General features: G+C 29.5%; 1 protein-coding gene across 1 annotated transcript; it reads left to right on the top strand.

Annotated features, from left to right (window-relative positions):
• The first annotated feature begins 37,136 nt into the window (after positions 1-37,136).
• Positions 37,137-125,802, top strand: LOC122498089 (peroxidasin homolog). Its single transcript, XM_043605650.1, has 5 exons — positions 37,137-38,553; positions 87,340-87,548; positions 95,488-95,716; positions 114,656-114,955; positions 119,648-125,802. The coding sequence occupies exons 1-5, from the start codon at positions 38,493-38,495 to the stop codon at positions 119,746-119,748; spliced, it is 900 nt and encodes a 299-aa protein (XP_043461585.1). The 5' UTR covers positions 37,137-38,492; the 3' UTR covers positions 119,749-125,802.
• Positions 125,803-144,179: the final 18,377 nt, after the last annotated feature.

The raw sequence follows: 144,179 nt of genomic DNA, 5'->3' as shown, positions 1-144,179 counted from the left end.
TGGCTGGTCAACGATATTGTCCACATTCACAAGGTTTTACAATCGCTTGCTTTTAAATAACAGGACATTTGCATCAGCTATTCAATGATTGATCATTCATGTTTTTTCTTATATTCTATTTGATATATTTTAGATTTTATTTTGATTTTTTTTCGGTTACTTAAAGCTATTATTAATATCCTTGTATAAACAATAAATATAATGAATCACTTTAAGTAAAGAGGATAAAATCGCATTGATCGTTAAACATCTTCGTGTGTATGATCTAGGAGGACGAGACAGTGAAATACAATTGAATGGCTTGAACAAACTTACCTTAAGTGAACATTAATGCAAATTGTATGAACTGTCTCGCCCGCGCCCGAAAAGATTACTCCAATTTTAACCTAAATAATAAAAATAACTCCGAATGCGATTTATGCGGAACTTTAAAATGTAATGAGAAAATTAAGGAAGATAACCGGAAGGCACCTATTGGCGATGCTAAAAACTTTTGTTATTTTGATTGCTCTGGCGAAACAAGTAGTACTGCGATACAACGTGTATCCTCATCTATTCATACTACACACCCTTCAAAAGAAGGGGGATTTAATGAAATATATTGTCATTGAAAAAAGACAATTGAATGCCTCTAAATACCAATGAATTCCGTTTCTTTTCTGAATCCAATTTAATGATGCCTTATACAAGTTATAACTTGACTAATTTATATCCCTTTGAATCTACAATAATTTCATGTAAAATTTCAAATTCCAGTCAATGCCTCAAAAAATTAATTAGTTAATTATATTAATCAGTATTATATTATTAAATTAAATCAAAACCTAAAAGCGTGTAAATTGTTACACATAACCTTATGGTCAATTCCGGAGGTTCTTTTTATGCCCGTTAGGTTAACCTGCTAGTTTCATTGTGATTGGATTAATAAAACAGAAAAATGACAATCTAATGGATACAACCAATCATACTTGACGAAGAATCGAAAGCATGCGCGCAGTTCAGTAAAAGCTTAGGTGATATCATTTTCAAATGGACTATAGCAACCAGCATGTCGCATAAAAAGAATCGCTGTGTATAGCAGCATATGTAAATGGATTTATTCTACAAAGTTTATTATTAATTAACGGGTATTATCCTTATTGGACTTTAGTGTTGATGAAAATTTCCTCTTTAAACAAATTAATTAAAAATAATGAAAGGCATTTTCGACACTGTGCAACAAAATAATTAATAACATTTTGTTTGACGTTTGGTTGGCAAAAGTTTGCCAAACTCATCAGGCTAAATTTATTTACACAAAGAAACACTTCAATATTTACAAAGGTATGAAAACAATATTTTGCACTAAACTAATAAATATGATTTAAAATATCCTACCAAATTCGTTAAAATATAAAAATCGCGTTCTAACTCGTCAATATAATTAAAAAGGTTTTTTAAATACATCACATTCCACATAAGTCAAAATTAAAAATAAAAGATATTGGAAAGAAAGTAATTTTAATACACTAGTTCAATGTCAACTTAAATAAATTAAAATTTTGCTAGTCCAAGGAAGTCAAAAGTATAGAAATATAAAAAAAGTCAATGAATTGGAATGTAAACATAGTTTTGTCATAGAGAGGGCAAGTTGTGTTATTGTTTTGACATTATAGGCAAGAGTCTAAACGTCTGAGAAGAGAAAATAAAGTTCTGTTTAGAGTGTAAATATCTTCCTTTCTATTAATAGTGGAATGATTTTATTTTTGACTTACCGTCAACCGGGGCTATTTTGTGCACCAAATAGCTTTTTTTTATTCAAAGATTTATTTAAATTCAGAATTAAGAGAATAAAGAAAATCAACTTTTGATATATGTTGTGGACATCCTTCTGAAGCTTTCCTATAAATTTGGCAAAAAAAAAATTTTTTTGTCTTAGTTATAGTCATTGAAAGTCGTGCACACAATTACTCCCGGGATGGGTCTATTTTGTGCATCGAACTTTGTTTTCCTATAATGTTGCGTAAACATTTTTTTAATCGTTTCTGCTTCATGAAATCTTTTGTGTATATATTTAAGAGTATGTTAAAAAAAGAATGACCTAGTAAAAATTTTTTTGTAGATATAAGTATTATACAAAAAATGTAAAATAAAGCACTAAAATTTTGCTAAAATCTGAATTTACTAAAAATTATTAACAATCTTTCTTTAAATTGTTTATTACGCAGATAGTAAATAACATTTTTTTCTTTTTTAATATATATTTTATAATAATATACTAATATAATTATAAAATGATCGTTTAAACACTTATAAATAACTTTAAAACATCATTTCAATAGGAGCTTTTTTAATAGTTTTGAATGATATTTTTAAAAAACTTAAAATAAATATTTTTAAGGTTAAATAGATAACAATTTAATATCTAATATGCTTTTCAAGTTATTTTAAGAGAAACGAGAAAATAGTTTTAAAACTAATTTGGAAAACTTATAAATATTAATTAATGTTCATTTTTTGAAGTTACGTTGTGCACCGGTTGAGCTTTTAATCGTTTTAATGATTTTAATTAACGTATTTACAGTTTTTTGACAGAAAAGTAAGACAAAAATGTATTAAAATGATAAACAGAATCTTCTTTACTTACTAAATAAAATATTTATGAAAAATATTTGATTTTTTTAAGTGCACAAAATAGCCCCATGGAATCCTGGTTTTTCAGTTTTTTCCACTTTTCTCTTAAAATAATGAATAAAAAATTAGCGCATTACGTATGTATCATCACAACACAATTGACAACAAATATCTAACTCAGTTTATGAAACACATTAAAACTCTATAAGATTTGGTATAATTTTTCCGAACTTTCAAAATTTTTTAAACAAATTTTCCGTTTTTAGGAATTTTTTTCTCTTAATTGACAAAGAATTAAATAATAACATTTAGTGCTCTCTATTGTCATGTAATCAAACTTTCATTTTACAAAATAGCAGATTAAAATAATTCATTTTAATAATTTTTTTCATCAAAAAACTCGCGTGCACAAAATAGCCCCCGATGCACAAAATAGCCCCAGTTGACGGTATGTGGAATGGGTTGTATTTTTTTTAAAAAAAACCTGTTTAATTTTATTGACGACAGACGAGTTAGAACGCGATTTTTATGTTTTAAAGAATTTGGTTGGATATCTTTATTCATATTTATTAGTTAAGTGCAAAATATTGTTTTCAGAGCTTTATAAATATTAAAGTGTTTTTTTTGTTCAAACAAATTTAGCCTGATGTTGGCAAACCTTAGCCAACGAAACGTCGCATTCCTGATGACATATTAAATTGTTATTCAATTTTCACCTTCCTATGATCTTTTATTTTATTAATATAAATTAAACTATGGAAGAATTTAACTCTTATCACTCAAAAATGTTATTAATTATTTTGTTTCACAGTGTCGAAAATGCCTTTTCATTATTTTTAATCACATTGTTTAAAAAGGAAATTTTCACTAACGCTAAAGTCCAGTAAGGATAATGTCCATTAATTAATAATAAAAAGTGAAATTTAACGATCACTCCGAGTCAAGGAAAATAAAAATAATATTGCCGCTAGGTGGCTACTTTGTGCATACGCTTATACGTTACTTGTCTATAATATTCAGTATTTCTAATGTATTAAGTTATTTTTTTTAATAAAAGAACGAGGATTGTATATAATCGGAGTGCCTTTTTGGTTTTCGGTTTGTGTTTTAGACTTTTTTGCTGTTTTTTTGCACATAAATTGTCGGCGTCTAGCCACTGTGTCATTCTAACCTCAATTTATTTGCTGAACTTTGTGAGCATTTATTATACCTAGTGAGGTTTGTTTTTTCGAGAAAGTCTTATATTAATTAACATTTAGTTTATTTGTGAAATCTTGGTTAAAATGGATCCTGTTAAGTGTGCAAAGTGCAGAAAGGATATCATACGGGTTGTTCCAACTCATTGTGTTAAATGCGACCTGCCTTACCACCCCAGCTGTACAGTACAGTTGCCTACCTTATCTGATGGTTCTTTTGCGAGGTGCTGTAAGCCCAGATCAACATCTCCATCTGCGAGTTCATTGAACTCTCAATCTACGTCTGACTTAGATGTTGTGATGACAGCCTTAAATGCTATGAGGGATAGCATGAATGCTATGAGAGTCGGCATGGAGGAGAATTTTTATGATGTGAACAACAAATTAGATGATGCTCTGGGAAGACTTGGAAATATTGAAGGTAGGGTGACTAGTTTGTCGAATCGTTTAGAGGTTGTGGAAGGGAGACTTGACAAGTGTGAGACTAATCTTCCCGGAAACATTGGTCGCAAACTTAATACTGATGTTTGTAAGGAAATTAGTGATAGATTTGAAAGAAAGAAGAATCTCGTTCTGTTTGGTTTTCCAGAAAATACCACTGACAACACTGATAACACTAACAATACATCCTCTGACAATTTAAAAACAGTAGTAGCTAACAAACTAAAAGAATGCACTTAAATTTCAAATATAGACAGTTGTGGAATATTTGGACTTGGTTCAAATGCGCAGGTCTCTCACAAGCCTCGACCTGTGAAAATAGTCTGTGTGACGGAGGAGAGAGCGCAGGAGATACTAAGGGCTTTTGTAACAGCAAAACGAGATCCAACTCAGTCCTTGAAGTTGAAAAATTTGTCTATGACGCGAGACATGACAGTCAGGCAGAGAGAGGAAATTCGGGACGTACAGGAGCTGCTGGCAGTGCGACGACAGGAGGGAGAAACCAACATAACGATGGTATATCGTTGTGGAGTTCCCACCATCATCAAAATTCCTCCAAGAAAACGCACGGCAACCTTAACTTTGCAGGTGGGGGCTGGCCCATCTGTGATTCAGAAGTGACTCCTCCCCATTATGTGTTGAGTGGCATCCCTTCCTCTCAATCGTTTTCTTTCATTCAAGTGTACTATCAGAATGTTAGAGGTTTACGCACAAGAACTCACGAGCTTCGCCAAAGTATTTCAATTTTTAAATATAATATATACATTTTAACTGAGACTTGGCTAAATGATAGTGTACGTTCTCAGGAATTAGGCTTTATTAATTATGATATTTTTCGGTTTCATAGAAATAGTGTTACTAGTGATAAACTGAGAGGGGGGGGGGTGTTTTGATAGCTGTCTGTAGAAATTTACGAAGCTCTCAAATTGAAACTTCATTAAATACAGTTGAGCATGTTTTTGTTAAATTTAGAGCTAACAACAATCTTTATATTATTGGGTGTTTTTACATTCCTCCTAATTCGTCTCTTAAAGTTTTTTCTGATGTTTGCAACATTATTGAAGAAGTCCATGATAATTATACTAATGCTATTTTTTTAATCCTTGGGGATTTTAATTTAACATTTTCAACACAATTTTTTAGTGACTTAGTTTCACAAATTGATTTAAATAAATGTTTAACAAATAATCAGATACAAATTGCTTCCTTATTGCTTGATACAATAGACTTCGTTGGTTTATCGCAAATAAATAAAAATATTAATACACATAGCTCTATCTTGGACTTAGTTTTTTATAATAGTGATTTTTTCACATCTAAATTGTTAAATGACAGTATACTGCCATTGGATAATTATCATCCTTCATTACTGGTATTGTTACCCTATTAAATTCTATTGATTGGAATTTATTGTTATCTAATGAGAATGTTAATAATGATGTTGCTGCTTTTTATGATCTTTTGTATAGTATTTTTGAGAAATGCGTGCCATTGAAATATGTCAATTCATCGAAATTCCCACCCTGGTTCACTAATGAATTAAAGCATCTTGTTTATTCTAAAAAACCGCTCATGTAAATTACATTAAAAATAAAACTGAATTCAATTATACACTATTTTCTAAATTAAGAAGTGAGTGTAAAAAACTCTCAAAGGTTTGTTATAATGATTACATTTCTGATACTGAAATGTCAATATTGACTTATCCGAAGCATTTCTGGAATTATGTAAATTCTACTCGACGAGAACACAATATTCCGACGCATATGTTTTATAAGGATGAATCTAGTGACACTCCTCTTGAAATCTCTAATCTTTTTGATAAACATTTTAAAGCTGTTTATACTCTACCGTCGTTAGAAGTCCCAGATTTGTCCTTTAATCGCAATGCAGATGTGAGTCTAAATTTTATAACAATTTCTAGGAACGATATCTTTGAAAAAATTAAGAATTTGGATATAAATAAGGGTTCAGGGGCGGATACAGTACCTCCCTCTATTATAAAGTTATGTGGTTACTCATTTATTGAACCACTATTTATTATTTTTAATAAATCATTAAAATCATGCATTTTTCCTTTTGAGTGGAGAAAGGGTGTGATAGTTCCTGTTCATAAGTCTGACGATAAAAATATTACCCAAAATTATAGACCTACACTCGAATCTTGATATAACGAGTCTCGATATAACGAGCTCTTGATACAACGAACTGTCAACTCTCGTTACAACGAGAAATATTTCTCCTCTTTTATCCCCACTATTTGAAAACATTTGAGCATCGTTTTTTTGCACATGATATTAATTACAGTTACTTAACTTCACACAAATAAATTGTTTAAGAGTGGGGCCCCCTCACGCAGTCGTTATATCGAGATTTTCGGATCCCTCACTTCTCGTTATATCAAGATTCGAGTGTATAACAATATTAAGTTCATTTGCTAAAATCTTTGAAAGTATTATTTTTGATAACTTTTATGCATCGGTCTCAGGAATTATAATTGATGAACAGCATGGATTTGTAAGGGGAAGATCCACATTAACTAATCTTGGTATTTTTACTACTTTTTTAACTAATAATATTGCAAAAGGTTCTTTAAGTAGACACTATTTATGCTGATGTGTCGAAGGCATTTGATAGGGTAGACCATAATATACTATTAAGCAAATTAAATTCACTAGGCATTTCTGACAACATGGTTTCATTTTTTAAAAGTTATCTGTCTGACAGATATCAAGTTGTAAAAGTTGATGGCGAATATAGTGAACCTTTTTTAGCGACCTCTGGGGTATCTCAGGGATCGCGTCTTGGTCCTTTAATGTTTATTTTGTATATGAATGATGTAAAACCTGTTTTCAGGCATTCCTACTTTTCGCTCTATGCAGATGACCTTAAGTGTTACAAAATAATTAATTCACTTTTAGCAGAAAAAGACACTTCAGATCTGCAAAAGGATCTGAAGAGGTTACAAAAATGGTGTGGTGAAAATCATCTAAGTATTAATATTAAAAAAAGTTATGTTGTTTCATTTTCTAAAGGTAAAGTTAGCTCATATAACTATACTTTATGCAACACAGCACTGTAATACGCACTTTACGCCACCTGTTTTGCAGGTTGTAAGTTACTTATTATAGCCCGGTGCGAATAATGCTGGAGGGGAGTACACTTTATTTCGTGTTAGTTACATTATAGACCCTAGTTACATTATAAACCCAATAACCGGGTTATAATGTTACTATTTCTGTACAAAAGTTGGATATAATGTAACTAGATGCTGTCAGACGCACAGTTCCCAGAGACTCTCACCAAATGTATGCGCATGCGCATTCGCGCTTGGTGAGGGTCCCTGGCAACCAACTCTACTGTCAAAACCTAACCTAAGATTCGCGATCGCTCGTGTGAAAAATTCTGTTTTTGTTCTTTAATGATATTATTTTTATTAATATGTCGAAGTACATGACTAGGTTTCGGGGGGCTTCGTCCCCCGATGCGTCCGGTGGCTTGGGGTATTATTAAATGCGGTTCTTTGAAATGTCAAAAAACATTATTAATATTATTCTTTTAAGTTGGTTTTTTTGTGGTCGGGGGGCTTCGCCCCCCGAACCCCCTGACCGGGGCTCCGCCCCTGGACCCCGTCGGGGGGGGCCGAACCCCCCCGCGCGACAAAACGTTTTAGTACGTTTGAATGTATATCGGTACACTAGTAGTATGTCACATATTATCTCGTTTTTGTCTTCAGGTGTTTGTAAATAAAAAAAGTGTTTTCGATCTAAGCTTTTTTTATTACAGTCTGTGTTGCATAAACAGTCGTATGCACCTCGGATCGTATTCATCTTCATGACACTCGCGTGATCACAGAACTCGCGGGCTCGCGCTTCGCGCGAGCCCGACTCGTTCTGCGAACTTCACGCTCGTTCATAAAGATGAACTTACGATCCTTGGTGCATAATGTACTATTAGAGGGTCAGAACTTGGATGAACTTTAATGAATATTCCTCTTTTGACATCTAGATTTCATTTTTCTTATATGTCTTTTTTGTACAGACTGATGAACGGAGCTATCTATTGTCCCTCACTCTTATCCATGGTAAATTTATCCGTTCCTAGAATGTTTACTAGACGTTATACGTTATTCTCAGTGGCATTTCATAGAACGAACTATGGTAATAATTCATTAATTGATCGACTCACTAGAGAAGCTAATTTAATTTCTAATGAAATAAACTTCTTTGATAATAATGTTACAAGGTTCACAACGGCATTGCGTAACATAATGTTTAATAGAAACTGAGATTAATTAATTTGCACATAAAAAGTTTCAACCTAGATTTAAGTTAAAAATTCATTGTTATATTAGATTTAGGAGTACTTTTGTACGAAAGGGCATGTCCCGTTATGTTTCTTAAATAAATAAATAAATAAATAAAAGAAATTCAATTCTTTTTACATTTGGGCAGCACAGCTATCCTCTTCAGAACTATAATTGATTATAAAACAAAATATTAAAAAAAGATTTTTTAAATTTTTTTGATTAACAATAAAAAATTAAAAAATAAAATATTTACCGAAAAAAAGAAAATTAAAAAATTAAAATTATAAATTAAGATAGGCACATCTTTGTCGCTACGGTTACAATATGACACTAAACAAATATACAGACAAGTACGAGTGAACGATGTACAATTTTTTGGGGTCAATGCCCCATCGATAAACAAAACTAAGAAAGAGAAATGTCAAGGCAAACTGAAAAGACAGCTGATTATAAATCCTTCTTTTCATTGAGAAAATGAGTATAATAACTACTAAGTTTTAATGTGTCATCTATTTTATTAATTGAATTTTTTTGTTAGTTAATGTGGATCATTTCAGAAATTAAGCGTTTTTTAAATGAACCTTCTTTATCTAGTACTAAAAATCCATCCCAATCGAAATCATGACCAAGTGAATTGATATGTTCAGCAACAACATTTGTTTTTGAAATTTTGTGCTCATTAATACGAACACCCACCATTCTTTTCGTTTGTCCAACATAAGATGCAGAACGTTGTTTCTCTAGGTAATGACATTAAATTTAATAATAATAATAATTATAAATGTTTGAACACTACTATTGATTATATTAAATCAGTTGGAAATTTTATCGACTCTTATAAATTAAATGATGAAATTTCTAACGATATAAGAAACAAACTAATTAAATATCTACGTTACTTTGAAAATAATACTCCACGACATATTAATATAAATGAACGTATTTATACTAAAAAGTTATCCGATGCAAAAATGTTTGTTAAAAAATCATAGGAATGTTATATTCACCACTGCGGATAAGAGAAATGTCACGGTAGCATTAGACAAGGTAGACTATATTAGTAAAGTTGAAAACTTATTATCCGATTCTAAAACTTATAAAATTAAAAAAAAAAATCCGTTACCAAAACTAAAAACTGATACTTATAAAATTTTAAAACGTTGGAACAATAATGGTTTTTTGAATAGGAAATATAATGATATTGAACTTACACAAACTAATGCAAATCTTTCAAAATTTTATGGTTTACCAAAAACACACAAAAAAGACAACCCTCTCAGACCTGTTGTCTCCACTATCGGTTCCCCGACATTTTTCTTTTCCAAGCATGTATGTAACATTAAATGATTCTTTTCCAAAAGCCAAATCTCATATACGAAATAGTTTTGATTTCATAGAAAGAATAAAAAATCTTGATATTTCTGACAGTCACATTCTAATTAACCTGGATGTCGCATCTTTATTTACGAATGTTGGCTCCAACCATGTACGTGATTCTATCATTAGACGTTATTCAGTAATTGCACAAAATGTAAATATACCTCTTGATGACTTATTAGACGCTTGTCAATTTCTTTTCAACAACACATTTTTTAAATTTAACAACAAATATTATCATCAAATATATGGTACACCCATGGGCTCATCCATTTTTGGTTTGTTTGCAGATATTGTCATGGATGACCTTGAAACAGTTTGTAATGATAAATTATCGTTTAAACCGATTTTCTTTTTTAGGTACGTTGACGACATTATTGCTTGCATACTGGAAAATAGAGTTCATGAGATAATTGACACGTATAATAATTATGACGAGAGACTACAATTTACATACGAAACTGAAACGAATAATACATTTAACTTCTTAGATGTTCTTATAATTAAAGAAAATAATAAACTTATAACTGACTGGTATAAAAAACCAACTTTCTCCGGACGAACAATTAACTATGAATCAAAAAATCCTTTTTCTCAAAAAATTGCCATAGTATCCAATCTTGTCGATAGGGCAATAAAGCTTTCAAATAAAAAATTTCATAAGAAAAATATTGAATTTGTCGAAAAAATACTAATTAATAATAATTATCCCATCAAATATATTAATAAGCACATTAAGAAACGCATGTGCCTATCTTAATTTATAATTTTAATTTTTTAATTTTCTTTTTTTTTCGGTAAATATTTTATTTTTTAATTTTTTATTGTTAATCAAAAAATTGTAAAAAATCTTTTTTTAATATTTTGTTTTATAATAAATTATAGTTCTGAAGAGGACGACAGCTGTGCTGCCGAAACGTAAAGAGAATTGAATTTCTTTTATTTTTATTTTCCTTGACTCGGAGTGATCGTGAAATTTCACTATTTATTAAAATACAACTGAGTGATAGAATCATCTCTACTCTAATTAATAATAAACTTTGTAGAATAAATCCATTTACATATTCTGCTATACACATTGATTCATCCTAATATTTAATGTATTTGCTTCAAATATACTCGAAAACTTTTCCATTCACCCCTTACAATATCGGGATATTAAAGATATCTCTGGGACGTCCTACGGATTTTCCAGAAATATCCGAGAATATCCCTATGGCGTGAGGGATTCTTCACTAGTTCACATTATTCTGCTCGTCTTTTTAGATTCCTTTTTTGCAGAATTTGTCGTGAATTAAATAGAAAGGTTTTCATCATTCAGTTTACAAAATCGACATTTCCAAATGTCTTACTTTTCTATGGTGTGAAAGAAAATACATTCTAGAAAAACATAAAATTGTAGTCGTAGGAAAATGAAAAAAAGTATCTAGTATTTTGATATAATCTGACTGTTTATATTTCGTTAAAAAAATTTTATTACTTTTGTATTAGGTTCATTTTTTTATTTGCATGATTTTAATCGATTTTATTTCTTTTTTATATATTATTCATTTTTATTATTTTTTATTTTGTTTTATTTCAAACATGAAATTTTACTTTGATTTTTAATAGAATGAAAGGAAAAACTCATTTAAAAAAAAAAGCTTTTATATATTTAATAATAAAACTGTAATTTAAAAATGTTTTGTTCATCAAATTTAAAGTGAATTAATTTTTAAACGGAAACAAAATAAACCGAATATCAATTCACAACAATTTTCATCCGAAAAAGATTCCAAAATGACATACAAAAATTCAGAACGTAATTCTAAATGAAATCTAAGCAAAATCGCATTTGATTGGAGTGAAATTTTTTATAAAATTTTATGGAAATATTTTCTTCCTGATTATCTTCATTCTTTTATAGTAATAGGACGAGCTTGTCATGCACAGGCGGAGAAGTGCTCTTAAAATTCAGTCTAGAAGCTGTTTAGCGGATCGTATAAAGCAACTCATTAATGCGCGTGAATAATGGCAGGGAAAATAAGAGTACACTTCTTCCAAAATATTGTTAAAACTTCCTGTTTATTATTATGTGCGATAGGGTTATCCTTATTTTACAAAAAGAAGAATTTCTTCTGTCGCTATCTAAATCTGAATAAATCAAATTCTACTAAACAGTAAAATTCTACTAATTATTAGTAATTTTCATAGAAGACTTTTCTCTTCCTTGATTAGTATAATGTGACTAATAATTCTTAGTAAAATTTTACAAATTTTTTAATAGAATTTCTAAACCAATACAATACTTATACTTTTAAAATTTTTTTAAATTTATCTTTTGTTTAAATATTGTTTAATTCTTTAATAAATTTTGAATTTATATTGTTTAATTTATTCATAAATAAATAATAACTAATAAGTAAATTCTCACTAGTTTTAATATTTCGTACTTTTTTCCCTATTAAAATATTTTTGTTACTAAGGGAAAACTTGCTCTCTCATAAGTTTTAGAAGAAATTTATGAAAAAGAGAAAGAAGAAAGATTTTAAAATTCTTAATATAATGAAATAGTTATACCTGATGAAATATTAAAATTTTAATATCTATTAAATGTATTAAAATGTTAATAAATTTAAATGTTAAATAATTATATAAAAATAAATTATAAAATTCAATTCATTAATTGATTATTATTTATTTTTTAATTTATTTAGAATATATTTATTGTAAGCATATGTTTTCTATTTCAATTTTATGATTTATTTTAATAAAAGAGAAAATTTAAAAAGTAATAAAAGTTTTTTTTAAATATTTAATTTCTTCGTAATCGAAGAAAAATACATCAACCGGAGTATGTAAAATACAAAATTCTAACTAAATAGTATTTATGCTTTCAATTATTAATTATTTTAAAATGTATGTCGAGTAGGAATAAAAATTACAACAAGAGATATAGTATTCAAAAAATTTGAAAGAAAAAATAGATGTTATACATATTTAATTAATTAATTAAATTTTTAAAATATAAGCAATAAATAAATCATTCACATATGAAACAATTTTGAAAATATAATTATCATTTATCAAATCTTGTTGAAATATCATGCAATGTTGATTAAAGTATACTTTTTCCAACGAGATTCATATTAATTGATAATGGGCATTGTTTCCTAAGGTTTGTTCTGGACAAGTTATATGTGTACGGTATGAAGCGTGGAAAGTTATACAGGCACTGATAAATGGATATATGTGCAAAAGCACGAACGTCACGCGAGACATTATTTATTATTATTTATATCATGAAATAAAATCCCAATGCCAGTAACCCCATAAGGTCAACAATTTTTTATTTACATTTTGTCTTTTATAGAAATATAAGGATAGATACTTAATATTTTATAAAATAGAAATGGTGGTTTGAAATTTGATAAAAATAAAGGTTTGTTTCTGGAGAACTTATTTTGAAAAAGCCATAAATATTTAAATTAATAAATGCCCTAATACATAACACAACGGAATCCGGACTCCAATGTATCAATCAAAAAAACTTTTTATAGAAAATGGAAACACTTTTTAGACACCTTGTTTTTTATCTGAGTTTTTATTCTTAAATTTACGAGTTGATACCATCATTTGAAGGGTGGATTTATAGACGAGGGTCAAATTTTCTAAAAAAAAATCAAATTTAGTTGTTGGGGTCTTGTAATTTTTGTGAAACTGTAAATTCTATACAGGGAACAGGATATAATTAAATTATATAACTGCACCCTAAATTTTGTGTAATGTAATTATTGCTTTGCTAATGTTAGCAGAGAGGTAACTGCTACTCATTTCTTCCTCAATATCACTATCTTGACTATTATCATACTCCTTCTTTTTTTTCTACTCTTAGCTTCCTATTTCTCTTTGTGTTCCTTATTTCTTTATTTCTCTCTATTTGCATACTAATTTTCCCTCTTCATTTTCTTTTTCTATTTTCGCGTCTACTCAATTATTTTTTCGTGCCCCAAGTTGAAAATCATTTCTGAAAAATTTTTTTTATATGAAAATTAATAATCTTTAATTTTTACGTCATCAAAATTGAAAGAATGATTATAGTCTGCTTGATGTTTCTTCAGAACTGAATCAGGATTTTTGTTATTTTTATGTTCGTTAATCCTTCTATTTGAAGTCCGTTTAAATTCACCAATATAAGTAACAGGTCAATTATCGCAATTGAACCATATAACCCAGCTGGTCAATAAAGTATTCATTATTGCCCTAGGGTAAAGAATTGTAGATTCAAAGCATGTTGAAAGTAGGCTGAAAATTTTGTCTCAGGGAGTGAAAGTGGAGTGAAATTACATAATTGACCCTCTGATTACTGGCAAGCAGATTACAGCAATTACAGCAAGGTCAAGACATGATCAATACAAGCTTGGCAAGATCTAGTCTTAAAGTCCGAAACTTGTACTCTTCTGCAATGTCCGGCTATAGGAAATCTTTAAATTTTAGAACACGAGAAACAGCAATACATCCAGTTACCCTCACTAGCGTTTTATTAATTGTTTCGATGTTCTTTAAGGGTAGGTGGGAAATTCCCACGGGACTTAGTACAGGAAGACTTGTTTTCCAGCTCACGAACATTCTTTGAAAAGATATTATGTTTTGGATTTCTATTTATAGGAATGATAGATTATGTAAATAAAAGAGGGGGCGCGATGATCTCACTGCAAAGTTTAATTTAGCGTAAAATTAAAAAAAAATTAAAGTTAAAAAATACCTATTTTTTAACAAAAATGACAGTCAATATTGCGGTGATAGCAGATAGCACACAATATTATTTACACTATAAAAAAGGTTCTAAATTAGAGCTGATTTCGGTATTAAAATAGAACTAAATTACGATTTACTACCAAAATTGGAACTAAATTAGTACCTTTCTTTTTACAGTGTAATAACATTTTTAATTTTTTATGCAGTTTAATGCACAATTTCCTCAAGTTTGCTAGAAACCTATCTGCAAGTTTATTCCGAAAATTTATCATAAGGAGGATATTTTTCTATTTGACACAAGTTTTCTGCAAACTTGCAGTGCAAACTTCCGAACATTGAATTACAAAACTTGATGAAAAATGTTGTGCTATTTGGATGGTCCTAACGGCCATTTAATTCCGTAAAGTTACCGTAAATCACAAGAAGAGTGATATATTCATCTCTATTTCTCCAAATTTTACACCAAAATCTCTTTTCATTTTAAAGAAAGTTTGTGAGTTGAAAAAATGTCTTTCTCTTGTGAATCGAGTTACATATTACAATTCTCTTTCGAAAAGTCAATACACATTTTTCTTTATGTTATATATGGATGATAATAAGATTCTATCGATCGCGTCTTTCCATGTGCTCATTGCTTGTTTTCCTTTCTTGTTCCATCTCTTTTATTCTACTGACAACTCTCTTCGTTCCCTTCTTTTTGCATCCCTATATTTGATGTTTGTTTCACTACAATCTATCCAGTTAACACACTTTCACTGCGATTAATGGATCACACGTCAAACACTCCCCCTAATAACTTACCCTACTTACTAGTAATTATAGTTCGGGTAAAATACCAATGAATGACATGTTCTAAAAATTATTTAAAAAAACACAGCAAATCGTGAGAAGTTAAAATAACACCAGAATGGATTAAAATAACCTGCTACAGTTTAATCCCTTTAGGAATAAATTAACACCAGGAAGGATTAGAATAATCAATTTTGGTGTTTTTTTACTATGAATGAAATTTTACTTCAAATCAAAACCAAGTCAACGATTTGTCAAAGTTAGTCAAAGTCTTAGTCAAAGACTAAGACTAAGACTAAGACTAAGACTAAGACTAAGACTAAGACTAAGACTAAGACTAAGACTAAGACTAAGACTAAGACTAAGACTAAGACTAAGACTAAGACTAAGACTAAGACTAAGACTAAGACTAAGACTAAGACTAAGACTAAGACTAAGACTAAGACTAAGACTAAGACTGTAACTTTGATTTTAACTGTGACTTTGACAATGACTAAGACTGTGACACGATTTGACTTTCATTGACAAGTCGTTGGCCTTTGTTTGAATTTGAAGTCAAATTTCATACATAGTAAAAAATAACACCAAAATGGATTATTTTAAACTTTTTTGGTTTTAATTTAATCTGCAACGCTTTTTAATACCTCACAATTTACTGTGATCATTTCATTTATCGATCAAATTGAAATTGTTATCACCTTCGAATGTAAATACCCAGTTTAAACATTTGTTGGGGGGCATTTCCATGAAAACACGGACAGAGCTGAAAGTTTAAATACGGTTATAAGAGTTAAATAAATGAATCCCACTGAACATAATACATCTCATTTTATTTTTCAAAAACGTAGCCGTTTTGAAACAATTTTTTGTTGTTGTATTTTTTTCAAAAGAAATTTTATTAACGTCTTCGATCAATAATAACTACAATGGATTGATAAAAAAATCTAAAAGAAGAATCGAAATTTCATCAGGTTCATTCTAGACGACTCTCAAATTAATAAGAACCGAATAAATCTCGACATTTTGGTTAATTGAATTATCACCCTATATCGAACGTTTCAATGAATTATTTCAAAATAGCTTGGAAATTTGGATTATTTAGAGATGTTTATGGAGCATTTGAACGTTTGAAGAATAATAATTCATATGGTGAAATAATTACAAAAGGGGAGACTTTTACCTTTATTATTTTGGGTATTTGCAATTGGATATTCTCTTTCTATTGATTCATTCTTTGTTGAAATATCGTTAGGTGTAGGATTTATGATAAATGAATACATAATAGCACTGTGATAATTCTTTTAATTGAAAAATCATTCCTACCAAGTATAAATGATAAACCCTCATTAGATTTTTTTATATATTTTTTGATACCCTAGAGTTTCCTTATTGTTTCTTGTATTTTTTGGAGAGAAATTCTTGGAACATCATCAATAAGTCATAATTATGATGAATTGATAAGGTATTTTAAGGAGGATTCTAAAGTGCAAAGGATATTATTTTTTCTCGAGGAAATTTACAACAGCAATGTAACAATTGATGATCAAGTTATGAATGCACTCATGAAAGCAGTAATTATAAATTATAATTAAACAATATGGTTTATTTATATTACACTTAAAGTGATCAAGTAACTAGAATGAAATATGTATACAATATTTTTCTATTTAATGGGGTTCAGTGATGCGTCAGAGGAAATTGAAGAAGTTTTTTCCAAGTTTTCTGCGAAAAAAATAAAAATTTTAGATACATTTTTTGAATGGATGGATATTTTTATGGATATAGATACACTGCTTCTCAAGAAAAATTTGCGAAATGTAAGGCATTTGGACTTTTACAAAAAGAAGTCGTGATAAAAATGAAGGATTGTAACACTACCGGTACTACTCGACATTTGAAAAATTTCCATAATGAAGAATATATTAAAATTCCGTCTTTCTCTAACTTTTCACTGCATTATGAAGTAATTATTTAATATCAACTAAATGAAATTCTAACCTTTTTTCTACTTTGCCTCTGTAAATACTCCTTTTTTATATAAAAAAAAACTTACAAATACATTTTTTTGTTGAAAAAACAAGATAAAGGCCAGACGCAGTTATATTTTGAATAAAGTCATTGTGGCCTAATTAAAAAAAGTTTATTCTTTCATAAATGATTCTGTTTGATATGTATAGGAAAAGAATTTAAAAAAGATGTTTTTTTGTTTATTTAAAAATAAAAATATACCGGTAATATTAAGTTAAAAGTAATTAATTTATAAAAACCACAATATTAGGTTATTTGACAATAACCAACTTAAAACCAACGTATATCTTTTCCAACCTATTTTTTGCCATCGCATACTTTTTCGAAGCTATTTTCTTCCCAATAAACCGCGCCTGTATATAGTTTGAAAGATATTCCATCCAATCCGACATCATCGATAGATATGGAACAGTTGCCTCCATAATATAAAACAACCTTATGCGGTCAGATATTTCTATTTTTTGATTCTCCCAAAGAATTCGATAATGATTTCAATGGCAGAATTTTAATTTTTGCAACAAGAAAAAGCCTCAGAAGGCTTATGATTATGAGTAGCCTTAATTTACGCGTTAAAATAAAAAAAACAAAACTTTTACCCAATAGTACTAAAGTATCCTAAAAATGTTGAAAATTTCGAAATGCTAAGAAATGTAAACAAAAAGTTGGTTACATTATTAACTTCTATATTATTTCTAAAGTTTATAGTATAGCAATTATTTATTTTTTGATCCAGGGATTCATTTATGAAAATCGCAACAGACTGCGTCTTCAACTTTGTTTTCAACAAATAATTTCTGATTGAATCAGTTTTTGAAATTAGGCTGCAATGTATTTTAAAATATACGCAGATCTTGCTGTTGAAAAAACCAATATACTTCTATAATGGAAAACTACAATACAAATATTTTTTCGAATTTAGCACATATTACCACGTGATTATATGAATATCCAAGCAGTTTCCGTACCTGTAGAATGCTCTTTTTCTCGTTTAACGTGGATTTTAAGAAAAATACCGGAACCGCCTAAAGGCAGATGTTGCTCGTAAACTTCTATGTATTCAAGAAAGGACACAAAAGAATTCGATTTTCAAATAAACTATTCATAAATAAACAGCAAATATAACATTTATTGTTAAATTTGTATCTTTATCCTCAAAATATACCTTCATTTCTAACGTTTCTTACACTTTATTATTTGAATGGCAAACTAATTATTTATTTATATTTTGTATGAATTTGTACTTGGTAATTTCGTTGAGTTATCGTTTGTCAAAAGACATTAATTTGTCCATCGTTCTAAATTTAAATAAAAACTAGAACCAAAACAGAGCGCGTATCGCGACTTTTCTTTTCAAAAAACATTATCAACTAACATTAAAAAGGATTAAAGATTAAAATTAGGATAATATTGAACTAGAGAATTTAAATTCTGTAACTGTAATTTAAAAAAAAAGAAAAATATTTTAAAGGCTATATAAAATATGAACCTTTGTAGTTTCTCGTAGTAGTTTTCGTTCGTGTTCCTGCAAGAAGACATACTATACATATGGGCAATTCCACGTGAGATTTCAGTCGACCTCTTAAAATCAGCCAAAAATATTTTTTTTCTATTCTGTATTGAAAAAAAACAGATACGTATTTTTTTATTATTTTTTTGGAGGCCAAATTTTTGAGTTATGAATTTTCAAAATTTTCGCTTTTTAAATGTAGGTATATTTTTAATGTCAGATAACTCAAAAAATATTGCTTCTTTTCATTTTTTGACAAGAGAAAAAAAGTTTTGTTTTTCTCTCTACTTTTGAATAATCATAACAACAAATTTTTTTTCATTTTTTATTAGAAAAATAAAAAAATTTTATAAACAAATTAATTTTTTTTAACTTTGGGTATGATAAATTTTTAATTTTCTTTTTTTAAAACATACCTGGAAATGATAAGAAGGTTTTGCAAAAAGTTTCAGAGTGGGCCTGACAAGTTTGATGGGTCCAAAAAAATAATTAAGCTCTCCGTGCAGGTCGCACGCACGTGGCACAATTTGATTTTTTTACAATTTATTATTAAAAATTGTTTAGAGCCTAAAAATTCAATAATAATCAAAATCCGATAAAATTTGTAGGCTCTAGACAATTTTTAATAATAAATTGTAAAAAAATCCCATTGTGCCACGTGCGTGCGACCTGCATGGACAGCATAATTATTTTTTTGGACCCATCAAACTTGTCAGGCCCACTCTGAAACTTTTTGCAAAACCTTCTTATCATTTCCAGGTATGTTTTAAAAAAAGAAAATTAAAAATTTATCATACCCAAAGTTAAAAAAAATTAATTTGTTTATAAAATTTTTTTATTTTTTTAATAAAAAATGAAAAAAAAAATTTGTTGTTATGATTATTCAAAAGTAGAGAGAAAAACAAAACTTTTTTTCTCTTGTCAAAAAATAAAAAGAAGCAATATTTTTTGAGTTATCTGACATTAAAAATATACCTACATTTAAAAAGCGAAAATTTTGAAAATTCATAACTCAAAAATTTGGCCTCCAAAAAAATTATAAAAAAATACGTATCTGTTTTTTTTCAATACAGAATAGAAAAAAAATATTTTTGGCCGATTTTAAGAGGTCGACTGAAATCTCACGTGGAATTGCCCATATACTTTATATACTTCGATATGTAAGGCTCCTTTAACACTGTCGGAAAGAAAAATATACTGCGCTTTCGATTTTTGCACAAATACTTTTACTTATTTGAATAATCTCAAAATAGAGAAGTCTTTTTAAAAAACTGAAATATTTCGAACAAATCTGTGAAAAATGGAAATCTTCCTGCGATGTAATGGAAGTGAAAATATCATCACCTATTTTAGATGTTTCAACGAGGTGGATGGAATTCTTCTTACGACACGCTTGATAGAGAGCTTAAAATGAAACCAGCTTTGGAGTTTCTTTGCAATAGTGATCCAAGCTTGAAATCCTTGGTTCTTACAAAAACTAATTGGACACTTTTATCAAATAATGGAACACCTTCACAGTATTTTAAAACATTATCAACCACTCTGTGCGGTGAAGATCACTTCACTCTGCCTTTAGTAGTATTACAATTTAATTTATTATTAGACAAAGTTAAAAATGAATTGAGCAGAATCTTCAAAAAATTATAAGTGAAATAAAATTTATAATTAAAGATACTCTTTAGAGTGCTTTAGATAAACCTTTAAAACATTCTGGAAAATATAATTGGATTTATATTGCAATCTTAAAGCTGAATTCTACATTCAAATATGATATGTACGGAGTGAAGAAATTAATGCATATTTGAAATATCGCGCTGATAGGAATACTGATATTGATCGCGGGTGGAAGTAAAACGAAAATATCTATCCACATTTAAGTTGCATGACCAGAGATTTATTCAGCATTCAAGCAACTTTAGTTTTTATCAAAAACACTTTTTTCCATATCTGTATTAAGGCAGTAGTCTCCTTTAGAAGGCGAAAAAAAGCGTTTTTTTAGGAATTTTTTTTTAAAGGGAAGGAAATGATTCCGGTAAACGAAATTTTTGGGTGATATTCTACTGTATTTGAGCTTCAAAAACCAACTTTTATTTTAAAAAATATTTAAATTCTTCTTAGTAACAACGATTTTTGTGAAGCGCTGCAGTCTGTATTTTTAAAACGGTGCTGGTGATGGAGGTCGCACAATGCATCTGAAACAGTCAAACCAAATTTTTTTTTACTTTTTATAAGTGTCTTTTCTATTTGAACTAAAAAATACCGAAGAAATTAAAAAATTCCAAATTTTTTCGAAGTTTGAAAAAAAGTTCACTTTAAAAAAAAAATCCACTTTAAGGTGCAAAAAAATAGTTTAAATAATACTTTTGTACAACTATTTTAGTTCAAATAGAAGATAATTTAATACTAAAGCGAGAACACTTTGATTTTTTTCAATCGGACAAAAATTCTTTTTGCTATCACCGGCACCGTTTTCTATGACGTGGGAAAATGAAAATTCGAGAAAAAGCGATTTAAAGTTTTAGGTCCAAAAAATACAATTTTTAGGATACTTACACTAATTAAATTTTAATCAGCTATTCCTGGCCCATATAGTAGTCCTTCCTCTTCCTCGAAGAACTTATTTTGTCAAAGATTTTCTTCTCGTCGAGCTGTCCGAGCCTCCTTGCTCGAAAATGACGAGCACCGGTTTTCCCTCTTTATGCGCTCCACATTGATATTATCGGCAAAATTTTTGCATTGCTGCCTGATAACAATATCGAGCAGCTGCATAGTGGTCAGCACAGATGCATAGGCCTTGTTAAAAATGCCTAGTTTTGGAATGGATTTAAGACAAAATAAAAAAGTCGATTTTTTAAGCTTATAAAGGAGACTACTGCTTTAATTGTAAGAAAATATAAAAATCGAATAAAGAATTAAACTTGACCCTTTAACGGAAAACTGGGATAGTTTGGCACCACACATTTAAAAAATTATTATAAAATAATAATTTAGCATAATATAAATTAGTATTTATTTATTGCTCTCGATCAGATCCTATGTAGGCTCATATATAAATCTGCTATATTTGCGTTTTATAAGGTAACCATTTCTGCACTAAAGATTTTGACATATTTGCCCTATCTTTCACCGTGGTTTTATTTATAGTTTATGGTATTCAACACAAAATTTGTTTACGATTTGCACTTCAAAGATGAAAGCAATTAGTTAAGAAACGTAAAAACCCTGTGGGCATTGGGACATGGGATGTGTCTTTAGGAAGTCCTTAGAACATCTTTAGAACCTCTTACCTTGATCCTAGATTTCAAAGAGTTTATAATGGAAATGGTGATTATTCAGAATGGGATAAACTTAATTGTGGTGTTCCCGAGGGCGCATCACTCTCAATGTTGATTTTTAACTTATTTATATCAGATCTTTGGGATCAGCTTCAATACTGTAAATACCATAAATATGCAGATGATTTTAAGTTTTATCTTTTAGGTCCACTGTCATCGTTTACTGATTTAATTCTAATGATTCAAATAGATATTGATTATGCTGTTCAGTGGGTGGGTGACAATGGACTTGTGCTCAATTCGAATAAGACTCAGGCCATGGTAATTTCCTCAAGCAATAAACTTTCCTCTGATAGATTACTAATTTTTCCACAGCTTTTGGTTGGGAGAATTCCAGTGGTATATAAGTGTTATGTCTCAGAGTGAAGCTAAACATAACCAAAATTTATGTATTTAAATTGTCCGGCATCGGTGATTCAAACCTGATTTATTCACAGAGATGAGAATGTACTTGGTACTTAAAGAGATTTTTTGAACTGGAGTCGAAGAATAAACTCGATGACAATACACAACTTGTTAACTTGGTCGCGGTTTCTGGACTGATATGAAGAAAACACATGGGGGTAGTAGACGACTACTTAACTTGGTGGCGTTTCCTGGACTGCCTAATTTATTGATTAATTTTGATCTAAAGTAATATTGTATCATTTGAATGTGTATATCATGTACTGTTCCTTAAAGGGCTAATAGCACTAGCAACTTCGAAAATTTTAATAAATAAATTTAAGGTATATTTTAGCTATATGACCATTACTACAGAATGATCACTTTTTGTGGAATCGCTCATTATATAACAAATTCTTCTCTTTATGGTAAAATAAAAAATATTTTCAAAAGTAAAATTGCGAATCATGTGTTTCTTATTTTGCAGCAAGAAATAAAAGCAGTTTTCATACTAGTCGAAGTAGTAAATGGACTAATTAGGAAGTTGTATCATTATCGGATTTCAAATAGCAGTTGTAAGACGAAATGGATTTTTCTGGTCGCAACCCTTTAAAGATGATGTTGTCGAAAAAAGGAATACAGAATCGGAAAGCAATTTCATTAAGAATAACATCCGACAACAGGAAGTATAACTATTAAAAAATGCGATGAAGAAAAAAAAATAAAATGATAAATGAAAAGGTAAGAAAAGTAAATAGATAGAATGTAATATTTCAAAGTAATATTCATTTATTGTTAAAAAGACGTGTAACTTGAATGACGTCTTCTTCCTTCTTATTTTTTTATGACCATTTCCGTCAAATTAGATGCTCCATTGTTTTTCTTTCTCACTCTCCATTGCCTCAGAGTCACTTTCTTCAATTATAAACTCAGAAAGATTCTTGTTATTTTTCGGTCTTACATTATTTACTTTTAATATACTTTTCTTATTTTGCTCAATGGCTTTTCAAGCCAGATAAACGTTTCTTGGAATTCTTATTTCAATGTCATTTACGCCAACTTGTCAGCACTTTTAAACTGTTGCTAAATGTTTAATAATTCCAATTTAATATCAAATGACTGCTGAATATGTTTCTGTGAATTTCATAATTTTAAAAATGATTTATTTTAATTAAAAAATTGTAAATTTAATTTATTTAATCAGACCTGTAACTAATTGTTATTAATAATAGTAATTGAATATTAAAACATTGTTTAATATCAATGGTTATCACTTCTGTTTTGTTCAGGTATATCGAATTTTGTTAATTCATAGTTCTCAAATTGCACATATAAACGCTCTAGTCGACATAAACCTTGTTCGTAATTATCTATATAAAAATGCAAAATGTAGAACAAATTGCATTAAAATGTACATTACATTTCAAAATATAAGTTTTTACCTGCGTAACAGAATATTTAAATTGGAATATTTCAACCATTCAAATGAAGGAAATTTTTTTCTTTCGCCCAAACTGCAACATTGGACCAAGCTTTTTCTGAATAGAAACAGATTGACCCTTCTTCAGTATCATAAATTAATGAGAAAGGCAGCAACTCGTCGGTTCTTTTGCCATTTGTTATTTCACTTCGAAATAAAATGATAAATACTTATTTAATCATCGTAATTAATTTCTCAAGGTGGGAAACCACACTAGTTGGTTATAATTTTATGCCATTAAAAAAATCTATTTTTTGAAACTCCTAATGTATTTTCCCCCTTAATCAAATTCATATCAATATTGGAACGATTAGAAAATACTAAAGTAAACATACAAATTGAATTGTTATTTTACAAAACACACATGCAACATAATTAATACATTACCAACTTCAGGGGTATCACAGGGATCACGTCTTGGTCCTCTTATGTTCATTATATATATGAATGACATAAAACCAACATTCAGGCACTCTTCGTTTTTACTATATGCTGATGACCTTAAATGTTACAAAGTGATTAATCGATCTACCTCTCAAAATGACACCTTTGATTTGCAGAAACATTTAAATAAACTACAAAAATGGTGTGTTAATAATCATTTAAGTATATAAATATAAAAAAGACTTACACTGTTTCATTTTCCAAAGGTAGAGTTATGTTGAATAATTATACCATTGATGGTCATACATTGGAAAAAGTAGCGAGGGTGCGTGATTTGGGTGTTGTTTTTACCAATAATCTTGTTTTTAATGATCATATATCTGAGACTGTCTCAAGGGCCTCCAAATCCTTGGGAATCATAATGAGATGTGCCTCTGTTTTTCATAATTTGTCAACCATTAAGACTCTGTACCTGACGCTTGTCAGAACAATTATCGAATATGCATGCATTATATGGTCATCGTTCCACGTCTTCCATATAATTAGAATCGAACGATTTCAAAATAAATTTCTTAGATTCGCAGCGAGAATGTTCAGTATTCCCTTTGACATGCGAACACATGATTATAGGGAGTTAAGGGCAGTTTTGAATATACCTTTGATAACTTCGCGTTTTTATTTTATTGATATGACCTTCATGTGCAGACTTATGAATGGAGCTATCTTCTGTCCCTCTCTCCTTTCTATGGTAAATTTATCTGTCCCTAGAATGTTTTCTAGACGATATTCACTATTTTCGGTGGCATTCCATAGAACTAATTATGGTAATAATTCCTTAATTCCTCAGCTTAGTAGAAAAGCTAATGCGATCTCTAATGAGATAAACTTTTTTGAAAACAATGCCACAAGGTTCACATCATTATTGCGTAATATTGTTTTGAATGCATGTCCCGTTATGTTTCTAAATAAAAAAATAAATAATATGACATGCAAAATATTGGCACTAAACATAGATAATGTTCTGTATAATTTATATCCTATTAAATATACTTTTATATTAAATAACAGTTCTGTTATTTTTATTTTGGGGAATATGCATTCATTCCAAAATTTCAAACAGTTTTCAGATAAGCCTGTCTAAAAGTTTTAAGTATTTATGCAGTAATCCGTTTTAAACGTGGGACAAGTCGACTATATCTCGTCGTACAGAAACTGTTATTTTACTTTTAAAAATTTCATGCCAGTCCCGCATTGTTGACTCCGAAAACCACAGAGTAACAACTTTCAATATTGTTGTATTGATCTGTCAATTTACATCAATTAATATTGTTCATTTCAAATATTATTTTTGACGACATACTGGATCTGATTTGAGATTTTTGAAAACCGATGTTAAAGTTAAAAGACTAGTAAAATTTCAAATTTTCAATTTATTATTTGTAAATATTGTTGCTCTGATAATACATTTACAATGTTTTCTTAATTATTCTAATTTCTCATATTTTATTTTAATATTCCAAAATACATTTTTTGTTCATTATTTTGTTTAGGAGAGACCCCCCCTACCCCAAAAAACGTGACATCATTTGTGAACGCTACCTAAACTATGAAATTGTTTAGCAGATTTTTCTTCTTTTAATATTACTTTTATATAATTTAACATGTAGATGCATCGTCGGAGCTACTGCAATAACGCGCATTTGCAAATTCCATTAAAGGCTATATTGCATAGCAAATTGCACAAAAAATAGCCTTTAAGGAATGTGCAGCTGCGCGGTATTGCAGTAGCTCCAACGATATGAGGCATTCTCTTTCAAACCGTTTCAACAACAAAGGGTGATCACATTTTTAGTTTTATTAATTTTCAACGACTCACTTTTGAAAAGAATTTTATTATTTAAAAATTAAGTTATTGCTAATTAATTAAAGTCTAGAAGCTATACTGGCCCGATTTTTCCAATCTAGCGTCTAAACCGAAATGTAACGCATGTATCCTTTATGCGCGAGATAGTAATTAGAAATATCTGTCTAAAAATTAGTTAGAAAAGTTAATTTTGTGAAAGAAATGAGAAATCTATTTACATTCAATGTTAATATAATAAAAAAAATAATTATTTGCAATTATAGGCATGTAATAATCCTGGACTTTCAAACTCTAAATCAAATTAATGTTTACGACACAGAAAATACGCAAACTTATAATTAAATAAAATTTGCTACTGCGGGGAATCAAACCTACTGCTTAAAAGTTGAAATAAATTATTCTATCCTTCAGGAATACGTAAGGCTGAGTCCCTACTACAAGTCTGGTGATTTCCAAATAACATAAATATTAAAAATTAGTAGAAATAAATTGTTAATGAGATTTTACCGAAATGTTGATTGTCTGCTAGAAAGCAGATTGGAGGTACTACTACTTAAAAGTTGAAATAAAATATTCTATCCTTCAGGATTGGATAAGGCTTAGTCTCTACTGCAACTCAGGTGATTTCCAGATGACAGAAATATTTAAAATTAGAAGAAATAAATTTTTAATGAGTTTTTCCAAATTTTGATTGTCTGCTAGAAAGCGGATGAAGGTGCTGCTACTTAAAAGATGGAATAAATTATTCAAACCTTCAGGATTACCTAAGGCTCAGTCTTTTTTATTGTATGAAAAAATAGGAACAATAGAACACTTTCAATAAGTTTTTTTAGTTATTTCACAAAAAATTTTAAACTTATTAATTTTGCATAAAGATATAGGTGTACATAAAGTCGATACGTTTAATGGGGCTGTAAAAGAGGACAAGGTAGAACCCATTGGGTTCGGGAGGATCTAAATAGGACAAGACATAAAGTCTATAGGATTTGCAGGGATCTAAATAAGACATGAAATGAAATCGATAGGTAGAATGGGGCTCTAAATAAATCTGTTTATGTGATAAGTAGGTTCAAAGGGCATTAAGTAGAATTTTTGGAGTAATTTTAACTGCGTCAGTAGACCAAACTGGGACCTAATAGTTCTTAAGTAGGTTCTTTTCGACAGATGTATTTTTTAATAAAAAAATTCTAATCATTTTTTTCAGTTTCGATAAAGATTCTTTAAATGGATATCAAAAAAGATTTTTATGCAGTCTTTCGTTATAAAAAGGTAATTTTTCATTTTTTTATCTCAAGCTATATAGAAGAGTCACTGCTGACTTTTTAACTTTCCAATTCAACATCGATATGGAGGATTTCTACCCTGTCGACGGCGACATCACCCTGACTTCTCGTTGCGCTCCGGATATTGCTTGAATTGTGGCATCGGATAGTGAATTTGAATTTCCTGTTTGTTATTGGGCGCAAATTCCTTTATATACTTGTCTAAATTCGACGCATGTTTTTTTTGGAACTAATGTTTCAATGTGAGCCTGTATTCGTTTTGAAGCAAAATAAGAATTCAAGTTGATCGTTGTGACAATTAGGTTAAGGCAATCTCATATCAGCCTGTTTCCTTTCAGGTCTTTTTGGTGTAGTCTCCAGTTATTTTAATGAAGTGGTAGGCTTTTTTTCACTGTGAGTTTAAATGTTCGCTAGAATGATATTTAATTTCACTTGAATATTGTGATAAAGTTGATATTTACGGCATCCTGAGTGTAAAAGTTGACGAATTCTTGAGAACATAATTAGTTCTTCTTTATATCGCTTGAATTGATGACCAACAATTTAGTTTCCTTTGAGTTGTATAATTTACCGAATTAAATATATACACATTTATACACAACAATCCAATCTTCAAATCATTTGTAAGTTCCCTTGATAAATACATTGTTAATTATTGAGAACACATCTCTGATTGACTATATCAACGACACGGACCGTGAGAAAGTCCTAGTCAGTTATTTTACCGTCAAAAATACCATTTCCCTCTTCTGATTGTCCAATAATTGCTCTCTGGGTCTTTCTCCAAGTTCGTGCCTCTGATATCCTCAAAGAGTTTAATTTTTGTGATGCGACAAAAATGATATTTCAGTGTTCATTTTATTTTATTATTTAAATACTTGTATTCTATTACTTTTAGTCAAATAAGGTATGGTTGCCAACTTTAAATTTTAAATTTACGATTTTCGTAAAAAAAATGTAAAAGTTTTAATATTTATGGAAATGAGACCCTGCAAAAATTATGATTTTAGTGATTGGCTTGTTTACATTTCACAACTTGAGCATACCCCTAAAAATGTGAATTTAACCAAGAATAACTAAATTTTCGTAATTATTTTTAAAAATATTAAAAATTAAAAATCGTACGATATAATAAAAATTCTTGTGTTATAAAATACCTGTTATGTAAAATATTTATGGTTTAATATTTAAGGCAAAATATTACAGTTTCATGATGAAGGTGATAAAGTATTGTAGGAAAATAAGAAATTTAACTAACGTCTTTCAATTCTTCTGAAATCGCTTCACGGACAATGCATAAATCTTTGTCATGTCGAATACCGTCCTTGGGGAAATAGTAAATTTCTCTTTATTTTTAAGTGCAAGTAAAATGGAATCGATTATATCCCCAATGCTGATTTCACAAGTGACTATGGCGTGTGTACGCGTTGTACGCATACAAACACGAATTGTATTTATTTCTAGAATACATATACAAGTATTTTCCACAATATATTTACATTTTCTCTAGAAAAAAATATAATACGTATATACATATACGAACAATGCATACGCACTGCTAGTCAATTGTGGAATCAGCATAAATACACTATCAATCATAATGGCAAAGGGGCGACTATTCACGGTTACTAATTTTATAGACCCGTTACATTATCAGCCGATAATGAAACAATTAGCTTTTAGCCTTCAATTTGCAGTTTCCATTTTTAAATTTTTAATTAGATTTATAGAGAAACAGATCCTATTGAATATAATTGTTACTAAAAGATAATTTACATTTGAATTAGAATTTTTATAAATACTATATTCTAATTTTAAATATAGTTTTCAAAGAAAAAATTTACAATATTAATAATAAAAAATTTAAATTAATATGAAACGAATAAATTTATAATAATTAGAAAAAAATTTTATCTGTGCTGAAAAATACATATATAGAATGATAAACGTTTTTTTATAGAATCTAATAAAATTGCTTTATGATGCAATAAAATTTCAAAAAGGAGTATTAATAAAATATTGTAAAAATTAAATCACCTCAGCAGTTACGTGATGTTCCTTTAATTTAAAAAGAATATGTCTCTAAACATATTTTTATAATTACATCCGTAATAAATTAAAACTTTCACTTTCAATAAATTATTCTAACAAATCTTTCCAAAAGCTGTAATGAGGAATTTTCTGAAAAAAATTTAATCTTTGAAAGGTTCTATCTATGGTTTTACGTTTTAGCGATCGTCATAATTTTTCACAATTTTTAAATGATATAACTGATCTCTCATTGTGTTAAATAGCAATGTCGAATAAATTTAAAATTCGAAATTATTACCATAGTAACGGGGAAATTTAATAATCGTATGCATTTTTACATTTTCGTGTGCAAATTCACATTATTTTAATTTCAAGTGAAAAAGGTTACATCTATGGATAAAAAGAACAGGAAAATATACATTCTGCGTTTAATACAGTTTAATATATAATAATTTTTAATTTAGTTTTAATTTAAATTTTTAATTTCGTTAATTAATAAAACACAATCTCTTGTCTAATTATAACAAAATTGTTATTTTTAACTACTATAGCTTCTCCGTTATTTGTACATTAATTACTGTAAACCAACAGAAGAATTATTATTTATTACACTTTTCTTTAAATTTATTATTATTGCTAAGTAAATGAGAATATAATAGTAAAAAATATGTAAAAGTTAATAAACAAAATAATATGAATTGTTACACATATTTTTGAGGTTAATAATTTATTGACAAAACTCATATTATTTATTACACATTTTAATTTTTATAGATACATAAATATGAAGAATGATTTTAGAGTTATAAGTATTGGATGAGATATTTTATAACTCGGAAAATTTTATTTATATTCAAATGTGAAGATATGAAGAATGTATTCTAGATTATACACATTTAATCTATTTCTTTAATTAATGATATTTTAAAAGTAAGTTGATTTATATGTTAAGTAAACTGTTTTACGGTATGTATGTATTACCGTGTTCTCGACACAACACATTTCATTTTTATCAATAATATGTCGAGTCGGTAATTTAACACGACACGACACATATATGCTTCGTGACAGTCCCTGGTTATGAGGTTTATATAAATTATGTTAATTAATCAATTGTTTTGACATAACATATAGGGATGTATTAGCCCAGAGAAAAATTTTTCCAGCTTTTTTATCACTTTCGCCCACACTAAAGGGGTAGGTATAAAAATATGACAATTAAGGAGTTAGATCCAGTTAGACAGCCGAAAAAATTCGATATTTTAGGAATTTTTTCTGAGAAAACCATTGAGTATTTTAATTTAAAAATTAATGCACATATATAAAGAGTACTTTGAACTTTATTTTGACATATTTTATTTCTGAAAATAATTTTTTTTTAAACTTCTATAAAGAATTTGATGGAGCTCCTCCGAACTGCTGGGCTGGATCATCTAAAATGAAAAAACCAAAAATTATTCGTTAACATAATAGATTATCCTGTGATTAATCGAAGGAATAAGAGGGTAAACTCTGTGAAGAGATACCAGGATGCATACCGCTTGCGGAAACTTCCTGCTTTCTTGGATACATCGACCAATGCTTTGGCAATGCTATAACGTCTAGGTAACTAACAGAGGCAGAATGCATTAATAAAATTTATAATTGGTTGCCCGGTTTTCCAATTAAAAGTTGGGAAAGGGAAGGAAAAGAGAAACAAAGAAATACTATAAAATGATATTTATTTGACTTACTTCTATGTTCGTAGAGTTTAATCACAATTCACTACTAGACCGACAATCAAGGCGAGTAGAAGGGAAACGACACAGCTGTCAAGAAACGAGTCTCAGTAACAAGTGTCGCGTCTGTCCACGAATCTGGCGATTGACACCCTCGAGGCCCTTCGGCCGTTTCCGGGTTCAATCGCCCGATTCGCAGCAGACGCGGGAGAATTTGTAACGCCACGTTATACATTGCAGATGAGATGTGCAAGATGCTAAAGACCCACGAGGTGCAGAAGAACGTCAATATGACTATTAATGAGGGACTGAAAAGTCTAAAATCTCTCATTCAGGAGGTCAGGGAAAAGCATAATGAAGCGAAAAAGGCAGATGAACGTCTTTACCAGGGTTTAGTCTGGGCAGAAGAGGCACGACAGGACCGAAGACGCAGAAGAGACAGGTTCAATGCAATTGCGTTGAAGAACGTTGCTATTGCGTCTCAGAAAAGAAGATTGAGCAGTCCTGAAACGGCGACTGGGCAAAAGAAAACAAAGGAGGAGGTGAAACCTCCCAAACTGTCTGCTGGTAAGGTCGACAAAACGTCGAATACAAACCAAGGCAGAAAAGCACCAAGGCTACCACGAGAATCAACAATTATTGTCAAGGTAGCTAAAGGAATTAGTTTTGCTGATGTCTTGGGGAAGATTAAAAGAGAGTCTGAACCTGATGCCAGCCAAAAAAGAGTACTAGGAGAGAAACCTACAAAGAAAGGGGACCTTCTTATCAAAATAGACGGATGACAAGGTAAGGAGAAGTTCACCAAGGAGATGACAAGCATAGTAGTCGAAATCCAGGAAGCCTTGGTGAAAATTTTAGGAATAACCATCAGCTAGCAGAACAGTGACGGTCCTAGGGCCCAACAAGCGTGGCCTGAAACTTGCTGTTGTAGTCACGAACATGGAAGAAGCTGAAAAGCTTGAAGTGTTGGGACGCATAGAGGTATGCATGTCGTGCACAATCAGAAAAAAATGTATGGCCTTTAGATCTGCCCTTGAGGCCAAGAAGACTCTCGCTGGGATCAAGAATAAATAGTCCAGAAGAAAAACGGCACGAAAGGGTCGCGTGAGTCGCGCCAATATGTAGTTTCGTGGGCTGAAGAATAGTCCAGATTAAGACGGGAGTGGTTTTTAGTGGGTCGACCAAAACAAGAGTGGTTATCCCCTCATAACCTGGGATTCTTTATCCAGGTATCTGAATTCACAGATTTTCCACTTCCGACAAAAAAAATATCAAAGGAATAAACAAAATAATAATTTTTGACAAAATGGCTCCTTCTGAAAGCGGAGGTAACGATTTTTGACCAAAATCCACGACTTAAATTGTTTATAAAATAAAAAATATTTATTGTAAAAAGAACCTTCGATTAATCACTAAAAAATATAATTAAAAATCTTGTGTTAATTAAATCTGAGACTGTTCGGTTCAGCCATTTTCCAGGTACGTAGCTGACGCGTATTCCAAATTTAAAACACGAAAAAAATGTACGGTTGATTAAACCGAAAGTTCGTTTGTCGCAAATGAATTGTATTGTTACTACCTTTTAGTTTTTGGTAAACCAATAAGTTCGATTGAATTTAGTTTGGTGAAGTCAACCGAATTAATGCTCCGCGCACATGGCCCAAAAACATACCAATCTTTAAATCACGATTTTCCTGTAAAATCAAATGTCAGAAAATTAACAAATATACCATTGGAAAGCTTATAATATTCTACGTCAATTGAAATACAATAGAAAATTTTAATAAATTACAGAAAGATTTTGGCAATTGACAAATTTGAAGAAAGAAAAAAAGAAAATTTAAAACTTATGTAGGTGATATCCTTGAAGTCTCATCTTTAATTTAAGGCCAAAAAAGTCTAAAAAAAAATCTTATTCGGATCGCGAGATAACAGGCGTGTTTCGTCGAATTCCCTTATCTTTCTAGTTCTTTATAGATTAATTTTCTTTAAACTCAAAATTATTTGAATTGTTTACTTAAGTGGAAAATTGTATTCTTCTGTGGATTATTCGTCACTTTGAAAGTATTGTGAGTTTAAAACTTTGTAATTAAAATGTTATGTCAAATTTGTTAAAACTGTAAACTTTAATTCAGCCGGCCTCGTGGCTGAACAAGAGACCTTTTTTTATGCTTTGGAATTTGAAATTTGTGAATTAATTTGGTTGAAATGGTTTTATTGGAAATTTGAATAATAATTAATTGATTGTTAAATTATTTTATTTAAAATTTTATTAAATAATTGATTATTTCAATGTCTCTTGTTCAACCACGTGTTGCCTTTTGTTACCTTTTTCCCCTTTGTATTCTTAAAATTTTTACAATTAAATTCTCCCCTGTTACCAATGTTACCAACCCCGCAATTGTTTTATTATTGTTAATTAATTAACATGACCCTTTAGTTTTTCCCCAGTTACCAAATTCGTTACCCTTTTAGGTGCCTTTTTATTGTTGATTTGGCTGAACATTTCGTTTAATTTATAACTTGAGTGTAATCATGTAAAATTTGTGTGTAATTTGTGTATCTATTTGTTATATTTCATGTGTGTAAAATTGGAGTTTTAACGTAAAAATGTGACTTGAATTATATTAAACTTACTAGTTACCCATAATTTGTATAAATTTAATATTTGGATTAAAATATATTTTATAATTTTCTTGCAAATTGATGAGTATAATTTCTTAGAACCACGACGCTTCCTTTGACCTTTTGGTCCTAGCTAACCAGCAAAATTCTTTATATTTTATCTGTTTCTAAACCTAGACCCCTTTTGCTCTTGTTTCTAAATTTTGTGAATTCAGTTTTGTATTTGAATTTGGATTCTAGTCAATTTTAAGGTTGTTTTAATTAAAAGTTGGTTTTCTTTAGAAGTGACGATCATCAGAGAATTAATGGTCTTATTTTTCTGTAATCTAGGTACTTGATTTAGTTTATAATTTGACTAAAATTGTTTTAAAATTTGTTTGTTTTAAGTGACGATTGTTTGAGAATCAATGGTCTTGTTTCTCGGGAATCTAGGAACTTGTTTTCGCTATTAATTTTTGAATTGAAAATTTTGGGGAATCAATGGACTTGTTTTCTTAAAATTATACTTGATTTTGTTAGTTCTCTAATTTTCTTTTTATAAGAAAATGTCCCTAGAAAGGACTGGCGCACAACAAATTATTTGGGTTAAGAAATGTATAAAGTACTCCTCTCTCCTTCCTTCCAATTGTATTGGGTAATACGACTTTGGCTAAAATTTAATATTTTCTTTTGGTTGTTAATATTTTTCTTTATGTGTAATATTTATGAAATTGGATTTTGTTTATTTTGTTTATTTATTAAAGATGATAATTCTCTTTGTTATTGTTATTATTATGGTTAATAATAATTTATTGATTTGACAAATTTATAAACATGATGGCTTTGATTGTTTATAAAATATCTATAAATATTTTCTTTAGTGTAAAAACCCATTACAAATCCATTACAAATTTGGACAAATGCATTAAATTAGTCAATTTTGTACGGTTTTTGACTGTCAATGCTCTGACATTCATAATGATATCTTGCGAACCGTATAAGATTTTTTAACTTTTTTGGTTTTAAATTAAAGTTGGGACTTTAAAGATGACATCTATGTAAGTTTTAAATTTTTTATGTAATTATTAAAAAATATGACAGAGTTTAAAAAGTTGTCAAAAAAGTTTCATTTTATAATTTTTTCTTCAAATTTCTCGATTGCTAAAATCTTTGTGTAATCTATTAAAATTTTCTAGTGTATTATATCATTTGACGTAGAATATCATAAGCTTTCTAATGGAATATAATTTGTTAATTTTCTGACATTTGTTTTTACAGAAAAATTGTGTCACTATCGACATTTTTTGGTTACTAATATCAGATTATAACGTTAGTTAACTTTAGTTAACTTTAGTCTAACGTTATCAGCATTAGCTAACGTTAACTAACATTAACTTTTCCACCTGGGAAGTAGTTGTTGTGAAAATATTTCATACATATTTTTGTTCTTTCCCAAAACCCATTTTACAAAATTTTAAATGAATTTTCCCAAAAGGGGTATCTAGGAGGTTTTGGGTCGCTGATTACGAATCTAAATTCGTAATGGATGGATTTTAATGATTTTTTTCAGGGATTCGCAAACTAAGTCTTTGCTTCATTTAAACGAATTAAATAGATTTTCAATATTTAAGAATATAATCTCCTTGTTTATTGTTTATCCTAATGTTAATAAAAACTGTCGAAAAATAAAAATTCAAAGACAACTAATTTGGTTGAAAATTTGTTTAAAATAATTGATTATAACAATTATTTTCAACAGCTAGTAAAATTATTTCTCTCTTAAATAAGAATTAAAATAATTTAAATTATCAATAATTTTATAATTATAATAATTAATTTATAATAATTAATAATTAATTTAATAATTTTAATAATTTTCCGTGCAATGTTTTATAAATAAATTATTTTATTTCCAATGTAGATAAATTTTTTGTTTATTTATCAATAATTTATTACTTATATATATTTTATTTATTAATAAAATGTTACTAATTGATTTAAAATAGAAAAAATTTAATTCGATTGAAATTTACGAGTTCTAGGTGATTTTGAACGTTAGCTTGCACACTGCGTCTTTGCTTCCGTACCCATTTTAGACCCTGCGCGCAAAGACAAAAAATACTATATCTCCGAAAGTTTATGAGTCTCCATCAATTTTTTTTTTGGAAACTACTCTTGAAATTCTAAGGAATCAAAATATCGTTATTAGAAAAAATTAAAGATACGCTTATCATCAAAAAATTTGTTGAAACAATATTAAAAAATTTTTTTTTTGCAAATGTTTTTTAGTTGTTAGTAAATAATAAGTAATCTCTGAAAAAATTATTAAAATCCATCCATTTGTCTCGGAGATATTTCGTTTGCAAAATAAAAAAAAAATTTGAAAACCCTGTAAATCCGTAAATTTTCAAAAATTTTAAAAATCGCTTTTGGAATTCTTATTTGCATTTATTCCCTCAAAATTTCATAAAAATCGAAGAACTAAGGGGCAACTTTGATCTCTGTTAGACATAATTTGACCCAGTAGCATATGGCACCGTATAACATCTACTTTTTCCCATCAAAATCTTACCATTCATGTAGTGTACACGCAGAGGATATTAAAATAATAAAAATGAATTTCGTTACATATTAATAAGATATCAAATATAGTTTCTAAAAAAATTTTATTGAACCCCTAGTAATTGGAGTTAGAGTTTTCATTTCAGTGCCATCACAAGGCTTCAATATAAAAGTGCTTTGCCAGTGAATAATTATTGCATTCCCGACAGTCGAGTACGTTTTTCTCGTTTGCAATTTTATTTTTTGATTCGCCGCTTGACTAGTGACCTAACCCAACCGCATTTTCAGTGACTCACTACTACATGGTATAGTCAAGTTTTCGTGATGTTCCTCCACACACGCCAAAATGCGTGAGCGCACTTCTGCTTATGCTCTTTCCTCCAATATACATTCTCACTTCCAGTGTGTGTCTGTGTTCATCTTTTCAGGGGGTGGTTTTCATATCGCGCATGCTCTTACGAATGAGAATTTCCCCAGTCAGGGTGAATCTGCCACCGAATCAAGACGTGCACCTGTATAGTGATATATATCACGTCACGCTTCAAGTTTTTTGTGATAAAGAATCTCCTTCCACTGATTTTCACAGATTTAATTAATTCCTTATCAATTATGACTAATACTTGTCATGTATCCCGAATATCATGAAGAAAAAAATAATTAAAAAGTGTTTAGAAATTTAAATTTTTACCTAATTTCCCGCTAAGGTTAATGTATTTACAATTTGTGTACTGGAGAAATTTGATTTTTTCATTAAATGGGTTAGGAGTTTAATTACGTCTTCAAAAGTGAAACAGAAATACGAATGGATGAGTTTCGAAGACGAATAATGAGAATGATAATTAAGGATTTCGTCAAATGGACGAATTCGAGGATGGAAATTGACATTTTTTAGAACAAACGAAAATTGTGATGAAAGTTCATTTGTGGAGTTTAATGAGAATAAATAATTTTGATACATCCAAAAATGTAATTTTGAAGATTTTTCACTAACTTTTCAAGAGGTATAGAAAAATTGTGATTTATGAATTTTGAAGAAGAATCGCAGGGAAGTTTTACAGAAATTTGCATACTGTACAAGAATCAACGAGATTTATTAAAAAAATTGAATAAACCTTAATGAGAATAATGAAATATTATTCAAAAACTGACAATTTTTATTGAAGAAAATAGTTAGAAATTGTAACTAAACTATTTTTTAAATAGAAAGTGCAACAAATTTTCTTCGGAAAGAAGAAACGTTTATAAAGAACTAAGAACCTTAACATCAAGGAGTGAAAGATTGAAAAAGTATTTTCGCTTTGAAGAAAACAAGTGGAGGGATTTTTCTCTAGATTGGAAAGAAAAATAACACTTTATCTATATAGAAAGGGCATGAGTAACAACTCGGATAAAGCTTTTCGTTTCTTGTGATGGTGCATAACTCGCTCAAGGATCGAATGCAAGTGACGATTGCGCGAAAAGTTTTGTAGTGATTACGTTAAAGTTTTGCCATCAAAGTTTCGGTATCGTTTACACTGGAGGGCTAAGAGAAGTTATCATGTTAGTGTGCACGTGCATGTTATGTATGCGAGTTAACATGTTTTCAAGTGTAAGTGTCGTCGCCTTTCGCGAAAGTTGCTAACGACTGCCGTAAGTATCATTCGAGCATAAATGTCACATCATAAACTACACAAGGGAAGCACACACAGATTTAATTAAGAACTTGGAGGCACTATAAAAAAAGTTGAGAGATTTGATGATAATTTTATCAAAAGCCCTCTCGCAGGGTTATGATTCATGGGCTGAAGAAAAGAGAAGAGACGCTAAAAAGAATGTATTTTCTTTGAAAAATCAAGAGTCACTAAACGGAAATGGCTTTGAGATGGCAAATCAGACTTTACATTGTCGCCATATTCATCATATGCAGAAAAGGTATGGGTCTTCAATATACAAAATACATAAATATTTCTTTTTAGTTTTTTTGAAATGTCCTACAATTTTAATGCGTGAATGAAATACAATGGTAAATTATTTATTCTGATTTATCTAGAATGGAATTTTTCATTTCGATGAGACCATAGACCATAAAACTGGTAGATTCAATCTTTTTTATGAACCTATTTTTATTAAAATTTACGGAGTTATTAGACTCGAAGTGCTGTCGTTTTTCGTGTATGGGTACTTTTCTAAATTGAAAAATTTCGTATTCGAGCTTTCCTAGGATTTGTATAGAGTTTATGGATACCAAAAAGTGTGAAAACCTCACTTCAACCTATATATATATGAACAGGATGGCATGCAATCTAAATCCATATGAAACCATAAATTTTGGATTCTAGTTTTATTTTTTATGCCATCGAATACCTTTTAAAGATCTGAACTGCATACTGCATAAAAGTAAAAGAAAACAATTTTTGAACTTCATAATATATTTGTGTTATGAAGTATGGTATGTCATTGTCCACAAAAAAAATTTTCAACGTTCAAAAAAATTATGTTAAATGATTTTTAGCTATTTTGTTTAAAAAACAGTTTTGTCTAAATTTATGATTGCTTATACAAACGTTTTTAAAAAAAAATTATTCCTTTTTTCAATTGTGTATAGAATATTTTGTAAATCATTTATTTAGTTCTCAGATTGTTATCTTATATTTCTATAATAAGAGTTAAACCATAAATAAAATTAACCAATCAATTTAGAACTGTTTAAATAATTACTGTTATAACCATGTACAGCACGCGGCAAGTTGTATCAGCAAATTTTTTAAGCATGGCAGCTTTTATGCGAAAATGGCGAACTTTTTAATCTCTTTTTTGTTTTAATTTATTACAGGAACAATTGATTTATCGATAATGGTAATTATGGTTATAAAACACTTGATAGATTTCATAATTTATGCAATTTTCTGAATTATAACCAGCCCTCAGTTCCTCTATATGCAACAGTGAATGTTTACACGATATATTATGCAATTAAAAATTAATTTTAAAAAATTAATTTAAAGTATACATATGCAATTGGTTTTCATATTAAAAATATCTAAAATTAAATGTTAAATTGGATTAAAATATTTGTGGACTTAAAAAATTGTTTAGTTTTAAAATAATAATTATTATTTATTAATATATTGAATTGAAAAATACAATAAATAATTTATTAAATAGTAAAGAAGTATTCATATTTATTTATTTCATATGTTATTTTTAATTAGTGAATAATACCCTAGTCTTCATCAAAATTTTCAGAACAATAGTTCATTATTTCGCTCTTTCAAACATTTTGTACATTATTATATTTGTTAAATTTTGTTTAACCATACATTAAAAAAAAATAAAAAAAATATAAAAAAAAATTTTTTAAATAAAATAAAATTAAAATAATAATAATTAAATAAAATTTATACCTTTCATCTTTTTTAAATCCAAATATGTTATATTTATCGAAATGTAATGAACAAACTTTGTAAATGAATGGAAATCAAATAACTATTATTTCACTAATTTTAAAACAAAGCATGTTTTTCTAAAAATTTTACAAATGAATTTTTAAAAATTTAATAAAAGAATTTTTAATCACAGATAGAAAGGATATACATACGAACAATTTCATTAAAAATTGGAGTATTTGACAAATGAAATTTATTGTATAGAATATTTGTTGTTTTAATTAAAATATTTTAAAATAGAATAAACGGAAAATAGTGTCCTGCATTCTTTAACCGTTGTGTGTATGTGTGTTGGTTCCAATTATTTGATGATGTGACATCTTAGATTTGTTTTCGTTACCATCACCAATTCAGGTGAATAAAGTGATGGTGGTAGTTGTAGTAGTAGTAGTAGTGTAATTAACGTTGGCCCTTACTAACGTTATTAAAACGGAATTGACTGCGCCGGCGCTTTGCAAAGAAGGAACATAATGACTTTACAGACAACAATCTGTGCCACGCCAACAGTTAGCATTCACGAAGAAAATAAGATTTTTCGTTTATTGCTACGCAACGTGTTTAGTAAAAAATTTACATGAGAAAAAAAAGTGGCGCCCCTGGCGGTTCAGTGATCCTAAGCCAACATTTCGTTTTACTAACAATCCGTATAGTAAAGCCGAATAATTAAATCGATCCGTCGAAAATTAATAAAACTTTTCGTTTTTCAGAAATAAAGTAAGAGAGTATTGTTAAAAATCTAAAGTATTAAAAAAAAGAATATTAATAGTAATTTTAATTAAATATTACTGTGCAATCTGTTCGTTTTAAAAAAAATAAGTCCGACATTTTGAATTTTTAAAATCTGACTCCAGATTCGTAATCAGCGATCCCAAAAACCCCCGAGTAACAAGTTTCAAGTGAATTTGATCAATTTAAAAAATTAAGTCCGCCATATTGGATCCGCTATTTTGAATATTTTAAAACTGACTCCAGATTCGTAATCAGCGACCCCAAAAACCCCCGAGTAACAAGTTTCAAGTGAATTTGATCAATTTAAAAAATTAAGTCCGCCATATTGGATCCGCCATTTTGAATATTTTAAAACTGACTCCAGATTCGTAATCAGCGACCCCAAAAACCCCCGAGTAACAAGTTTCAAGTGAATTTGATCAATTTAAAAAATTAAGTCCGCCATATTGGATCCGCCATTTTGAATATTTTAAAACTGACTCCAGATTCGTAATCAGCGACCCCAAAAACTCTCTAGACATGATCCTCAAAAAATTTTATATTGTTGGTTTGATACAATTACATTTATTATAAAAAATCGCCTTTTTAAGTTTGTTTATTTATAACATTTATTTTATCAACAAAAAATTTTTTCATCTTTGTTATAATAACAAATGTTTTCTGATACAAGTAGTATGCTTTTCGTCATAATCAGGTTTTATTAATTTATTAATTTTTATTATCTATGATTATACAAATGATAAATCAAAAAATTATGTTTGAAAATGATATAATCTAAATTATAATATTCCAATTAGTATGAGACAGAAATAGCATTTAATTTATAGATCCTAAAATTATGATTAGGATAATTATAGAAGAGAGATGGATCACGTTTTATATTTTCTTATTTATAGCCAAAATTTTACAAAACGAATTTTTAGCCTACGCGAGTAAAAAATTACTGTTTATTAATTTTTTCTATTTTTAAGTTCCACAAAGAATATTTTGTAGTTTCAAACAGATTGGTTACTATGTGTGGTTCAAAAATACTTACATGGAGAAAAAAATCGGAATTCTTTTGCTCTCACTCCCTAGGAATCCAATTTATCGAATAAATGCCCCCATTTTTTCAATACATAGTAATACTAAACCGAGCCTCAAAGCTTTTCAAATTTCAATTTTAAATTGTAAGAACCATTTTTTTTTGTAAGTTTGATATAAATTGTAGAAAAGCCTATATTTTTTTAATTGGAATACGATGATTATCTTCATATAGAAATATGCGAAGTATGAGATATTTATAATTATCATAGGCCAGGAGATTGAATAGGAAATTTTTTTACTGGCTGTGCGCAGCTCAAACCCTGGTTGATAGTGTTATCCGAAAATTGATGTATAAATTAGAGTAATATTTTATATTTAATTATTGAGATTGAAAAATGAATATTTGTAAAATAAATTAACGCAATATTTAGAATAAATTAATGGTAATTTATTAAGTTATTAACATTTAAAGTGATCGATGTTGGTTTAATAATGCGACGTTTGTGTGTATTTGAGATGGTAATTATAATGAAAAGCGAACATATTGCCACACATTTTGCACGACAGATGCGGCAATATAATAATATAATTTGTATTTAATATTTAATTAAATAATAATTTAATAATATAATATAATAATACTCTTTTATTAACATTTTCTTCTTTATATTTTATTTCTTAAAAATAAATTAAAATAATTAAAATTATTAATTCAATAATACAAATGGTTATATCTAAGTAAGGATGAAACATTGACAAAATTAAGTCCTTTTTAAAATAAAATTTTCTACAAAATTCTTATTCTTTTTTTAAATGAAAGAAACTGTAATGAAATTGTACATTTTAATAGAAATACGTTTTATTCCAGAAAATTATATTTAATAAAAAGTCAATAAATTTTACACCCTGTATTACTCAATTTTACTGTTTTATTCGTTTATTATAGGTATTCTTCCACATATTTTCATTAATATTGCATTCATGTTAAAATTGATTTTATTCTTTCGAACATTCTTTCAGAAAAATATCGTGGTCACATTGAAAAATATTGGATTTTCTGGATTTTATATATCATATTTACGAAAAATTGATTTTCCATTTAAAATGCGAGGGAAATTTGAAGGGCTTTGAGACATGGTTTAATATTGTTTTATTAAAAAAAACAAGGGTCTTTTTTTAATAAACTTTAATCCTGGAGGGTGAGATTGAAAAAATGTCGACTATTTCATTTATACCCTATGATCCAAAAGTCGAACCGCAATCCAGAAAAATGTACTTTTTTATCCTCAAAATATAGATTCGGTTTAGAGTAGTGAAAAAAAATTCTGAAATTAGCTAAAATTAAAAAAAAAACTTTTCGAACTTAAATTTTTTTTATAATATTAATAATAATTAGTATTATTATTAAAAAAACGGTTCTTAAATAAAATTATTAAATTTTTCTTTCGAAGCCCGTTAGGGCGCCACATTACAGATGTAATTTTAAAAAAGGGGATCATTAATTATTTCTATTTTTTCTAACTTCATTCAATTGTTATTATAAATAAATGTCAGTTCATTGCCACGCACTTTTAGAACATTTTAGAAAATGATGAAAGAAAATAGTTTGAAACAAGTGAAGAAATATCGCTTCCTAAAAGGACTGCAAAGTTTGTTTGTTATAACGCTAAAGAAAGTAAGTGATATAAAAATAAAATTTTTAAATTTTCATCCTATTTCAGAAAGTACACAGAGTAAACAATTTAGCATTAAAGATTGTGTTTATAAAATAAAAATGTTTAAAATTTGCATTGCTTGGTTAAAGATCGCTGCTTTAGTCTAAGAAAAAAGAGAGATCAGGTTTGACTTTGAAAAAACTCATTAAAAATAACTTTTTTTTTTTTTTTGCAATAATGGCCACTTTATTGACCTGTGAGCAGCGGTTAATAAAGTATAATTTATTGTCCTAGGTCAATAATGGGCACTTTATTGGTTAAACGTCAGAATTAGTTGTATTATTAAGATAATGTTTAAATTAAAGTCCAGTACTTTTTATTTTTTCATTATTAATGTTTTCTTACTTTTCATATGTTTATTATGTTTATTATTTGGAATATCTTGAGAACATCCTAGAGATGTCCTAATTTCCGAATATGACCAAGACGTCCTTAGGATGTACTGGAATATCAATTACTTTGAGGGTAAACTTCCGACAAAATTCTCTGCTACTTTCGTGAAGTACGTGCATATAAATGTCTCCTTAATTCTGTAATCCATGCAGAATAAGTTCGAATTCCGAAGGTCGAAATAGCCTAGAATAATGCGCGAAGTTTTGAAACGAGGTACAAATTGTAATAATTTGGGGTCAGCTGTATGGGAACGTTTGCGAATGATGTCACGTTTTTGGTGTTAGGAGGAGCGGTCTCTATACTAAACGTGACATAAAGTATTTTTCTCGTGACAAAGTCAATACAATTGCAGGGCAAGGGGAGGTGAGTGGAAATCACATAAAAGTGACATCATTCGTTAACTCTGCTATATTTTAAAAAATATTGTTGAAAATACTGTTTTTATTTACTTGAAACTTGAAAAAATAATGTACTTGAAATAATAATAAGGAACTTGAAAAAATAATTAATACGTGTTTTTTATCAGCCGTGATACACTTTAAGAGGTTTAGACTACCTCTTGAAGTTATGGGGGTGTAAAAATTTAAATCAGTAAAATCTAAAATCCAATTAAAATTATTGTGTAACAATTAGACAACGCCTCCATATGAGGGTTTTTGAACTCGCTGATTATAAGTTTGATGCAAAATTACCGAATTGACTGTTGACGTCAAATTCGTGATCGACGAGCTCAAAAAACGATTTAACTGTCCGAGGTGTCTATGATCATCTCTGGAACATCCCAGGAATATCCTAGTTTCCCTGGACCAATGTTGATGAAAATTTAGAATGAAAAACAATAGGTAAAAAACAAAAACAAGGGCAGTTAAAAAATATTTTCCTAGTCGCCATGGTAACATCAGTCATTATGTCGGCAATATCCGTAATCATTATTTATTTTGATTCGAAAATTTTAATTTAAAAAAACAACATTTTCGGAAAAAAGTTTATTTGAAAATCGGACATTTGGAAAATTAAACTTTTCGGGTGCAGTCCTTTTGGGAAATTGGATTCGGTAATTTGACCAAAAACGGTTATATGATTCGCATTACCCTAATGTCTAATTTTTTCTTATCACTTGCATTTCTCCTTGGTGTTAAACAATCTTATTATAAAATAATGGTTTACCCAATCTCACGTTTTTTAAACCAATATAAATTTTTGTTAGGCGACAATCGGAGGCCCCACATAACCAAGAAATTTAATAGAGCCAAATTAATACTTTTAAGTAGAAAATGTTGCACAGTTTCAATAAGTTAGATTTTTTAAAATAAATACTTATTTTGAAACAATTTATTTAAAAAAGTAGTGTAAAACCTAACGCGCAAAAGTTTAACAGCAAGAAGACTCAATCTGCATACTCCAAGAATTTGTAATGGATTGGTTTTTCTTCAAAGAAGTTACAAACTTTGAAAATCCCGATAAAATAAAGAATGATCAACTTTTAAGGTAAAAGTTTTTATATTTCTAAGCTAATTATCAAAAAAAAGTAAGTAGATAATATTAAAATGAGATTAAAATACTTTTTATAAAAGAATTCCTAATTTACTGAAATTAAATTACTTTGCTGAAAAAAATGTTACTAACTATGATCAAATATTAACTATAATACAAAAATATTCTGTATTATCTGTAATTATATTATTTTCTCATGAATCCAGTCAAATTTTTTTTTATCAAATAGACACATAAAAGACGCTTTCAGAAAGCAGACAACAGGGAGTAAAGCCATTCATTTTTTCCCATGGGTAAAAATGTCTCATGGTCCCATGAGCTTCTTTCTTGCGAGGCTTCTTGCATGTCGAACAAGTAAACGACTTTTATTCCTATCCCTGTCGTCTGCTATCTGAAATCGATACTTTTGTTCCTTTGAAATAAAAATATCTTAACACGAGAACAAAGGCAACCCAATTTATTTACGATGATATTTGTAGCAATCATTACGTTGCTTCGCCTTTGCTTTCTCATTTATAAAAAGTATTTTCTTAAATCGACATGCACTTTGTCATATTTCAAAGCAGGAAAAAAAAATATGTTTTAAAAATATTCAAATTTTTCAAAAGATTAAAAATACATTAGACGAAATAGAATAGTTTACATATTATACATACATGATATTTTTAATTAAATAAAAGACCAAAGAGAAAAGCTTATGAAAAATTGAAATTTATTTTTATATATATACTAATTTATAAAGAGCAAGTCGAACAGGCTTCATATATGACACAGAGGTCACAGCACTTTACTAATTAATGGAAAAATAACATAAATCTTCTCTCATTAATAAACATTGACATACATAATAAATGGATATTTTTAATAAAGAACAATATTTTACTTAGTTTTTTATTTTCCCTTATTTTTTTTAATCTGTTTTTTAATTAAGAAAAATTTGTTGGAATGTTTTTTTTATCAAATAGCACTTCTCAAAATAAAGAAAATAATTTTTTTAATATTTGCTTATGAAGTAAACATTTTTGTAAACATTCCAATTTTTAAATTGAAATAAAATTTCCATAATTTGTGTTTCATAAATTTTTACAATAATCTTTATACATCGTTTCAAAACTTTGAGGCCATTACATTTATTTATTTTGTTAAATATTTGCGAAATTAAGTTATTAGGCTGTTTACTATTAAATGTTTTTTGATTTATTACACGCGAGCGGACTTTTAACGTTTTTTGAATAAATTCCAATGGATAAACATCATTGGAGTAAAATATTTTTAAATTTTTAAATATTTTCTTCATGAAAGAAATAAACTAATAAGATAATTGTTAGTAAAGGAATTAAAAGTGTTTAAAAAAAGGTCAACATGGTCTTTATAGGCACACAAGAAGCTGTCGTCAACATAATAAAAAATAGGTGTACAGTTGAAATCCTTTTTGAGTAAATTTAAACAATCAATTTCCAAATCTTGCATAACCATGTCTGCAAACAACGGTGAAATAGGTGAACCATCGGAGTACCAAATATTTGTTCATTAATTTTGTCATTGAAATTGAAAAATATTAGTTAAAAAAATTTAGCATTTTAATCTTAATAGAAGTATTATTATCTATTGCGAGCTAGAATTTGTTAACATCAATATGTTAACAGGATTATTATCATGTTAATTTAAAACCTAAATTATATTTTATTTTTCAAAAAATTCAATTTAAAAAGTTAATATGTTTATAGAATTTTGATGAAATCACAGTTTTAGATTCTGTTTAATTTACAGCTTTTAATCCGATTTTAATCCCTTCGTTCAATTAGGGATTAATTTCCAATTTAGGTTCAGAACCGCATAACAATGATAACATAATGCACCTTAGCCATCATGACTGCAGATGCGGTAGACACTGATAGATCCAAATGAAAAAGAGGATATAAAAGAAAGAGAACTAAAGCTTCTCAGAATTCCAAAATATTTGCATAAATAGTTTATACATATATATGCAAATTAATAATAATAATAATAATAAAAATTTAATAATTTAATAATATAATAATATATACATATTTCCCTATATTAGAAAATGATACCACCGCCGCTTTTTCAAGAACCCCTATTATTTCAAGCACTCTTATATCAAACCCCCTTACATTGAACCCCTCTTTCCATTAATCCTCCTCATATTACACCCTCTCATATACAGAGAAGGTGATATCAAATATGACATTCCTTTTCATCTCCCCTACTTTCCTTAAAAATTAGGAGCAAGGAAAAGAGGTCAAACTGCAGTAGATAACTTTAAAATTGTAGAAATATTGGATTTCTGTGATTTTTACCATTATCTAATTCCGGATAATCTTTACGTTTCATTACCTCATGATACCATAAAAATGGTCTTTAGAGAAGCGTCTGTCTGCAGAACATTTGACCTCTATGATAACTTGAATGAAGCCTCGCATTCGACAGCCACTGCAAATTTTAATTTTTACATTAATTCAATAATTTTATTTTGAGTAATTTTAAAAATGAACTTTTTAAAAAAGTAAAAAACATTACCCTTTACAAAATTTGTAATACAATAAAAGACAAGACAGTTACGATTTTTTCAATCTTCACTATGTAATATACATAAATTTACAATGTTGGAAAACATATTATAATTAGGTATTTTATTTTTAATTTTATTTCCATTGGTGCCATTTGCTTTAAGGTTGCTTTGCCCCATAATTTTAGAAGCTAAACAGGGAACGTTCATAAGTCACGTTTTTGAGGATATGAGAGGGGTTTCTACTAAACGTGACACAATGTATTTTTCACATGTGAAATTGTATGAAATTACGTGACAGGGGGGAGGGGAGGTTAAAATATCAAAAAATTTCGTGACATCATTTGTGAGAGCTTCCACAGTCTAAAAACGAATGAACCTTATGGACTTTTTTTATGGCAATATAAACCAAGAGAACATTTCGCACAATTTTCTAAAAATAATTTTTTTTTAATAATTATAATTTCTGGAGTAAATATAAGAATTAAGAAGATGTAATTTAGTAATTATTTTAGTAATAATTTATATTTTATGATTAACAAAATTAAACTCAATGAATAAATGATACATAAAATTATTGTGACTGCAACAAACCTAATAAATATCCCCTTGCCGCGCAAGAAAGATAAGTTTATAAATTGGGTCAACTCATTTTCGATTAAAACAATGCAATTTATTTTCAAAAGGAAATCACTCCACTGACTTTAAAACGTATTAATTTAAATACAAGTTATTAGAATTTCCATTATAATATGAAATAAGATACACTGCTCTGTTCTCGAGATCGTTGACAGTTATTAGTCATCTGACTTAAGTACAACCATTACTTAATTACTTTTCAGAATTGTGAAAAGTAATGAAGCATGTTCTCAGATGTGACACGTAACTTGCACCATGTTTAGCCCTAGGGGTGAGTACATCAATCCAGAAAAGTTCGGTTTTATCAAAATAGGTGCTTTGTATGCTACACTCATTGAAGTGAGTTTACAATTTTCAATTCTTTCTTGGTGAAGATTCTATTCTTTTACAAATGATTTTTCTTCCTCAATTGAAAATGGCATCTGCTGTAAATATTAAGAAGTTTACAAAGTGTGTAAGAAATATTTCACGTGTTTGTTCCCACGTTTGTCAACCTGATGGGTCGTTGGCTAAATACTGTAAGCCGAGGTCACTGTCTCCATCAGCTGATTCCCAATGTTCTCAGTCTGTTGTCATTTTGGAATGCATTATAGGCGCCATGAAACAACTGACGCAAACTGTCTTTCAAAATTTTACAATAATGACAAAGAATTTTAAGGACATAAATGCCAAACTAGATGACACACTTTCTAGACTGATAAATATGGATGGTAGAGTGGTCGATCTGATGGATCGTCTTGTTGTTGTTGTTGAGGAAACACTTGACAAGTTTGAGGTGGACCGTTCACAATTGAACAACCCTTTACTCAGACTAATGCTTGCATCAATGAAATTATTGAACGAAATGAAAAAAGTGTAATCTAGTATTGTTCAATCTTCCGGAAACTAACACTCCAAGCACAGATTCTAGTGTGACTCTATATCCATTCCCGATTTTTCATAAACTGGTGCTCTGCTTAATGCGTCTGCTATCGTATTATTTCTGTCTTCAATATCGAAATTGAAATCCTGAATTTTCAAAACTCATCTCGTAATCCTCCGCTTAGTAGTTTACAAGATTTTACAAAAGATAATGCCTTATGGTCCGTTATGATAATTACGCGAATGTCCAGAATATACGATCCAAATTTTGAGTAAGCTCTTTACGATGGAAAATAGTGCCTCCTCCACTCTGTCGTAAAATCCGTCAGCTTGGCTCCTTTCAACGAACGGCTCGCGAAAGCTATGGGTAAGTGTTGTCCGCCTTCGTCTAATAGCACGGATCCTATCGCTACTTCGCTCGCATCTGTTTGTAAATAGAATGGCTTAGATAGGTCAGGGTAACTAAGACTGGTATATTCACAAAATAGAAATTTCACACGATTAAATGCTTCCTCCTTAGAAGAATCCCATTCCCATTTACTTTCTGCTTCTAATAATTGAAGTAGGGGAAAAATAGTCAATAGAATATTGTTTAATTTTATACCAAAGTCTAACTCAAGAAAAACAGTTTGCAAAGAAAAACCAAGTTTTCGCCAGTTAATGCTGATGAGAGAATTAATGTCCGGATCATAGTAGAGTTTCTCCTTTGTTACAAATCCATTTACAAATTCGATAATTATTTTTTCACTCTATAGTATATTTCTATTTCATTAAAGCGTGAAGAAAAAGCTTATAAAACTAAGTTTAAAAAAATAAACAGATTAAAAGTTTCTTGAAGACACGAGATATTAAGGCGAATGGCGTTTGCTGAAAAACCAATTTCCTTGTAATTTTTAGCGACAACGAAGATCAGTGAAATATGTGTTGAAATAAAAAGCTATTGAATACCACCTTAGCGGTATCCGTTGTACACCACAAGCAAGTTGCACGAGCGGATTTTGTACATCATTTAGCGCTTAAAAGTGCTGTTTGGTAATGTAGAGAGGATAATTTTTACCGCTATATTTCAGTTTGCTACTCTAAAGCCGTAAAGCGTCCTTTTTTTTCCTTTTCCTTTCTTCAATAATCTTCAAATAATCGATACAAAAAATTCCATTTACACTCTCTGTCTTTTTTTTTATGTATCTTTTAAGCATCCTACAGAAATCTGAGATCATATTTTCGCTTTATCGTACCAGATAGCGAATTTTCATAAGCTTTATGTTCTGGTAAAAACGTTCGCCGTGCTCTTTACTAAAGTATCTAAGATTATCAGGAAAATTATGCAAATGAAAGTGAAGGAAATGTAATTTTAAATTCATTAAACATCCAAGATTTTTATAGTCTTTCCTTCTTTTAGCAACAATTTCTTTGTAGTTTTGATTCTTTTTATTTCCTAGAAAATTCTGTGCAACTGCATGGTAACATAATCAAGCTGCTTTCTCTAATTTACTCATTTTAGAAATCTAAATTTTATCTTCTAACAGCGCTCGAATTTGAAACTCATCAAACAAGCGCCTTTTTTTAATGAACCTTGAGAAGTTTTGGAAAATTTCCTTTGAATCAATCTCTTAGTTGGTTTTACTAAGGATTTAAGTATGATGTTTAATGCATCAGTAGTAATCCAATCTTTATTTATAATTTTTGAGATCTCTGTTGTCCAAACAGTACAAATGCCAAGGATGTTTGATAAAGTCTGACTGTTGTCCAAGTAAAAACGTTATTATCTTATTCAAACGGAATTGATAGTTGGCGAACTTAACTTTTATAAATAGATTATCCTTATTTTTAAACTATGTACAATAGTTGTGAACTGTTGCTACTGGTAAACAAAAATTCATCATTTAAACGTGAAAATCTTTAGGAAAAAGAATTTGTGAGTTTTTCAAAAAAGTTCTTTTATTAAATATTCCCTCTGAATGTGTTTGACAGTATTCCCAATATGTTGAAAGGAAAAGAAAGTTAACTTTTTACCAACGGTGAACTTTGGTATAAACAAAATGTTCAGTGTGCATATTTAATAATAATCCAAAGAACTTTTTTTCAAAAACTGACACAAATTTTTTTCTCAAAAGAAATTTCATGTTTGTAAATTCTGTCAATGTTTAACGTAATAATTACACAGACACACAAAAGAAAGTATCGAGGTTGGGAGATCAGAGTATTTTACTCCCATTTATTTTGAGCAGCTGAACACGAATCTGTCAAATTTTTGGTGGTATACGAATTTTTTTCAAAATTGGTGGATTTTTATGAAACTTGGTGTCTAGGGGTTTTTGAGGTTGCTGATTATAAATCTCAAGCCAGATTTTCAAAATTCAAAATGGCGGATACAAAATGGCGGTCAAAATTATTTGGAAATTGATAAAATCTTCAAAAATTTTCTTAAAAGTTTATGGATTTTGATGAAACTTGGTACCTAGGGGTTTTTGAGGTCGCTGATTATAAATTTGAAGTCAGATTCTGTAAAAATGTTTTTAGTTCATGACATATTCAAAATTCCATTTTAAAAATTTTTGCATTTGGGTGTACAATAAAATGTTCTTCAGTAGTTTAAAAAAATTATGAGTCTTATAAAAGTATATATTAAGGTAATTTCAGAGTGTGAAGTTTAGAATAAATCGACATGACGAAGAACTATTATAGACAATAAAAAACTTAGTTTAAAAAATTTTAATATAATAGGACAACAAAAAGAAACTCCTGAGTGTGACAAAAAAGAAACTCACTTAAAAGTAGCGGAACTTTTTCGGATGAACATTATTGAATCAAATCTGAACAACCAGGGAAAATTGCCAATTTATTCGAATGTTATTTGATAAAAACGCATCAGCAACCTTTCAAAGATTGATTTATCACGTTTTTCAGGTATTAATTGAGCAGTGTTTGTCTTGTATAATTAGATAAAATTGTTATTTTTTTGTCTAACTTAGAAAAACATAATAAAAATTTAATTGTGAATAAAATTACAGAAAGAAAAGACAATATTTATTAGAGCGGACATTTACTATTTAAACAGATTATGAAGCATTAATTTGGTTAAATAATATAAAGGATTCTAATTGAAGTTTACTAATATAGAAATAGATTCGAAGAGTTTCAATGTGATATGGAATTTATTAAAGAAAAGAAAAAAGCTGACTGTCTGTCAAAGATATTTCAAGTACAAGATAAGAACAGTAAAAAGTCACGTCAGCAGAAAATTTAAAAGACATTCAAGTGACTTGAACCGTAGAAGAAGTAGCATCATCCGATGTTCAGAAATGCCATAAGGGATCCGATGACACACCTCGCACATAAGCATTAATGAAAGCGAAATTATAACTTAAAAATCTTGATTAAACAGATGTAGTAATACAAAATTTTCAAGATTATTTCAAGAATACAAAAAATTGACAAACAATCCTAAAGAACAGGACTGAAGTGTTGCTTTGGTTAAGTGATAGAAAATTAGTCATGTATCACCTGTAGTTTGACAATTTATTCACAAACTTTGATTTGCTTGTTCATTTTTAAAAAAGTAGCTCAAAAACAACTGGTGTTGTCAGAAAATATGGCGTATCAATTTAATGAAAAATACCACTATGGGTGCCATTAACCCTTTAACGCCCAGTGGTACATACGCTGTACCACAAATGCATTAAAGTCATCATAATTTTGAAACTAATACATATTACTAAAAATTTTGAATTCTTAGCTCTAGTAAAACTCTTCCAGCAGATAACTAAAAAAAACAAAAGTAAAAAAATAATAATAAATAAATAAAATAATAATAAATAAAAAAAATGTCAAGATACATTTTCTCCTATGACGGACAAAAAAATTTTAAAAAATTAATCAGATTCGTATAAAACTTGTTACTCGGGAGTTTTTGGGGTCGCTGATTACGAATATGAAGTCAAAATTGCAAAATTCAAAATGGCGGATCCAATATGGCGGACGAAAAAATAAAAAATAATGGGATTTATATGAAACTTGTCACTCGGGGGTTCTTGGGGTCGCTGATTACGAATATAAAGTCAAAATTGCAAAATTCAAAATGGCGGATCCAATATGGCGGACGAAAAAATAAAAAATAATGGGATTTATATGAAACTTGTCACTCGGGGGTTTTTGGGGTCGCTGATTACGAATATGAAGTTAAAATTGCAAAATTCAAAATGGCGGACGAAAAAAATAAAAATTAATGGGATTTATATGAAACTTGTCACTCGGGGGTTCTTGGGGTCGCTGATTACGAATATGAAGTTAAAATTGCAAAATTCAAAATGGCGGATCCAATATGGCGGACGAAAAAATAAAAATAATGGGATTTATATGAAACTTGTCACTCGGGGGTTTTTGGGGTCGCTGATTACAAATATGAAGTAAAAATTGCAAAATTCAAAATGGCGGATACAATATGAAAAAAAAATAACAAATTAAAGGAATTGACATTAAATTTGATGCTTTGGGTTTTTGTGGTTTCTGAAGTTAGAATGTTAAGAATTATAATGGTGGATTTAATAGGGCGAATTATGTTAAATAAAAGTAAGAAATTTAATCAATTTGTGAAAGGAAACCTGGATCGCTTGACTCGAACGAAAAAGAACAAATGAAAATCAGCTGGCCAATCAATAAAAACAATTGACAACCCTGGAGCGCATGACTTGAATGAAAAAGAACAAATGATAACTAGCTGGTAACAATATTCAAGTAAATCCTACTTAATTTTAAATTCTCGTCCGCCATTTTGGATCCGCCATTTTGAATTTTGCAATTTCGACTTCATATTCGTAATCAGCGACCCCAAAAACCCCCGAGTGACAAGTTTCATATAAGTCCTGTTAATTTTTAATTTTTTCGTCCGCCATATTGGATCCGCCATTTTAAATTTTGCAATTTTGTCTTCATATTCGTAATCAGCGACCCGAAAAACCCCCGAGTGACAAGTTTCATATGAATCCCATTTTTTTTTATTTTTTCATCCGCCATATTGAATCCGCCATTTTGAATTTTGCAATTTTGACTTCAGATTCGTAATCAGCGACCCCAAAAACCATTATATACCAAGTGTGGTTAAAATCAAATCGGTGGAAATAATTCGGGCTTTAAAGGGTTAAGGTAAAGTAGAAAAAAATGATGGAATAAATTACATCACACTTCTGGATTCGAAAGAAATATGTGTGCTGGTGAAAACGCATTTAGCGATAGAAAACGCTACTTAAAGGAAAACAGAAATAAAGTTGTAATTCCAATTCCCAACGCTTTTTCAAACTATAATAGTTTCACGGGTGGTATTGACCTCTACAATCAATAATTCCTGTCTTTTATTGCCTTCTCTAAAAGCTAAAAAATGGACTTGGCCGATACTACAACATTTTATCCAATCATCAGTCTTTAATGTTGTGATAATGTCAAATACTGGTCGAAAGGAAGCCAAAAATAAAGGAGCAAAAGGTTTCGCGTAAAGCATTGTCAGACATTATTTGTCAAAGCATAAAACTATTGTTTTGAAAAATCACAAGTTAAAAAGGAGAAATTATTGCTACAACGATTCTTGTGAAATAAAGACTTTTTTATTCTGCCAGAAGTGTAATGTATGCTTCTGTAAACTGTGTTTCTGTAATGTATACGGAAATAGAAGAAAAATATTTAATTTGAAGAATTAAATCCTATAAAGAAAATGAATAATTATACTAAGAATTTAAATTTTTTGAAAAAGTAGACATTAGAAAACGTTGCTAATATTTAAAGAAATAGAATTTAAACCAGTGACTTTGCTTTTAAAGTAGAACTGAAAAGTCTTCAAAGAGTATCACTATCTATAACTAAATGTGATTTCGCTAACACACCTGTTTGTCGAAGATATTTCCTAAAATATTAATAATGTTGTGACTTTGCCAATTTATTAAATCCTTGTTGGCCAGGGAAATATTGCAGAAGGAATTCTATTAAAGCTAAAACTTTCAAACTGCATGTAAACAGTTTGATTTTAACTTAATCTATCGAGTTGTTGAATGTTTTACAAATCGATGTATATATGTTCTTGCCAATATGTTCCTCTGCTTAACTACATGTTTTCTGTTACAAAAATATTAGTGAATGCAAGTTCTCATCCTGTAAATGTTCATGCAACTGCAAGAAAAATCAATTTAAAATTAGTTAATTCAATAAACTGCGAAACTTTATTTGTAATAAAAATATCACGCACCAAAATAAATAAATTTGATTAAAAGTTCAACAATTATAATAATAATGGACTAATAATAAATAGGTATATATAAATGTAAGGTATATAATAAATATGTACCTACATTTTATTATTAAAATTTATATAATGACCTTACCTTTGCTCCTTTCAAATAAATTTTTTACAGTATCTGATTTCAGAGTTAAAAGAGATGAATTTCCTCCTGTTTTTCTGAAGCAATTATCTTTAAAATGGTTCTTGCACAAAAGACATCCTTTTTTTACCACAGCATCTTTAAAATTTATAGCAGGCAACCACTTTTGTAATAGTTCACAAATAAATCCTCAAATAAAAAAATCCATATTTTCAATCTAATTTTCTAACAGTTAGCACATTTCATGGAAGTATTTTTTCACTGTTAGAAAAATTACTGGTTCTTTATTTGCTGACCTTATAATGGTTTCAGTACATGCCTACGTAATAATGTGGTGAATCTAGTAGCTTTATCGTTGAAAAAATCTTTATAAATGGGGAGGCCATTAGCCTCTCTACGAAGTTTATTGAATATTGAGTGATATTGGTAATTATTTCTGTGACAAGAGTCGAATAGGAACTGACAAGTTAATAATTGAAAATAGTGATGGTCATATAATGCCAATTAGATTTTTTATAGGAATGTCATATCAGCAAATTGAAATTAGATATGATTATCCCTCACGTGCCGGAATTGGATTCATCGGATCCAGATTTTGTGATCTGCTTCTACTTAAGAAAATATATTTTTCCTCATCTCTAAGTAGAACATAGAACGAGAGAGAATCCACACTACTGGCAATACAAACATTGTAAGAACGAATATTGCTTTCAACATTCATCTGCCAAACAGAATAATAACAACGACGACTCAAAATTAATTTTCTCATATACAATAATAAATTTTGAGTCTGAGCTTGGCCAGCTAATTAAAGAAACATGTAAAATGAAACTGTTTAATCGGAACTTTGTAGTTGACAGTTGCGAAAAGATCACAATATCTCAAAATTGTTACTTGAATGCCTTTTTATCTCTTCTTTAATGATTTTATAGCTTTTTTAAATCCTAGTGGTAGAGAGATTGTAGAAATTAAATAAATCTTTAGAAAGAAAAGCGTTTCATCTTTTCTATCATTTAATAAAATAATCAAGTTATATCTAATTGAATTTTCTTCTTTCCCAGATACAAAGTACTTCTTCCTGATACGAAAGAGAACCTCACAATTAATAAAAAAGATGATACTCATCACAAACCGATTTTCGTTCCACACAATTACATTTTTTTCATCTTGAATCAAGAAAAAGTGATTATTTTCAATTATAATCTTAGTTGAGTGCATTGGAGAACAATTTTTCACGCTTTTCTTCTTCTAAGCGAGATAAGAACGTCATTCTATTTAATCTTTGAGAATTCTGACGCTATCAACAATAAAAGACAGTTACATTTGTACCGGTCAAAATTAAGAGACCACTCATTTTCAGGTGAATAAAAAACATTTTAAAACATAAAATTTATGGAAACTAAAATTGAATAATTAATTAAAATAATAACTAAAATGTTAATAAGGTAGTTTCAAATTTTTTGAATCATCTTTCAAAAAATAAAAAGAAAAAAATTTTAGTTTCCATAAATATGTTTTAAAATTTTTTTTTATAAAACTGTCTATATGGGAGTTTTCGAGTTCGCGAATTGCGAATCTGATAAAACATTTTCAAAATTCAAGGTAGTGGATCCAATATGTAGGACATCAAAGTTTAAAAGTTGTTAATAATTTATGAAACTTGGTAACTGGGGATTGTAATGGTCGCTGATTGCAAATTTGATGTCCGCTTTTGGAAATTTAAACTGACTGTTTCAATATGGCTTTCAAAATATTTTTCTAAATTATTAATTCTGTATGAAACTAGCTATCTGAGATCATGGAATATTCAATCAATCACGACCGTCATCTCTTATGCTATTATTTATTATTAAGAAGAGGGTTGTGGACTTAGGACCTTGCAGGTCAACGCCACTAACGCTTGGGTAATCCCTTTACGTTCCCCATAACCACCCCTATATCCGAAGTCCTTTCCACAACAGGAGGACTTCGGCCAGGTTTCTGGTAGCAATAACGGTCTCCCCCAGAAAGAAGTAGCCCGTAATGTGTTCCCGCTCCTTCACAAGTGCAGGGCAGTGACACAAGATGTGTATCGGGGTTTCATATTCCTCTCCACACCTACGGCACTTCGGGTCGTCTAGGATCCCCATTTTGTGCCTATGATAGCGCAGATCACCATGGCCAGTTAATAGCCCTGTTATGATCTTTTGCCTCTTTTCTATTTAATTTGCGGAATTCCGCTTTCCTCATAGGGTTAATACTACTTTCCATGAGTACCTTGGCTTGTCTACAGCCCTTAGTTACCTGCCATTCCCTTTGGTGTTCCGCAGCTATCCACTGTTTAATTTCCAGTGTCAGGCATTTGTTGGAAACACCAATGGGAGGTTCAGGTCCAATAAGTTGTTTTCTAGCCCCTTCTTTGGCTAGCTCATCCGCCCTATCGTTTCCCGCGAATCCACTGTGACCAGGGATCCACAGGAGGGTAACGCGGTTCGTTTCAGCTAGTTTGTTAAGTGCTTCATGACAATCACCGACCAGCCGTGATGTTGATACGTATCGTTTCAAGGAGAAAATGGCCGCCTTGCTATCCGAAAGGATAAAAATATCTTTGTTGTGACAATTTTTCAAGGCTTCAACAGCACCATAAAATATTGCCACAATTTCGGCTTGTAACACAGTAACAGTGGTCCCCAACTTAAAGGAGTGTCCCACTTGGGAGGTTACATGATAGATTCCTGCACCAACTCCATTCCCGCCTTTTGATCCATCTGTGTACCAGACTTCACAGTCAGCTGGAATACTTGTCAGTCCATTTATCCAATCTTCTCTACTAGGTATATTAATCTTATACTTTTTGTCGAAGAGGTACAAAGGGACAGTTCTGTCCCTAATCATACTTAGAAGGGGGATTCTCACCAATTTCTTTGGGAGACGCCATCGCATCTCTTATGCTAAATCCAGATTTAAAAAATTATCTGTTTTTCTATTAGCACTTCAAAATATTAAATAGTGGATTTAATATGGTAGAGGATTGCAAAACTTTAATTGAAACAGTATTTTCTTGTTAACGAAAGTCATTTGTTTCTATGATGATGGGATCGGTACATAAATTAAACTTTACTTTCTGCATTCTCGAATAATTAGTCAGGAGTGGGGCGTTGGCGGTTTAATTGTTGGACCGAGGAAATACGAATAATCATTAATTAGACTGTCGCAATTCGTTGATTTCGTCGGATCAACAATAGCTACGCTCTCACTTCCAGACTGAGGACACGGAAAGATAGTTGTTTTTTAATATATATACTTTTTTTAAGTTGCGAAATCAAATTAATTGCTTTTAATTATCAGTGGTTTTTACCGAGATTGTATATCACGGTAGTGAGGCTCCGTGGCTTGCGATAATCGAAGTTAAGCTGGAGGTTTGACGTCGAGGTATAATAATGTGCACTGACGATTAATTGTCCAGTGCACACCATTAGAACTCGGCTGTCGATAAATCGGTTGTACTCAGGAGAGTTTTTTTTAGTTTCCCTCTCCTCTTGTGAGAAAACCCATTAAACGGACGGTCTAGGCAAATACGAGTACTCCTATTTCAAAATCGTGCTGTAGACGCTAAAAATTAGTAAAATAAGATGTAGTCTTTAAAAAATTTCTGCGGAGACACTTGTAACGCTAATATTAAGGCAAAATACCTCTAAAACCTAATAATTTTCCGACTTATTTGTCGGAAAGATAATTGGATTAGATGGGCACTTATTCCCAATATGTAGCAATACTACTTTCAGAATAGATACGGAAGAGTCTATAAAATGCCGCCACTCTTCTGGAACATAAGGTTGTCCTATATCTTGTGTTAGGTTTAAATTCGATTGTTTGAATTTATTATTAAAAAAGAAAGTTTTTAAATTAAATCGAATTTAGACTTAACTGTATCGAAAAGAGATTTTCGATAAATTTTTAAATAAAAGAAAATACTCAGTATTTATATCTTTAGAAATAAAACCTTAAATTCTTTAAAGTAATAATTATTATTATTATTAGAATTTAATAAAGGATCCCCCCTTTAAGTGCACTATTACTTCAGTGCCTCCGATTAGACGGTACTTTAATTGAAAGAAGTAAAAAAAGGAAAAGGTGGCAACAGTATAACAACTGTAATAAAACACTAAATGTAATATGAGTGGAATGTAATATACTCAGTTTTATTAATTTTAATGCGATTGAAATTAATATAAAATCTTACAAATGATCAAGATTTTTAATTCCCCTTAAAATCTTTTATGCTTATAACAAGTAATAATTATTGTAAAATATCCCTTCTTAATAAAACATGATCTATTTGAATTCTCAAATCGTGTATAACAATACAACTTTTATAATAACTTAACTATTATTTGTTGCATACAAGATAATTTTTTGTATATATATTTTTATACGTGTAGAATATGGTTATGTGTAAATGTAATCATGTATAAAATAATGTGATAAATAGTAATCGACTCACCAACTTACAATTTTATTAATTTTTGTATTTAAGTACAGAAAAGTATCCTGTTACTTTTCTCAAGTGAATCACTCAGATTCACACCTGGGACAGGTTCCTTATATGAATTATTTCTTCCTCTTTTTTAATTATTTTCTTCGTATTTTCCTTCAATTGTTTCTTTTTTGTTTCTAGTTCCTTGTTATTATTATTATCAGTATTATACTTTAAATTACTTTTATAAAAAAATTATATCAAAAATTGATTTTAATGTTTAAAGTTCGGGGTCACCGAATTTAAACTTGTAATCAAACCTGATATTATTTTGACAATGACAAATGATAAAATATTCTTAAAAAGCACTAGACGGAGGTTTCATATTTAACACTCCCTTTTTACTTAGCTTATTTTAATTTCACTTTTCGTTAATTCACTTTATCAACACAATGTATTCTTAACTGATTATCTTTTCTTTAGTTTCCTTTTTTTATTTTTTTAAATAGTATTTCACTTAGTATTCACTTTTAGTATTTGTATTCTTTTAAATTATTTATTTCTTTAATTTCGCGTAAAATATTAGAAATTCTCAATTCAATTCACTTTATTCAATCAATTAAAACAATTCAAAATCAACCCTTATTTCTGGGGACAAAAAAAATATAAACCTCCGCCTTTTGCGGGAAATAAAACAAATAAAATATATCAAACATCCGCCTTGCGGGAAATGATAATTAAGACTCCTCGATTATTCCACCTGTGATTTTGGTCACACCCTCGAATTCGGTTCAGAATCGGTAAAGTGGGGGATTCCGTTGCACACGGCCCCTCGAACTTATTGTTACTAGGCAAGCTTTTTGCAAGCTTGCAAATTCTTTAAAAATGGCGTGATAGAGTTCGATGTTCTCTTTTCTATATTGCCAATGTGTAGGTATTTTCTTTTCCTTGGTATTTTACCAATACATTTAAAAGTCTTTCCTGTGAAATTGTTTTTTTGATGATTCTGACAATTTCTTATAGATGTTGAAAGATTTTATATTCTTTAAAAATTATAATATTTTGTAATTTTTAAAATATTATTCTGATAATATTAAAAAGGTAAAAAAAAGCAATTGAAGTTAGGTTGCTTATTTTTAATGTAGGTTAATGATTCGAGATTAATTAATAAATCGTTAATTGTTGAGTGGATTAATAGTAAAGAAAATACCTCTTTTCTATTAATTGTGTGAAAAATACTTAATTCTAAAACAATAATAATTTCCAAATTTCCTTTGAAGTTATATAATATAAAAGTTGTCTTATTTCTTAATAAAATAAAAATAAAAATCGTTACGAGTTTAAACGTAACAAATACCCCCCTTTTTTGGGCTGACGTCCCTTGGCAGCCTTTTGCGTAAATTATCGGTTTTTTATTTACGATCCTTTCTTCTCTTATTTTTTATAAGATGTACCTTGTGGAGTTTTCTGCTGAAAATAAAGTATTTTTTTTTTTAACAAAGGCAAACTTTTTGTCCTATCTTTTGTATCGTTTCCCTTTTTTTATGAAGATTTTTTTGAAAATAAAGTTTGCTTTTGTTTATTGACTTTGTAGTTGATTTTTACAATACTCGTTGACTTGAAATTCAATGCCCTTTTCTATTTTTTTAAATCGAGCTTGGTGAAACGAACAAAATTTCTTTATAGGAAGACTCATTTCTGACATAGTTTGTAGTAAACAGAACTTGTTTATTATACATATTTTAAAAATATTTGTTCTGTTTTACCAAACTGGATATTTATTCTTATTTAGAGTAAAAGAAAAATTTAAAAAAAAATGTTTAGTAAGAAAAGATCTTTGCATTTTATAGTTTTTTTTTTTAATTTTTAAAATCAAACATGGTTAAAAATTGAGTTTAAATATATATATTTTTACAAAATTTCCATTAGTTAATTAACTGAAAATTTAAACAATTATTTATAGTTTATATATTTATTATATTTTTACCATGTTAGATTTTGTTGGTCCCACTTTATATGACATAATATCCATTTAATGAAATTTAATGAACCATAGCTTTTACAAAACGAACAAAATTCCTATAAAAAAAAGAAAAATATTTAAACCGAAACAAAACGTCAATACCTTTTTTTTTTAAAATTATCGTTTACCTTTTTTTTAGGAAGATTTTTTTTAATTTGGATAAATACGGTTTGCTTTTGTTTAATTAAAATGAAAACTACTAAGAGATTTTGACGGTCAATACATTGAATGTTTAGTCTGACAGGATGCCTTTTTAAGTTTTAATATCCAGCTTGGTAAAATGAATACATTTTCTTAAAAAAACTTATGATTTATTTAATTTACTGAGAACATCATGTCACTTTAATCATTCATAAATATTTATTCGATTTTAACAAGCTGGATATTTGTTGTAATTAACATTTACATTTCTATTGATTTTTCTCTTTTTATTATTTACAGTATTTAATTGAACCATTACCTTAGATTCGTAGATTTATATTGTTTCAAGAAGGTAGTATCTATTTGTATTTTCAATGTAAGTGCCCAAACTTTATATTAGTTTTAATTCAAGAATGCATAAGAATAACATTTTGCCCAAAATATTGATATAAAATTTTAGCACTAAATTGATATTTGAATTTACTTAACATTTTGTTTAAGGAATTATAATTTTTCATAAATTCGTTAATTATTGCTAATTATTATTCGTCGGCAAAAATAATCCTAAAATGTTGTGCTTTAAAATAAAGTGTTACGTCGATTACAAAATTCTGTTAATTAAATTAATGTCATTATTTTAAACTTCTATGATCTGAACAATACTAAATTTGTCTTTTTTTCAATGAATTATTTGTTAAAATATTGCCTATGGATTTGAAATTATGTCTATAACAAGATTTTAACAAGAAGTATGTTTCATTTATAGATATTATGCTCTTAAAATTTTGAGTAATTTTTTTTTTTAAATCAAACTAATCGCTTAGGTTAATAATTCGTGTATTAACCACCAGTTTGTATAATTTTAAATGCTGAAGAATGTTAAAGCAATAATGTTAGTTTTAAACATTGTTTTTCTAATATTATTTTGTAGCCGTATACCAAGAGTTTTAATGGAGCAAAAAAATAATGATCGCAAAATGTATATAATTTGTATATCGTATTTTTAAAGCAAATTGAAAATTTTGATTTTCTACCTCATACCCCCCTTTTTATGCACTGTCGTCCCTTGACAGCCTTTTTTTACAAATAAATTATTTTCGTTGTTTTCTATTAGCATTTGAAATATTTCTTTTAAATAAAGGCAAACTTTTTATTAAATGGTTTGTTTCTTTTTACTTTATTTTATGACAATTTTTAAAGAAATGTTTGCTTTTATTTCATTTGGTTTACAATGTCAGAAAGTAATGACGTTGATTAGTACCTTCTTTGTTTGTATTGAATGTAAAACTTTTAACATTTAGAATTTAATCCAAAGATCTAGCGTGGTAAAAAAATGTTTTTTTTTTTAAATTTAATTTTACATAAATTTATTGTATTTTACCAAACTAGATATTTTTTATTTTCGGATAAATAACCTAGTTTATTTGATTGACAATGTTTAAGATTTGGATAATTTTGGTTGCCTTTAATTTCATTTCTATTTTAATTTGATAAACGTACATATTATTTTATAATTAACAGTGTAAGTACACCTTTTTTATTAAATTTAAACGAAGAATACATATGAAAAATTATTCTTTTAACAAATTTAATAACGTAACTTCACAATATTTAAATTTAATTTTATAATTTGTTGCGTTCAACTAAAAAAATTACTTTGTATACAATTTTTGTTTTCTAAATTAAGCGAGAATTATTAGTTTTTTTGGAAAAGTATAATTTGTACTGGTTTTATAAAGTTGTTTACAAAAAAAGGAAAATTTTATTATACAACATTAGAATATATATTTTTTGTATTTTCATAATAAACTTAATTTTGGGTACTCTTGATATTTTTTCTTGATTTTTTTCAAAATTTTTTATTTTTAAATCAGTTCAGGAGAATACAGTTTTTTGAGTAATGACGTTTTTTTACGTAAAAAATTTTTTTTTAATGCTTATAACTCGGGTAAAAATTGATCAAATTGGACGTTTTTATAATCAACATTTTTGTTTTCACACGTAGTTTGTAAATCATTTACTATTTTCTTTTGAATTTTATAATACTTCTGACAAAGGAAACGTATTCAAAATAGTCCTTAAATTTTATGTTTATTGAATCTTTACAAAACAGAGTAGCGAGAAAATTTTGGTTTAATTGGGACTTTAAAAAAATGTGTATATTTAGCCATAGTTTATCTTGATTTTGTTTATGAAATGTACTAAGATTTATAAAAAAATGCTAATTTTGTGCTTCTTTTTAAATTTTTTTTTTAATACGAAATGTAATGTTTATAATAATTTAATATTCTTCTTTTTTTTAATAAAAAGAGGAAGAATTAAATTGTTTTCTTAATGTAAAAGCACTGTGTAAAATGTTTTTAAGAATTTGCTTTTGCATCGTATTTCGATTGATTTATCCTTATTTTAGCTTTCAAAAAGAAATAATTTTATTTCTGCTTTTATCTTTTACAAAAAAAAATTTCAATATTAAAAGTTTCAATTTAATATTTTTAAACTTGATAATTTATATAATTTGTTATTGATGTTACAACAGTTTCATTTATGCTCGAAATGTAGTGTTCTTTCTTTGATATTACTGTTTTATGGTTTTTAAAGTGTTATAAGAAAATTAGTTGCATTTTCTAGAAGTATTTTAAGCATATTTTAATTTACAATTCAGCATATTTTAATCAGAGCATCCATAAAACGTAATTATTAAATATTTCAATGAATATTATAATTATTCATTATTAAGACATATTACTGATATTTTGAACTTCAATTTGAACATAAATTTGGTTAATTTTTTAGTATTAATAAAGATTATATATACAGTTGTTGTTTGAAACAATGTTAGGGCTTTCTTGATTTTATACATAACGTTGAATAAGTATTTTAACCATGCAAGTTTTGTTTTAATTAAAATTTTTATTTTAATAGCAATCTTTAGTGTAGGTGTTTTATTTATGTTTTTAGAATTTGGACAAAACCATTTTCCAAAGCTTGTTAAGCGGTTTAATTTCTATATTTTTTTAATTTTTATGAGAAATTGTTTTCTTATAAATTTGTGTTTTCAATAATGTTCTAATATTTAAACCTTTTTTTTAATTTTAAAATTTTAAATAGAATTCTTGATTTTTTGAAATTGTAATTCAATTTTTTTTGCTAATTTGAAATTATTTATTTGCCTCAAATTAATGTTTAAAGAAAAGTTATGTATCCTAATTTGAAGGTTATTAAAATGCTGAGATAGATTTTATTGTTATATGCGTTATGACTTTGCTTTTTAGACACTGTGTATATTTTGATTATTAATTTCATTAAAATATACTTTTTTAATTTGTCGCCTATAATTTTTAGAGAACAAGAATAATAAGAAATGTATATTTCATTTAAATTACGTAAAAGTGAATGAGAATTTAATTGTCTATGTAGGTATTTCTTTCAATGTATACTTCCTCCTGACCTAGTCACCTGAGATGTAACCTTACACAGTGTCGCGTATCCAAGTTCGTACACCTGTCTAATTTTATACATTTTTCTCTATATTTTATTTCAATTATTAATTTTTGTATTTAAAAATTATACTGTGATAGGACCCTCCAAAAAATTGATCCAGAAATTAATTTTAGTTTTAATTATGCATAATATTGAACAATAAAAACATTGTAGCATGGAACTCAAAAACATTGAAATCTTTGAAAATCTAAAGTTCATTTTTTTTAGTATGACAAATGACTATAAGCAAACCTTTCGAAAATTTTTTTTTGTATTAGTTGAGTCTTTGTTAAAATTTTTTTTTTAAATGTCTAACAATATTTGAGTATATTTGTCTTTCTGTGATTAAGTCATTAGAAATTTTTTTTTTAATATTAGTAGTTTAATGTTAGCTATTTATTAATGTTAGTGACATATGTTTACTGTTTTTTTTAAACTTTAAGGCTTATTTTCTTTAGTGCTGTCTTGTATTAAAGAATTCTCTTAAAAATATTATTTGCAAATATTTTACATTTTACAAGTTAGTCAAAAGCATAATCTGATTAGTGCTTAAATGTCATTTGTTTTATTAGTAATTCAGCTTGAAATTTCGATGGTTATTCAATAAAATAATAGTATTCGATATTTCCTTGTAAAAAAAAGTTGTATGTAAGACTTTTAATTTTAATTATTTCATTAAATATATTCAATTACGAATTTAATACAGTCTATTATGAATAGAATAAAATCCTTAACGAAAATTACTTGAAAAGGACAAGTGTTATAGTTAAGTTATAATTTGACTTGTTTGTCAATATTACTAAAAATTTTAATCTAGTTTTACTCTTATTTTAAAACATTAATGTTGTGTTAAATGAAGTTTATGTCTATTTATAGCATCAAACTGAATATTTACAAGTAATTTAATTTATGTTGTTAATTTTTTATACAGAAATTATTTCGGGACAAAAGATATTTACTGAAATTTACCCCAATAACACTCACATGTAAAATCTATAAAAATTTTACACAAAAAAATAACCTACTTCTGTTATTAGTAAACATTTATAAAGCATGCATATTTTGTATTTATACCTATGTATTAATTTTTTTTTACTATGTGCGTCACTTAATAACTCCAAATGCATCTCTTGGAACATTGAGAAAAACCCATTTAAATTCTATATCTATAAGTATTCTATAAGTACCCTTTATTTTAAATTAATCGATTATTATATAGTTCGTTTATGATATTTATAGCCAAATAAAAAAATTTAAGCTTTCTTATGCTTAACCAATGCCCAACCTGTTGAAGCTAAGTTTTGTTTCTAGTATTTTTGGTGTTTTGCTTCGTAATATTTTATTTTCTTGAAAATAATGCACATTTAACTTGTGCTTTAAATTTCTACTAAGATTCATTCCTTTGTCATATATTTCTGAATTCAGGTTCACCAAAATGTTCTTCTGTGTAAATGGCAATAGTCTTGTTGTGCGAAAATTTTGCTGAGTAAGAGTGTTTAGTGTCATTGTCTTCTTTTTCTTCTCTATGTTTATAGTATCTGTTTTCCTTTCTAATTTATATATTTCTTCATTTTTTATTTTGTTTTTCTCATTTGATTCGAGTAAAAATTTATTCAAAAAATGTTTTTGATGTTTTACTGATAATTTGCTATTCCTTTCAATTATTTCTAAACTTTCTTGATTAACACTTTTGTGAGATGAAAAAGTCTTATTTATGGGAAATTCTTCTTCCTCAGCATATGTATCTGCTAAAATGATGACGTTTTCATTTACCATTTGACCACTAAATTCTTCTTCTTTTCTTCCTTCTCCACTTTTCACATCAAATTGTTCTTCACCTAATGATTTGATTTTACCCGGGGGTTTTCCCTTTCTTAGTTTGATAATAGGACTGTCTGAATTTACATGTTTTATTATTGGATATGAATTATTTATACCTGTGATATTCTCATAATTAGTCTCTTTATTATCTAAAAGTTCTTTCTTCTTCTTAATTACTTTTTCATTTCTTTTTTGATCTGGTTTTATTTCATTTAGTCCATGGATAACTTTAGATTCCGAAATATCATTTTTTAGTAGTAAAGTTTCGTTGTTAGGACAGGTATAGGTTTTCAATTGATTTTCTTTCCCTACCTCAATTGTAAGTTTGCTGCTTTTCGAATCAGTATTTTGTGAAGTGTCCTTTTTATTTTTTTTACTGCCTTCCACAATTTTGTTGTCCAGGAAATAATTTTGGTTTTCCGCTTTTAACAAATCTACTTTTTTGATACAATTCCTGATTCTATCTACTATTTTATTATCTGGAAGTTTTTCATTGATACTGATATTTTCTTCTGTAGTATCTGTAATGCGACTTACATACAACGCCGTTTGTTCATTTTCTGAAGTTTCCTCTGGATTGTGAATTACTTTCATGTCACTTGATTCTTCGTTTTCTGTTTGAAGATGTGGTTCTTTTATGGAGAGTGATACATTATGATCTAATTGTTTTTTGTCCTTTAAAGGGCTTTGGTTTCTGGGCGAATCTTTAAAAATAATTGGTGGTATTGTGAAATCATGATTATATATTTTTTTATTTTTAGGCCTGGTTTCTATAAAATAATTTGTTTCGAAATTGTCATTTACAAAATATGGTTCCTCATAGTTCATATACGAGTCATTATAGTTAAAGCATCCATAATCTCTATGTTCCTCTCTTCCGTAATCATCCTGTATGTTGTTGTGTCTTCTACATTCGTCTCTGAGATAAATACTTTCTTCTTCGTCGATAAATCTGTGCTGTAAATTTCTGGATTCAACGTTATATTCTTGCCAATTTTGATCCCTGTTGTAAAAAATTTCTCTTTCATAACCTTCCGATGTCATGTCCCTATTTTGACAATGTTCTTCAAAATTCGTGTTCCTATTTTGGTTATAAAATTCATTATGGCCATGGACCCTTTTACGAACTCGTTGCCTTTGTCGTTGGTTTCCTCTTTTCCGCTGTCGGTTACATGGTTGTTCGTATTTTTTTGGTGCATCTAGTTCATACATTTTACCTTGGTTTTTCGCATTTTTATGGTAGTACCGATTCTCATGATCCATTTGTGGTTTAATATAATTAAAATAATCAAAATCTCGATCATAATCACTTTCTTCCATCCTGTGACTATCCTGCCTAATGTTACAGTTTTCTTGGTACACATTTTTGTAACATTGATCTCTAAAAATACTTTCATAGTCCTTTATTTCAACATTATATCCCTCCGATTTCAATTTTTTTATGTGGCCTTCTTGTAATAGTACTTCATATAGTGATTTCATTTTTTAATTAATACAATTCAAACATAAACAATGAAAAATAAGTGATTCGTTTAACTTCTCTTTAGTTGGAAGAGATTTTCAATTTAAAATATCGATAACAATTTTTTTGAAGCGTAGTGCGGTAACACTATTTTTTTATATCCGCTCAAGTTACAAAATTCTACTGCTTTTTTAAGTTTATACCATTTGACCGTTTTTGATAATTTATAGAATTGCTTGACCGACATAATTACTTGAAAAAACTTTTTTTTTGCAGTTTTTTTTTTACTGTATTAATTGATCAATTATTTTTTGAATTTTAACACTAATTTGTTGATTTATTTTTAAATAAATTATTTTATTCAAAAAACAATATTTTTAAATTTATTTAATTATTATAATTTATTATTTCAAAATGGAAATTAAAATTACAATTATTATTTTAATATTCTTTCAATAAAAAAATGCCAACAGTTTTTTTTGAAATAAATTTATATATATTGTCCTCTTTAATTCTTTGCTAGTTGTGACCGGCCTTGACTTTGCAATTCTACCCAATTTGAATCGTCAGCACTCTTCCTCAATCTTGGAATTATTTTGTATGTTATTTCATGACTCAAGGTGCATTAATCACATTTATACCAATAATGATCAATTATCAATATTTAGTCAATTGATTTTTAAAAGTCAACAAAATTATGATTGGTTTATTTTATTTTAAACTTGATTATTTATTAATAAAAAAAATGCAAAACTTTTTTTTTTATTTTAGATTAACAATTCCCTTTTATTTATTCAATCTTTATATTAAAATAAACCCAAAAAAAAGTTTATAAATATTAATTAATTATTATTTTAAAAAATAAAGAAATTAAGATAAATAAAATTGTTTCAGTAAAGTCTCAAATTTCTTCTATAGCATGCTTACGCCGACTAATTCTGCCTTTTTATGAGATTTAAATTTATTATTCGTTAACAAGAATATATAAATATCTTAATTATTTAAATTAAACTTTGTTGCAAAAATATTTTTATTAAAAAATCTTGAATACTTATTTCTTTATGTATAGGTTTATAAACCTTTTTATATACTTTATTTTTTAATTTTGAGTCAATCCTAAGTTGCCCGACATCAATTTTCGTAAATTATTTTTTTTTTAATCCTCTCACTTGTCCAAGTGGCTACACACTTCCGACAAGGTTGTTTTTCTATTCGAGGAAAAAAGAGCCGATTTTATTGAGGAAACCAGAGCTTGCCGATTGCAAGGGTAGTTACCGTTCTCTAAACTCGACTTTAGCGAGTAGACAAAAAAAAATCTACACACGCACTTTTAATAATTCGATATTTTCTGAAAATAAACATTCATTTATAATAAAATCTTTTACATAATTTCCCGTGCATTAGCACAAAAAAAATCATTTCGATATGTATGTTTGCGTTTTGTGTAATTGTATAAGTGTCAAAAAAAATATTTTCTTCTAAAAATAACTATTTCCAACCTTTATAAATTTTTATTCTTTCAATAAAATATAAAAAAGAAATCCCACCGCTGCCACCATTAATGTTAGGTTTAAATTCGATTGTTTGAATTTATTATTAAAAAAGAAAGTTTTTAAATTAAATCGAATTTAGACTTAACTGTATCGAAAAGAGATTTTCGATAAATTTTTAAATAAAAGAAAATACTCAGTATTTATATCTTTAGAAATAAAACCTTAAATTCTTTAAAGTAATAATTATTATTATTATTAGAATTTAATAAAGGATCCCCCCTTTAAGTGCACTATTACTTCAGTGCCTCCGATTAGACGGTACTTTAATTGAAAGAAGTAAAAAAAGGAAAAGGTGGCAACAGTATAACAACTGTAATAAAACACTAAATGTAATATGAGTGGAATGTAATATACTCAGTTTTATTAATTTTAATGCGATTGAAATTAATATAAAATCTTACAAATGATCAAGATTTTTAATTCCCCTTAAAATCTTTTATGCTTATAACAAGTAATAATTATTGTAAAATATCCCTTCTTAATAAAACATGATCTATTTGAATTCTCAAATCGTGTATAACAATACAACTTTTATAATAACTTAACTATTATTTGTTGCATACAAGATAATTTTTTGTATATATATTTTTATACGTGTAGAATATGGTTATGTGTAAATGTAATCATGTATAAAATAATGTGATAAATAGTAATCGACTCACCAACTTACAATTTTATTAATTTTTGTATTTAAGTACAGAAAAGTATCCTGTTACTTTTCTCAAGTGAATCACTCAGATTCACACCTGGGACAGGTTCCTTATATGAATTATTTCTTCCTCTTTTTTAATTATTTTCTTCGTATTTTCCTTCAATTGTTTCTTTTTTGTTTCTAGTTCCTTGTTATTATTATTATCAGTATTATACTTTAAATTACTTTTATAAAAAAATTATATCAAAAATTGATTTTAATGTTTAAAGTTCGGGGTCACCGAATTTAAACTTGTAATCAAACCTGATATTATTTTGACAATGACAAATGATAAAATATTCTTAAAAAGCACTAGACGGAGGTTTCATATTTAACACTCCCTTTTTACTTAGCTTATTTTAATTTCACTTTTCGTTAATTCACTTTATCAACACAATGTATTCTTAACTGATTATCTTTTCTTTAGTTTCCTTTTTTTATTTTTTTAAATAGTATTTCACTTAGTATTCACTTTTAGTATTTGTATTCTTTTAAATTATTTATTTCTTTAATTTCGCGTAAAATATTAGAAATTCTCAATTCAATTCACTTTATTCAATCAATTAAAACAATTCAAAATCAACCCTTATTTCTGGGGACAAAAAAAATATAAACCTCCGCCTTTTGCGGGAAATAAAACAAATAAAATATATCAAACATCCGCCTTGCGGGAAATGATAATTAAGACTCCTCGATTATTCCACCTGTGATTTTGGTCACACCCTCGAATTCGGTTCAGAATCGGTAAAGTGGGGGATTCCGTTGCACACGGCCCCTCGAACTTATTGTTACTAGGCAAGCTTTTTGCAAGCTTGCAAATTCTTTAAAAATGGCGTGATAGAGTTCGATGTTCTCTTTTCTATATTGCCAATGTGTAGGTATTTTCTTTTCCTTGGTATTTTACCAATACATTTAAAAGTCTTTCCTGTGAAATTGTTTTTTTGATGATTCTGACAATTTCTTATAGATGTTGAAAGATTTTATATTCTTTAAAAATTATAATATTTTGTAATTTTTAAAATATTATTCTGATAATATTAAAAAGGTAAAAAAAAGCAATTGAAGTTAGGTTGCTTATTTTTAATGTAGGTTAATGATTCGAGATTAATTAATAAATCGTTAATTGTTGAGTGGATTAATAGTAAAGAAAATACCTCTTTTCTATTAATTGTGTGAAAAATACTTAATTCTAAAACAATAATAATTTCCAAATTTCCTTTGAAGTTATATAATATAAAAGTTGTCTTATTTCTTAATAAAATAAAAATAAAAATCGTTACGAGTTTAAACGTAACATCTTGAAAGAATGCATCGATGTCATTGCAATAAAATAACCTTCTTTCGAGACTTCATGCATAACAAAATGTTTGCTAAATAGCTCTTGTTAGTGATAGAAAGTTTCCAAACAAATATTATTTTAAAATCATCAGCAATCAAATTTCACTATTATATACGAGATCCAATTATTTTTGATGTCTGTTTCGAGATTCTTGTATCGTATACAAAGTCGTTAAAATTTGATATCGTTATAACGTGTATTTCTTTGAGGTCTAATTTTAACTATAACAATTCGATTTCAAACTGTGTCGGGATTGAATGTTTAGATGATATTTTTATTCCGTGTAGTATTATTGATCCTGAAGTGTCTTCAGAGGGTACAGTTGAGGTCCCAATATATCTGTACCAATTACTAAATCCACGTCTGTATAATCTAATTTTTCTAGTGATTTATATCAAAGGTTAAAAGTTTTCGAATACGTGACGAACAAAAATAACAAGATTTAGGAGAACTGTTCAGTTCGTCGTAGCCAAATAGTCGGTTGAATGTTTCTCATTTTTAATTTACTGGATTCACTTCTCCATGACAGAGAACGACTATGACAGTACTTGCAAACAACTTCTGGCACGTACCACAAGTTCAGAATATAATTCAAACAAAAAAGCACTTCCATACCATTAGTAAAATATTTTGTTAAATTTTTGAAAACGGTTTGCAAGAGAAAATAGTTGAATAACATTTGTCTATATGTTGAATTTCAGTTGCATTGCAATAAAATGTTTAACTGAATTTTTAATTTTGTGCTACAATATAGAACAATCAGTTTAATTACGATTTACATAATTAAGCCCCAGATTGGTAATCTGCAACCCCGATAATATCAAGATAATAAGTTTCATAAAAAATTTTGAATCAGTGATCCTTAAATTCCCCGTATACAAAGCTTCATAAAACGTGGGAAATTTATAATACAGGTTCCGTCACATTCTATTATTCACAGGTTGTTTTTACCCCTATAAACCGTAAACGACTTGATCTAACCAAACGTCTATGCTCGAGTGTTTCTTTGCCCTATTTTCCGAAAATGCTTGAATTCTTCATGTGTAGAAATAAAAGTTTAATTTTTTTAGACCTTGTTTTTTAGTATTTATTATTTATTTATTAAATCAACGTTTTATAATTTTTGATCAATTAGAACGGTAATAAAATTACTTAAATATAAAATAACAACTTTATGCGTAGATAAGAGAAATTTATATTACAAGTAGGTACGGTGAATAGTTTTTAATTTCTTTCAGCATTTTAAATTAACTAATGATATTATATTTTCTTTGAATCCTTTTCGGGTCATCGTCAGCTTTTAGTTTAACGAGGATATGATCTTCTCTTGGATGCGTATTTGCTTCGTGTAATTATTTAAATCATTTTTAATTAATCCTACTGATTCAGGGATTGTTGATTAGCTGTAGAGTGAAGCTTTCATAAAAGTATAATGTTTATATAAGTATAATGTTTAACAAGAATAAAAATTCTTTAAAATATTTATATGCTAAATAAGAATTGACTTCCATTATGCTAAACATTGGTTGGAAAACATTCTTTGATGCCACTGATATGTTCTCAGTACAAACTCTAGGGGCCAATTCACTTTGTTGAAATCAAACATCCATTGAAATATTCTTCCACTAAATTTGGTTTTGAAACCAATTTTGTTACTAGATTTCCATCTGAATCCGTTCTTTTTTGTGTTGTATCGTCAGCCAAACGTTGTGCTGCAGGAACCAATAAAATTGTAAACTTTTTTTTGTCCTTCGACGCGATACAGGCTATGTCCATTTTGTCCACAATTGCAGTTGATGATATTATTTATCTAGGTTCATTCAAACCAATCCTTTTGCTTAAACGATAGAAAAAATTTGTTTGCAGTTCGTTTCTTAATTTAAAGACTATTCTAACTGAAGAAAACCGTTGTTTACACCTTGTTTTTTGCCAAACCAAGCAAATGTTGATTCGACGACAGTATTTTTATATCCAGGAGAAAATATTTCTCGACTTTTTTTTGGAAATGGTCATTTGATAAAATGCCCATACAAAATATCATCTGGTCTGATAGTGAAAGGCATTGAAAAAGCAAAGTCAGAAAGAATTTCTTCAAATCTATAGTATCCTATCCGGAATTTCTTTTCGAACACAGGAACAGGAAATAAACTCTATCCTCTGTTGACCAGTAATTCCTGCGAGTATATAGTATATTGATTGTAATTACATACGTGATCCCGATTATCTTATAAAATTCTCCTTTAATGCTGAAAAATTCTTCAAATTTCTTTTAAAGCCATACAGCAAAATTTTTACAGATTTTTAGCGAAATCACTCTACAGAATTTCCTCAAATATTACAGGTAATCTTTTCACGTGGGTTAGTACACTGGGGAATTAAATCAATATCCTCTGAAGGGAAGAACGTCATACAAAAGTCCGTTTCATTTGCAGTTTGGGTATTCCTTTTGAAAAACTGTGGTTTGTACATTGCCTCTTTTTAATTATCGATCAATACATCAGTTTTGAAAGTTCAAATAGTACAATTGCCATTGATATAAATATCAGAGGTGATTTTTAAAAACAACCAACAATACTCTACTCTTCTTTGGGGAAAATGAAATTCTAGAATTTAAATTTAGTTATTTAAAAAGTAATTTTAATTTTAGAAAACGTTGCAAAAATCAGTTTTTATAACTTGTGATCAAATATGAGTTGAGAAATTTTAGAAAATAAATTATTTCTGTAGCAATTCAAAAAAGGGTGAATTTTTTTATTTTAGAAACTTTCAACCACTAAACTGTAAATGTACTGTTTTCAACGACTGAAAAATTTTTCAAGTGTTTTTCGAGCTGAAAAATAAATCTCCGCTAGTTGCGTAAATAAAGGTGGTAATAACAAAAGTTTTTGTCTATGCATTATTGCACAAAAAACTGGCAAACAACCAAATCAATTGATGTAAATGGCTCGAAGTGGCAGAAGTAGGAGCACCATTTGTTTTAAAAGATTCATTATTTGGAAGGGAATTTTTCGAATCGTTAAATAATTTAAAAACAATTGTTAGTATGATCGAGTTAGGTGAATTTGCTTCGATCATAAAAAGTTAACTCACGTTCCAAAACCAATTTAAAAAAAAATAATGCTTCGACTATCGGCACTTTTGGGAAATTGACCCTTCTGTGCTTTTTAACAATACGTACTAATTTAATAGGCGCTCTTCCAGTTACAGCTTAGTTTTTTATAAAACGTACTTTTTTTCTTGATGTCGGAAAATTGTTATTCTTTTAAATATATTTAACAACTTCTGTAAATTTTTAACATTACTAAAGAGTTTTATTAGTCATTTTTAGAGCCCCAAATAAATTTTAGAACAATAGGATTGAATACAAAGGATGATTGTTCATTTTGTCCAATTAGTCTACCAGATAGTTTAGAAAGTTGGCAAGGCGAACTCTTAGTGAACTTCTGTCAAATCCCGAAAATGTCCTCTTCGCTACAAGTCTGCAATGCGAATTTGATTGAAACTCAGAAAAACAATTTGCAGAATGTTTCAGCTAAAAAACTTTATTAGAATTTACTTTGACATTATTTTTGTAACTTTAAATTAGTAGTAGAATAATTAACTAACAATAATTATTAATGAAAATAGTTTCATGATATTAAGATGTCATTATTTTAGAATTATAATTTATAATTTAGTAGTTTTGGTGAGAAGTAAAGTGAATGAAATGTTGTCTTTTGATTCACATATAATTACAACATTAAGCTCGATCTGCAAATTTTATCTAATTAATTAAACACTCTTGTAAAGTTTAAATAAATGTTAAAGCCTTTTGTTTACGCTAACAGTATAAAATTAAGAATTATCACACTTTCATTTTTCTTAAAATTTGTTCACAAACATGTCTTTGCTCCACATTATATACGAAATGTGACTACGAATACATGCATGCATATTTGAACACATAGAGAGCACTCTTCAGATGCAGTTAGAATTTGGGTAATGAGTCTCTAGGGATTAAACTTTCAATAAATTAATAAGTAGACAGAACGTACCTGTTAGAGAGTTTACTCTGTGGTTATTAAACCGCAAACTGACAAAAATGCTTTTTTTAGAAACGCATCGTTATCTCTTTAAATTTTAATTAGTTAAAATTAAAATAATAAATTTAAGAGTCAAAAGCTCAATCACTGATTCAAATAGTAATAATTTAATAATAAAATACTAAATTAGGATTAATTATATTCACTACTTAAATTGACTTTTGGTTAAAATTATTTTTAAGTAATTTGCTTATTTAAAATATATATAACTTTGAGAGACAGTATAAAAAAATATGAAATATTTGCAGAAGATTAAAAATTACAAGTTTTAATAAAAAAAAATAAAAACCCATTTTACGGTTAAACTGCAAACGGAAAAACTACGTATAAGCTTATTTTTAATAAATTTAATCTAAAATAAGCTTTTATACATTTTTTCTACGTATGCGGTTTAACGGTACGCGGTTGATATTCGTTTTGTTTTTTATTAAATTTTTGAAGTTTTTAATAGTGTGCTGTTTTTTCGTATGCAGTTTAAAAATGTACACATAAATTTTATACAGTTTTGAAATTAAATTTAATAATTTTAGTATTAAAAAAATTTGCGTTTAAGCAGTTTTCCCGTGTGCAGTATAATGTAGTCAGTTTTCTTCCACTACTGTTGAATTGTGGGTAAGGTATACCGCCCGAACTTTTCTGAGCAATATTGAATACAATTTGAAATTATAATATTTTTAATCAATTAGTGTATATTTAACTTACGTGATTCATGTTTAAAAGACAGAAAACTGTTAAGTTGGCAGTAAACTGTTTACTAGATTCGCATAGATTCGTTTTACAAAATATCAAAATATATCAGAATCGTCTCTCTAATGGCAACAATATTGCTTGGTAATATTATGCTAATTTTGTTGCAATATTGACTATGTCCGCCTTAAAGCAATATTGTGGTGATATTAAGAGGAAATATTGCATGGTTGTATATATAAGGTCATCCATGACGATATCTGCGAATAGTTCAGAAATCTATGGATCCATTAGTGTACCATACATTTGTTTATAAAAGTTGTCATTAAATTTAAATAAAGTGTTGTCAAAATTTTTTTCTTTTATAGATAAATGCATAGAGACCACATCAAATATTTGTCGCTCGATATTTAATTGAAAATAATTTTAATTAACAATAACGATTAAAGAAAGGTATTCTTTTAAATTTTTATTGTTTTAATTTTAACAAATTGTATAAAAACATTTTTTAATATTTTTTATGTAATAAATTTTATAGTTTCTGAAGAGGACAGCTGTGTTTATCAAACGTAAAAAGAATATTGAATTTCTTTTATTTTAATTTCGTTAACTCAGAGTGATCTCGTTAAATTACACTATTTATTATATTAGAATTTATTACTATAAAACATAATTTTTTTAATTATTTTTTTTTTATTGCTGTTTCTGAAGAAGACAAACCTGTTGAAACCTATAAAGTCAGTAAAACCGCTTACAAGAAATCACTAGCATGCACCCTAACTGCACATGTTGGAAGTATTTTCTTGCGCGCATCGTGACATTATTGGAAGAACAATGATTGGCAACCAATATTGGACCACGATTAGTTTTAGCTTGGATGCGCGCAAGAAAATACTTCCAACTATAGAGCCTTCAGCGTGCAATGCTAGTGATGTTTTCTCACTTGTAAGCTGTTTATAAGTACTGACTGACTTTATAAGTACCGATTTAATTCAATTAAATTAATAACACTGGGTTACAAAAAAATGTTGATGTAGTGTTTACTTAAAAATTCTTGTGTTTATTGAAACTTTAGGTGCAACTGAATAAGAATATGACAAAAAATTTTTTTCATTGGGTCAGATCCACAAAAAACGAGATTAAAGTGTCAAAAAATCGCATTTTTAGCCTTTTGTGAATCACTGTAAAATAAAATCGCAACATGATAAAAATCTCTAAAAGGGCTCAAATGAAAGCTTAAATTGTCAACTTTAATACCCAGAATTGAAAGATGATTGACAATCACGGGAAATCCATTTTTATCAAGAGAAATATATCTCAAAGAGTCAATATTGCTGGGATAAGGAGGTTATGGTAAAAATCGATTGCCATATAACTGGATTTACTTAAAATTTGTTACTTATTGTTAGAGGTTTCTGAAGTATCTAATAATATATCAAAATTATATTTAAAAATTCAAAATGTCTAATCTGACTTCCGATTTGTTATTAATAGCAACTTCAGAAATCCACAAATAACAAATTCCAAGCAAATCCAATTATGCAAATCGATTTTAACTATATGATATTCCTCATTCCAGATATTTTGACTATTTGAGGTAGTGATTTCTTATGATAAAAATAGGTTCCCGCTGATAATCAATCATCTTTCAATTCTGGGCCTTAAAGTTGACAATTTAAGCTTTTATTGGAGCCTTCTTAAATATTTTTATCATGTTTCATTTTTATTTTAGAGCGCATCAAAAAGTGCTAAAAATGCAGTTTTGTGAGACTTCAATCTCGCTTTTTATGGAACTGACCAAATGAAAAAAATTAATTTTGGTATATTCTTATTCAGTGTCACCTAAAGTTTCAATAAACACAAGAATTTTTAACTAAACACTACATCGACATTTTTTTGTAACCCTAATTAAAAAAAATATTTTTAAAATCTTGATCTTTAATTGGCTGCTAATAAAAAATCAAGTTTTTGAAAATTCGATAATTCCTCTGAGCCACGCACTGCTATTCCACTGTTATTTTTAGCGCTTGGTTTGGGTCCAAGCATGAGCGAGTTATAGAATTGAGAGGCTCATTTTCTAAAACACAATTTTTTTTAACTTTCTGGTGTAAAGAATATCATAATCAAACAAAAAATCTCAATAGAAAAGCTTCACTAAAGCAAAAATAATTAAGTTAAAAAATAGAATAAATGTGTACAAGGAAATGGGATCTGATAAAAATGTGGTCAGTACACACTACCAGCGGAAATAAAGGCGAACACTGCGTGTCATTAAAAAACATACTCGCATTAAAATGGAGATTACATCGACAATAAAAGAAGCTTGAGGCTTGTTCCTTACAGCGATAGTAAGCTTACTAAATTTAGGAAAAAATGTCACCTGTTTAAAAGATATTGCTTAAAGAGGTTTCAAAATATATTACGAATTAAAGCAAATAACTTCAATTTTTTTTTGAATTTCCTACCTTGATATTAACTCCTGACAAGTTCCGGAAAAATTGAAAAAAGTAATTCTGTTGTTCTACATAATCATTCCTTGAAATCTCAGCATTCCCTTGATCCCAAGAACAATAGAAAATACTATAGGGTTTTCGAATAAATAAATAAATAAATAAATAAATAGTGCGAGCGTTCACGAAGAAAGAATATATCGCCGATCACTCGGATTTACCTTCGTTCGTGCGCCATAGGGTTGAAACATAAACTTAACAAGTGGGCGCTGACCGGAGCGCAATTTTTAACATATTTCTCTTTTGTTAACTTAGTGATTTGGACTTTACGCACGAACGGAGCAACCTCTGAGGCTGCCAATTCGAGCGATCGACAGCATATTATTTCTCCGTGCACACTGAACTATTCTTTTAGTTATTCGATACCCAATAATATTTTTTATTGCTCTTGGGATCAATGGAAAGTTAAAAATCCAAGAAATCATTGTGAAGAACCACAATTATTTTCTTTAACTTTCTTAAAATCTGACAGGAGTCGAAATCAAGGTAGGAAATTCACAAAACATTACAATTATTTTTTTTTCAAATTTTAGAACGTGATATTTTGAAACGAGGCGCATGATTATTCTCCAAATGTCATTTGACCGAACTGTCATTTTACCGAATTACATTTAACCGAACTGTTATTTTAACGAATTGCCACTTTTGCGAAAAGTCATTTTTACGAATTGTCATTTTTACGAATCTTTATTGTTCCGAAATGTCATTTTTTCAAATTGTTATTTTTACGAAACGTCACTTTTGCGAATCGACATTTTTACGAATTGTCACTTTTGCGAAAACTCATTTTTTCGAATTGTCATTTATGCGAACTGACATTTTTTCGAATTGTCATTTTTACGAAATGTCACTATTGCAAATTGTCATTCTTGGGAAAATTGCTATTGTAAACGTGTAATATATAAATTTACTATAGCAATTTTCGCAAAAATGACAATTCGTAACAGTGACATTTCGTAAAAATGACAATTCGTAACAGTGACATTTCGTAAAAATGGCAATTCGAAAAAATGTCAGTTCGCATAGATGACAATTCGTGGAAATGATATTTCGCAAAAATGACTTTTCGCAAAAGTGACAATTCGTAAAAATGTCGATTCGCAAAAGTGACATTTCGTAAAAATATCGATTCGCAAAAGTGACATTTCGTAAAAATGACAATTCGAAAAAATGTCAGTTCGCAAAACTGACAATTCGTAAAAATGATAATTTGAAAAAATGACTTTTTGCAAAAGTGGCAATTCGTAAATATGGCGATTCGCAAAAGTGACATTTCGTTAAAATGACTTTTCGCAAAAGTGTCAATTCGTAAAAATGACGATCAAATATTCTTATCATAATACAATGCTCTGAGAGCTTACCTGAGCGTGTTGCTCTAAAAATGGAATGTTTAACATAATTGTCTCTCTATAGTTATAGTATTTTCGAATCTACCCAGTCTCGTAAGAAAAAAGTCAATTATTCAATTTCTGGTATAAAAAAATAATAATTCATTCAGGGATTTTTAACCTCATATTAAAAATAGTATAGCCAAATAAATGAATGAGATATTATATTCAGAATAAATTTTTTTATAAACTTTAAATGAAATTTCATATTTTATTACACTTTTGATATCCTGTCATGAACTTTTAATTTTCTATAGTCACTTAAGGTCCTTCTATGTAATGCAAATATATATATGTATAACTTACATAAATTGTGTGCCATTAAAAAATAATTATCTTTCCAAGTGACGCACTGAATGATTGCAGTTTCCACTTTATATAAACTTTTATTTTTCTTTTATAATTTCCCTTTCTCATCCTATCCATTATTTTTCATTATACGAGAACTACAGTTGAGATGTAAATAAAATTTCTCCAATTTACGAGAAAAATTATCTTCTAAGAATAATTGTCGTTTTTAAATTAATTTTTTTTAATTTCCTACTGTTAAAAAGATGTAAACTTTAATTTGAAAATAAAAATTAACAAAAAGAAAATTGTAAATTATTAAATTAGAAAAAGTGCTTTTCTAAGCTTAAATGTTCTTGGAAAAATCTATGGTGATTTAAATATGCATGTTATCGCCTACATGCGACACATTAAATGTAATATACAACGATAAGATAATTTTAACATACCTTTATATTAAACTTTAAGATGCAGTGCACATTAAATTTAAAATGAGTGTATAATATTTAATTAAGCAAAGTCTATTAAAGAAAATGTACTATAATATTGATCTTTAAAATACAGGAGTTTATAAAATTTGAAGTACGTTCGTTAAAATTGTAATACGGTTAAAATACGTTAAGGTATTTTTAAAAATCTTTTAAAAATTTATTTTTCTTACTTTGTACAAATTCGATTAATTTTTAATAAAGTCTTTAACGTTCGAAAGGTTTCAAAGAATCTGCCTGAGTTTCTTCGTTTTTTTTATCACTTCATTTATTTTTTTTAAATACTTTATTTAGTTCCATTAGTTTTTATTAAAAACTTTCGTTCGGTTATGTCTGTTTATTTCACATATAGTTAAATAAAAAGTTTACCTTTACTTTGCTTAAGATTTATGTAATTTACGTGTTTAGTTTTCCCAAAATTATGATTGTTCCTGAAATAAGTAATGTATTTCTTATTCCATGAGTCTAGATAACAGATGCAAGGGAGTAAACTCATTCATTTGTTCAACTGTATGAAAATGGCCACCATTTTTTCCCATGGGTATAAATGATAAATGGTTGATGCGGTTTTTGCCCAAGGGAAAAAATGAACTCCATTCTTATACAAGTCGATTAAGTAAATGGCTTTCACTCCCTATCGTCTACTATCTGAAATTGATGCTTTTGTGCATTTGCAATGAAAGGTTTTGTTAGCATCACGAGGCCAAAACAGTCAAATTGTTTAGGTTGACGTTTGCGAGTACTCGTCGTTTACTTCTTGGACTCGACCACCACTCGTGCAGCAAACACCGACGTAAACAATGGCTGGCTTTGTTCCTTTGTTGTTTTAATACCAGGACACTATAAATGTTTTGAAATTATTTTAAAGATAATTTTACATCCATAAAAAATAGCTTACTCTCAATATAATATTATATTTTTCAACGATATTTATTTATTTATACAATCTTCTTTTTATTTTAATTATAAGTAAAAATTTTATAATTATAAGTATCCCCAATATAGCTTAATACTACAATTTATTATTAAATATTGCGTCTACAGAACAATGCTTAGAAAAAAAATTTCCCTAAATTACAATCGAAGGAAAAAAGTCTCTCGTAATTCTTTTAAAAAATCATTTAATAAAAGATTGAAAATCTGGTGGTTGTACAATCTGTTTTTGAGCGTCACTTTGCTTTATTGCTCACAGAAAATTTGAATAAATCAAAGTGTTATTTCTTGTGGCAAAAATAGATTTTCTGGGTTTCTACAGAATTAATCATGCATGTATCATATTGTCAGACAGTGACATGCAGATACTGAGAAATTTGTATGTCAATTAATACTAAATATAAATTTTATATCATCAACTGAAGATGTTATGATAATAATCAATCAGATACAAATACAGAATGGGTTGAAATTAATTTTACTTTTCATAGTTTATGGATCTTTTTCAGATTACGGATAATCTTCCTAATTCCCCCATTAGCAAAGGAATCCTAAAAATTCCTCAATATTTATTTTTGTCTGTTTTAATTGTCTATTTTAATACCTTAGTCAAGATAAATGCCCCTATTAATGGAGAATTATTCTTATAATAACACCATTCACAAAAATAAACTCAGAATATTAACAAAATGACAATCTTTCAAAACCTAAATATAATCAAAGTAGGTAATTGGTTAAGAAATCTGAAAGACATTAAAGACTCTCCGGAAGTAGTCGAAGTTGGATCTTTGGGTTCTAATTTCTGTTTTGCAAATTCCTCGATAAAAATTATCATATAAATCAATTGACTTTGACTGACACTGTGTTAGCTGAAGCGTATGGACTCCCAAAAATACACAAAGAAAATGGTCTACTTCGTTCAATTATTTCTTCACTAAATAGTCCTACACATTTTCTTGCAAATATACAGTTGTATTTTTTTTACCCTGCTCACTCATTAACAGTAGTTTAGAACTTAAAGCAAATGGAACAATTTTACTATGGACGATAATTACACTTTTATTTCACTTCAAGTAAGTTCTATCCTTACAAATAAGTTTCTTATGAGCTAGTCATTCAGAGTTTAGATGGACGCATTCACTCTATAAACCAGAAATTGTAAAATTCCTTTCTCTGTAATTGTTGATTGTACTAAAGTATTTCATAAATTTTTTCTTGATGGAAAATTCTATAGACAAATTTATGGTACACCGATGGGTTCTCTAACTTCAGCCTTCGTCTCAGATATTGTTATGGATGATCTGGAAACTGATTAAAATAATTTTAAAAAAAATTTTATTTCTTGAAGAAGATAATTCTGTTCTAAGTTAGATATGTGGATGACACAATGTTAGCTGTCAAAAAAGAACATGTTAACCTTGTAATTAATACTTTTAACATATAATCAAAAGGTTAACATTGTTATTGGTACTTTTGACTTTTATAATCAAAAGTAACAATTTACAGTAGAAGAAAAAAAGTTAATTCTATTAATTTTCTCAGTTTAAAATTCTACATAAAGAACAATAAAATCATCACAAATTGGTATTAAAAGCCAGACAGTCTCATTAATTATTCTTCAGATCATCCAATCCAACAAAAAAAGAATATTGTATATAATCTGGTTGATAGAGTGATTTCATTGTCCAACAAAGAATTCCATGTTACCAAATTAAATAAAAAATAAAAACCATTTTAAAAAAATAACAGCTATTCTTAAGGTTTTATTGAAAAACACATAAAAACTTTCTTTACTCTTCTCAGACGTATATGGACTCTTGTCTATAATGGAAAACCAGTAATATAACCTGCTCCTCATGATAAACTGTGTATACATATCAGTTCATTGACTATTCTTCTGTTTGTATCATTTTGATTTTCTTGGTTTAGCAAAATTTTAGTTGAAACTGAATCGCTGTACGGCAATGTCATTCTCGTTCATTTTATTTTTTTAAATAGGTCTAAGTAGAATTTAACAAATCAGGTAGGGTCCTATTAACTTTTATTAGTTTACCGAAAAATAATGTTTTAGACCATTTTGTAAATATTATAGTGTATATTTTTAAATATTTTCTGTTTTAATACATTTAGATTGAAGAGGTTGGTAAATCTTAGCTAACGAAACGTCACTTTTCTGACGATGAAGATTGTATTATTTTGAATTGTCACCTTACCATGAACATTTATTATACCAATATCAATTAAACTATGAAAAGACTTAACTCCAGTCACTCAATGAAGAAGATGGTTATCATATTCCTTATCAGACTGTCTTCCTCGAGGGGAGACTTGCTATAAAATTACAATTCGACCTTAATGTGTCAAGTAAATCCAATACGAATGTTTCATTATAACAGGCTGTGAAGCCTGGATCCAGTGATCTAGGATTGAGGCTTTAATCCGATTGTAAGACTTCGACGTCATTTAATTGCGATACGAACAGACAATGAGGAGATGTATCGTCAATATAAGGTGTTTCCAAGAGATCGAATCCTTTAATGATTAAATCAAAATGATCCAATGGCAATTTATCAACTAAACACTTTTGGTTATGGAACAGTTGTAGTTTAATTTTTTGTCAATACACTGTTTAAAGCAATTGGCATTTAATGAAATAAATCATTTTTCTTCTGATTGTGTTTTACATGAAAAAATTATGCTCGCAAAGGAAGTTGAAAACTTTTATATACTTTAAAATAAATAATGAGTTGTTGATGAAAAATAAGCACTACTTGATTAATGCTACCTGCATTTATCTTCGACAAATGTTAGTTTTTCATACTATTTCAGTGCGAGCTTATTTAAGATACTTTTCATGATAAAATCAATAATGAAATTATTATGAAGGGAAAAAAGTAATTTCTTATGCTCCCTGAAATTTAATTTTTATAAATTCCCCTTTTAAGAACTTTAAATCATTATTATTAAAATTTACTACAGCGTTCAAGTTGAGTATATATTTAATGCCGCCGGAAGTAATATATCCTCTTGACGATAAAATTGTTTAATTAGGTTCTGAAAACTATTCAGAACGATATGAAATGTCAAAAGTTACTTTATTATTGTATGATTTTTATGTTCGTGTTTCAAGAAAAAAACGATAAAGATCCGAACATTTTTCTTGTTTAGATTGCGTCGACACAAGAAACGCAATTTTACATGCTACGAACAACATGGATTATGTTTTGTGTTGTAAAATAGAAAAATTATGTATCAAATTTAAAAAATTCTTATTTTATGATTACTAAAATATTTTATTATTAATATTAACTTTTATCGAATCCTCCTAGTTGAAATGCCCAATAAAAGCCAACAAAATTCCTAACAGATGTAGGCTAATTCAAATTTATAGAGTAAGACATTATTTTTTCAATTATTTTTAATTTTTAAATTTACCTTCTCCCTAGTGATCATTTTCAACAATGTTTGAATCAACTTCCTTGAAGAAATCTCAGAAAAGCAATTTGAGATTAGTCTTGAAACTTAGAGACACACTAATGTACGAGTTTGAAATGGTTCAGATAAATTCTCAGAAAAAGTTTACCTAGAAATGAAACATTTACGGGAAATCGCTTTCTAAAGTTTTTTGGAAATTTTCCGAGAATGCTTCGGGAACTACTCTCGGAGTGACTTCGCCAAATTTCCTGCAATCGTTTCACGCTGATATTGGCTATATCATCCAGACATCCTAAGAGAGATTGTCATATGCGTTTTTTTAAATTCTAATCTAATTTTTATAAAAAATGTTTTCACTTATCATTAATTTAAAGAGATGATTGAAAAGTTTATCTAATTAGTCTAGTGGTAAAAAATTGAAATTGAAAATTGAACGAGAAGCTTACTCAGTCTTCCCCTTGACCTATCCAGTATCATATTTTTATTAGTTATACAATTTTAAAAGAAAATGGTAATTTTTCGTAATATATTTCAAAGTAAGTTCTTTTTAATCTCTCATTAAACTTAAGAAGTTTATTATTCAAGAACACAATTTCATTTATAGCAAGTGATAAAATGTTTCATTGATAAGATGATACAGTTCTTTAGAGGTCGACAAACTTAACTCTTGAGTAACTGAAGAGAGTATAAAAAAGCTCTTTGGAAACTATTCTCGTTGACGAGAGTTTTTGACGTCTTTACAGATACTTTGAGTCTGGGGAGCCGTACAATGGGCAGTATAGAGAGGCACTCAAACCAAGTTAGACCCCGACAGCAAATGCTCGATCACTCGACAGGGTTGAAGACGAAACTTGAGCCATCATTCGACTATTCTCAGACTACCAATGTCACGGCCCTCGTGGGCAAAACTGCCTATCTCACCTGCCGTGTTAGGAACCTTGGTGACAAAACGGTGAGTTAAAATTTCTTACTTGATTAATTTTTTAAACCATTTGAAAAAATACTTTTTTGCTGGCACCATTCTTTTAAGAATGTGATTAACATGTTGTTTAAAAAGATATTTATGATAAAAAATATTCTTAATAGTCTGAATAGCTTTTCCCATCGTAGAGTTACGTCTTTTAACGGAAGAATACTTCCTATTATGCATGATTATTTCAGACATAATTATTATTTTTAAAAGTAGGTGCATCGATCATCCAAGCCAACATTATAATTTTTAAAAACCAAATCATAATATATAATCGATTTTTAAAATAGAGTCCAATTTTCCACCTAGTTATGTAAACTCTTAAATGATTTCTCATTTTGTCATGTACATAATCAATTCTATTCAGCATCTCATTAAAATATATTACGTTGTGAATGCAATTGCAAGTGCGCCACAATCAACTCTATTTACTGGTTGTTAACGAACTGTCGAAAAAACTACTGCTGATTTAATAGAATGTAATCTGCTTAAATATTCTTTTTGATCTTCCTTCCAGCCCACTAAATTGATACTGTCATAAACGTATGATCTGGGTCCATCGTAATAAGTACAAATCTAATGACCATAATCGATTGAAACTACTAAAAAAAATATTCCTTTTATTTTTATTAATTACAATAGTTTGCATTTGTAAATGCAAAGTTAATCAACAGTGAAAAATAATTAATGAAACCATTTCGTTTTATTTTTTGAACAGTAATGTTCAAGATATACTTGGATAAAGTATAACATTTTTAAAAATGGAATTGTAATTTTTTTTAAATAAGAATAAATGTTCCGTATTATATATGAGAATAGACAATAAAGAACAGTCTTAAATAAGATTATGGTTCTAATTTTTTACAACTTTAAATAGTGAAAGTTTTTACATTTTAAGATGTTTTTATTCGTCAAAACGTGAATGGTGGTATAATAATTCTTAATGGAAGCCTGTTTCAATTAACTCTTGGATGCATAGGTTTTTGCTTCATTTTCATTTAATCTACTTTAGCAACTCTTGTTACTAACTACCGAGTACGAAGCTTATGATTCATTAATGATTGGCTCACTGTAACAAAAGACCATTACAAAAGTAGTTCATTAATAATTATTTTTAATAGTTTGCAGTTTTTTATAGGTATAAATAAATATAAATAATAGAGCTTACTTTTTTTCATAATAGGACGAAAAAATTCGAAAGAAATTTATGATGTGTATAATTAACAGGTATTGAACTATTATTGTACCAATACTGTTCATATTAATTTCCTTTGATAAGCGAATATATAGGGAATGAATATATAGGGAATGAACTTCAAGTATTGGTAATTGTTATGCAGATCATTATTTAATATGAACATATTTTTCATTAATGTTAGAATTTTTTGCTGATTAAGAATTATAATTGTAAAAGAAGATTTCGACTACATCAGCAAATAGTGAATTCCTATTTAAAATCGCATATTGATCATAAAGCTTTCCAGACGTAGATTTCCCTTCGCCTTTGCTACTGGTGCTAATATAATATGTTTGTTATAAAATCATAAAATGTATCAGTAATTAATTTTTTACAGAATATTCAGAAATTTGTATGCAAACAAAATGTAAGTTAAACCTAAATTAGACAAAAGTATACAAACATTTTTACGAAGAACTCTTGCATTATCTGCAATAATCTTAGTAGATTCTTCAATTTCCTGAGAGGAAATTCATCTTCTTTTGGAATTGGGTTCAAGAGAAAGATCTTCGACTGGTGTACTTGGTAGAAGAACAGGATTTATTATCTCCATAATTTCTAAATTGTCAGGTACATTGTCTTGCAAAGTTTGTACAAGCGTATTTGTCATTAAAAGAGAAGAATTAGGTCTTTTTCTATCTAAATTTTTGGAAACAACGTCTAAATTATCAGATGGAATCGATTGCATTATTTCATTTTCATCTGGAAATCCAATGACTGATTGAGATCCACTTCCTATAAGATTTAAAGTAGCTAGAAACTCTTCATTATTGTCATGTTCTTTTTTTAAATTTTCCGCAAGAAAGTTCTTCGTAGTCATCGTTGTTTATTTTTTGTAACATTAAATAATACACTTTTCACCTAAACAACGGAAATAAAACAAATACTTTCAGCACTTATCATTCAAACGATTTGACGCCTTCACTAGGACTAATTTGTCACTTTATGTCTCAGATCCCTCCGAAGCGTCTGATGTAGTTTTGGGGAAAACCCAATAGGACTGTAAGAAATATTATTAGTTCCAGTGATTAAATTAAATTTCATTTTCTGATCTTTTCTGATGTTTGCTTACGCAATTGGTTTAAGTATAGCTAATAAATAATAAAACTTAGTGTCTAAGGGTTTTTGATGTCTCTGTGTCTGAATTTTCAATGAAACATTGAATTAAAGAGTTTTTTGTGTTTCTATATAATACATATTAGAGAATAGTTTTCCCTAACATAACAGCAATGGGATATCCGGTATCATAATTTTCGGATGCTGTTAGAGTATGTTATCTTAGAAAGCAAAATAAGGAATCATTTTCTCTACCCTAGTAGAAAAATTTGGTGGCGCTAGTAAGGTGCCACTCTCGCACGCCATTGCGCTGTAGTGGCGCTGAGAGCATTTGAAACACTTTTGTGCTCTAGCACCTTCCTCGCATTCTGCTCGCAGTGCTAGAATGCGAACATAACAGAATGTATGTACATAACCTCACCTGCCAAAAATTTATTTCGCGAATTAAACAATTATTCTCATATGTCATTTCATTTGATGACTTTAAATAAAAGTATATATAAAAAACATTTACTAATTATCTGTTTACAATGGAAATTATACATATTTAAAGAATTAATTACACGTTTCGTTTTAATAAATGTAATCACACTTGTTAAACTTGTGGAATTATATATACATATTAGTTTATGAAAATTATCTCCCAAAGTCTAAATCATTATTAAAAAATCACTTATAATTTAATTGCAAAAGTTAAGTTCTTATTTAAAAGTTTAAAACCAACAAAACTGTTCTGAGAGGTCAATTAAAAATAAAGAAAACATAAATCCAGTTTGAGGTTACGTTTTCTAATTTGAATTTAGAGAAATTAATATGTTTAATTCATCAAAAGTATTTATTGTTATTCTTGGTGATAAATTGTTAGATTAATTACTTAAAATATTTTTTAAAATTTTCTTAGAGGTCGAATAAAACATTCACAAACTAAAAATTATTTTATAAATATGTATATGAATTAACGAAAGACCAAGAAATTTTTAATACATTATTAATTTATATTTAAATTTGATAAAAATTACAAATATATAAATACTTACATTTCCTTACTATTATTGTTTTTAAATGCCACAATATTCTACAAGCAAACATTTACTTTTACTTTGAAAATAAAAGCAAACACCTTTGACACTTTATGCAACAGAAATTTTAGGTTATGTTGCATTCTAGCGGAAAATGCTCGCGCCATGCAAGGCGCTAGAAGACGTCGGCGAGATAAACTGCCATACAAATTCCAGTGGTGGCGCTAGCATATATCTAGGCTTCCATTAAATTTTTCTACCTGGGTACCTCTACTATTATTTCAAATAAAATATCCCATTTATAATCAGATTTAATAAATAATGTAAAATTCGTTATTGCGAAATAATACATTTATATAATTTATTAAAATATATTTCTCAATAAAAGCGGACAATACTACATGTATTTTATGAAAACAGGTCATATTGCAAATTTGTGGATTGTATGGAACACGAGCTTTCAAACATGTTGGAAATGTTGATTTGGCTTTAGGCGTTTAAAGTTTATAGAGTGAACTGGATAGTTTGGAAGTAAAATCACAATCCGATTTTGAAACGATATTATTTTGACAATAACAAATTCATATTTCGATCCAACAAAACCAAAGCATTATAGCGAGTTCTAAATGTGTTTTGTTCCACATATTATTGTAAAGTGTTTGGAATATGAATTTTAAATTAATATTACATTTCATTTAATATGTACATATGGGTAATTCTCAACGTAGCATAAAACTTAGTTTTTCTCTTGTTTTGATGAAAATGCTTAAATAAATTTTATACGCTATTGCAAATCCAATGTAAATAATTAATTTCTGTACTTATAAACAAAAATTAATTGTTACTATTGTTTCTAACACTGTAGTAGCTTGTTAATTAATAGTAGCTTAACTCCTAACAACTTTATCATTTAAAATTTTCCCACTAAGTTAACAATACTGACTTCTCCTTTTTAACTTTTTTTTGAATCAGTTGTTGTTATTTCCATCCTAGAAGATTAATTTGCAATACAAACATTATAACAACATAGTGGACCTTAATAATTTAAATGTTAATTACATAAAAGTGAAATAAGTTAGAAATTTAGAATTTCAGAATTAGAGTGTTTTTTCAAACTTCCTTGATATTTATTTCTTTTACTGTGTACTCTTTATATATGCAAATCACGGTGAATTTCGTGGAACATACCCCGGAGCTAGTACAATAATTCTTAACGTTATAGATTGGAATCGTTGAATTATATTGATGTTTGAATTGCTCGCAGTTCCCCACAGTTGAGTTCTAAAAGTCCAGATTAGCTTCATTGTATACTTATACAATAAAAGTTTACTTTCTTAAGAAAGTTGTGATTTTCTTTCTAACATCCAGTAAAATTTCTTTAGCTTAAAACCCAATCAAAATATCTCAACATTTGAGTTCAATATTCTGTCAATGTTACCTATAATACCTTCAAACGAAATTCCATAAAATTTTCGAAGGTAATTTACGAGAAGTGTCTAATGGACTTTAAATTTGAGCGCTATTTAAATATAAAACCTTTATTTCTGAAATGAATACATTGGAAAAAAGCTTGATTACGTTTCAGCTTTGGATACTTAATGAATTTCAAATTACATTTTCTGCACTCTCATCTGCATAATTTTCCTGATAATCTGGGACGCTTTAATGAAGTGCAGGGTGAACGTCCTCACCAGGACATAAAGGTGATGGAAACTCGTCCTATAATGGATGATGGGACGAAAATCTGCACAAATTTATTTACAGAAAAAGAACTTATTACTTTTCCAAAGTAGACAAATAAAAAAATAGTTTTGATATTTTCGAAGAAGCTGATAGACCAATTGACACCGCGACTTTGAAAAATGTAACTAGTGACGTGCCCGAGTTACCTAATGCAGTGAATCGTAAAAATCTTGTAACAACAGTCAATAATGAACCTTAAATGATCCAGGATAAAAATGTACCTGCAGCAAGAACAAGCAATCCTCATAGCCCGACAAACATATGTATAATATTGTTATGATCTTATTTTTCAAATTTAATGATTGTAGAAAAAGGGCCTGTAGACGATAGTAGTCATAGTAGTAGAAATCAGAGAAAGAAAACGTTATAGGAGGAGACATCAAGAACTTAGTTGTCACCAGTAAGACGAGGGAGAGAAGTTTGAAAATTTGATGTTGAGAATCGTGCGGTCCTGTATATTACAGGTATAGCTCAGGGCATTGTTGACAAGTTTATTAAAGCACCAACTGTTTATTAGTAGTACACTGTCAGTTGTGAGAGATTATGGAGAGTTGAAAAGCGATGAGTGTTATTACAAGAAATTATCGTGATATATTGCATTCGATATATCTGGAGAAATTCCGATAAGATTTTTCTATTGAAGGTCATTTCATAGCTTTTCTACAGAAGGGGGATTAATAGAATAATAGGAAGTATTAACGCCGGTAAATAAATGTAGAGTAGGCATTCATCAAGGGAGAAGCATTTGTACAGCGGATTTAATCTGACTAGCAATGCATCAACGCTTATAATTACACAACCCTACCACAAGTTATATCAGTCGTGGGTTATTTCTCCCACTACCTTAATAGCACAAATAGGGTCAACAACTAATACTGTGCTGACGTCAATTCATACAATCACGTCAGCAACGATGATTCCAAACTTCTTAAATTTACTTGAATTTTGAGTGTAAATTATAGTTGTTGACAGAGATGAAAAAACTTAAGGAATATATGACAATAAAATAAATCGTCTGTATTCTGGAGAAGTGGGACATATCGAAAAAAATAAGACAGTCCGGTTCCAATTTTACCTAAAACATGAAAATTAGTTATATAGTATTTTCTTAGATTACCAGGATAAAAAGATAAACAATAACTCATATACCTCGACTTATACTGTCACCGTGGTGACTCTCTATTGTTGCTAATAACAGGAGATGAAGATGGATGGATGATGGCAGCGCTAGAGGAAAAAGGGACACTGGGATTGAAGATGCACATGCCTAATCATCAGCTGGACACCTAGAAATTGAAAAGAATTATGGTGTAGATACAATGGAGCTTCAGACGAATATAAACCGTTGGAAGTATTTGGTGTTATTCCAAGACTAGCTATACCGATAAATCGAGGTGAGGTCTTTAAGATCAAATGGGTAATCGATAGCAAAAGCTTCCACAGGGATAATAATATTTCGATGGGAGACATCATTGAAAAGGGCTCAGAACGAAGGGTGATAGAAGTTGGTAATCAGATCAAGAAGGTGTAAGAAAAACCTGACAATAAGATACAACATCGTCCGTTTTTCAAACCAAAAACATTGGTTACTATGTTCTGTAACGTAATATTTAGGGGACATGCTAGAGTGATGAGTAGGGAACCTAGAAATCCAAATAGATTACGAATTATTAGAAATAGATAATTGATCAGAGCTTTGCCGACTGGTATTGCGACAACTTTGTATTTTAATTAACGACGACTTCCTGACTGAATACACAGTTTAATTCTTAAGTTGGTGTTTTATTTATTGTTTATAATCATAAAGAGGATATTTTAACTCCTTTTACAGTTCAGTATTGAGACGCAGAGATGTATTTAAGATCGAATTAATATAATTAAATATTCAATCAAATCATTTAGACCAAGTTCTGTCCAAGAAATTCTCTATTGCACATAATCGTCAAAAATTTCAAATCTCCAAAATATTTCAGCGGGAAATTCTGCCAGGTCGATGCCGTGATGCAAAACGTTCCTTTGAACAATCGCAATCAACAACCAAATAAACTTTTAAAACTCGACGTTTAGACGCTACTAATATCATTCTAATCTCGCTAGTACTCTCCTCCGGTCCTTAATGAACGCAAACTCATTAAAACACAAACGTAACAAACAACAATTTATTAATAAAGCTAAAACAACGAGGATTGGGTTCTTTCTTCACCGTCCGTGCGCTTTAATAAAAGGAGCAGTCGCACAGCGAGAGCTACCACTTCACCCTTGATTGTCACATAGGAAACAAGTCTCAGATCCAACGGGGGCATCACAGTTTCACTGTTGTCAACATATCAGAAATTTGTATTCCTCTTGTTCCAAAATCTAAAGGTTGCAATAATTCCAATAATTCTATGTTCCAAAAACCAAAAGATCAAATAATTCTTGTTTCCAAATACCCATTGATGAGGTTTTGTATCTGCGATATTCCCTGGTAAATGGTGTCGTTTATTATTGTTGTCAAAGGAAAAAAGAATGATCAGTCAGAGCTAAAATTACATAATGATTCAGTCAGTTTCGTTGCAATCATTAAAAAAAATTTGTTCTAATTCCCTTGTAATTATAGCGGTAGTGAAATAATTTATAACACAATTAAATTATGCCCCAATAATGAAGAAGTGGAGTTCAATAGAAGAACAAAATATTTTTCTTTCAAAACTTATTTTAAAATGAGACAGTCATTTGCAAGTTACCCATTATTTATAAAAGTATATGCAAAAGTTATTTAAGGACTAAACGAAGATTGTTATAAATATTTTCCAGATAATTTTAATTCATGTACATACTATTATAGTAGTAGAACGGAATAAAATTTTTATTCTTTTGTGCTTAGGTGTCATGGATGCGAGGCCGTGACATACATATTCTGACTGCCGGAGGTTATACCTATACAAGTGATCAACGATTTCAAGCTCTACACAGACAAAATTCTGGACAAAACAGTGAGTGGTCGGAATGGACGTTATGTATCAAATGGGCTCAAGAACGTGATCAAGGGATCTACGAATGTCAAATTTCAACAATACCATTGATGTCGCATCCATTTCTACTTAATGTTGTCGGTAAGAAGTTTTATTTACTATGTAAAACAAAATCGAGAATATCTAGAACTAAATTTTTAAAAACTAATTTCTCGAGTGAAGATTAACAGAATAACACCTAAGATCAAAAAATTAATTCAAGAAGTTTTTTTATTACCTAAACGTTGTGACGTGGCAAAAATTTTAGAGAAACTTTGTAAACAAAATTTATTTATAAAATTATAAACAAACAAATTCCCTCGCGCCGATCAACAATGGCTGCAGTAATTTCTCAGTTTTAGGCAAATGTTTGTTTATCCAATTTATTTATTTATATTACTGTATTTTCTTTCATGAAAATATTATTGAGCAAATTCAAAATCAAGAAGTTTCCCGGTTATCGCCTTACGAGCTAAAAAGAATAATCATCACACCTGCGCAGATTCGACTTTCCGTTCACTCACAGCAGAAAACTACAACGTCAACCAAACGAAAATCGAATTGACACGATATACCTGTCACTTTTTAAATTCAACCTACCCAAAAGTCATCTCAAAAATAAACCCTTTGAGTAAATTAGAATTATTTTCTATATTTACCAAATTCTAATAAAACCTCAAAAATATTAAGAGATTGACTATTGAACAGGATGGTCCCTGTTATTTCTCTATACTGTAAAGAGACACCTTTTGCCCAGTCCCGAATTCTCATGTCACTAATCTCAACTTTTCCCCTTTTGATTTTTGATTAATTTTGACTTGTTACATTTACGAGTGACAATCAGAGAATTTTGGAGGTCGAGGACAAGGAAAATACGAATTGAAAAGTAAAAATTTCAGGAAGCGAGAAATTACAAATTTAAATATACCCTGGTGTCACTATTTTTGGCAGTAATTACGCTCCTGTTTTTGGCGGAGTAACACTAGTTCAGGACCATGGTAACCGGCGGGGTGAACGGAGGGGAGGAATCAAGGCAGCATGCTCATCAGGAAAATTCGTATCGCTCTCTTTAGATTTAGCAGCCTACCTGGACAGCAGTTCGCTATTCTATTCTTCGCTATCGTTCCAAAAATTTAATTTTCTAAGTTACTTTTTTTAAGTACTAAGTGTTCTTCTTGGACTTCTCGATTTCACCAATTCCAGCTTCGATCTTCGAAATGTCTTGTCTTCGAAATGTAAGTCTAGTTGCAACATTCCCTATTTTTCTTTTCTTTCGTGAAATATAATTTTCTTTCAACTTTTCTCTTATAATGTGATAAGTGGTTCAGCCGGCCTCATGGCCGAGTGAGAATATATTAATAGTTCGGTAATTTTCTGGTTTTCTTGCTCATTTTAACACTAAATTAATTCATTATTCCATTTATTTATTGAGAAATTCCCAATTTTATGGTTAAATATGTCCCATTAAAAATTATTTTGTTTTATGGAGTTGTCCCATTTATAATTATTTTATTGTGACAATAAAACTGTTGTCCCTTTTAATTAATTCATAAAATCTCATTATTTATGTGTTTGTCCTCTAAATAATGATTTATCCCTTATTTTGAGAAACTTAATAATTCAGACAAACTGTTTTGTCCTGTTTTCCCCAATTTTATGTGTAATATTTTTAGATATAAGTTGTAATTTTGCGATAACAATTTTGGCTGACCACGATTTATAAATTGACCTAGCGATACTGAGAAGGTTGTTTTGTAATTGCATATTAATTGTAAGATTTTTCGATAATTTGACTGTTAAAATAAATTGTTGATTGATTGTAAAATTTCTGAATATGATTTTCTCGAATCCTCCCTCCTCCGTCTTTTGCTAGTAGACCGGTATCGAAATTGATATTTATCTTAATAATTTTAATTAAAGGAATTTTAATAATTTTTTTTGTGTCTTTTCATAGAATTTAGTTCTATTACTTTTGCTTTTGTTTTGGATATTTAGTACCAATTATTTTGTTTATCTTGGATATTTAGTATCCGCATTTTTGAAACTGTCCCAAGAAAGGACTGGCGCTCAACACTATTGCCACACTTTTTAAAAGAATTTGGCCTGTTTATGTGACGTTCTTCACAATTGTTTTACTGAAACAGTAGGAGCAAGATGAGTGTAGCCACTCGACTACTCAATTTGCCTTCTCAGAAAGTGAAAATGTAAAACTCGGTTTTAAATTCAGTTTCCCTAATTTGGAAAGTATATATTCATTACGAGCAACCAGAATACTGCTGGTATTTCTTTTTAGTTTTTTTATTACCACTGTACCATCAGACAAAGTGGATTCAGCTGTTTCAGGTTTGAAGGGCTCGTAGTAAATAGATGAAGTTTCTCCAAGGGAATAATTAGAAAATATCTTTCGCTAAAGTCACTTTTCTGCAATAATTCAAGAGAAAAAAATATTAACAAATTGTGTTTACGTTTATTTTTTTTATCAATTCCATGAATTGTTATGTAAATTGTGTTTTACAATCCGACATACATGGATTTTTCCAGTGAGGGATCGTTCATAAATTATCTAAGACATTTAGGGGGGAGGGGTGTTTAGCTAAATCTTACAAACAATAGAAAAAATGGCGCTAATTTATTTAAATATCTTATGAGGAGGATAGGGGGTCAAATTTTCCACAAAAATGTCTTACGTGATTTATGGACGTCCCTGATTACCTGATGTTTTAGAAGAATATTAATGTTGCCTAATTGACTGTTGATAGTTCTTTTAAATAAAAAGAAAGTTATTAAATTGTTTATTAACTTATTAAAACTTCTATTATTTTCCAAAGTGTTTGCAAAACTTTTTAATATTATTATTCTGATATTGTTGCATCAAAGAGAATTCTCCTAATTTCCTTAAAATTACTAGTTTTAAATCAGTTTCTATAAAGAACTTGCTGATGATGAGGATGGGGGAAAAGTCAATAAGCAAGCTAACTTGTGAGAGAATATTTATTTATTAAAGAGAAAAAGGAAATTTAAAATTATATAGAAATATTTTTTTAACAAACTTCTTTGAAAGAGCTTGAATAATTTCAAAATCAGAGTTTTGCAGTGAGGTATATCTCCTTTATAGATCGTTATGGAACAGATATAATAGGTACTGAAAATGCAATTAAGCGGTAGACGGGACGTCGCCAACCCTTTTAGTCAATACTAGATTGATTATTGTCACAAGATACACAGTAGATGTTTGTAATGCTGGTAATACTGGTTCCAATTAGTATTTAAAAACAGTTTGTTACTTCAAGACCATTGCAATCATGTCACAAAATCTCTTCCTCTTATATAGACTTGAAAATGTCAATGGATAACTTGAACTGTTAGTATCATTCACTAACGGTTAATTATTCTTCACTTGATGGTAATTTATTCTCTTAACTTTCCTGAGTGCTGCGCCGTACTTATTTCAAATTCATCTCTCATTATTTCGTAATATGTCACGTTTTTAGGTGATTTAATTACACGGAAAAAAGTTCCTTTGTAGTCCACTACGTCTAATTATTATATGCATATATTGCGTTGACTACACCAAAAAAAAAAGTAATTTCATATTCAGAGAAAAAATCCTATTCTAATATCCTCTCAAACCAAAAGTAGTCTATTTCATTGTAGAATATTTTTATTCTTTGGTGATCAATAATAGAAGAAGTAAATATATGCTACTGTTAGGAATCATCTTTAATTTAAAATCTTACTTTTGATACACCATATACAACAGGAAAATATGCATTAAATTTAGAGGAATCAGCTGAAATGAAATATAATTTTTTTTAGGGTGCACAAGGTAACTGTAGTATAGCTTGCAAAGCAGATGCTACTTTGTAGCAAACACGAACTAAGTTTGTGGTAATCTCAGGAAATTTACGCATGAGTGAAGAAATTGAAGTATTCATCTTTTTACACATGTGTAGAGTTGAGGATTTCAGCCACGTTTATTCAAAGGGAATAGATAATTAAAATGTTAAATTAATGTAGAAGTTATTTTGAAATCATTTACTAATGAACGATTTCATTGAAAAACAATTCAGAATATGAAACTTCGCCTATTTAATAAAGATATTTAAACGTAAGTATATTTTCACTTAATTGTTTTTGAACATAATTCTAAATTTAATATTATTTGTAGGTATTTGCTTTTATACATTTATCTAATTTAAAATAAAGCCACTTTGCACAATTGGAAATGGTGAAATTCATAAAGAGAAAACAAATTAACGGTGCGCTGATAACGTCTACATAGGAGAACTTCTCCAAAACTAAGGAGCTTCATCATCGAAATGAAAAAAGTCTCAACCGGAATCTTCTGTTGAAAAGTATAATTCGAGAAAGCTTAGTAAATTTTATTTCTAATAAATTTAATCTTGATTTTAATTGTTTAATTTCTTTATTTTATGATATCGATTTACAATTAATTAACTTTACAATTTTTTTGAATTAATGAATTAAATTGTAATTTAAATTAATTCATAATGCATTTAATCGAAAACAATCACAAACGTTAATTTATTTCTTAAATTTACTAAATTGGTTTGTTCAATCAAGTTTTAAAATTCAATTATGTTTAATATTCTCCTTTGTAGATTTATAACAAAAGTGTTTATAATTATTGTACAGAAACTTATATTTTGGTTCAATTCTATCTGTATTATTAATTAATTTGTCAATTTTCAAATCTGGATTAAAAAATAAGCTTTACCTATATTTTAAAATAGATACCGGTTTTTTTTATTAAAACTGGAATTTAAAGGTAAATCTTTCTAGTATTCAGTATTTCAAGTTTTCTCTATTCTTATAATAATTTTTCTCTTTAAAGCAAACGACGCAGAATCTTTAGTCAAATTTTACTTCATGGAGGAATTTAACGAAAACAATTCATATCTATTACGAAATCGAAGGAAAGCCACTTCCTAAATCTTCTTCCGTAACTCCCGATATTGAAGAACCTCGTAACATTCATCGTGGTTGTAGGCATGACTCTTTTCCTTCCTTGAAGCGGTTGTGTGTGAGCTCATGTAGAAAATGTAAATCACTCTCAGCAGATTCTTTTGCATAGCGACCTCAAAAAATCTGGAGTAACGAATTTTAAAGAATTCTAATTGATTCACAAGAATTTACCAGCTACATTAAATGCTCTACTTTAAACATTTTTAAAGTCTTTAGCTTAGTAATTACCAACTTTATAAATAATAAAAATCTCCACTCTAAAATGAATTTTCTTGAAAACTTTGTAGAAAAACTGGGTTCCATTTTATTTGCAATACTCATGCAGAGAACTGTCTTTTCAGCTGATAACAAAATAGTGTACTGAATATGTTGTAGATCTGATAATGATGTAAAGTTGTCTTTTACTTGTTTAATGATTATTGGAAACCTCAAATTGTTCACATATCAACTTCATCGAATATAAAAGGATTTCAATTGTCGCAAAAAGAAAATGTCAAGGAAGAAGAAAAAAAAAGACGCTGGAAGATTGTGAAAGGAGAGGAAAAGAAACCCAAAAGGAGTCACACAAAAGGGAATTATGCAAAGCGATTCGGAAAAGAAATAGAGTACACGATCAATTCGCTCTTTGTGCTGAACAATACTTAGATTTAATGGAAAGAATGAAGAAAACCAAATAGCAGAGTATAAGGAACACTTACATTTGTGTCATTCTGAAAAGTCTATGCTATTTAATGTGAGAAGAAAGAGTTCTTTTTATTTTAATAGTATGAAGCAAATTGTTCTGTTGGAAAATCTGTATGGCAGTCATAGGCAATCTGGGTCTCGCAATATCGAAAATGATTCACATAAAAGCGAATCATTTTACCATCTATTGATGGTGAGCTGTCGCCGTAGGAAACAACTAATATTATTATTTTTTGTGAGTTGGTTACTCAACTGAGAGCCAACTCTACTTTATTTATTTAAAACAAGCAAAAGTACAAAAACTTTGAGATAATCAATCCTTCCAATTCTTTACTGAGCCTTCTTGGAAGACAATATACTAATCGTGCTATCATTTTGAGTAGAGACTAATTAATCTGACCACATCTGCTTATGCAATAGTTTTAAAGGACTGTGCAATTGTCCCCAGTCTTTATGCTACACACTCATACTTCATAATGTCGACACCTTCCCCTTTAAATTATCGATGATTTTTAAATTAACATTTATTTAAAAATTTGATTCAAAATTGAACCCTTGCAGATTTTTCTCAATAGTTACATTCTGAGTTGGACCTGCATTGTTAAAACTACAATTTGTGTAACAATTTCTAATACAGTACACGGAAAAACCTTTGAGAAGTCTGTCGTCCCACTGTCACAAAATTTCGCTTCTCACTGCATGGAAAGTCTGATCGCCCGCCACTGGGTGCGCAGCATTACCGTTTTCGATAGACAAACTTCCCAAAAAGTTTAGAAAATTACAACTGGGTACGTTGGTCACCCAGTTTGGGAGTGCAGATGAACAAGTTTAGTGGTGGCGCTGACGCATAAGTTTCGGGTGAGGAGACTGATTAAAGGTTTTTCCGTGTATCTTGTAAGAAATATTTATATTAGAAATTTATATTAGTTTAAAATATTAACAGTAAAAAAAGAATTTACAATATTAATATTTATTTTATCGAACCGGGCACGTAGCGAATCGTCAAATTAATTATTTTATGGATCAGATGTCCACCGTCTTCAATCAACAATTTGTAACTCCTGACCACGTCAATGCGAGTACCACCAATTTATGCTCCCAGACACAAAAACTATTGAAATATAAAAATGCTCATGAGCACGCGTACAAATTTAAGACAAACTTATCTCACACTTACCCCTGTCCAAGGTTTCGGTCCTCGCTTCACGATGATTCTCACGAATGTGAAGAATTTAACATAACGAGGTGTCACATTTGACGAACGCGACCGAACATTCATAATTCACACGAACTTAGCCGAATTGCTTCTTCCTTTAAAATTATAGTGACTTACCCGCTACAATTTAAATCGTTACAATCTTATGAAATTTAAAATTCACTGTATGATTCCTGTTTTGAACATTCTATCTTAATTAAAAAATCTTGGTAGTTTTGGTAATTTGGAGATTTCAAACAATTTTTATTAAATCCGCGTCACAGTTTTCTGTTTGATATATTAAATATTTCTTGTTCTTCCTAATCTTCTTTAAATCATGCAGACATATTAATAATTCGCATGTTCCTTTAAGATCTTCAGCATTTACTGTAATGTTGGTCCAATTCGCCATATTTATTTTCTCGATTTATTAATATCCTATTCGTCATGATATTCTTCATATCGTGGTAATCTATTTCATTAAATTTGTTTCCTTTATTAATTTATATTTCATCAATTACTCCAAATGAAATTTCCTATTCGTCATAATATTCTTGATACCTTTTTAATCCATTTCGTTATATTTGTTTATTGATTTATATTTCATCATTTAGTCCTACTACAATGTCGGAGTCGTCATAATATTATCATCTTCTTGGTTCATTTCGTTATATTTGTTTCCTTTATTGACTCATGTTTTATCATTCAGTCCTATTGAAGCATCCGAGTTATCATAATATTATTACCTTATACACTAATTTCTTCATAATTGTTTCCACTATTTTTTAATGTTTAATCACGCAGTCATAATGGAATATCCAATTCGTCATAATGTTATTAATATTTTGTTTTCTACCATGTTTCTTTATTTGTAATCAATATTTCTTTTATCATTATACGTTCAAATTTTCGTCGTAAAATTAACTATCCTTTTCTTTATACTACTTTACATTTCTCTAATCGTATTTCATTCGCGTGATCATTATGTGTTTAAGGTATTTCGTTTAATTGTGGTATTTCTAATTTCCCGTGTATAGTAAAAGGCGCGTGCTGTTGTAATATTTCACGTGTATCGTCTGCTGTTATATAAATGTTTCTCATTCGCGATAAAGCTTCCAAGTCTAGTTTAACTGTTTTTTAAATCCACAGCAGTAATACATTGTCATCTATCTCTTTTTTTACTGTTGATCATAAGTTTGGGTTATCGGGTCCTGTAATAAAGAAAGTTCTTCGTTTATCTGTAGTCGATCTGGTGGTTTGTTTATTGAATTTTCTAATCGTCTTTTGTCTCTTACGTTCACGTTAATTTCTGAGGGAATTTTGAAACATTCGTTTAGCGTTTTCGGTTTTTGAGGACGGAATCTAGTTTCAAATTCTTCAAGTATATTTCTTAAGAATGTGCTGACGCTTGCACTTGCTTCTATTTCCTGTCTTACGAAAGTTTTTTGAGGTATTATATTCATACTATCTACAGACTGCCTGATTTTATCCTGACACTGCATAAATCTTGAGGTGAATGACTCTAAACCTTCATTTCTGCTCATTATAAAATGAATCGCGAGCCCTTTGAAGTGATTCAAAACTATCCTTTTCTCCAAATAAAATTCGTAATCTCTCAAAAAAATTGGCAAAGGTTTTTAACTGCATCAGCACTAATTGTATTTGCCGCTCTTCCTACTACTTTTTGTGCAATTGTTGCATGTTGTAATGTTAACCTTTCATTTAGTTTCGTTTTTTAGACAATCTTACTAAACGAATTAATTTTATGCTCTTCCCAAAATCATATTCTGTAACTTTTTCTAATTTTTCGTGATCGATGTTTAAGTTTAATTCATTTTCTTTTAAGGGTAAACCTTCCTTTTTTCTATTCGGTTGTTCCACAGCCAACAATCTTGTTTCGAATCTTTCAATTTTTGCAAGAATGGTTTAAAAGTGGTCATTTGAAGTAATTGATGTAATTTTGTTTCATATACCTTACTTCAATGTTGCTTATGAATGATGATCTGGATCATAGTACTGGATAATCTCGAACTTTACTTTGTAGATTTGGATAATTCTCTGGATACCTCTCTGTAGATCTGGATAGCTCTCTGGATACCTCTTAGTAGATCTGGATCATTCTGGATCTATGCTTTTTTCTATTCTCTCGTTCACTTTGGATAATCAGTTTGTTAATCTGGAACTAGGTCTGGGTTCTGGATACTGAAAATCTGTATGAACTTCCAAAATAATTTTAAATATCCTAGCGCTGACACTAATTATGATGTCGTCGTAAAAAACAACTAATATTATTATTTTTTGGAAGGGTTGGTTACTCAACTGAGAGTCAACTCTACTTTATTTATTTAACAAGCAAAAGTACTAAAACTTGGAGATAATCAATCCTTTCAATTCTTCACTAAGTCTTTTTGGAAGACAATGTACTAATTGTGCTATCACTTTGAGTAGCGACTAATTAATCTGACCACACCTGCTTATGCCTTGGTCTGCGGTCATTGACTTGACTATTACGGGGAAATTTATTTTAAATTCACTAAATCTAATCTGAAGTAAATTTTTAAGGGTGACATTTTTTCAAAAAGCTATTACCGAAAAAAACAAACCCTAACAGCATCCGCATATTCAAAATATCTTATAGATGTTGTAGGGATATATCCATAGGATATCCAAAATATCCAAATACTATCAGCTTCAAAGCTGACTTTTATATTACTCACAATTAGTAACCAAACACAGGAATCATGCATGTTGTCGCAGTGGTCAGCAAATAGGTCAAGAAATTTTAATTGATCACATATTGCTTGTATTATAAGCACAGATCTATATACTAAATGGATAGCGGATGTGCTGCCGAAAGCTGTGAATAATTGAACGCCACTTATCTTCTCACCAACTGTGGCTCGTGTGTGTGTTCGGAAACGTTCGTTTCTCTGTTTATGTTTCAGCAAATTCATTTGATATACGATAAATGTGACATGAGATCGGCGTTATTATTATCTAATATTTGTCGAAATTGTCATCGTCGTTTTTAATCACTTCATTAAATTATTGCAATTCAAAAGTTTTTGTAAACAATAAAGACTCTGTCTTTGTCTATTAATTTTTAGTTTTCAGCTGAAAAATAAGATACTTTAATATATTTTTTCTTTCTAAAATGTAAACGGTTTTGGATTTTGTTTTTGTCTGTTATATTTTTCTACATTTATATTCTGTGTTTATAGAAATAAATTTTATGAAATCAATAAATTTGAAAACATGATATATTCTTGCTTTGAGCATTCTTGCGAGAAAATCACAAAAATTGAAAAGCAAATATACGTTCTACGGTAGCGAAGAACGAAAATAAGCACTCTAGTAGTCACAGAAAGTAGATCGACATCTGATCAACCTTTTCTGACAATTAAGGAAGGCACAAGATGTCATGCTCTAATGGCATCAAAGGTGACTCGTGTTATTCAAAAATAAAATTTAACGTCTGTGAGACAAGAAATGTTGATCATTAGACGCTAACATACATGTTTCAAAATAAAAATAATAATTTTATCAAACGGCTTTTTGTAATAATAAAACAAAGAATTAAAAGTAACTGAAAATTGGATCTTTAAAACAAAATAAAGTTTAAAATCTGACATCTGATTCGTTAATTTTAAACCCACATTTCACCTTCCGGTCACTGGTTTTAAGATTTTAAAATATAATTAAATCCCTTCACTTCTTCACTGTTAGTTTAAGATAATTTAATGCTAAGAACTTTTTTTTAATGCTAAGCCCTTTTTTGTAATTAAAAAAACATATGAACTATATCTGTAATTAACGACCCTAAAATCTCCGTTGTTGCGAGTTCCAAGCGGAAATAAGCACTCGGTAAGAAGCGAAGAATTGAAAAGAATTCCAAAGTTGAATTCTTTTGAATGGGCGGATTTGCCACGTGATGCTATTCGACGGTGAAGTGAGAGAAATTGGAAACTATTCTTTTAAATTGACAAATAGTTGAAAAATTCTACCGCTAAGAAAATTTCATATTGTTTCATAAGCTCTACGCGTTCTTTCAACAATATTTTCACAAGTTATGACATTTTATTTTCACAATTTAGCTAACCTCAAAAAACATACTCTTTTTATGTATTTTTAAAGTTGTAATGAAACAATTAGAGTTGTTTTTTAAATTACAATTCTGTAGATTTTACTTCAATGAGTGAAATTAGATAACATTTGACAAAATTTTCGGGGTCCCTGATTATAAATGTAGTATTAGCCTCTGGGCACGGAAACGTCTTTGTTATAGAAACGTTTCTAAAACGTATTTGAAAAAAAAAGTTTTTAGAACATTGGACGTTCTTAAGCCGTTGTGTAGCGGACTTTTAACAATAACTTATTACAAATATTTAGAGTATTTTAATTCCATTTTATGATTATTTTTCGTAATCTCATTAGTATAAGTAGCAAGAATCAATTATTTTTAATGATCAAATTAAACAAATAACATTTCTGTTATGGAAAATACAAAGAAAAATATGTGGTCAGTAACGCTGACCACTATGCTGCTAAGTGCTGCATCGTTGAATGCGGTTGGTACTCAGATAGGTTACTGTTGTGGTACGCTATAGTCCTGGTGTTTCTCACTGCGATCCAAATATATCAAGCAGGAGGTTTAATGTCGAGGATGTGTTTGTGCATTTGTGATGACTATCCAAATATACCTGACTCGACAATCAATAAACCAGTTGTACTCCGCAGTAGGTTTTCTGCAGTTTTCCTCTCCTAATCCTTTAGGCAAATGGAAGTAATATTAATTTAAGTCACCCAGTAACCGCAAAGAAGGGAATTTTAAATTCTTTCTTGCGTAGTAAAGTTAAATATAGTTGCGAAGGAGATTATAAGGTCCTGATAAAAAGGTTTACAATGAAATGTGAAATTAACTTTGTAACGGTTCTTTTTATTTTTAACGCGTCACACCTTCAATATAATTATTAAAATAAGAACTCACAATAAACATACGATCTCAATAACGCATTTTCCAAACTTTCATGTCCTCCACATAACGTCTTAAAAACGTTTTATCTTCTAAAAAAAACGTTTTTAAAACATTAGACGTTCTTAAGGACAAGAAAGATTCTAAAAACTTTTTAGAAACGTTTCCAGAACGTTTCGTGTCCTCCACATAAGGTGTTAAAAACGTTTTAAGAACAATAGACGTTCTAAACTAACCTAGACTATATATTTTCCATTTGAAAATTCTTATACAAGTTGATGTACTTGCTCATGTAGAAGTTCATGTGTCAGTTAACGTCAGTTTTCAAACCCAAGTTTCTGCAACAGGAACTGAGACAGAGATAATGTACATAATTTACGGCTGCGCAGTTGATTTTATAGTGTAAGGGCAATAAAATATTATACAATTGGTTCATAATTTTATCAATTCTTTTAGAAGATTTTTCTCCTACAGAAACTAACAATAGGTCACGTACATGAACTAGTAAATGATCTTGTATGAAAAATTTTTCTATTATGATCATGTACGTTTTCACTGTTTCTATTCCTGAAATAATTACGAGTATTTACACTATCGATTCTCTAAGTGTATTTACATGTGTATTACTCTTGTATTTATACATATAAATCGACACGTGTAAATACACGTGAATGTCTTCAATAGGGGTTGCAGGAACTTATGAATGAAAATTAATTGGATCTTTACATGTACTTGCACATAAGCAAGTACATGAACGTGTACACAAATTTTTAAAAAACTTTGATTGGACACATTATTTAAACCACACTGAAGGGGCTTTTGGTGTGCAGCAGACTTACTATAAGCAAATGATGGCTGAACATTTTTAATGTAAGTTATGAAGATACATTTTCCAAAAAAAAATTTAAAATCCATTGGGCGCTTTTTTAATTTCAATTTTAGTGTTTTTAGCGACGAATTTAAAATAACTTGTTCAAAAAATTATGCAGAAACACAATTTTACAAGAAATTTTCCGTAGAATCGAAATATGTAATTTGCTTTTACATTGAAGGCAAAGAAATCTCAGAAGCTTCCATAGCTTGATCGCTGTTAAATCCTAAGCCTCGCTGTTCCCTTTTGCAAAATTCCGGAACATGAACAAATACAGCGGCAGCGTGTACTTTGGGAGTGACACTAATATTTAAATCTTTATAGCTACTTTCAAATAATAGTATTTATTCACTATGATCAAGATCAAGTTTTTCTCCAAAACACGAATCTACGACATTTCTAAATTTTTTTGAAAGAGTCAACGTATTTGAGGCACAAAATTTCGTTCTTTCAAAGGGGGCGCATGATTATTCCCCAAATGTCATTTTTCCGAAATGTCATTTTATCGAACTGCACTTTTGCGAATACTCATTTTTGTGAAAAGTCAATTTTGCGAAATGCCACTTTTGCGAATTGTCATTTTTTCGAAAAGCTATTTTTGCGAATTGTCATTTTTGCGAATCGCCATTTTTACGAATTGTCAATTTTCCGAAAAGTCATTTTTGCGAATCGACATTTTTACGAATTGTCAAATTTCCGAAAAGTCATTTTTGCGATTTGTCATTTTTGCGAAAAATACAATAGAAAACTTGTAGGTCTATAAATTCACTATTGTATTTTTCGCAAAAATGACAATTCGCAAAAATGACTTTTCGGAAAATTGACAATTCGTAAAAATGGCGATTCGCAAAAATGACTTTTCGGAAAATTGACAATTCGTAAAAATGTCGATTTGCAAAAATGACAATTCGCAAAAATAGCTTTTCGCAAAAATGACAATTCGCAAAAATGACAATTCGTAAAAATGACTTTTCGTAAAAATGACTTTTCGCAAAAATGGCTTTTCGCAAAAATGTCTTTTCGTAAAAATGACAATTCGCAAAAATGAGTTTTCGAAAAATTGACAAATCGTAAAAATGACGATTCGCAAAAATGACTTTTCAGAAAATTGACAATTCGTAAAAATGGCCATTCGCAAAAATGACAATTCGCAAAAATAGCTTTTCGCAAAAATGACAATTCGCAAAAGTGACATTTCGCAAAATTGGCTTCTCGCAAAAATGACTATTCGCAAAAGTGCAGTTCCGTAAAATGACATTTCGGAAAAATGACATTTGGGGAATAATCATGCGTCCCCTTTCAAAGTTGTCTCAACTTATCGACGTTATTTAACAGTATTTTACAAGAATTGCCCTTAAAAGCAGAGCCACTTTTAGTGACTTCATGTTGAACGTAACATATAATTCTGCAAACTTCTCGTTGATTGTTGGAAAATTTTTCGACATTTCTGTATAAATTTTATTAAGAACTCCAATTAGCAAATGAAGTTCTGGTGGTGGTATAATGTCAAGTATTTCTGTGTCATCTTTGCAATTCTTCAATAAAGGATCTTCAATGCAATTTTTGAATAATTTTGCATTCTTCTTGTGACACCCATCCAAAAATTTAGTTAGCTACAAACCAAAAGAGTATCCCCAATACTTCGGTGGGATGCTAACTTAAATTTTGGACAGTTACATGACAAAAATAAGTTAGCAGCTCACCAAAACCAAAGTAGAACTGTTTTCACTTGCATAGTTCCACTGCAGTCCAAAAGGTCCCTCAGTGCATATACATTAAAAATGTTATTCATAAATTCAGCAATATGTTTTAAAAAATAGAACTTCATTCACTTTAAGCAAGAGTTTTGAAGCTAAAAAAAATTCTGTACTAAAAGACTTTAAAAATATTCATAGCAGACTCCAACCTTGATGATAATTAAAGAAATGTCTTAAAGAGAACATTATACAACTTACGTAGTAAACAAAATTTGAAAACATGCAGTTTTTTAATTAAAGAAATATTCAAAATACGTTTTCACCTACTGTATGTGACGCAAAAACATTATAAATTCATAAAACATTACACAGAAACAAGCAATGTTAAAATTTACATTACATTTACATTATTACAATTACAAATTTTTCAAAACTTAAAGTTCAAGAGCAGAAGTCAAAGATATAAGCATACTTAAAATTTAATAATTAATGCATAATAATCGTTTATAAATAAAATAAAAACTAATTTAAAAAATTGAGTTATAATTATTTTTGTTTTTATGCTGAAACTGAATTTATTAATTAATAATTTAAAAATAATTAATTATTGTGTTGAATTGCAGTCTTTCCTTTTTTAATATTATGGGATTCGAATAATTCATAATTATTATATTATAAGTGACAATGATTTATTAAGTTATACTGTGACGAGGACATAGAAGTTATTATAATACTTTGAATGTCATGTAAAATGACTATAAATTATACATAAGTTCCTTTATTCTCTTCTACTAACTTAGATAATTGTTTATATATTTATTCAAAGAATAATAATACAAAGATATAGTAATTAATAAATTGGAGCTTTAATTAAATTGGATGGAATAATTAATTAGCAATTAAGCTTTTCCACACAGAAATTAAATGCTAATAACTAATTAAATGGGAAATATATAGAGAATATGCACAGTAGTTGTGTTTGTTTATAAAGTAAATAATACGAGTAAATCACGAAAACACATTTTTGAAAACAGGAAAACACTTTTCGCGAAATGTACAGAACCGATTTTAAAAAATCAAAAACCATTTAATTTTTTATCTAAAATGCTAGACAACAAACCTTTCCATTTTTACTCCCTGTTATTTTATAAGGGAGTAAATTGACCCAAAAATTTCGAAAAGCAGAATTTTTCGATTCATTAAGAAATATAAAAATATTGTCAAAAAACCCTAGGACGACAAAAATAATCAATATTATTGGAACGATAGACATCTACATCATGTTCGTCGATGATTTACTCACTTAAAATTTCAGTAACTTTTAACACTGAAAAAATCAGACTAGTCTTCACGCTGGCCACTGTCCAAGAAAGCGATTGTGTTTTATATTCTTCAAGTGGTGCCGAGTTTCTTCCCCTTACTCGCTGATCTATCTCCATTCTCCTCTTTCGAAGATGGTGCGGAATGTCTTATCCCTCCTGTTATCCTTATCGTGACCATGTATCACTAAGCCGATAAACAAGAATAACTAATCTCACTTACTTGAGAACAAGTACAGGACGATTTAGAGGACAGGGCCGCAGGATTAGAGATTTTGTCAACGGATCGGAAATAACAAAGAAGCCTTCTCAACAATTGAGATTAATTTGTTGGCAACGTAAATTATAATAAATCCGCCCACGATATGACCAATAATCGAGGTGGTCAATTTATTTATTAATAAATAAATCATTAGATGCAACTCCAGAGGTTGAGTTGAGATTGGGTCTAAAAGATTTGTGACTTTATTCTACATGTATCAATGCTTCAAATAATCATGAAATGTACACAATAAGAGTTGTCAAAATATTAGTAAATATATGCTGAAGAAGTTTCTACTTTTAACAAGCATATTATCAGTTCTAAAAAATACAAATATACTTTTTTTGATTAAACTGCAATTGTTATACTTACCTCGTACCGCCAACTCGCTGAGACAGCACACTCCAATAAATGCTGGAAAAGCTTCTGGACTTTTAAATCTGTAGTAGCAATATTAGATAAGGAATTATAATTTGATAAAATCAATCCTCTCCAAACAACGGTTTTGTCATGTTGATTGTTACACATGATTTTACAGACAATACATAATGACTCAAGTATTGGAGGATCATTACGTAACTCTTGAGTTAACTAACAAGAAATAACTTTTGCGCATGCTGCGATACAAGCCGTGAGCTTCTCTTGACAACTATCTTACTGCCTCCAGTGAAAACTTTCTAGAAGAGAGCTCTTGAATTCAGCATTCAATTTTGGAGTTACACCTAATCAACGGTGAAATCAACGCTTCGGTTTCTCATGAAAATTATTGCCTACTATAGAATATCATTAAGCACCACTATTGATAACAGGTGCTAACACCAAGTGAACCCCAAGCTTACAGCGCAAGATTGCAACAAGCTTTCTAAGAGGGATTATAAGAAACTTTTCATGACAAGTTCCAACAATCTTTACCTGACAGATTGCTGCAATTTTTCTAGGAATTCATGCTAGATTGCTGCAAACATGCTATGATTTTTTAAAAATATTTCTTAATAATTAAAAACGAAACTTTAACTGACACTATCTAGTGACATTAAACAACAAGCTAAACAGCTAACAAAGAGAAAAAAAAACTTAATCTATTAAGGGTAGTAGGTATTAGCATACTGATAGTAGGTTATTATCATGTCGTTTGATATCGTTGGTTAGTGTCTGTCGGGATAGTCTGGTGCAATTCGCAGTCTGCTCAAGTTTGTTATTAAAAATTTCTCATTATAAAAATGAACATCCAAGAAATCTTTAATTAAAAAGAAGAATAAACATAAGTCCTTTTTCACTTAAGAAATATCCTTGTAGTCGTGGATTAAAAATGTAACATAGCAGTTTTTAAAAATGTATAATAACCAATTGTAACAAATCTTTAGTAGGATTTAAATATTTCACCATCTTCAGCGAAGAAATGTATGTTTATCTGTAAAATTTCCATGGTAATTTGGTGAAAACATAACTTGTCGAAATGTTGGAAACCTGCTTTGCATTGGAAAAACGGTTTTAAAGTGTAATTTTTTTTTTCTGTGAATTTATATGCTTAGAACATAACTTGAAGATGATCGAGGTGTTGCTCCATCCAATTAAAAAAAGCCGGTCGCATTTGTCAGCGAATAAATAGCAGGCGCTTGGAAACTAGCTCAAGTAGCTGCGCGTTTTAAAATCGATTCTATGCCGTAATAAAATTGTTTCTCATGCACCGTTACAAGGTAATGATAGACTGTAAAAGCACCAACATCATCTTGTTTTAATGGATAATGTCTACAGAAAAATTAAAAGGATCAAGTGAATTTTCCATGCTTCTTTATTTTCTTTTCTAGTAAACTTTAAACAGTTTGTTCGGTGCATAAAATTCAGCTTCTTATTGTTTAAATTCTTTGATTGCTTTCTCCCAATCATTATTAGTTGTGGTTATCAATTTACAAAGCTTTTTGCATAAATCTTCAACAAAATTAAAGGTCGACAGTTTATTGGTCATTGAATTTGATTTATTAGCAGATGTTCAATAACTGTATAAAGTGCTTTCAATGTGTATCACACTATTAAATGATTCAAGAGTTCAGAAAAATCTCCAATGGTAGAAATTCTTTTCAGTTACCTAAATTATAAAAGAATTAGATTTCAAAAATTCGTCAAATGCAAATAATCTTTATAATCAATGATAGGTTAATCTAATCTAATATTAATAAAGTTAATAAAATAAGACGACTTAATTATGCGTACGGTTTTAGAACTGCTCAGAAATGTGCATGATTTTCAAATAAAGATTGAAAACGCTGAATATAGACTTTAATTATGAATGTTAAGTTCACTGACCATAATTCCACTTCCAAAATTGTTTGAAATCTAATCAATTGCTCAGACTCGTATCTTACGATTAGTGAGACTATTCCGTCAAACTTTAAATTACATTGTACTGTTATTCCCGGATAGAAACGTAAGGTAAATGTAATAGATATTCGGAATAAATATTTGCACGAAAGTTACAGGAACAGATACAATCATTTACATGAATATAGATGAGTAATCCCCGTATGAGTTTAGGTAAATTCCTATACTATCTCATTTCTAATATGAGGACGAAGGATTTAATTTAAAATATAAATTGCTGAAGAAAATAGTTCGAGTATATTTGGATTTTTCTATAGAAACGGTTTCCAATTAGATTTTTTAAGGTTCTTTAACTGTTGGCGTCAAATGAACTCGTGTGACATCCAAAGGAAATAAAAATCCCTCTAGTAGGTCAACAATATTAAGTTCACCTTTGAAGTAAAGTCACATTCCGATAAATTTTTCCAAAAAAGGTATCCACCATATTGTTTTTTTTGATGTTATGTAAAACCCTGATCTGATGGATTAAATGGACCTCGGTTTAGCGACATCAAAACCAAATGTTTTTATAATTTACTATTAAATCCATTTGTCTTCCAGGTATTCTTAATCAAATGCATAAAAATGTATCATATATGATAAAAATTTGCTGCAAAAAGTTTTATAATAGTTAATTTTATGAAAGAGGTTCGGGAAATGATTTTTTAAAAATTTTGTATTATATGATATTTTGCAGTACCTACGGCAGCGATTTTGGGAGGTCCAGAATTATATGTGGGAGCAGGAAGCACAATAAACCTTACGTGTGCCATCCACTTTAGTTGGGAACCTCCAGCTTATATTTTTTGGTACTACAACGACGCCGTTCTTAGCTATGACAGTCCCAGGGGTGGTGTGTCAGTGATAACCGAAAAGGGAAGCGATGTCACCACTTCATGGCTGCTTATTCAAGCAGCACAGCCATCTGACTCCGGGGAGTACAGTTGCAAGCCAAGCAACGCCAAGACCGCAAGCATAAGGGTCCATGTTCTCAATGGTGAGTGTAAGCACGGTTAAACTACTTCGATTTACGGAAAATGCAAATTGGAACTTCGAAACTGTTTCTCCAAAATGTAATATACAAGCAATTTCATTATAGGTCTATTCATAACTTTGTTATCTGTATAATCAAACTAATCACGATTTTCATTATTCGAACGAGTAATAAATTACACTATTCTCACACTGTACAATATTCTATACACGGAGAAAAATGAATTATATATACAAGATATAATCTAGATTAAAACTATTATAATATTTGCAAATTGTATATTGGACAGCTGTCCAGGATTATAAATTAACATATTCAAATATTATAACTTTGAAATTATTTTTGGTATTAACTTAGACTATATAATATGTGATCTAGTATGCTTTTGCCCAAATCATTAAAATTTAGATAATAAAAAACTGAAAATAAAATTTTTTTTACCAATATTAATTAATATTTTGCAGAAAAAGGAAACCGTGGTAATAATAATCTTTAATTATAATATAATCATCCATTTTACATTATTAAATTTATAATCTATTATGCACACCTAGGGTGATTTTAAAACACTAAAAGCTTGATACTAGATAGTTACCGGCGCGGCAGTTTGAAAAATACAGTTTAGAGAAACATGCCTTTGAAGTTTTATGTTCAAGAAATCATTAAATTTTTCTTTTTCTCTTTAACCTGTATACGAAAGACGCGAAAATATTTTTGCTTGTAAAATATTTCTTTCAATCGTTTACATCATCTCAAAATTTAAATTAGAAGTTTTAAGAACGTTTTAAAAACTTTTAGAAAATTTTATATAATAATCAAATCCTTTAGCATTTTGAGAAACATTAGCCTGAAGGTAAAAATAAAATTTCTATCATACTGTGATCTTTATATCGGTTATGTCGGTTTCAAAGATTCATAATATTTTTTAAGTGTTCAGTTGCATAGTGATGTTTTTAAAATAGTGGAAGTTGCTAAAACAAAAAAAATTTAGTTGAATGCAATAATTTGTTTGGTTTATTAAATAAAAATTGGAACTTGTCTTTTAATAATAAAATTAATTGTATCGATCGTTGAATGATACACCAAAAACTAAATAAAATATCACAGAGGTGATTCCGCTTCAGACCAACCGACGGATACAAAACGACGGTGAGACAAGACGACGAAATATTGGACAGAGTGAATTACCAACGACGATTCCTAGTCCAAACAATTCTTAATAATACGAATATATTGGAAATACAAATAAATAATAAAACACAGAACTTACTATAACAATTGGTCAATTTATTCAATATTTGAAACTTCATTTTGTACAACCATTACACATAACTCGACAAATACACGACTCAGAAGTTTCCAAAAGTGAAAACTTGAGTAAAATACGGCCCTATCATATTCCGAATTCCACATTCCGGATTCCACTTTACGAAATCCAAATTCAACATTTTGTATTCTACATACTGAATTTCACATTTCAGATTCCACTTTCCGAAATCCACAATACGGGATATGGAATTTCAAATATGGAATAAGGAATGTGGATTTCGGAAAATGGAATCTGGAATGTGAAAAACACGGGATATGGAATACGAAATGTGGGATTTGAATTTCGTAATATGGAATCGGGAATTCAGAATTCGGAATGTGTGATTCCGAATGCCAAATTACGAAATCCAAATCACACAATTCAAATTCCATGTCCCGAATACCACTTTTCAAATTACACATTCTAGATTCCACTTTTCGAAATCCAAATTCTACATTCCGTATTCCACATTCCGGATTCCACTTTTCGAATTCCAGTTTCCGAAATCCAAATTCCGCATTCCACACTTTGGATTCCACATCCCGTATTCAATATTCGGCATTCCACATTCCAGATTCCAATTTCCGAAATCAACAATACGGAATATTGAATATGAAATGCGGAATCCGAAATGTGAAAAAGGGAAAGTGTATTTCGGAAAGTGAAATGTGGAATACGGGATGTGGAATTTGGATTTCGTAATGTGGAATCGGGAATTCGAAATCCATAATGTGTGATTCCGAATGTCAATTTACGAAATAAAAATCACACATTTAGTATTCCTCATCCCGTAATCCACTTTTTAAATTACACATTTTAGATTTCATTTTTCGAAATACAAATTTCTCATTCCGTATTCTACACTTTGGATTCCACATTCCGTAGTTTGCATTTTAAATTACACATCCAGTATTCCACATTATGGATTCCACTTTTCGAATTACACATTTCGGATTTAACTTTTCGAATTACATATTTCGGATTGGATTTTGAATTCCAGATTCCACTTTCCAAAATATAAATTTCGCATTCCACACTTAGGATTCCACATCCCGTATTCAACATTCCAGATTCCCCTTCCAAAATCCACAACACGGGATATTGAATATAAAAGGTGGAAAACGGAATGTGGATTTGGATAGTGGAATGTGGAATACGGGATGTGGAATTCCGAATATGAAATATGAAATGTGGGCTTTGGATTTCGTATTGTGGAATCAGGAATTCGGAATCCGAAATGTGTGCTTCCGAATGCCAAATTACAAAATCCAAATCACACATTTCGAATTCCACTTTCCGAAATCCAAATTCGGTATTTCACATTCCGGATTTCACATTTAAAATTCCACTTTCCGAAATCCACAACACGGGATATTGAATATGAAATGTGGAAAACGGAATGTGGATTTGGATAGTGGAATGTGGAATACAGGATGTGGAGTTCCGTATGTGGAATACGAAATGTGGAATCGGGAATTCGGAATGTTTGCTTCCGAATGCTCAATTACGAAATCCAAATCACACATTTCGAATTCCAAATCACCTATTTCACTTTTCAAATTACACATTCTAGATTCCACTTTCCGAAATATAAATTCTACATTCCGCATTCCACTCTTAGGATTCCACATTCCGTATTCTACATTTTAAATTCGGCATCCCGTAAGTATTCCACATTCTGGATTCCACTTTTTGAATTACATATTCCGGATTTAAAATTTTTTTTATTTTTGATTTTTAATTCTGGAATTTTTAAAGTGGAATTCGGAATGTGGAATCAGGAATTAAGAATATAAAATAAGTTACGTAATCGACACCAAGGGAATCCATATTCCATATATGATAAAACTGCATATTCAATTTTTGGGAAAACAAATTAATAATATATTAAGAAATTAATTAGAAGTTAAATTTAGTTAATCTCTCGCAGATGTACCGTGCAGCTCGTAATATTCACGTAATTACGATTTGATCAAGATAGGTGCCTGCTTATGAAATGTGATAATTGGAATAACTACACGTTTTTTTTTAAATTAAAAAGAACTTTTTTAAAAAATCCAAAGCAAATAAAAGGAGATTTAATATTATTTTTACTGGAGAGAAGTCAATTATAGATTTTGTAAATACTTCGTTACTTGAATCATGGAAGTTGTCTTGTTAGATTTTTGAAATAAATCCTTCATATTCTTGGTTATGGCGTAGCAGGAAATTGCATTTCGATTCGCTTGATAAGGTTTTCTCATGCATTTAGCTTATTTAGGTAGGAGGAACTTGACAAGCGGGAGAGGATTAATCATTTTATTAATTTCATTTTTTTTCCGATAAAGTATTTTTTATAATAAAGTAATTTCAAAGTTCTCTAAAGTTCTCCATATTATTTTTCTTCATTAATTTCAGTTACAAATTTTTTCTCTTTGAAATTTACTTCTTTCCATTAAAATTTAATTTATTTTTAAATATATTGTGATTAAATAAAAAAATGCATTAAAAATTGAAATATTTCATACTCTTTTATTTCGAAAACAATTAAAATGTTAAAAATTAATACGTAATTGAAGAAATTATCAAATAATAGTAATAAGAAGAATACTATGGAAGAGGAGAAAAGAGGTGTAATTTCCTTTATCGTCTCCCTTGATAAAAGTAGTGAATTATAAAATTCAATTGTTATTTTGACGACATGCAACACTAACAATAAGTGTCGGTTTATACCGATAAACCGTGAAAAACTAAATTTTCATTAAATATTGAACAAAATAAAATAATAATGTTTCAATTACGTTGGGTTAAGTTTGTAGAGAAGAGACATGCAGCCTTTTAAAATCTCTTTACTATTCTCTTTGAATCTGCTTCTAATCTTTTCGTCTGAATATACATTTAAATTCCGTTGGGAATCTTTTTAAATGGGCCACTTGCCGTACTTCACTAAATCAGATTTTATTTTAAATTAAATGCTTAAACTTTTTTTTTCAAATCTAATCACACATTTAAAAATACTGAAATTATTAAATCAAACTACCGACCATCTTTTAAAGTAATAATTGAGCTTGCAGTAAAGTTGGATTATTTCAATTAATTTAATTGTTCCTATACATATATTTTAACTCATTTTAATTATTTACCTCTTGATTAATAAAGTAAAATATAATTTCTTTACTCATATTTTATTTAAAATTTTTTTGATTCAATAGAAGCGTTTTTTTTGTCTAGCAAAAAGTTTAATGAAATTATAATGAATCAGTTTGGTTTTTAATTATTCACAATTTATATATAATAAAGATGATAATTAATATTATGAAAGAATAATGAGAATAAGATAATTAATATTAAATTTTAATGATGTTCATGAATCGAATTTAATATAATTGAATTTTATTTTCCTTCAGGTGAACGACCGGAAGCAATGCAAACAGGAACTGCGGGTCCTATTCTATCCTCGAGTTGTCTTTTGGTGTCTCTCATCATTTTGTACATATCATCAGTGTAATCATAAACAAAATCATGAAAAACTAAACTAATACAAGGAAAAGATTTCGCCAGGTCAGTCAAAAACATTGTCATTCATCAGTTTCGTATTTTTAATTTTGATTTTATTAGTTTTAACATTCAACTAATTGTTAAGAGTAAGAATTCCTAAAAAGTACTACTCGAAACAAAATAATTTTATTGTTACTTAAAGTGTTCTTTTTCTTATAGTGTTTTATATTAAAAATCATTATCAAATGTTTTTGCAGATTATTTTTTTGATGCTATTATTAACAGTGAATACCTATTTATAGCATAAATAAAAATAAAAAATTTTTTTTAAAAATTTGACATTTAACATTTTTTTTAAAACAATAATTTCAAAAAAAATTTCTGACTACATTGTTTTTGTCTTAAATCAAAATTTGAAATGAAATGCCAAGCGCCATGATCCTTAAGATACACATAACCATTTGAACTAACTTCCTTGCTTGTGACATTCATCTGTTTTAATGCGAAGATGTGGTTGCGCTTGGCAGTACGTGCATGTCGCGTCGTGTAGGATATAAAAAAGATATAATGATTTTATTCAGTTGCTAATGCGTGCCATTTCTTTCTCAACGAAATATTATTTTGAAATTTTGAAAGAAAGGAATTATTTATTTAAATTCAATTCATTTATAAAAAAAAATCCACTTGAAACTCTAATCAAGGCAAAAACAATGCAAACTTAATCATCACAAACAATTAACAAATTTTTCAGATATAAATATTTAAAATGTTAAAAATATTCAATAGTTAATATAAAAAAAAAAAAAAATTTGTTAAATCTTTTGATATCAGTGATTTTTAATAAACTATGAAAAAAATTTTAACAATAAAAATTATTTAGTGTTGGGTGGAGTGTTCGAAGAAATTCTTACTCTATTTATAAAAAGATAAGCATCGAAAATATTTTATTGATCATCTAAATTAAATACAACATAAGATTTAATTTGAAATTCCATCCAAAGCAAAAATTTTCTCTCATGCATTTAATTCGTCTTTTAATAACATTAAAAAAAGGCTTTTTTCAAATTAATTAAGAACTCAAGAAATTGACGAATTCGAAACTTTTATATAAAATGAAGAGCGAAATTTTTTCCATGTACCTTGATTGTAGAAAATTCTTTCATCGCTTTTACTGTCGATGCCACTACAGGTTTAAAAGCTTAATCTTGCTAAGCCGCGCAAGTCCGTAGACTGTTCTTAGTCGGCACTGAAAACAAAAAAAAAACCAGAACGACAATCCGAATAATCTACTACTGCGGAAACGACTCAAGGGAAAAACGTGAAATGGCTAATGATCTTAAGTCAGTTATCTTTACAAAACTTCAACCTAACAGGATTAAAAATAGTTTCAAGATTTTAACGCAGAAAAAGTAAATAACATTTTTCGTTGCCGTTATTTTTAAGATTTTAATCTTCTGAAATTTGGGAGAGATTTAAATTGATCATTTATTTGTAAAATAAAATTTTACCCTCAATTTTTTTTAAATTGAACTTTTAATCTTTTTCGTGACAATTATACGACATATTGTTTCAAATAAATTATTTAGTAGATTAAAAAAGGGTAGTGAAATAAATTTAAAATTGGTTGTTGTTTCCCTTCTGCAGAATAGAACAATGAACGTAATTCGACCGTGTTTTTTGATTAATATTGAAAGCTTTTAATTTACCCGTGGAGGCAACGTTGGTAAAGTTGACTCTGTATATAGTCTCTGTATCATAAATAAAATTGTGCGGCAGAACAAACGTTATGCCGAATGCAAGATGAATTTTGTCGGATGGACTACAACGTCGAATAATTTAAAGGGGGTGGGGAATAGAGGTTCTCTTGTTGCAATTCAACTTTCTATTCTGTATAGTGTCTCTTGTAACTGAACTCGTCAAGGATTCCAGTCAGTGTGTACTTTAAAGTGGAGCTACCCTTTGCAAATAAAGACAAACTGTGATGAATGCGACCACGACGTTCCCTTCGTTATGTTCCTATTGTTATGTTAAAACAACCATTAAATGCTTTTCGCAAATTGTACAATTCGTGTATATTCTTCCGCTCTACAGCTTCTCCCTATTTAAACATTAATTATTTTTTTGCTTTTATCTTTATGTATTTAATTTACTTCATTAATATTTGAATATCTCGACAGGTGATAAATATTTCTGTAATTGGTGCCATAGTTTTTATTTCAATTATTCTGTTACAATAAATATTTTTCAATAATAGTTTTTAAATAAAAGTTTATTGAAATGTTGAACTCGAATCGATATTTTGTTTTTTCATTACACATCAGGTTTTTGAGATAATTGCAATTTTAATTTTTTGCTAATTAAAATAATTGTTATTGAAAGTCGAAATTTACGACTTAGGGTCACTGATTACGAATTTGAAGTCAGATTTAAAAAATTCAAAATGGCGGATCAAATATGGCAGACGAAAACATTAAGAATCAAACGGGTTAGCTTTAAATTTGGTACTTGAGTTTTTTTTGACTTCCTAATTACAAATCAGGAATTACATTTAAAAAAATTTAAATGTTGAACTCCTAGTAAAAAGTTTTTTTTTTATTCTTCCAATTTTCCACTTTTTACCTTCCACCTCCCACTCTCTCTTTCCACTGTCACTTTCCATTCTCACTTCCTACTTTCCACTTTCACCTCCTACTTTACACTTTCACCTCACATTTTTCACTTTTTACCCTCTACTCCCACTCTCACTTCCTACTCCTACTTTCCACTCCCACTTTCCACTGTCATTGTCCATTCTCACTTCCTAGGTCCCACTTTCACTTCCCACTCCTACTTTCCACTGTCATTTTTCATTTTCACTTCTTATTTTCCACTTTCACTTTCCACTTTTCATTCCTACTTCCCACTCTCACTTCCTACTCCTACTTTCCACTGTCACTTCCCATTTTCTATTCTCACTTCCTAGGTTCCACTTTCACTTCCCACTCCTACTTTCCACTGTCATTTTTCATTTTTACTTCTTATTTTCCACTTTCACTTCCCACTTTTCATTCCTACTTCCCACTCTCACTTCCTACTCCTACTTTCCACTGTCACTTCCCATTTTCCATTCTCACTTCCTAGGTTCCAATTTCACTTCCCACTGTCATTTTTCATTTTCACTTCTTATTTTCCACTTTCACTTCCCACTTTTCATTCCTACTTGTCACTGTCACTTCCCATTTTCCATTCTCACTTCTTAGGTTCCAATTTCACTTCCCACTGTCATTTTTCATTTTCACTTCTTATTTTCCACTTTCACTTCCCACTTTTCATTCCTGCTTATCACTGTCACTTCCCATTTTCCATTCTCACTTCTTAGGTTCCACTTTCACTTCCCACTGTCATTTTTCATTTTTACTTCTTATTCTCCACTTTCACTTCCCACTTTTCATTCCTGCTTCCCACTCTCACTTTCCACTGTCACTTCCCATTTTTATTATCACTTCCTACTCCTACTTTCCACTGTTACTTCACATTTTCTATTCTCACTTCCTACTTTTCTTTCCCACTTTCAACTCCTACTTTCCACGCCCACTTTCACTTTTCATTTTCCACTCTCACTTCCCATTTTCCTCTTCCCACTTTCCATTTTCACTCCCACTTCCCACTCCACACTTTCCACTTTTATTTTTCACTTTTCCTATCTTGTAAAATTTTGTCATTCAAAATTATGGGCAGATCCAAGTCGTGTTTGAGTTTTCATTGAATATTATCATTCCTTTAAAGTTTGAAAAAGTTCAGGAGATTAGAAAAAATTGCCAAAAGAATTTTGAATCATTGCAAAAGTTTTAACATTGAGCGATCATAAAATTTTACAAGATAGGAAATATATTATAGTAATATATCAAATTAGTTTTATTAAATAGAAAAAGAAAATAAATAATGGAAAATGGAAAGTGGGAATGAAAGTAGGAAGTGGAAAGTTGGTAGTGAAGGTGGGAAATTAAATTGAAAAGTAGGAAGTGAAAGTTGATAGTGGAAAGTAGGAGTGCTAACTGGAAAGTGGGAGTGAGAAATGAGAAAGGGAAATGGAAAGTGGGAAGTGAAAGTGGATAATGGAAAGTAGAAGTGCTAACTGGAAAGTGGGAGTGGGAAGTGAGAGTGGAAAGTGAGAAATGAGAAAGGGAAATGGAAAGTGGGAAGTGAAAGTGGATAATGGAAAGTAGAAGTGCTAACTGGAAAGTGGGAGTGGGAAGTGAGAGTGGAAAGTGGGAGTAGAAAGTGGGAAGTGTGAGAGTGGAAAGTGAGAGTGGGAATGATTAGTAGGAAGTGTGTGTAGCGCATGCAAATACTATTAATTTTTAATTTTTTCTGCCATATTGAATCCGACATTTTGAAATTTCACGTGTTAGAGAAAATCTAACGTCAGATTCGAATTCAGCATAAAAAATTACGTTAAAAAACGTTATTACTTTTCCAATTCCAAAATTTGACCTAAATTTATTTTCCTGCGATAATAGAATTGAAAAAATCGATATTTAATAATAAATTTCATTTGAAATATGTGAAAAATTGCAAAAAAAAATTGGATTTCGTCGCAAGTATATTACTAGAACAATGTTTTGATACTATATCGATTGGACAATTTGTTGTGGAAATTGTATACCGCACGTTTTGCATATAAAGGACTGATCAATAAAATGCAATCGAGAATAATGCAATTTGTCGTTGAAGACAGAATAAGATCGATTTTCAGCATTTTCTTTTGTGGTATGTTAAGCACGTTTGGTGAAAATAATGAAAGTGTCTCAAGGGTTGAAATAGTATATATAAAAGAATACGAAACAAGAAAAATAGAGCGAAAAATGTAAGAATAGCAGGGAACAACTCCTGGGACGAAAGAACAGGATAAAGCCAAAATAAAGAACTAATGTTATTACACTTTCTTCTAAAAAAAGAAACTGGTGAAATGTCGAGACTTTTTTTACCATTATTTTACATAATGGAATATAATTTTAAACAACCATGTCAAGAGATTCAAACTTTTTTTTTTTTAAATTAAATCAAATCAACTATGAAAATTTTTTTGTTTCATGTATAAAAATATTTTTAGAATTAAAATTAAAGAATACTTGTACTTTGAAAATTTTCTTTACAATTTTTGTAGAGATTAGTCTGACAATGTGGTAATTTTCTTAAAGTAATCTCTTGTGCCTAACGGCTAAGTACTTAAAAGCAGTGCTTGCTCTTGTATCAGAATGACACTTTTTAGAATTCTTTTTTTCATTCTATTCGTCCACTTTAGTTGGACGAGTTTCGAATTATATTTTTACCTGGAATTCAATTAAATGTTTCCAATTGTCCTACAAACTTTCTGTGTTATTCAATCAAAGAAAACATGGTTTACATGCAATTATCAGTGCTTTACAATTAAATTAATTTTCTGATTTTTATGTAATTTTTTTCTACCTGTTATTTGCTCAATTTTTAAAAAGTAAAATTGTGTCAAAAAAAAAAATATAAAAATCCCTTTTTGTAACTCTACATTCAGTCAATATATTTTAATTAATATTTATTGAATACAATTTGAAAACAAGTTTCGAATTAAAAATTGAGTGTTTATAATTCACGTAAAAGAAAAATCAACAAAAAAGCAAATTAAAATTGTAATCCCAATTGAAATTCAAATCACAACAGAAGAATTAAATTTTCAAATAAAAATTAAATAACGAATGTTATTACCGAAAACAATTTTGTTAAAGCGCAGTTGATAAATTTTCTGTTAGGGATTTAAGTCACTTTGCATTCGACGAAGCGTTTTGCTGTAACAACAATAAGCACTCTCTGTACTAATGCAGGGGATGTTTTCCGCTTTATGTAAGCAAAGAATTAAGATTATCGAATTACCAAGGGAAACTGCGACTCGGAAGTGTAATAAAAGGCGAAATACTCGAGACGCTGTAGACCTTCAGACAAATGCATAAAAAGCATAATTCAGTCTTGCAGTGTTATCGTTAACATAGATAGGTATTACTATTGTACATATTATCACCCTATGTTTACTAAATAAAAAAAGTATAAAATACAAGTCCTTCATTTTTCACACTAATATTTCTTTCTCAGATTTCTTTTCTTTGTTGTTCGGATATCAAAATATATGGAAATGAAAATATTAATGTAAATTGTATAGTCGAGTATCAGTTGTTAATTTTAATTACTTTTAATTAATGTCCTTATAATTTCTTGTGTGTTTATAAATGACCATGTTGACCTTCTTTTAAACACTTTTAACCCCTTGACAGTCCAGGATTCTTTTTTTTTTTTTTTTTTGAAGTCAGATTTAAGAAATTTAATATGGCGGACATCCAATTCGTATTCAGCGACCCCGTAAACCTCCAAGAAATGAATTTCGAACGCAACGCATCAATTTTAAATTTATCCGCCATATTGGATCCGCCATTTTGAATTTTGAAAACCTGACCTTAAATTCGAATTCAGATTTCAAAAACCTTATATATGATGATTCAATTATTCTAGATCCGGTATATGTATGTTTTACTATTTATAATGCTCATTTGCAATAATTTTCATTTGACATGTTTTTCATATTTAGTATAATTTCCACGTTATATGCAAAAGAGAACATTTACCATTTGAATTAAATTTTTCTCTATTTTTCAGAGAAAAAAAAAAGAAAATGCATTGAATTTATCACTTGAAAACTGTTGGTAAATTTAATACTTGGCTCTAACACCTTAGTCGTGAATTATACACGGAAGCTAGAGATTTGCAAAGCCAAAAGCTGGTCAATAACAATGCTTTGGCTCTATTCCAGGTGGCGAAGCAACAAATCGTCTTTGATCTACTACAGAAGTTTAACAACCTAAAAGACATTTTACATTTGAAAGGCTAAGGTTTGTTGTAACCATGACATTCTCATTAAAATATGCTTAAAATTTGCAACAAATTACAAGCTTCACGCCACGCCTCTCGGAAAAGGTATAACAAAAAGCTTCATACATATTTGTACATCTTTAAACATTTTTGCTATTGTGTCAGAAATGTGTAAATCTCATTATTTTTCAAAAAATTTCTAATGCAACTACCCTAGATGTATATTTTATCTTTCAATTAATAAATGAAAACTTATGTCCATAAGAAAAAAATACGATTTTAAACGAAAAAGAATAAAACGTTTAATAGTAATTAAAGAAGAATGAAATTTAAATATTGAGAAAGTCATAAAAAACTATTTTTCAACACAATGAAGTAAATTAATGTTGTTTACGAGACACTTATAATAAAAAAAAATATTGCTACGATGAAGAAATATTTTTTTTATGAGAGTTAAATGTATTATATTTGCACTGAACAATGTTTAAAATTTGAAAAATAATCTTCTTCTAATTTTCATAGGAGAAAATTAATTCCCTTTTATAGCCTGGGGAGTTAGATTCAGGATAATAAAATGTCTCTATAGCATGTCGTTTAAATGTCGTTGCCTTTAAGGTAGAATAAGCAGTAGATCTCGGAATCGCCTCAAGCATTAGAGAAGGAGACAAGTGGAAAAGGAGAGTAACGCAGTGTAAGAAGTGAAACAAGGTGAGTGAAACACTTTCCAAGCAAACTTGGTGAAATGAGATTGCTTCTTAGCATATATTCTCTTTAAACGGTAATTTTCTGTTCAAGAGGAACACGTAATGAAAACTTCGACTATTTAAACCCGTTCCATTATATTTGAGTTGCTACAAACACCTCCCTTGTTTCATTCAACTTTTTATTTACTTGCAAACAGTTGAGATTTTCCAAATTTATAAATCAACACATTAAATTATGCAAATAAAAAAATTTCATTTCTGTGAATTGTGTGATAAATTCTTATTATTATAAATTTTCTAACCTTTCAAGTTTTGAACAATCAATTAGGATTTTTTATTAAATGAATATTTAAATTACATTAATTAATTAATTTCAATTATGAACAATAGACAGAAAAAAAATATAATTATTAAAAATCTGAAAGAGAAAATCTTGAGACAGGAGGAATTGAACTGTGGTCCACTGCTACATCCGCTGATTTTATAAAATGCTTATAAAACGTTCATTCAAAATTAGTATCTTGATGTTATGTCTCAGAACGAAACCAACATATCCTAAAATTATTTATTTTAATTGCTAGGCATCGGTGATTCATACCTGATTTATTCACAGAACGGAAGGATCTGATATTAAGGGACAGGTTTCAAGGAAGAATCACTGTTAAATTAAAATAATAAAGTTTTTATTTGAATCCTTTACAATTGGAATTAGAGAGAAAGAGTAGATCCAGATGTCTTCAGGGACACTGACACAAAATAGAACTTTGACGAATCAATCGAGAATTTAAATGGGACAAAATTTTTTAATATTAGTTACTTATCTTTAAAAATTATTCTTAGAGTCGTAGACTCAACTAGCGTTACCTCCTAGCGGAACCTGAGAATGCAGTAGATTTCCCTCAAATTGTTTTCGGGCCAGCCAAAGTGAAAGGTCCGGGTTCCAGGTGTCGATGTAAATTAGATAAAACACCCTTCAGCCTAGGAGTGACCGAATCATTGATTTGACATTGATGTCAAGGTAATGCAGTCCTTAGAAAAATAGAAATGTGCCTCGTAGTAGAAATTATCTCCTTTGATGAACTTGTCTAAGACGAGACTCAATGAAAGCACTAGGTACTTGAAGAGATTTTCTGGACTGTAGTCGAAGAACAAACTCGATGACAGTATACACAACTTGTTAACTTCGTCACGGTTGCTGGACTGACACGAAGAAGACGCGAAGTTGATTCGGTGGTCACTTGTAGACTAGTTCAGTTGAAGGCGATTCCTGGACTGGAGTTGAACACTTGGAGGTAGTACACGACTAGTTAACTTGGTAGCGATTCCTAGACTGATGAATTCAGCAAGGGTGGCACCTTTTATGGGTTTCTTTTGCAAAGAGATACTACGTCATACCACCCACTTTTATTATTTTTGGGGTCAGGAAGTTATTATTGATTTAATTTTTAACTCCTGTATTGAACAGGTGAGGATCCAATAGAAGGGTCCACCCTTTTTCAATTACTTTAGACCTATTTCTACTTCTGTTTCACATCTCTCTCAACCATCGGGTCTACTTTCCATACACTTTTACCCATCCATAATCCTCCAGAATCTTCTCAACACATTGTCAACTTATTTCTCTTCAACAAATCCGTTCAATACTACACTCATTCCATTCTTTTTTCTCCCGTCCCTTCTTCTCCATTTAATTTATTATGTACCTCATGCTTCAACCACTACACCTGTAACATTCCTCACATAATACTTCACACCATCTTCCCAACTACATTCTTGTATCCTTGACAAATCTTCCTTAATAGCAACGGATATTCTAGAATATCCTACGGAAATCCTAGGCAAATCCGTAAATTTAGATATTCTTAAGATGTCCTCAAGATATATTAGGACGTCCTTGGGAACATCCTACAGATATAATAAGTTCCGGAGATCCTGACATTCATAGGATATACTGAATGTCCGGATGCTGCTAGGGTCCCATTTTCAACTTTACCTTCTTATATTCTCTTCCCTCATCTTTTTCTGCCCCCTTATTCACTACCTTTAAACATTTTTCTAAATAATTCATTCTTCATTCATTCATTCATCTCCACGTACTTTTCTTTTACTTTTTCCACTTAATATCCCGCTCATTCCACATTTCTTGTAATTTCTACAACCTCTCTTCTATTTCATCCATCTCTCTCTCCCTTCCTTTCATATCTTCACACATATTTTATCAAATCTCCCTTCACTCTCTCAGATCCTTCTCCATTGCATCCTTCATCATTAATACTAATTATAACAAATCCATACAGTCTCATACGTCAACTTTTTTACATACTTTCCTACTCCCCTTTTAAATACTCGCGCCTTTCTCTTACTTTAGCGTACTTTACTTGAGTCAGACTCAGTCATTCTAGAAATCTACCTTAATAGTCTACTTGTCACTATTTCTCGGCACTCTCACTTCAAGCAACCTAACCTCACAATACCCACTTCACTTTTTACTTTTAATATCACTCACACATTAACTAATCTACACAAACATACCTTTCCTTTGCACTACCACAATTTACACTTCACACCCAACACTCCACACTACCCAACCTTCTCTTAATTCTTAAAATTTTTTGTAAAAACTCTTAGCTCTTTCCAAACGCGTGTACACCGAAACAGTACCGGAAACGAAGGCCCTAGTCTCTTGATATTTATTAATATATATTTTAATCATTGAAGGGCAGATTTTAGCCAAAATAATTTGCTTGCAAGGTACTGGCCCGGTAACGCCTTTGTAATAAACAACTAATAGCTGCAAATGACAAGAGTACCACAAAGTAAATGTTACAAAATTGTTTTAAATTAATACCACCATTAAATATATATTTATATATTATATATATTTAAAATTAATACTCACTATAAATCAATTATGGTGAGTTTACAATTTTAATATTGGTATTTTAAGGTTTAAATTTTGTAAATTCCATAGTATAAATTGTCATATCCAACGTGGAAAATAATATATATATATATGTTTCCGGCTAAACCCGATAAGATCAGGCAATTCAGGAAATGCCTATGATTTCAGGAAATACCCGAACTTCACAGAGATTCATAGGCATTTCTCGAATTGTCTATAGGAAATTCGGGGTTTTCCGAGACCGTTTTAGGAAAATTTGTAGATGAATAAAAGTTTATTTTTACATTTACAATTAAGTGAAAAAATTATTATTCAATACTATAGTTAATCACATTAAATCTATTGATCATTTCTTTGTTTAAAACAATCTCAATGAAGATTTAGCAAACAATATAAGATCTCGGTTTAATGCTTTATATCGTACTGTTTAATAAATTGAATGAAAAATACCTTCAACTTTCTTAAATCTTAATATTCGACAATCAATTCTCTCTGTATTTTTAGTTCATTAACTTCCTTATGATATCAAGGTCCCGATGTGGAAACATCTGTGATCACCTTTATGAATGTATTTCTCCATGCTTAGACTAGTATGTGTCCCACGTGAAAATGTTCCCGGGAATGAGGCCGAGAAATTCCCGAGAATTTCTCGTGAGTGACTCCCGGGAATTTCTCGGTCTCATTCTCGGGAACATTTTCACGTGAGGTGTTTCGTATTTTGATTGTGAATATACTTCTGTCCTCTCGATTAAATAAGTCCAGTAAAAAATATAATATAATATAACACAACGAACGTTAATTATACTACATTTTGCAAATGAAAGAAAAGTTGTAAAATAAATTTTGTAAGAAAAAAAATCTTTAATTCTTAGGGTGATAAATTCTATTCCTTGAAAAGAAATCAGTGAACGTAAAATTAGAAAAAAGTTTGTAGTTCGAAAGGTAGAACTGAGTTTTAAAGTGGGTTAAAAAGCAAGGTACAGAACTGGTGTTGTGCTGGTACTTGAATAATATCCGACATAGCTTAATTTTCTGTAAAAAAATCGGTTTAAAAATTTTTTTACAAGGCTGGTATTACGTTGGTAAACATCCGACATCAATTAATTCTGGTTTAAAAGCGTGTTAAAAATTTCTATACTACGTCGTTGCTCCGCCGCTATTTGTAAGATTTAAGGATTGGATTGAATTTAGTCAAATCTTAACTATTTAAAATAGAGTAATAATATGTTACTTTACTTAACACTTTTTATGGTAACAAAAAATTTTAAATTACAAGAATGTATTTCAAATTGTTTAACTCAGCCCCAGCGTGCAATAACGGCCGTTGCGCTCGACTGCACGTTCCAATCCCAGTCAGGTAGCACTGAGTGCCTCTGGGTCACGCACTGCTACTTGACTAGTATTAACGCTTGTGGTTGCGCGCAACAGCTGCTATAGCAAACTGGAGCTAAATTATTGAATAATACTGACTTTAAGACAAATAACAAAACAAAAAAAGTTTATATTATAAAAATGTGAAATCAAAGAAATATTATTTGAAAAAGACTAATCGCTTACATTTTTCAGCATTTCCTAAAAATTATAAATATATGCATTTCAATAATTCACTTTTTCTAAAACTGAAATGTAATAAGAACGCTAAATGCTTTTATGATATAACTTAATTTTTTGAAATCACGTATCACTGCGATGTTAAATAAAATGTGTACTTATATAATGATTGATATTGGTATCCTAACACTTTATGCCTTAAAATATAGGAAGAAAAATGTTACAGTTTCTAGACAAATACATCACGAACCTTAGCCGATTACACTGAAAAATTGAACTATTTTCACCTTACTTATAAAACAATGTGTTGGTTTCAAAAGTATCTTCGCCGACTTTTCTTAAGATTTCCCTCGAGAGATAGAGTTTAGGTTTTTTTTAGATCAGCCAGGAACTTCGTGACTTCTTGATTTTCATGAATTTCCCGCAAGCATCGCAGAATTTCATTTATATTATTATTTTTTAATATGCTTATTTTTTAAAGTAATAAATTTTCCAATATAAAGGTTTTTAAATTTTTAGAACTTATCATTCAAGTTAAAAATGTGGGCACTGGTACATGGGATGTCTTTGGAACCAATCCACGGTATTGGTATATATCTTATAAAAAAAAGTTTTAAAAATATATAATTTCAGAGACAAAAATATTTTTAAAGCTATGCGCGAAAAAGCGAAAATTTAAAAGCACGTGTAATCCCACCTTAGCTTTCTTATGCTGCCACCCAGAGTTACTTATAATGAAAAGCTGCAAACCGTAACTACTACTGCTCAAGAGATATTGTAGAACAAAGATTTTTGCAGTGTATTATTTAGTTTCATTCTCCCCTATATTTAAAAAAAGTTACTTTATTAAATTCTTAAATTTCTGTTTTTGTTGAATAACCATGTTTTATTATAATATGTAATTGCCATTTCATGAACTAATATTTACTTTTGTCATTTTATCACTTTTCAAATCTCTTGAAAAGAAAGTAAAAATGTAATATTATTGTAATACTGCACTTAACAGTGTTGTGATTACAATTTGTCCTATGTCCCTATTAATTCTTTATGTAAAGCTTTAATTCCAAATAACGTCAATTTATTCACAGATAATTACCAAATTTACAAATATATCATGCGTCCATGTCTTATATATTTCAGTATGCATATGACCCAGTTAAGTGTTTCATTCACCTATCTTCTAAACATCGATGTTATAAATTAGAAAAATTTAAATTTATTATTTTTTAGCGTTAATTTGAAATTTTGAATTCAATTGTATTTTTTCATCGAAAAATATCAAATTTTTTATTTAATGAAAAGTAATAATTTAAAATAAATTTTTGTATTAATCGGACTAGAGATCCATGCGTTTACACTTGAAATAACATTTCTCTTAATTTTATCAATATTTATTTTATATTTTTTCCAGCAAATCGATGGGAATATTAAAACATGTATAAATTTACGTTCGCTGGTTCCAAATGCCCTTGAGCTTTTTTCATTTTATTTCGTCGACGTATATGTTGGTAACTTTATTTTCATTACTTTATGATCACAATTTTTGTGTCCAATATTTTCACAGAATACTAACAATAAGCATTTTCAGATACAACAAAATCTACCTAATAATTAATTTTCAGTTACATTTTTGAAAAAAAAAAATTCAATTGTCAAAAAAACCATTAATATTTATTTAACAATAACAGTTTTTAAAATGAAAAAAAAACAGTACTGAATGGTTTAAATGACGTGGAAAAAATGGTGAACAAATATTTTTCAACAAGCTTTTTTTTAAACAAAGATCCTTTTTACAAAATCAGACAACGTACTTGTCTTCGAAATTACCTGGGTTGTAAACTGGCTATAATGCACCTCTTGCAGTCTATCGTTACATTAATTTTTTTATTACTCATTTTACAAGCACGTTTCTGCATGGATTAAAACTATATTTTTAGTATTTTGGTAATTTAGAAAAGAAATAACTCTTGATACTTTGCGTTAGCCGAGTTTGCAAACAGGAAATTAATTATTTAAAACATATAATCGTCATTCAATTTCAATTAATTTCGCCAAGAAATTTGTTTTTCAGTGTTTAGAGAAAAACTCTTAAATTCAACAATGTTGTTACTACAGCATGTAAGATCCTTCAAAATTCATTACATAAATTCAGTACTGACTGCCTTAAAAATGATATATCTCAATTCAACACTCCTGTTGCGTCTTCTAATAAGATTTTATTTTTTCTAATAAATGGACTCCTAGTTTTTCATGTTTTAATTCCAATAGTTTTGTAATCAATTTCATTAGACTTATGGACTACTTTGATTAAAACTAATATCTACGTTATATCTACCATCCTCGGTACACATTAACTAAATCAAATCCGTCAAGCATATATGAAGCAAATCAGTTGTATGTAGTTAATGGTCTCTGCGGATCATAAAGCTTCTTAACCCTAACGTTGCGTAACATGGTAGTTGAGATAGAATTCGGAACAATGCACTCCATTAGCAGTTAAAATAATGAAATATAAAGGTTTTCAACCTTATTACAGTATTTTGTGATACATTTTTGAAATTATATATTTATGCAAATATATATGTACCTTTTGTCGTTTTGTTGACTTAAAAGGTTTATTTTACAGTTTCATATTATGCAAATATGTCCGAATGTTATATTTATATCTCGTATTAATTTTAAAATTCTACAAACAATCTACGTCAAGAATAATTGCCATTAAATTATCAACAAAAAAACCTTTACATTTTGAGGATCAAATAATGGTATTAACAAAAAATAATTTAAAACATTTCCAATTTCTGAATTTTCTCTTGAATATTCTCTCACTAAATTTAATTCTTGCATTTTCTTCCAAAAATTTTGTCTTAAATGAAAACGACAGTTTTTTATAAAAATTGTTGGAAAACATAAGCGAATGACATTATGAATAGCTTTCTCGAAGTCTACAAACACAGTAGTCTAGTTGAAAATAAAACAATGTTATGAATCTTGTCATTATGTAATAAAAAATTTTCAAAATTATTTATCTTCATGTCAATTGTGTATCACATTAACAATCTCCATATTATTCAAGAACAAGATACACAAATGAATGAACACACAATAAACAAAACAACGAAAACACACGCGCGTTAATTACCAACTGATTTTGAAATGAATAATTTCTTTCGATGCTTACATTTCGGAAAGAGGAAAATATGGGGGCATCAGTTTGCCAGTGGTTCTCAACTGTTAGACAAAAATCGACCGACACCTTCAACGCGTATTCTACATAAATTATTCCAAATGCCAACAATTTAGGTGACAATTTTACCATTAGATTTATCTTTTATATAGCCAAGTACTTTTTTATTAGCTTGTGGAATAGCATACGCGTTTTCAACCTCATATTCACACATGTAAAACGTGTGGATATATCTTTTTCATGTCTTATAAATGTCTTAACATTTCACTTCATACACTAGACTGTCCGTGTCTACTCAAAATAGTCTTCACCACATTTTTTAAGCATATATATTTGTAATGAAACAAATAATAGATTAACCTTCTCAAGATGTTAAGCATTCTTTATCGTTTTCCTCAAATACTGCGTTGTTTATTAGCATGAATAAATTGTTTTCGAATTCATTTTTCGCAGTGGTCCTCATAAAAGTATCAAAGTTGATATAGGGTTTTATCCATTCGCTTCGGATGGGTTAAGTTCAAGTACCCGGTGCATTTCATTGAGTTTAAAACCGTTTCAGATAGCATATTTTTTTCAATGCAATATAATAATTCTCAATATAGTACCTACTTCTTTTTGGACAGGAGGGTTGTAATTTCTTTTACTTAGAAATAAATGAAATTTTTTAACCCCATTAACGGCATTATTCTCTCAACATTGTGAAATTTGTCGAGATACACGTGGTTAAATTAAATATGAATTTTTTAAACCCCATTAACGGCATTATTCTCCGAACATTGTGAAATTTGTCGAGATACACGTGGATAAATTTCAAAACGTTTCCAACTGAAGAGTCGTCCAGTACATTAAAGTCGGAGGTCTTGTCAGGGCTGGCAATCCACTTAATGCCACCAACTGATGGGTACAAGGTGCCACAAGCACTACAAACTGGTAGCGCTTGTGCTATTACACGACCGAATAAATTATTCGCGTCAAAATGCATAATATATTGGGTCTCTTGGGATAGATCAAACTAACCAAAATAGGAATTATTCGCTCTAGCATTTCCGTTACAATACAGGCTAATGCCACTTCTGATACTCGACTCATTATGCATAATCATTAAGCCCTACATCGGTTGTAAGCTGCTTTATGCAATTATATACAATAAATAGTGATGGAGAAAATTTTCAAAGACATGAATATACAAATACAGTCCTAATATACAAATGGAACTACCCTACGGCAAGAAATATTTCCGGATATCTACAGAAGTTTTAGGTGTATCCCGAAATTTGGGTCTCCCAAATACGTCGGTAGGATGCTCTAGGGATATCCTAATTTTCCCAGGACATCCATGGAATATTTTAAATATCTTGATCCTGTCTGGATAGTAGTTTGGGATTTAATAATTGAATTCTAAAAAAAGTTTTTTCGCATTCTTATATTTGTTAACAGATATGCCAGCATCGCAAAGAAACCTGTGGAATTTCTCCTTAGCTGCAAGGAAAAATTTGAGACTACAAAAGCAGCCTTGTCTATTCCAGCTCTTGTCCTACTATCATTGAACAATCGATATCCCAAAAGAGGAGATCTGATATTTCCCGAAATACTACAAACTTAATTCAGTGGGCACCAAAGCCCACTGAATTACTGATTAGGACCCCAGTTGTACAAAGACAGAAGTACAAACGCTGTACGAGATTACGTACCCCCGAAGACCCAATTTTATTCCCTGCAGCAAATTAGTTTCATCGAGCTTACTTCGTGAATCGAAATATTCATAAGGTAGTCTTCTTTGCAAGTTAACAATTTAATTTCTTTACGGTGAACCACCGTACTAGCAAATACAGAATCAATCATTTTGTAGTAGTCTAGGTAAGACGCTAGTTTCTCGGGAGATGCTGACATGAATAGAAATGGGTCAATGAAGCGGAATTTAACTTCATTTCTCTTGATATTTTTTGTAAAGGATACGTACTTCTCTTTTTTTTCCAAAACCGTAGAATTTCATACGTGAAACGAATTTATTTAGAATAAAAAATTCGTTTTCTTGAATAATACAAATGTTGTACAGTTAATATTCGAAGAAATATTTCCAGGAACAATTTTTTGAAATAAAAAATTGTTGTAATCAGTATTAATTACATTTTTAATATACAAAGAATATATTCTTGTTATGCAAACGCATTTTTTATACAAAATAAGTAAGTTTCGTGTACGGATCCCCATGTTTTAGTGCTAGTTAAACTCACACTTGTCTATTTTTTCCGTGTTGGTATATTTTTACGATATATATGTGGCACTCGGTCGCTTTTCTTAAATCAGGAAGTTGCTGAGGAGTTAAGGCATTCATAGCTATAGGATTCTTAAATACTTTATCGATTTTTTCTGTGAATTGCCGTAACACGGGAGCAAACCACTTTGCAGGGTTACTTTCCTACTTCGAACACTGTACATACGTAGATATTTAGTCCTTGAAGCTATATTTTAAATAGTAGCCAATACTTAGCAATTTAAGGCTCTAGAAAATCTTAGTTTGACTTAAATTATCTGCCTCTTCTTCAGCAAGAAGAAGAAAACTTTTTTACAATTAGCGTAGAAAATATATGTGGTATACTTTTTCTTATTCTTATAATTTCTAAATTTGATTATACATTTTTTAGTTTTCGGAAATTTGATACTTTTCTTATTCTTATAATTTTTAGACACAATTTGTACTTTTTCATTAAATAAAATTTTAAATAAAATTTTTTCATTAAATTAAATTGAATAGAACCCTTCGATTCGTAAATCATGAAAGGGCCCCCTAGACCATTCGAAAGTGGAAAAGTTAAAAAAGTTTTGGAAAATTACACTATATACATTCAGAAGTATAAAAGTGTCTGATTGAACATTTAACCCTTCAGAAGAAGAAAAGTAGTGTAAACAAAGAAAGTATTATCATGCAATGAAAGTACTAAGAGAACTAGAAAAGCTAAGGAACAAGAAAGATCAACAGTCGAACATAGTAAGATCCTTGTGCTGAAATGAATTTTCACCTCCTCTTCACCTAAAAAAACATTTACAGTTAGACAATTGTTTGCTAAAAAAATTGGTATAAAAAATTATATAAAAATCTTTTAAATTATTCAATTGAAAAAATCCCACGTCACTTTGTGGAAAATCTATTTAGGAAGATGTATTTTCATTTTCAAGTCAATCGGTTGAATAGTTTTTGAGTTATCATGTACACCGCCTCGAAAAATGTGGTTTCGAGAAAAACGCAATAGAAGTAAAAATGTACTTTAGTGTATTATAACTTGAAATTTTGTCAACTTACTAATTAATCAGCAATTTCTGAGCCATAATACTCTTCTCCTAGAACGGAAAGAATGTCGTCCGATTCCTTTTGTTGAGCTCTTTTTAATTTTCTGGCCTCCTTTGTCGTCTCCTGCGTTCTCAGGTTGACGATGGATACTCGGCGTTGGTCAACTTCTTTGCACATTCGCTGTGCATTTGGTCCGATTTTTAAATTTAATACTTCTACTTTAATACTTTCTACCCTGGCACACAGTTTTTGACATGTTTATTTAATATTAAAATTTACGTATAAAACTCAACAATATTTACTCTGTAGCTCGGAGCCCAAGAATGACAAGTTTCGTAAGGTGCAAAATACCATTAGAAACGAGATTCTATTACAGTGGAAGGGATACAATGAATAGGACCCTTCGTATATCATGAAAGGGCCTCCATGACCATTCGAAAGTGGAAAGTCGTTAAGAAGGAGCCAAACGACTTCCAATAGCTCTCGGCGCGATGACTTCTAATGAACATAACTTTCGTATACTTATTGAGACATTGTCTTCGGAGACATCTCACAATACTCGTTAGAATATAGACTTTGAAATTAAGCAAGAAAAAAAATTCAATATTTTTAAAATTTCAGGGTGGCGTTAAGCTCTTAATAATGGTCTTATTTGTGCCCATATTAATCATCGCATTTGAAAAAAATTTACTCATTAATTCATTCTTTCATAACAAACGGTTTGTTGGAGAAGGTGAAATAAGTCAATCAGAGTTAAGTAGACTTGTTTAGCTTTAATGGTGTTTAATAGTTCACTGTTGGCAGTCTTAAATTAATTGGTAGTGTGGGTATTGGCGATTCCAACAGTTCAACCAACGTTCCACGAGTAAGAAGTTGCACTAATATAAACGTGACATTCTCATAATAAACACATGGCCCAGAGCCGCTGAAATCGAGTTTTCGTAAAGTTTAATTAATTATTCTAATACAGGTTTATTAAAATATGTATAATAAAACTTGAACATGTATTTAAATCTCTTAAAGGATTTTTCGCTTTTCTAATAAATAGAAGAGAAGCTATAAACAAATTAGTGTACTTAAGTGTCAGAGAGAATACTGTTTCATCTCAGAATGACTAAGATCAATGAAAGGATGCAGTCAAAATTAAATTGGTAAAGTAGTTAATTACCACACAGTTTTCAGAAATTCTAAATGGAGGATATAATATGTCGGACAGTAAAAAAAGTATTTAAATTTAAATCTCAATTTTGTAACAAAAAACAATGATTTTTTAATCGCTGAGGTCAGAAAACGTCATGAAATCGTCAGGTCTGACGTTATGTAAACTTTAGTACAATCTAGTGATCTCTAATAATAAGTATTATTCAACCTACGTGATAAAGTTCCCGGGAGTAAAAATGAAAAGAGAAAAATTCCTAGAGTTGCTCTCGGGAAATTCTCAGCATCATTTCCGAGAACTTTTTCACGTATGAACTTTTCGAAATCTAATTTCTCTCCAAAGATTGCTATTTACGCTTTTTGTGTATTCTAAATTTCTTTCGATAGAAATTATTTTAAGTACTGAATAATAAATAAATTTTTTATTCAGGAAAGTTGTCTTGAATTGAATGAAACTATTTTCCGGGTATTATATACAAAAACAGATAGCAAAATGTTTCGACATACCAGAGGTGGTGTTTTATCATTCTTTTTATGGTCCAATTATTGTCGACTGATGTTCCCTATTACCTTATCTTCAATTAGAAACAAAACAGCTGAATAAAAAGACAAAGAAAGTTATCCGAGTTTTGAGCTAACTACAAATTCAGCTCAGCAACTGTCCAGCAATGCTGTACATGTCCCGCATATCTTCCTATTTGCGCTTTGGAGTTTACGACTCCCTTGTGGATTACTAGTGGATAGAAGGAAAAGGTGGAATAGTAGTGAGAACTGTATGTGAGAGATCAAGAGAAGGTGGATAAGAATGAGCGAGACAGACTAACACCCGCTCTAAAGCGGCACGTTTGTACGGCAGCGGAATCCTGGGTGTAGCTCGAGTAGGTGGCCAACATTTTATGGCCCAAGCTAGATAGTCCAGAACGTGGTGGAAAAATAAAAAGTATTGTAACCGTAGAGCCGAGAAAAGAGGATACAGGACATATTACAGATACCTTTTTTCCATTAAAGCTCTTCACGAAAGCGTCGATCATACCTGCAAGTGCTGAAGCTTTGAGCTGCAGTTAACCTCGTCGAATCACTGATAATAAAAGAGAAGGAAAAAAAATTATGTCTCCCTCTTTATTCCTAACAAGTTCACAGTTTACAAGTAAGAACTAGGAAAGTATGTTACGATGTAAGCCATCAAAACTTGGAACAATTTAGTTTTAAACTTGTTTATCGTATAAACTTCTTTTTTCCACTGTTTGGTGGAAAATTGGCTATCACGTTTCGAAACTGATGAACCGATAAGTTTTCTACGATTTTCTGTATATATATATATATATATATATATATATATATATATATATATATATGGGACGTTCCACGTCAACAGAAACAGAGCTGTGGCCAAAAATTGGCGCAATGAAAAAAAACGTTAAAGGGCTTAAAAAATTCTTACACTCGTGTACTTTCAATAACAGGTGGGCGTTTTTGAAAATCCAAAATGGCGGCTTAATTATAAGCGAACAAAGTCAACAAAATCATGAACCCACAAATAATATCATAAATAAAAATGACAAAATCCATGGAAAAAAATTGAACGAAATTTTTTTTAACGTTTTTGGATTGGCTTAATACAAATCTTAACTCAGATTTTGATTAGAGTTAAAAGATTAAAAATGGCGGAAGCAAAATGGTGGACAAATTTTAAAACTCCTTAAAATCGCTCAAAATTTGTTACTCGGGGGTTTTCGGGGTCGCTGATTACGAATATGACATCCGATTTCAAAAATTCAAAATGGCGGATCCAACATGGCCGACATTTTTCTTCAAATTCATTGTATTCGCTCAAAACTTGTTACTCTGGGGTTTTCGGGGTCGCTGATTACAAATATGCCATCAGATTTAAAAAATTAAAAATGGCGGATCCAACATGGCCGACATTTTTCTTCAAATTCATTGTATTCGCTCAAAACTTGTTACTCTGGGGTTTTCGGGGTCGCTGATTACAAATATGCCATCAGATTTAAAAAATTAAAAATGGCGGATCCAACATGGTCGACATTCTTTTCTTAACTTCATCGTATTCGCTCAAAACGTGTTACTCGGGGGTTTTCGGGGTCGCTGATTATAAATATGACCTTAGTTTCTAAAATTCAAAATGTCGGATCCAACATGGCCGACATTTTGTTGAAAAATTCATCGAATTCGTTTGAAACTTGTTACTCTGGGGTTTTCGGGGTCGCTGAATACAAAAATGACCTTAGTTTTAAAAAATTCAAAATGTCAGATCCAATTTAATCGGTATTCCAATTTAATATTTTTTATAAGAAATAAAAAGCTGTTTGTACTTTGGCCTTTCTAGTAGCTGAAGCAAATTCTAGTAGCGTTTGAGTATCGTAATATTTTAACCGTTTTATTTGGTTCAATTATAAATCCGTGACAGGATCAGAGATAAAAACCAATTGTGATATGGAGTAGTTTTTTTTGTTCTGGTTCTGTCAAAGAATTGTGTTCGTTCTTGACTATTGTGTTTTTAGGGTTTCGTGGCCACCCGTGTAGAAATTGCCATATTTAGGCTATAACATGGCATGAAACACCTCCCCAGATCGGGCCCAAGTCTGGCCAGACTGGGAAGGTGTTTCATGCCATGTTATGGCCTACACAATGATCAAAAGATCTGGCCCCGATTTGGGTCATGGTTAAATTTCTACACGGGCAAGGACTGAATCCCTTATAGCGAAACTCTGGTGTCCGTCCGCAGTTTTCCCTAACAACTGTTGCCATGGAAACCGTTACTTTTGTCTTTTAGACCACGAAACCCCGAAGAGGTAGGCGCAATGCGCCTGCTTCTCTCACTGATTTTTTATCAGGCTTCGTTACATCAATGTACAACCAATTGTAACATGCGATAGTGTTTTTGCTATGGTTCTGTCAAATATTTTTGTTTGTTAGATATGATATTTTTTTTTGATTGCCTTTAGCACGTATTTATAATTGAACCAAATAAAACGGTTAAAATATTACGATACTTAAACGCTACTAGAATTTGCTTCAGCTACTAGAAAGAACAAAACTTTAACTCTCTACAAACAGCTTTTTATTGCTTCTAAAAAAATATTAAATTCGAATGTCGGCCATGTTGGATCCGTCATTTTGAATTTTTAAGAACTAAGGTCATATTCGTAATCAGCGACTCCGAAAATCCCTGAGTAACAAGTTTCAAACGAAATCGATGAATTTTTTAACAAAATGTCGGCCATGTTGGATCCGCCATTTTGAATTTTTTAACTCTGATGGCATATACGTAATCAGCGACCCCGAAAACCCCCGAGTAACAAGTTTTGAGCGAATACGATGAATTTAAAGAAAAATGTCGGCCATGTTGGATACGCCATTTTGAATTTTCGAAATCCGATGTCATATTCGTAATCAGCGACCCCGAAAACCCCCGAGTAACAAGTTTTGAGCGATTTTAAAGAGTTTTAAAAATTGTCCACCATTTTGGTTCCGCCATTTTGAATTTTGAGACTCTAATCAAAATCTGAGTTAAGATTTGTTTTAAGCGACCCCAAAAACGTTTAAAAAAGTTTTGTTCAATTTTTTTTCTTGAATTTTGCAATTTCTATTAACGATATTATTTGTCGGTTTGTGATTTTGTTGACCTTCTTCGCTTGTAATTAGGCCGCCATTTTGGATTTTCAAAAACGCCCACCTGTTATTGAAAGTACACGAGTGTAAGAATTTTTTAAGCCCTTTAACGTTTTTTTTCATTGCGCCAATTTTTGGCCACAGCTCTGTTTCTGTTGACGTGGAACGTCCCATATATATACATTAGGACAGTCCTTGAAAATAGAATTTTACAATTTTAATCATTTCTTCCTCTCATTTTATATTGCTGGCAGAAAAAATAATTAGAATTTGTATTTTTTGTCATGATTTTAAATAGTTCACAACTCTTATAAACTAATGAACATTAACATGTACTGTAAATATAAGTACACCTAATAATTATAATCCTAAAAATCTTATTTTTGTATGAATCTATACAAGTTGATTTATACAAAAAATGTTAGGAATGGTGCTGAAAATAGATTTGCAATAAATATAAAATCATAACCAATCTACAGAGCATTAAAAACCTTTTAAGACTTATAACACTTTATTATTATTGATTCAATTTGAGTGATCCTTTATTTTTTCAACCTAATGTAGAAGTCAGTTTTATGAAGAAATAATTTCTTTAAAAAGAGAGAGGCAGAAGCATTTCTGTAATAATAGATTTAATGGGTCATCAGGATCTAATATCCCACTACGAAAACTAGATTTGCTTGTTTTACTGGTACTCGAGACAGGATCTCTCAAAAGTTTCTATGTAAATTAAACGCTAATGCCTTCTTAAGCATAAGTGGGCAAATATATGATTTTGATTACTACACTTCATTGAAGATGTCAATTTTGTATTTTACGTCCCTTTGTATAATAAAAGACTAATCTCTGAATTTTAAAATTTAATTCTTACACAGTGGAATAGGTGCATCAGCATAGTTAACGAAATTAAACAAATTTTTTATTTCTAGATACCCAAAGTAATTAAACCATAATTTCAAAATACTATGTCCGGTTAAGTTCTTTACAAAATGTTCTGAAACCTTAAATTTCAATTTATAAACATTTTTAATTTATGCTTTTTGGTAATTAGTTAAAAGAAATTAGAGTTTTGAGCATAAAATAGTAAAACTGAAATATTGATGTATAAAATATATCAAATCTAAATTTAATTCAGCTTTTTAAA

This window comes from Leptopilina heterotoma, unplaced genomic scaffold (assembly GCF_015476425.1).
Source record: "Leptopilina heterotoma isolate Lh14 unplaced genomic scaffold, ASM1547642v1 Lhet_142, whole genome shotgun sequence".
Classification (NCBI taxonomy): Eukaryota; Metazoa; Arthropoda; class Insecta; order Hymenoptera; family Figitidae; genus Leptopilina; species Leptopilina heterotoma.
The sequence above is the reverse complement of the archived record's forward strand: the minus strand, read 5'-3'. Positions and strand labels throughout refer to the sequence as shown.

Excerpts from the sequence above, each read along its gene's own strand:
- LOC122498089 (XM_043605650.1), top strand. The coding sequence starts at position 38,493 with ATGGCTTTGAGATGGCAAATCAGACTTTACATTGTCGCCATATTCATC. Across the intron at positions 87,549-95,487 it reads GGAACCTTGGTGACAAAACG|GTGTCATGGATGCGAGGCCG; the intron begins GTGAGTTAAAAT and ends TTTTGTGCTTAG. Across the intron at positions 114,956-119,647 it reads AAGGGTCCATGTTCTCAATG|GTGAACGACCGGAAGCAATG; the intron begins GTGAGTGTAAGC and ends ATTTTCCTTCAG.